Raw genomic sequence first — 121,896 nt, 5'->3', positions numbered from 1 at the left:
GTAGAGGAATTGGTTTGGGTGTCCTGGACTTCCTGTGACTATGAGATGGACAGCCCTAATTATGTCTAGGTCAAGGGTTCCCTCAGGAGGCCAGCCTACCCCGAACGTGGGCCACTCAGCGGAACAGAAAATTTCTAATTGCCCCGGATCCATATCGGGCTGCTGGCCCTGGAACCGGTCAAAATTCCTTAACATGCAATCTAAGACGGTAGACTGTCTGCCCCCCATGATCCCTCCCAAAACGGCGCAAACGGGGGCAGCAGGGATACTTTCACTTTCGCCCGCCTGGCCTCTCCTCTCGCGAGGGACTTGGGTCTGTCTTAGCTAAGGCTGCCCGAGTAGAGTCCGGGTTAGCTTCCCAGCCGTTATGCCGTATGACAGACCGAGGACCCGCAGGTTAGGGCTCACTCAGACTCCGTAGGCTCGGGGGAACACCGCTGGCCTGTGGAGCCACACAGTCAGTCACTCACTCAGTCACACAGAGGTTAACACTTTCCCTCCCGACAGGGAAACCGTGCCAGAGGCCGGCCGGCCTGAGAGGTGATCAGCCTCTCCTTCCACCACTTATAGGTGGGTCTGATTCGGGTCTGGTCCCCGGGGCACTTACCAATCTGGCGCCTTCAGGTAGGCTTGGGTCCGCTCCCCGAGTGCCTGGGTTATGGAACGGCCCGAGGTCGGGGCCAAGGGGAGCCCAGCCCCTCGGGACCTGAAATCACCGGGGCACGTGCTTCCCTCTGGAGTCCGGGCTCGCCCGGCCGACCCCAGCCGTCTTCACCGGAGGCAAACGGCCTGCTCGTGTGAGTCATTTCCCGGTCAGGGAACCAAATGTTACGGAAAGCCAGACTCAAGACACGATTCAGGGAACGGAGTAAGCCTTTATTCACACGCGCGGGCTCAGAGGAGGCAGTCTCCAAATTCTGAGCCCCAAATCGGGGTTAGATAGGGGTTTATAAGCCCTAGCATTCCGGCGGGAAACGGATGGGCAGAAGGGATTAGCATTCAGGTGGGAGATTGATGTGCTACCCAGGCGGGGGAAGGGATGTGAAAACGGGCTACAGAGGCAGATAAGCAATGATTCACAGTTAACCTGGGAGGGGGTCTCTGGCTAGGCTGCTCCTCCCAAGTCATCTTGCCCTTATCAGCACAAGGAGTGCAAACTGGACTATCTACTACTGTTCATGAATAGGGAGGCACACAGGCGGTATGTTTGAAAATCTATCCAAATGAAACACCTAACGCCCTGGACGTGCCGCTCCGCTGACCCCACGGCCTGAAATCCACGCGAGCTGTCAGCATGGGAAGGAGGCTGGATGGCCGGAAGCACAGCGGGGCCTCGGGTTCTGGGGTCTGATCAGGAGGGGCCTGGGTGGACGTTGCGTGTTTGCTGAGGGAGGGGCTGGGACAAGGCGAGTGTGGACAGGGAGTGGGTAGGGGGGTGAGTGGTAAAAGACTAAACACCTGTGACCCATCCAAGGCCTGAGTGCTGGGGACGTTTGACTGTAACACACAGACGTACCGACGCTGAGATTACAGGGCCGCTTTCCCGACCCTGTGACTGTAACATTCTGGACCAGGAGCCAGAGCTGCGCTTGCCTCCTCCCTGCTGGCCCTCCCTCGCTCCGATGACCCGCGGGGGCTGGTCAGAAGGACTGTGCTGACCGGAGCGTGGTCAGGGGCCCCCAGCCCTGGACTCTCAGGGCGTGTGTGAAATGCAGATTCCTACAGGCCCAGACAGGGTGGGGCGGGGGTAAGAGGGCTGGGATTTCTATCTAAAAATAAGAATTGCAGTTAATTCTTGAGCATACTGGCGAAACAGACCCTCCGCCGTGAAGGGAAGCAACTGCTGTTTGTGCCCTGTTCCCAAGGAGGTCCCCAGTGAGAGAGGCCGGAGCTGGTGCTCGGGCTCGCCCTGGCGGGGCTGCCCCAGGGGGTAGGGGCTTGGTCTGCAGAGCAGACGGAAGCTGAGAGCCCTTCTTGGGGCGTGTGCCAGGCCTGGAAGACAGCAGGGTCCCAGCGTCTGGCGGCCACCCTGCACCTGCCCCTAACTAGCCGTGAGCACGAGTCAAACGCATTAAGACTTTTCTGGATGAGTTTTCTTGCCTGTTTGATGAGGGCAAAGGTCAGAGTGCCTCTTCCAGACCTCGACCTAAACCATCTCTTTTTTCTAAGTTATGGGGGAAAAAAAAAACCCCACAAGTCCTAAGTTCCTGGAACCAAATATGTTTTGAAATTCAGAACTTGTTGTTGTTCTGAAATATAGCATGATGCCTATATCAGATATTCCACAGCACCTTCAGGAGGATCTAAGGTGATGCTGTTCAATCAAATAGGTTAATCATTTCTGGGGCAAGACGTGTGAGCAGCTGGGCTCCAGGGATAAATAAAACTGTAAGTAGTCCCAAGTCGGGTTTCGGCGCCAGGGAGCTTTCTCTAAAGCGCCCCAAAACCCCCAGAGCGTGGAGCTCTCCAAACACCGGAGTTTGCGGTGAGGGGCGGGAGCCGGCAGGAGCGCCCGTGTTTGTATTGGACACAGCCCACACTTCCGGTCCGGGAGCGGCTGCGACGTAGGGGGGAGCTCCCCAAGGAGGGTCCGGGGCCAAGTGCGCCCCAGCATCCGCGAGGCAAAGGGCACGGGGGCTCAGGGTCGCCGGCCCGGCCCGCGCTCCCCCCACGCTGGCGCTGGGCAGATGAAGCGGCCCACACCCCTCAGGTCCCAGCAGCAAGTGGTGGACTCGTCATCAGTTGAAATGCTTTTACTGCATTTTCGGCGTTGGGAGCACTGCTTGGGACGTCCTAGGCGTCGCGCCGACCCGCCTGCCTGGGCCGGAAAACCAGTGGCTGTGGCTTGACAGGGGCCTGGTCCGGCCGGCCTTCCGCCTTCGCCTTCGTCACCCTGGTGTTTGTTCCCTGGTCCTGCCCCAGGCGCAGCCCCTCCCCTTCCCGGTCTTGGTGCTTTATTGTCCCCATCCCTAAAACCAGGACAGCCCTACCTGCTGATAAGATGACGTAAATAAAGCAGATTAAACTTTTCCGAAAGGGACTTCCTCGTATTTCCCTGAAATGTAAGGTTGCTTCTGTCGCTAATTTTAGCCTGGGCGGGCGCCTGAGAACTCAGTGAAGCCGGGCCGAGAGGTAAAGCGGGGCCGGGCACCTCCCTTTGGACTGAACCGCGTGTCTGTGGCCGCTGAATCCAGGCAAGAGAGCTGCAAGGCGAAAGGAGACCCTGGGTTCCCCCGGACTGGCCGGCCTTGCCCGGGGCCCAGGGAGCTCTGCTAGGGTTGGAAAGGCCCGGGGCCAAAGGCCGGCGCTCCGCCCACCCCAGGCCCCGCAGCCTCTTCCCGGCCGGAGCCGCTGCGGCCTCCGAGGTGAATCCGGGGCTCGGGGATCGCAGTTCCGTCAAAGCAGAGCGAGCGGGCTCCCAGCCCGAGCTGGGCTTGGGTGGCCGTGAACGCCGGCGCCTTTTCCGTCCGAGCCGGCGTGTCCTCTCCACCCCGTTGTCCTGTGATGGAAGCCGTGCCTTCTTCCTTCCAAAGCCGCTGCTCTTGAGTTAAGCACCGGTGGCCGGTGTTTCTGCTCGTGCCTGCGCCGCGGAGGCCCCGCCATCGCCGGCTGGAGTCTCCGGCCCTCACCGCGAGGAGTGTCCCTGGTGCGTGGTGGCCTTCGCCAGCGGGCGCAGGGCTGGTGTGGGGGGGGCTGCTAAAAATTCGGATTTTCCTGAATTTTTAGCAGTAAACTCCAGAGAAGATACTCACTGTCTCCCCACCGCCAGACATGACACGGCTGCTAAAATAGAAAACATTTTTTTCTGTGGCTTCAGCTCAGCCATTTTTAACCCTCCTTCACTGGCTCACTTAATTCAATGTTGCTTTAAAAAAGCTGCTCTGGGCTAAAAATCTGCACGCCGGCTGCCAGCCCGGAGCAGAGCGCCCTGGGCAAGGACAAACCTCTGAGAAGGCGAGCGGAGGGGCCCTGCCTGCACTTGGGCCTCCGGCGCCACCCCGCACACGCACAGAAACTGAAGGCGCCGTGTAGGTCGGAGTTTTCATTCAATGATTCCCAAACGCTCGACGAATAAATTCTAAACATTCAAGTTTCTCAATGTTCCCATCACTGAAAGATACTTGAAAGGTATATCCTAATAAAGTGGAAAATCACCAAATTTTTACCTTTTCTTTTCCCCCTGGATGCTTGGGCAGGGGAATGACGACAAGAAAGAGTGACTCTAATTTTGAAAATGGGTATTTGCTTTTTTAAGAAACGGCCGCAGCTAAGCAGACCTGCTAATAACCTACCTCCTCTCGCTGCGGCAGGCAGCTTGCGTGGGCCTCTTTCCTGAGTCCGCCCCCCCCTCCGCCCGCCCCTGGACTGGCAGGCGGCCGTGGGGCGGGCTGCTCCCTCCTGCCTTTCCAGCCCCAGGGCGGGGGGACTCAGACACTGGAGAAGAAAAAGCCCATCCGCCGATCCCACTTGCAGTTAGAGCCGCACCAAACCCTTCAAGAAAGACGAGGCTTTGCCTTGTTCTGTGCAAGTCCTTACGGTGGTGCCGCCGTGACGTGTTCTTGCCAAAGATTCTGAACCCGAATCTCATCAAAACTTGATCTCAAACTCTGTTTATAGGACACGGGGGGACCCGAGGGGATGAACAACCGTATTTGGAAGCAATTAGACAAATCCGGAATGTGGGGCAGCATATTGGAAAACAGATCTGGTCTCTTTACTAATTCGTAAGAGCCAAGTAATTGGCTAAATCTTTTTGTAAAAATTAAAATTCATACAAATCAACTGTAGAAAAACATTGTGGAGATTTGAATATGAACGAGGTTTTAGAGCATAACGGTAAAATGGCATAGAATCCGAAATTTGTTTTAAACGACTCAAGCAATATGCTCCCAAATATGTCGAAATAATGCCAGTTTAATCTAAATAGAACACCCAGGGATTCACGATATTATTCTCTCTACTTTTATCATTGAAGATTTTCATAATACAAATAAATGAAAAAAAATTCTACAGTCTTCTTCAGAGATATGCTGTTATTCCTTTGCACTACTTAGACTGTGCTTGTACTCCTTAGAAAATTTCATACTCGTTCCATTTTATTCTGCTTCCCATGTAGAAAGATACACAACACGTGTCATTATAACTTGTGGTTCTTGAAACAAAGGGCCAGTGGACCCCTGGCTTTCCTTGAGACCCGGTCAGGAAATTTATGGGGTTGAAACTTCTCATAATAAAGGTAAAATAATCTGTCATTTATGTGCATCGATGGCACAAAAATGGCGGGAAATTGCTGCTTGGCAACGTGGTAAAATAGATGTCCCAAACAGGGAAGCACGTTTGAACACTGTTGCCATGATGAGCGATTTTCTTAAACGTGAGAAAGCGCTTCATGTGCCATCTGTAACGACCATGTGTTTTAACAATCGCTGGCACCTGAACAGGAGTCGCGGCAGCAGCCCCGCCTGCACCGCTGGCTGGAGGAGGTCCTTGCGCAGTCACAAAGAAGCCAGTCATTCTGCTCCGAGCTGTCTTGGATGAGGCAGCGAAAATGAACTCAATTGACCTAATAGCCTTGAGTGCATGTCTCTTAATATTGTATGTGATGAAATGGGAAACACATCTGTTGCAAAGTGAAGGAAGATGGTTGCCTGATGTCTCCTTTCTCATTTGCAACGTTGTTGGTTTCGGTCCTCTCTTTTTTTCCTTGATGAGTGTAGCTAAAGGTTTGTCAATTTTATCTTTTCAAAGAACCAGCTCTGACTTCTCCCTTTTCTTTTGTTTTCCTGTTCTCCATTTTATTTATTCCGGCTCTAATCTTTATGATTTCTTTCCTTCTGCTAACTTTGGGCTCAGTGTGTTCTTCTTTTTTTAGGTCCCTAGGAAATCATAGAGTCAGGTGTTTGGGTTTTTTTTGTTTGTTTTCGGTGTGCTCAGCATGGTTTCACAGCGCTCTGAGACCATTTGTGTTTTCTCCATTCAGTTAGTTCTTCACACCGGATCATCTCTACTGATCTTCTGCCAGCTACAATCTATAGCTGGGTCCCTCCAATGAGTTTTCCTTTCCGTTACTGCACTATTTAACTCCAGGATTTCTGCTTAGTTCCTTTTTTAAAAATAAATCTATCTCTTTAGTCATCTTCTCTAATTGGTGATTCATTGTTAACATACTTTCCTTTAGTGCAATGATCCAGGTCTCATTGTGATCTCATTAAATTTATAAATAAACTTAAAGAAAACCGACATCTTCATGATGCTGAGCTGTCCTCTCAAAGAACAAAGATATCGTCTCATATGTTCGAGTCTATTTTGTGTCTTTGATGAATATTTTATAATTGTCTTCAAACAGGTTTTGGACAATTCTTATTAAACTTATTCCTAAATACTTTATCTTTTCTATTCTTTTCAAATGGAGTTCTCTCACTCATCTATTTTAACTTCTAACTAGTTTTTCCATATATGAATGCCGCTGATTTTTATTGTGGTAAAAAACACATAACGTAGAATTTGCAGTCTTAAACACGTTTAATTGTACAGTTCAGTAAAGTATACTCACCTTATTGTGAAACAGAAACAGATCCAGGACTTTTTGTCTTGCAAAACCACAGCTTTGTGTCCGCTAAACAACAACTCCCCACCCTCCGGCAGCCACCATCCCGCCCCTGGCTCTCTAAGTCTGACTGTTCTAGATGTTCAGATGAGTGGCATCACGGAGAATTGGTCTTTTTTGTCACTGGCTTATTTCACTTAGCATTATGTCCTTAAGATTCATCCATGCTGTAGTGTGTCACAGGATTTCCTTCCTTTTAAAGGTGACTAATATTCCATGGTAGGCACACACCACGTTTTGTTTATCAGTTCGTTGGTCGGTGTACACTTGGGCTGCCGCCGCCTCTGGGCTACTGGGAATAGGGTTGCTATGAACACAGATATACAAATGTCTCTTCCAGCCTCTGCTTTCAATCCGCTTGGCGATATACCCAGCAGTGAGACTGCTGAATGATATGGTGGCTCTATTTTTAATTTTTGAGGAACTACCATGCTGTTTTTCATAGCAGAAGAATGAGTTTACAGTCCCACCCATCAATGGACAAGGGTTTCTCTTGCCATTTGGATGGGAGAAATAACTTAAAGCTCCCTCCATGGTGGAACCCAACCCGAAAATCCCTCATAGCTTTTCGGAGTGTCAAGAGGTCCTGAGACCTAAACGTTGGCGAACTGCTGCTTGAATCTATCACTAAGCTCCGATGAATGAGGCTGTTCCCTTCAATAGGCTCTAGAGCTCTGGGCGACATTGCACCTTTAGTCAGCCATAATGTATTGTACACTTAGCATTTGTTCAGAAGGTAGTTCTCATGTTAACTGTTCTTACCAAAATATCTTTTTAATTAAAAGAAGATGGAAAGAATGAAATACTTTGGAACCATTGCAGCAGGAAGAACCCACAATGCCAAGGCATCACTTCATAGCCAGTATTTCAGACAAAGCTTTTCTGGGTCAAATTCTTTGGTGAAAGGACACTCAGGCCACACTTCATGCTCCCTGAGGTCTGATCGTTGCCCCACATGTCCTGGTTGGCTGCTCCAGGACCTGCCCTGGCTCTTGTGCCAGCGCTTGACGACGGAAGAAATAGCACTTTTTGGTCTGAGGACAATTCTCAAATTTACAAGGGGTCTCAATTTTATTTCTCCTTTATTATTTTTAATTGAGGTGTAATTGATATATAACATCATATTAGTTTCAAAAATACACTATGATGATTCATTATTTGTATATATTTCAAAATGATAACCACGGTAAGACTAGTTAACCCTGTCACCATACATAGGAACAAAAAAAAGGTTTTTCTGACTTGTGGTGAGAACTTTTAGTATGGCCTATCTTAGCAACTTCCAACTACAAATACAGTATTATTAACCATCGTCGCCATGCTGTACGTGACATCCCCGTGACTGATTTATTTTGTAACTGAAAGTTTGCCCCTTTGACCCCTTAGTCCATTTTGCCCACCCCGACACGGGATTCTGGTAGCCACCAATCTGTTCTGTCTATAAACTCTGTTTTGTTTTTGTTTTTCTATGGAATCCCATCTACAAGTGAGTTCATACAGTGTTTGTGTTTCCTATCTGACATGTCACTTAGCATAATGACCCCAAGATCCCTCATGTTGTTGCAACTGACAAGATTTCTTTCCTTTTTATGGCTGGACAGTATTTCTGTGTAGGGGAGTATGTGTCTCATCTCCTTTACCCATTCACTCATGGATGGGCTCTCGGGTTGTTTCCGCATCTTGGTTATTGTAAATAACCCTGTAATTAACTTGGAGGTGTAAATAGCTTTCTTTAAATAAGCACCCAGAAGTGGAACCCCCAGATCATGTAGCAGTCCTAGCTGTAATTTTTTGATAAACCTCCATGCTGTTTCCCACAGTAGCTGTACTGATTTATATCCCCACTAACAGTAAACAGTGGTTTCCTTTCCTCCACCTCCTCACCAGCATTTATCTCTTGCATTTTTAATGCCAGACATTCTAACAGAGGTGAGGTGATATCTCGGTGTGGTTTTGATTTGCCTTTCCCGGGTGATTAATGATGTTGAGCACCTTTTTCTGTACTTGTTGGCCATCTGTGTGCTTTCTTGGGAAAAATGTCTCTTCAGATCCACTGTTTTTTGCTACTGAGTTTTGTGAGTTCTTTATATATTTTGAATATTACAGGTATAGGGTTTGTAAATATTTTCTCCCACTTGGTTGTCTTTTCACTTTGTTGGTGCTTTCTTTTGCTTTATAGTGTCTGATTTTTATGTAGTTCCACTTGTTTTTGTTTCTGTTACCTTTCCTTTTCATATGAAATCCAAAATAACAGCAAGACCAATATCTAAGAGCTCACTATGTTTTCCTTTAAGAGTTTTATGGTTTCAGGTCTTATGAAGTATTTAATTCATTTTGAGTTAATTTTTGTGTATAAGATAGTGGCTTGGTTTCATTCTTTTGCATGGAGCGGTCCAGTTTTCCCAAGACCTTTTATTCAGAGGCTGACCTTTCCCATTGTATACTCCTGGATCACTTGTAATCAGTTAATTAACCCATATGTGTGGGTTATTCCTGGGCTCTCTATGCTGTGCCATTGAGCTAGGTCTGTTTTGATGCCAATACCACATTGTTTTAATTTTGATCACTTTTAAATAGAGTTTGAAATCATGGAGCATGATGCATGCAGCTTTGTTCTTCATTCTCAAGGTTGCTTTGCCTATTGAAGGTTTTTCATTGTGGTTCCATAGAAATTTCAGAATCATTTGATCCATTTCTGTGAAAGATGCTAATTGGACTTCAGATAGGGACGTATTGAGTCCGTAGATTGCTGCGGGTAGCATGAACTTTTAATTAATACTGTATTAATTTAATTTAATTTAATTAATACCATATTAATTCTTCCAGTCCATGAGCATGGAATATCTTTCACTTACTATGTCTTCTTCTCTTTCTTCCATCAATATCTTATAGTTTTCAATGTATAGGTCTTTTACATCCCTGCTTAAATTTATTCCTAGGTATTTTATTCTTGGTGGTGTGATTGTAGATAGGATTGTTTCTTAATGTACATTTCTAATAGGTTGTTACTAGAATATACATATGTATGCAACAAGCGTTTGTATATTGATTTTGTATCCTGCAACCTTACTGAATCCATTCATTCTAACACATTAGGGTGAAGTGTTTAGGGTTTTTATGTATAATGTCACATCATTGAAATTAGTGGCAGTTTTCCTTCTTCCTTTCCAGTCAGATGAATTTTGTTTCTTGTTCTTGCCTAATTGCTCTGGCTAGGACTTCCAGCACTGCACTGAGTAGAAGCGGTGACAGCGGGCGTCCCAGTCTTGTTCCCAGACTTAGAGGAAACACTTGCAGCTTTTCACCATTGGCCATGATGTCAGCTATGGGATGACCATATATGGCCTTCCCCGAAAGTGCAGAGATATCGGCCTGATACGTTTCTGTCCTTGCGGCGTACTTGTCTGGTTTTGTGTTAGGGTGGTACTGGCCTTGTAAAATGAGTGTGGAAGTGTTCTCATCTCTTTTGTATTTTTGGAAGAGTTTGAGATGGGCCAGTATTAATTTTTCCTGAGTATCTGGTGGAATTCACAGTGACGCTGTCTGGTCCTTGACTTCTGCTTGTTGGAAGGTTTTTGTTCACTGACTCAATCTCCTTAGTCTTGGTGGGCTAGGTTTCTAGCAACTGATCCGTTTCTTTCAGGCTGGCTAGTTAGTTGGTGTATAATTGTTCACAGTGTTGTCTTATGATCCTATATATTTCTGCAGTATCAGTTGTAAAATCTCATCCATTTTTGTTTTATTTATTTGAGTCCTTTCTTATTTTTTCTTGGTGAATCCACAAAGTTTTGTCAGTTCTGTCTCTCTTTTCAAAAGATCCAACTGTTTGTTTCATTGATCTTCTCTATTATCTTTTTAGTCTCTATTTCATTTATTTCTGCTCTGATCTTTGCTATTTATTTACTGTCTTCTACTAACTTTGGTCTTCATTTGTTTTTCTTTTTCTAGTTCCATGTAAAACTAGGTTAATTGAGATTTTTCTTGATGTGGGTATTTATAGCTATGAACTTCCTTCTTAGAATTGCTTTTGCTGCATCCCATTACTTTTGGAATGTTGTGTTTACATTTTCATTAGTCTCACAGTATTTTTTCAGTTCTTTTGATTTCTTCCTTGACCCATTGGTTATTCAGTAGCATGTTGCTTAATATCCACATCTTTATGAATTTTCCAGTTTTCTTCTTGTAATTGTTTTCTAGTTTCATACCATTGTTGTTGAAAAGATGCATGGTGTAATTTCAATCTTCTTAGATTTATTAAGATGTTTTGTGGCGTTATGTGCCCTGGGAACTCTTCCATGTGCACTTACGAAGGATATGAAGTCTTTTGTCTTGGGAGAGAGTGTTAGACCGCTCTGGTCTAATGCATACATTAAGGCTGATGTTTCCTTGTTGATTTTTTGTGCAGATGTTCTAGAAACATCTTTTGTGCAGAGGAAAATTATTTGCTTTCCATATTTAGGTACTTCTATGTTGGGTGTATAAATATTTACAAAGAATATATTCTCTTGATGGATTGACCCCTTTGCCATTGTGTAATACCTTTCTTTTCCTCTTATTATAGTCTTTGTTTTAAAGTATATTTGGTCTCATGTAAGTATAGCTACCCCAGCATTGTTGTTGCTGTTGTTTGTTTCCATTTTCATGGAACATCTTTCTCCACCACTTCAATTTGTCTGTAGGTGTTCTTACGCCTTAAGGGAGAATTTGTAGGTGGCAAATAGATGTGCCTTGTTTTTTAATCCATTCAGCTGCTGTAAATAATCTTATTGCAACATTTACTCTATTTACATTTAAAGTGATTATTAGTAGGTATGTACTTATTGCCATTTTGTTGATTATTTCCCGGCTGTCTGATGGTTCCTCTGTTCCTGTCTTCTCGTTTTCTGCCTTTGTGGTTTGATGACTTTCTTCAGTGGAATGCTTAGATCCCTTCCTCGTTATTTTTATTATGTCTCTTCTAGGTTTCCCCCTTCTGATACCATGAGGTGTACACATAACAGCTTGCGCTTAGAAGCCTGTTCCACACGGGTCACGTAAGGGTGACTGCACGGGAAGCTCTGTGTTTTCACTGCCCCCAGCATTTGGTTGGTGATGTCACCCCTTACATCTTTTAATCTTGTGTGTCCCTTAACTAATTACTATAGTAATAGTTGGTTCACTAGTTTTGCTTTTTAATCCTCACACTACCGTTAGATGTGATCAATCTACCACCTTTACTACATACCTACTGTTACCAGTGAAGTTTTTACTTCTGTGTTTTCCTGTAACCAATTAGCACCCTTCCTTCTTGGCCTAAAGACCTCCCTTTAAAATTTTTGTAAGCTGGTTTAGTGGTGATGAAACTAGCTTATGCTTATCTGGAAAACCGTCTCACCTCTAATACTTTTTTAAAAGTTATTTTTCAATTATGGTTGACATACAATATTGTATTCGTTTCAGGTAAACAACACAGTGATTAGACATTTATATTCCTTATCAGATGATCACCCTGATAAGTCTAGTGCCCATCTGGCCACCCATAGCTATCACAATCCTGACTCTGTCCCCGACGCAATACTTCCCATTCCCATAACTATTTTAATAGCTGCCATATATTACTGTTGACTCACACGTCCATTTCCCTTTCTGATACTCATCTGAGAGTCCTTCATTTTCACCATGCTTCCCCCCATGTAAAGATTTGTAAACTGGCGGTGAGAACAGCTTCGTGTTTCTCACATTTGTGGGGCTTCCCCTGCCGCAGTGTTAACAGCTTCAGGTTGCTTGGATCTTCCTTTTGTGGGTCACCCTCACAGTTACATGAAACTAGTCTGTGTGAGAAGCCAGCCCCTCCCCGGGGCTGAGGGCCTGGGCGCAGGAGCTGGGACGGCGCCCAGTACAGGGCCCGGGGGACGCCCGGACGTCGCCGCCCCTGCGGAGGCCCTGGGCAGGCAGCGCCTGTCCCAGCTGTGGGGTGACACTGCCACCCCGGGGATGTGGAAGGCGGAACGTCACACCCAAGGGGATCGTCCTTGTGTTAAGGTCTTGCGTTGTTGGCCCCTGAGGTTCTGGCCTCCCTGGGACCCGTCAGCTGCCCCCGCCCCACCCGTCTGTTTTAAGTCCCCCTGGAACGTGGATGTCTGTCCTGCTCGCACGCGCCGCCGCCCTCTGGAGGCAGGTGCGTGTCTGGGTCCATGCGTTTGAGCTGGAGGGGACCCTGCCGAGGGGGCGAGCCGCGGGACTGAGGTCGCAGGTGGGCCTGTAGGCCTTGTAGCGTTGAGGCTGGGGTCATGGAGGGCATTGGAGGCTGTTGGGATGAAAGGCGCGCCTTCTGCGCTCAGGGAGGGTGTGACCTCCGGGGACCAGGGGCGCAGCGCCATGGACTGGGTATTTGCGACACCCTTCCCCAATCTGCACACTTGCATCCTGACGCCCGAGGTGTTATTCCGAGGCAGCGGGCCTCCGAAGGATGGCTGTTGGGTCAGGCGCTGCTGTGACGGGGACTCGCACCCTTGGAAAGAGCTCAGAGAGCTCTTGTCTCCCCTTCCGCAGGCGGGGACACAGCAAAAGGTGACTGCAAACGAGGAGGCAGGCGCTTACCAGGGCCCGACCACGCGCCCCTAGTCGGAGTCCTGCAGCCTCCGGAACTGGGAACTGCAACTGCGAGAGAGCAACGCTCCCCCCAGCCCCGCTGCCCCCCACTTTGTAAGCCTCGAGCCTGTGGCGTTCGCTGCAGCGACCCCAGCTGACGGAGGAGGGGCTGTGCAGCGCCCTCCCCGGCAGCAGGTGCACAGAGGCTGAAAGGCAGGCGTGGGCGAGCGCCCGCGTTGCCCAGGAAACCAAGGCCGGTGCAGCTCCTGAGAAAGGAGCAGTTGCTGTAAACCATGCCCCATGGGGGGACTGTCTTCTATTACTTTAGATAAATGTGATTCCCGTCCTTCTCGCCTACTTCGCCATTTGGAGAATTATAAAATCTTCAAGTTCACACTGACTAAGAACTGATAGTTTATTGATACTGAAAAAGAATCAGCAGGTATACATTCTAACCTATCACTGATGGAGGTTTTCTGTAGATATGGAAATTTCACTTAAGAGCCCATTTGAGTTAGACATGAAGAAGTAACATAACTGTCGGTCGGGACCCGTAACTTGTTCCCCTCGCTTCCCTATAAACCACGGATTACCCGCAGGCCGGTTAAGTGCGATTTGTTCTCAACTACAAGCCTAGCTTTAAAAAGCTACACTGTCCGTTGCTTCCCCTGCCCCCTCCTCAGGTCCGTAGGCGCCCTGCTTCCTCCCTCTCCCCCACAGTATGATTAAGGTTAAAAAATTCCTGACATTAGAAACCCCGATAGGCACACATAGATTTACTCTAGTGCTTGGCCAGAAACTGTATTTAGGGAGTGGTGTGAGTTTTCACCAAGGAGTGTCCAACCCTTGCCAAGTGTCTGCGGAGGGCTCGCGCAGTCGGTGGCCCTCGAGGACACTGAGGCACAGAGAGATCACGGGCAGGTGGCGCCTTGTAAGCGCGATCTAAAGCTCGCCTTCCCCGGGAGGGCTGTTTTTGTTCTTCCCCACAGGCGGTATTAAATCTGATTAATTTACTTAATTTACTTAGTATTTATTTTAAACGCTTCTGGTCTCAGGCAGGCCTAACTTCCTTCCAGTCAGGTTGTTTTAGGGAACTATTCCAAAGGACAGGCTCACTGTGATAGAAAGATTGGTTCTGTGGACGTTGAGCACTCTATCTTTCCCCAGTTCAGACTACCCGGGGAGCTGCGACTGCAGTCACAGCCATCCCGACAGGAGGCGGCAGGGACGCAGACCTGCGGGGAGGAAGGTGACCGCAGGGCTAAAGCAAGATGCTGCTGGCTTGGAACATGGAGGGCGGAGATACGAGTCAAGGAAGGCAACAAATGCCACTCCCGAATGTGAAAAAGGCAAGGGTATGGATGCTTCCAGATCACCTGGGTGGAATACCCTGCCAACACCTTGATTTTGCCCCCAAAAATTGATTTTGGACTTTTGAACTCCAAAAGTATAGAAAAAATGCATGTTGTTGTAAGCCACCAAGTTTGTGGTAATTTGTTACAACCACCATAAGAAACTAATACAGACACTATGAGGTCTTGTGCTTACTCAAAGGTTCACATTTCTGTGTGAAATTGCATCTAGTCTTATTTAATTTCCGTTTCTGATATTCTACTCACCTTGACCAGACGCACTGAGCAACTTACAAAGATGTATGTTCCCTTTGTGTTTAAAGGTAACACTTTTCATTTAAAAAAAAAAAATCCCTATTTGGCATCCTCTAATCCTTGCTTACCATCTTTCCTCTTCCCTCTTCGTATACCAAAAATATGTTCCCCAAGACTGGCCTTGACCTCTCCTCTCCCCCTCATAACCTTTTACTTGGCACCGTACTCACTGCCACACCGTTAGCTATTCCCTATGGCCATGTTCTCGGCCCGCGGCCCACGCTCCAGGCGCGCATCACCAGCGGTACGCGGCCAGTCCTCAGCTGGGCGGCTCGGGGCATTTGGTGCAACCAGACATGAATTCGTCTTCCCATGCATAGATTTATAAACAGAAAACCAAATCACATCAGAGAACGAATGCTTCATCAAATAAAGTATGTTAAGAATTTTGTTGTGTTCTCTTTTACACAATAATGGAAAACTACAGGAGTATCTTTTTTTTTTGGTTTTTTAGAAATGTCATTTTTGAGTAATATTTCTTTCCAACATTTCTTCACTTTGCTTTGTTCCACATGGACTATCCCAGTCACAATGCAAGTGACTGCAGGAATGGAAAATCTGACTTTTAGGTTATTTTGTATATGAATTCTAACAACACACTCTCCTTAACCAAGACTGAAAACATCGTTATCTGTTTATCCATTGTTAGCCATACCAAATGCTCATTAATCACGCACATCATAAAGTGTTGCTTTGACATAACACTGAGGGTTTTTCAATATTTACATCAATTTTTTTGACATATAATTCCATACACTAAAAGGTACCAATTAAAATTTTTTAAATTTTTCAATTACAGTTGATATATAAGTGAAATCCTACAGTATTTGTCTTTTTCTGTCTGACTTATTTCACTTAGTATAATACACAGTAGGGTCCATCCATGTTGTCACAAATGGCAAGATTTCATTCTTTTTAATACTTGGGTAATATTCCATTGTACATGTATGCTACTTTATCCATTTGGCTGTAGAACAATTAGCTTGCTTCTGTATCTTGGCTGTTATAAATATCATTGCAGTGGACACAGGGGTGCGTATATCTTTTCAAATTAGTGCTTTGGATTTCTTCAGATAAATACTGATAAGTGGAATGGCTGAGTCATATGGTAGGGTTTTAAAATTTTTTTTAAATTTATGTTTTTACTGTTGTTCAAGTACAGTTGTCTTCATTTCCCAACCACCACCTTCCCCTGCCCCACCCACCCCCACCTCCCACCCTCAATCCTTCCCCACTTTGGCTTTGTCCCTGGGTCCTTTACACATGTTTCTTGGTGGCCCTTCCCCTTCTTTTCCTCCCTTCCCCTCTTCCTTCCTCCTCTCTGGTTACTGTCAGTTTGTTTTTTATTTCAATGTTGTTGGTTGTATTTTGTTTGCTTGTTTGTTTTGATTAGGTTCCACTTACAGGTGAGATCATATTGTATTTGTCTTTCACCATCTGGCTTATGTCACTCAGCATAATGCTCTCCAGTCCCACCCATGCTGTCATGAAGGGTAGTAGCTCGCTCTTTCTGCTGTGTAGTGTTCCATTGTGTAAATGTACCACAGTTCTATTTTTAATTTTTTGAGGACCCTCCATAACTTTCCCACAGTGACCGCACCAATTTACATTCTCATCAACAGTGCATGAGGGTCCCCCTTTCTCCATATCCTTGCCAGCACTTGTAGTTTGTTGATAGACATTCTGGCAGGTGTGAGATGATATCTCACTGTGATTTTAATTGCATTTCCCTGATGATTACACATGTTGAGCATCCTCTCATATGTCTATCGGCCACCTGTATGTTCTCTTTGAAGAAGTGTCTAGGTCCTCAGCCCATTTTTAATTTTTTTTTGTGGGGGGTGTTAAACTGTTTGGGAAATTTACCCCCTATCGAATTGGGGAGTTATCTCCCACTGTTTAGTAGGCATTTGTTTTGTTGATGGTTTGCTGTGCAAAACCTGTTTAGTTTTAGTCCCATTTGTTTTGTTTTTCATTTGTTTCCCTGGCCTGAGGAAACAGATAAAAAAAAAATATTACTAAGAGCCATGTCAAAGAGTTTACTACCTATGTTTTCTTCTAGGAGGTTTTATGGTTTCAGGTCTTACATTTAAATCTTTCATCCATTTTGAGTACCTTTTTATATGGTGTAAGTCAATGGTCTAGTTTCATTTTTTTTTGCATGTATCTGCCCAGTTTTCCCAACACCATTTACTGAAGAGACTGTCTTTACCCTATTACATGTTCTTGCCTTCTTTGTCACAGGTTAATTGGCCATGCAGGTGTGGATTCATTTCTAGGTTCTTTATTCTGTTACATTAATCTGTGTCTCTATTTATGCTAGTATTATGTTGTTTTAAATACTATAGTCTTGTAGTATAGTTTGGTATCAATATAGCTACAACATTGTTCTTTTGCAAGATGGCTTTGGTGATTTGGGGTGTTTTGTGGTTCCACGTAAACTTTAAAATTACTTGTTCTATTTCTGTGAAAAATACCATTGGTATTTTGATAAGGATTGCATTGAATCTGTGGATTTCTTTGGGTAGTATGGACATTTAAAGATGTTAATTCTTCCTATTCATTAGCACAGTATAGCTTTTCATTGACTTGTACCTTCTTTAATATCTTTCAGTTTTCTAAGTACAGGTCTTTCACTTCTGTGGCTAAACTTATTAGGTATTTTATTCTTTTTGATGCAACTGTAAATGAGATTGTTCTCTTAATTTCTTAGTGATAGTTTGTTACTGGTGTATAAAAATGCAACCAATTTCTGAATATTAATTTTATATCCTACTTTACTAAATTCATTTATTAGTTCCAATAGCTTTTCTTTAGGTTCTCTCTATATTGTATTATGTCATTGGCAAATAATGGCAGTTTTACATCCTGTCTGAATATTGTTTTATTTTCTTCTCTGATTACTGTGGCTAAGACTTCCAATACTATGTTGAATGAAAGTAATCAGCCATCCTTGTCTTATTGCTGATTATAAAGAAAAAGCTCTCAGCTTTTCACTGTTGAGTATATTAGCTGTGGATGTGTCATATATGGCCTTTATTATGTTGATGTATGTTCCCCGTATTCCTACTTTGATGAGCGTTTTTAATCAAAAGCGGATGTTGGACTTTGTCAAATGTGTTTTCTACATCTATTAATAATCATGATTTTTATCTTCCCCCTTTTTTTTTAACGTGGTGTATCACATTGACTGATGTGCAGGTATTGAACCAGCTTTATATCCACAAATAAATCCTACTTCATACTGGCGTTTGATCTTTTTAATGAATTTGGTTTGCTAATATTTTGTTGAGGATTTTTATGTACCTACGTTCACCAGAGTCACTGCCCTATAATTTTCTTTTTTCTTTTTGTAGTGTCTTTGTCCGGTTTTGATATCAGGGTGATGCCAGGCTCATAAAACCAGTTTCAGAGCATTCCCCCACCTCTTCAATTTTTTGGCACTTTTTTAGGATAGCAGTAATTGCTCTTTGAATGTTGGTAAAATTCATCTGTGAGGCCATTTGTCTGGTCTAGGACTTTTGGTTGTTGGAAGTTTCTGATTACTGTTTTGATTTTACTATTGGTTTGTTCAGACTTTGTTCCTCATTCAGCTCTGGAAGATCTAGGAATTGATCCATACCTTCCAGGTTGTCCCATTTGTTGACACTTAACTGTTAGTAGTATTTCCTGATAGTACTTTGTATTTCTGTGGAGTCAGTTGTCTCTTTTCCTCTTTGAGTTCCATGTGCACTTGAGAAAAAGAAGTCCATCCGGTCTAATGTGTCATTTAGAGCCACTGTTTCCTTGTTGATTTTCTGTCTGGATGATCTACCCACTGATGCCAGTGGGGTGTTAAAGTCCCCAACTGTGACTGTATTACTGGTGCTCTCTCCCTTTATGTTGGTCACTATCTGCTTTTTGTATATAGGTGCTCCTATGTTGGATGCCTAGATGTTTATAAGAGTTATACCCTCTTGATGGATTGACCCCTTTATTATTATGAAATGCCCTTCTTTGCCTCTTGTTATAGCCATTGCTTTAAAGTCTATTTTGTCAGGTATAAGTACTGCTACCCCAGGTTTATTTTCGTTTCCACTTGCATGAATATCTTTTTCCATCTCTTTGCTTTCAGTCTCTGTAGGTCCTTTGTTCTGAGGTGGGTCTCTTGTGGGGAGCATATGTACCGGTCTTTTATTTATTCATTCAGCTACCCTATGTCTTTTCATTGGAACATTTTGTCCAGAGAAATTATTGATGGGTATGTAGATCATTGCCATTTTATTAAGTGGTTTGATATTTTTTGTAGTTTTTCTCTTACTCTCTTTTTCTTGTATGTTGATGACAATCTTAGTTTTGTGTTTGGATTTCTTTTTATCTATTGTAGATGGTGTCAGGCTCAAAGTAGCTTAGAGAATATAAAGTCCTAATTAAAGAAGAGAACCCCAATAAGATTTGGGTTTAGATTGATCAGATTGCAATGTAATCATGATTCTCTATCCATGATAAAACACAAGAATTTCTAAGAACGCATTTTAGTAATGAGGGCTGGCAGTTTATGACCACCATTCGCCTGAGAAGGGCTATAAAAAGCGCAAGCTCTCAGGGCTGCGGCTGCAGTCCTTTTTAACAGATTTTAAGTCCTGACATTTCCTAGAGGTGTAATACTTCAAATCTCCTCTTTATGTAAGAAATTGTAACATGTCCAACTTGAGACATCAAAAAACATTTAGACTAAACACCAGAAAATGTAACTGTAGTTGAAAGGTCAAATTTATTAGCAGTTGAAGAGCTGTATTATACACGGACTATAAATACGGCACAGCTGACTTGATTCACAGAGATTCAGTCGGTGCCAATCTATTTTGTGGATACTCTTGTTCTTTTGTTCCAAGAAAAGTTTGCGCCATAAGACTTGGACTTGGGTTTTGGAACCTTCCTCTCTTCAATGTCATAGCTCCATCCTAGAAAACAAAAACAAACTTACAGGAACAGAATTAAAGAGCACACCTGAAGAACACAGTGAGCAGAGCTCATGTCCATAAATCCAGTGTTCATTTATCATCAGGAGCACATGTCAACACATCTGAAATATAAATACTTACTTAGTAATTTGTTCCCTTAATATCCTGTGTGACAAGGGGATTCAAAATATTGCCTGAAGGTGATTTCCTATGTCTTCAATTAAAGGGGTAACCCATCACTTGATTTCTGCTTGTCCATATGCTTTGTTCAATTACCAATGGTTATGTATTATAAGAAATATTCCATTCCTCTATGTGGTTTAATATGTGGCTTAGCTCATAACGGCCTCAAGGAGCCCTGACCAATATAACGCGTCTCTGTTTTCTAAACGCAGGTGCCTCGACAACAGTTCAGAGCTCTCAAAGTGACATGCAAAAACATATCCATGCTCATCTGCGGAAGTCACAGAGTTGGAGGAAACCATGAGAGATCGCTCAGTGCAGCTCCCTGGACTTCAATAGGCTACTGGTGAAACTCAAAATAATTTCCAACATTTGTCTCGGGGCTATCTGCATCAGAATCCCATAGAAGTACCTGGCAGTGCCCATTCTCAGCCCGACCACAGGCCCACTGGGTCGGAAACGCTGGTGGGAGCCTGGGATCGGGCACTTGGCTGCTGACCCAGGAGGCTGCCGTGCACAGAAGTTTGAGAGAGAAGCACCGTCTACATGGTCTGTTCCCTTCTGAGCGGGGCCCTCACTGTGTCTCATACTTCTGAGAACTGGATTTACCTATGTCTGTGTCTTCTGTTTTACGTCCAGTTCTTCAGTTTCCTTACGATATGGACAGCAACCCTATCAGTAGCCTCCTCTTCACATATGATTACATTATTCCTCTACCCCCCAGTCCAAGCAGCTTCTGTGACTTTAACTTTTCTTCCTAAGATCCATTATCCGCCCCTGTAATTTATCATTTCTCTCTCTCAGAACTTTCTTCAAATAATTTGTCTTGAAACATCTGACTCATGGCTGAATCATGCAGCCATGTATAGTATGTCCAAGTTCAGTACTACACAGTCTAACTGAGGGAGCCTCTTGATCTTGTGAGCCGTTCTCAGTCCCAGTGCCTCCTGGGGGCTCGCGCCTGCTGCTGCGCAGCTTACATTCCACGGCCCCCAGAATTCCATGATGCCACAAAAGTGAAGCCTCTGAAATGCCAGCGGCCCAAGGACACCCGTCCTATCGCCTGTGTCAGTCTCCAACAAGGGGGGAGAATTAATGACCCCCCTGCTAGAACTCCTCTTCATTTGCTATAAGGAAAGGAAGAAGCAGAAAAAGCACATGAAACCCATTATTTAAAAAATACAAATTAAACATCAGAATCCAGGAGAGAAGATGCTGGTTTGAGTCACTTGGTTAACATAACATTACTGTCAGAGCAGCGAAAGTTTTGAGTGCTTTTCTGCCCACTGACCCCAACAAAGGCTATCACCCAGCTCTGTATGTCTGTGGGAGAACCCGGCTAAAGCAGGCGCACTGAAAGTGGTTGTCTGCGTTTCAAAAAACTTCCTGAGGGGGATAAGAAAAGTGCCTATCCACAGGCTGTCATGAGGATTGGGCAGCTACCTCATATCAAGCGCTTAGAAAGCACCTGATGCTGAATGAGAAAGGCACTTTCCTAAAGTCTTTCTACACTTGAGGAAACTGAGGCACAGAGTGGTTGGGGAAACAGCACAAGGCCACTGAGCCCGGAAGGGCAGAGCCAGGATTTCAACACGCGCAGCCCAACTCTGCAGCCCGCGCCGCGCCGCCCCGCCCCGTCCCTGTGGCGCACAGTAAGCGCTGGGTAAGCGCCAAGCTGTTACTTCTCCCCCAAGTTTGGTTTGTAACTTACAACACTTCTTCTACGACAGCTATTAGTGTGAATAAAAGCGCTATCACATTGGAACCCATAATTTTGATTTTGTAATGCTTTGGATCTAGTTAGGTATAATCTGGCCTGGTTATTAACAATAGAAACAGGTTTTTAGTAAGCAAATTGATACTGTGAACTGGGCATGATGTTGAAATAGCTTTAACATGAACTCCTCAGGTTCTTCCTTCATCAGTCAACAAATGATGCTGGTAATTGTCAAAACACTCAATTCAAAAGAGAAGGTAAACAACAACGACATTTAATGAGCATTTACTATTCATTTAATAAACTGTACTGCCTGCCTGCTCTGGGTCAGGGACCGGTTAACACCAGAGGCAAAGCAGTGAATAAAACCATAAATTCTCAAACTTCAAGGCAGCAAAGGCAGCGAAGCGAGGAAGTGAATGTGCACTCCATGAGGTGTGACGGCAGTGATGCCTATGACTAAAAATGCGCCTTACGTGCTCGCGTGCACTGAGGGGAAGACATGTGAGAGGCGGAGGCCCGGGAGGCCGGCCCGAGGGCGGTCACACTGGAGCGAGGACCCGCAGGACAGATGCCAGGGCCTGGTCTCGTGACATCTGGGACAAGAGGGCGCAGGCCCGAAGAGCGGATGACGGGCCTCGAGGCAGGAAGGCCCACTGTCCTGTGCCCTCTGTCCCCCGGCCTGTGCGAAGTGCCTTAAACGTATTTTTATTGAGTTTTACAATGGAGTTCACAGGCGGCATGGCTTACGGGGTAGACATTATTATACACCAATTTCGTACTTAATTATGAGAAGAAAAATAAACTGTAGAGAAGATAAGCGGCCTAAAGCTGCCTGGCTACTAAGGGGCAACGCCAGGATTTAACCAGGTTGAGTTTAAAGCTGTGCCTTTCACTGCCACGTAACTAAAACTGCACTTCTACACCAATACCCTGGAATGGCACTTTTTATCTATGTCACCCACTCCTTTCAGTTGGGTGACTTCACAACTTTTCCCCTTCACGTCTGTAAGTGCCCCCGTCTGCCGCCCACCAGCTGGGGGAAGGAAGCGGATATTGTGAGATGCTGCGTCTGGTCCCAAAGGCGGTGAGTAAACCCCAGGCCCCCTGACCTTTCCTCCCAGGCCACGGGCAGAGCACACAGGCTCCCTCCCGAGTCCGCCCCCACTCCCCCACCGCCCCGCACGCTCTCCCCAGCCCAGCGGGACATGGGCAGAGGGACTGGGGAGGGGGCGCACTTAGAAACAGGCAGGAGTGGCATCGTGCCCCCCTCCCCGCCCCACAGTCACTTTCTCACTCAGAGGGTTCGTCGCTCTCCCTGCCGCACGGGGAGAAGACCCGTGCTACCTGCTTCATGGCGTCAGGGGGCAGGCGCGGCTCTAGTCCCTCTTCTGCGCCTGAGCCCGAAACGCCACCGGGTCCCTGTGAGGTGAGAGGGCGTGCTTTGTGCGCAGACAGAACGCAAGCTGGCTCTTGGGCACAGGGCCGGGGGGCCACACTAGCTGCTGCTGATGGTGGCAACCATGATAAACAGGGTGTCGTGACAGGGCCTGGGACGTGGACGGGCAGAGCGCCCTGTGAAAACGAACACACCCAGCCGTGGGGCAGACCTGCATTTGCCAACAGCCCGGCCTCTAGTCACGGCTCTGCACAGCCACCGTGACCGCTGGGGGGCCAGCGGAGGGCGGGGGGGGGGGGTCTGTCCCTCACACTTCTCTGTGGAAGACTACTGTGTTCCCAAAGCTGCTCAGGCAACTCTGCTTCTCAGATTCCGTCAAAGCGAAGGAGGGCGCAAGGACGTCTAATGACACCTCACAACAGAGACAAACTCAGGTCGCCATCTGTGTCTCCCTCCCCTTGGACTTTCCATGCAACATTCAGAAAGCTTTTCTGCGGTGGAGGGCTGGCGTTGGAACAACCGCCTCTCGTCTGAAACCCTGTCCAGAATCTGAGGCAGGTCTGCGCCTCCCTCTCCAGCGCCTGGTCCCGCTCTACATCGCAGCATGATCGTCCCCAAGCCGCTTTCTGTGATGTTGCGGCATTACAACGGCTCCTGAACGACATAAGCTTCGGCTAACAAGACGAACTACAGTAACTGTCCGAACAACACTTGGAAAGACACTGAACGGTCGCACCTAAAGGGGCACATTACGTGAACTGGGCTCATCTTTTCCACTTCCCATTTGAAACGTGTTCTTAAAGACAGAGTAACATGACTCGCAAGCAATGCCACACAGGGATTAAGAGTAGAGTCTTATCTGTGAACGGTTTGAATGTCTATGAGAATTTCTTCGCAGCCCCCAAATAAGGCTGTTTAAAAAAAAAAAAGTTAAGCTTGATTTTCTGAGTGGAATCATGAAGTGCAAGTGCCCACGCTGTGAGGAGAGCTCGTGCAAAACCACGGGCAGCCTGCAGGCCCTGCTTCCCAGCTGGGCGCCAGCGGGAGGTCGCGTCCCGAGGCGCGGGCCACCTGGGCTGGGCCGGGGGGCTCCCGGGGCCGCGCTCACTGCCCACTGGGGAGGGCCACCCGGTAGCAGGGGTGCTCATCTAAGCATGGGGACACTTTCACAAAGGCAGTTGGAACTTTAAGGCCTTACGTCAAGGAAGTACACTATGGCAAAACCTCTACTAAACTTAAAATACAATCTGTAATACGCTATACTCCACTTTCTTCCCCAGAAATATGCCCATTTATTGTGTCAGCCTCCACACTGTAGCTGGGATATTCTACTTTCTATGATAAGAACGTTTGGAGTATTCTTTTCAAATGCCACCAAAAACAAAACAAAACATAAAACCTCTGAACAAACCAGACCACAATTAACTTGTGAATTCCATGTGTGAGACAGAAAAAGAAAATCAATTCCGTTCATTTTTATGTGCGGAACCATTTTCTACTTGGTTCCGTAATACAAAAATACGGAGGAACAGCCACCCGCGCTTTGACCTCTGGTACACCACGTTCCCTCGGGAAGCCCTGGTTCAGGTTCTGCAGCCGGGCCCTCTCCTCCAGTGACCTACTCTCCAACCCCAGCATTAGTCCGGAGGCGAGCCGTCTAACGACTTTTTTCCCCACTGCCCATTTGTGCACCAAGCAGGAACGAGCACATAGTTTGGCACAAGCGGCCAGAACTGGCAGTCACTGCCCACAGGGGTGGGGGGTCGGAGCAGCAGAGGCTCTGGAGGTCGGGGTGAGGCGCGCGGGGGCTTGGGAGGTGGCAGGACTCCTCGCCAGTGCGCCAGGCGACGCACCCACGCCACACCTGCCTGAGACGGAGCATCAACTGTTGAAGATACAAGTTAAAAGAGGGAGGCAGCTTTCCAGGAATTTCACTTTAAAGTCCCTCTACTTTGAAATTCCCAAGTACCTAATGTTTGGGGTGGGGAGAGTGGGAGTTTCAGAATAATTCAAAAGTATCTTAGACCCTGTTTTAGAAAATAAAATGGAGGACAAGTGTTTCGGATACACAGGCAAAGTAATTCTTTCCACAGAAATTATATAAAATGATTTCAACTAGCAAGTAGGGTGACAAAGTAAGGCACGAAAAACACGGGATATGCAGCCGCGCGTACATGCCACAGCTGCAGCGCCTCCAGAAGGGACCCGCCTGCGGTGCGGCGATCAACATCCACCTCGAGTTCAGCCTTTGCACGTACGGTGGCTGTAGAGTATGATCGATCTACTTCCAAAGCGGCAGTCAGAACCGCGGCATTCAGAATCCGACACAAAACAAACTGGTTTGTGTTCCAGGAGTACATTTGAAAATAGGTTAACAGAAATTTAAAACACGCTTTTCTAGAGAAAAATCTAAACAATGTGGATGTCCAAAAACCCCTCTCAGAGGCCAGCCTGGGCGTCATGTGTTCACAGGGGTCCCCAGGGCCCCGTTTAACCCCCAGGAGCCTCGCCCAGCTGCCACACAGAAAGCCGCCTCTCCAGGAACATCACTGCGGACTCTCCGTGCCACCCAAGCGCCCGCCTCGCTCCCGGAGGAGCCCAGAAGGCCGCGGCGCGCTTCCCCAGCCAGAGCCTGGGGGCTGAGGCGATGGTGAGGGAGGGGAGAGCTGGGCACTTCCGCAGGAGACGGCGTGCTGCCCACAGCGCCCCTGTGTTGGCCGGAGCCCCGCCCGCTGTCCCCAAGTTACTCTGCAACTCTGCACGTTGTCGGTGCTAGTAATGCTCATTATTTGCAGAGCTGATATTTGCAAATTCTCCTGCTCACTAAAATGCATTTGTAAGCCCAAATATTTATGATGCTTCCATGGGCATTCATGACATGCCCAGAGCAGTGATAAATTTGTCACCCAGCACACATGTCCCAGCCGAGGTCGCACCAGGCAATGCTCCGCCTTTTGGTTTCACCTCGTGTACTGTAAACAAGTGTCCTTTCCACAGTCTACTTACAGACACATTCTTTCCTGCTGTGCCCCTGCTGGTGACGTCCCTGTGTAAACCGGCCCTGCGGCAGTGCCTTCCACGTCCTGCGCGCCAGAGGGCTGGGACATGCCCGCGGCTGGTGGGTGCACTTTGTCCAGGCGTGATTGCAGGCTGCTGGCCATGAGTTCAGTGCTCAGCAATCAACAATATACGTTTACACAGAAATACGCATGAAAACAAAGTATTGATCGGTCAACAAAATACTGTGACCAGACACTCACAGGAACCTAACCCTGTATTTTCCCAGGAGCAGTATTTCCATATTCGCTAATTTAGTGTTTATGGTGACTTTACAGAACGTAACTACCATGAATAGCAGGAGTCAACACTAATTGATAGATGTTTAAATCCTGTCCTGTCTGGTAACTCTCCACTCCCCCCCCCCTTTCCCCAAAAACCAGTTTTGTCTTCATCTGCAATTCATCTCAACATTCCTTTAACACTATAAATTTGAGCTGTACTGCCTCTTTCATGAAAAAAATAAATTCTTCAGCATATGCTCGTTTACATTTATATTAGAATTATTTCATCTCAGAATGCATTCCCTTATAACAAGTTGGGCGGTTCCACTGAGATGCAGCGTAGAGTCGCCACTCGAAGCCAGGCAAACTTCAGCAATGGTGTGGACGTTTCCTTTTTCTTAAATCCTCAAGTGGGGATATGTTTTATTGATTGTGGAGAGAGGAGGGGAGGGAGAGAGGGAAACATCCGTGTGAGAAACACTGACTGGCTGCCTCGCATACGCACCCCGACGGGATCAAACCCACAACCCAGGTATGTGCCCTGACCAAGAGTCGAACCCACAGCCTTTTGTTGCGTGGATGACGCTCCAACCAAATGAGCCGCCAGGCCAGGGCAATGTGTACCTTATTTTTAAACCCAGGCATGTCTTCTCTTGGCTCCAACAGGTGAGCACAAGAGAATTTGCTGACTCTATTTTTTCCAATTTTAATTTTGTTCTTACTATGCTTGGGAATAGGTTTTACAGTCTGATCATTTGATGATTCCTATAAATAGATTAATGGTCTTAGAGATCTATTCTCTGTTGGGCAAGAAAGAAACAGAACATGTGGTGTATTGGTGTTTCCTGTCTATTTGAGCTCAAATAAAAGAAGAACGTGCACACACTGACCGAAGAACAGTTCCTCAGTATGAACCAGTGACTTTCACAATTCTGCATGTACTAATTAACCCATGGCTGACATTCTAGAATTAAAGCTCTAAGCTCTCTATGTGCCTACATGTCCCACTACAGGCCTGTCAATTCAGGAAGGTCTTTACCTCCTATCACAGGCGTAGGTAATGTTTTTCTACCACTAGATGTTGTTAATGAATTATATAATAAAATCTCTTTAAGGGGCTCTGTTCTGTGCTTAAATATAAATAGATTATTCCTAAAATTCTAAAAAACAAGGAAGCAAAACTTCTAATACTTTTAATGTGCTATATTTAAAAGGTATTCTTATAGGACCTAAGAAACATTTAAGAATTCAAGTTCAGATTATATAGGTAAATCTCTGGCAAACATATTTAATAATTTTGGTTGAAAAAATAGCTGTTTCCCCCAATTCATTAGTTTAAATATAATACAAACATTGGTTTTTTACTCTTCTTCGACATGTTCTTTCTAAACTGACACAAGTTTACTGATGAAATAAACTAGCATTACTTCGTTTAATGTTTACAATCCTGAAAAATGTATATTCGTATTTCTCCAAATTGCTTCATTATTCTGACAATTTTATTTCAACAGAATTATGTTTTGTAGTATGTCACCATAAATTAATTTCCAAGATTTTGGGTAACTTAAAACCTTAGATATTAATGAATATTATTAGGTACCTAGATCATTTATAAGAATACCGAACATTGATCACTAAGCAAAACTTAAGTTTATATATTTCTGCTTCTCATTTTTATATATTTCAGAGAGGGTGTATCTTTGGGATTCTTTTTTTAAAATCCTCACCCAAAGATATGTTTATTGATTTTAGAGAGAGGGAGGAAGAAAGAAACATGAATTGGTTGCCTCCTGTATGCACCCTAACTGGGGACTGAACCCACAACCCAAGTATGTGCCCAGACCAGGAATCAAACCTGCAACCTTTTGGTGTATGAGATGATGCTCCAACCAACTGAGCCACCCAACCAGAACTCTTTGGGTTTCTTAATGCACACATTCATCTTTGCCACTTGGAGAAGTTGGCCCATAAAGAATTGCAGAAAGTTGTGTTTTGTCACCTTACGAGTTTTGTTAGCCTAAAATGCTGGTGTTTAAGTTTTCAACTACCTCTGTTTTCTCTATGAAATGAAAATAACTTTGGCTAAAGGATATAATTAATCTAATCAACCTATATAAATGACACTCTACCAGCAGCCAACAGTGGCAAGGGGTATAATTGTGTGTGAAAAGTAACGGGACGTGTTTTGTTTACTAAGGTGGCAAGAGTAAGGTCCTTTGTAAAATGACTGATTACCCAGAATGAGAAAGTCTCATGAAAGATAAAACCTGAATGGATGGATAAAGTTACATATGGCCCTGGCCAGTAGCTCAGTTGGTCAGAGCATCGTCTAGATATGCCAAGGCTGTGCTTTTGATCCCTGGTCAGGGCACATACAAGAATCAACCAATGAATGCATCCACAAGCGGAAAAAGAAATTGATGTTTCTCCGTCTCTATTTCTGAAATAAATAAATTTTTAAAATGTTGTATCTCATTGCCCAGACTGGTGTGGCTCAGTGGGTTGGCCATCGTCCCACAAACCAAGAGGTCACCAGTTAGATTCATAGTCAGGGCACATGCCTGAGTTGCAGGCTAGTCCCAGGTCGGGGTGTTACAAGACGCGACTGACTGACCAATGTTCTGTCACACACCGATGTTTCTCTCTTTCTTTCTCCCTCCCTTCACCTCTCTCTAAAAATAAATAGATAATTTTAAAAAAAAGTTATATATTATTTACAAAAAGGAAATTTTGTTTTAGATTACAATATGGCTAACAATTCTGAAAAGCTATGAAATGTTTCAATCTTAGCAAAGTTGGCCTGCATCATCAGTTCACAGTTTATGGCTTTCACATGGGAAGCGGGGGACGGGTCCACTTTCTGGCTGACCCGCCCAGATCGCACACATCCTGCAGCTCACAGAAGAACCTCATTTGCTTTGTGCTGGCTTTGAGTCCTGGACAGCTGATGTACGAGCTCGGGTTCTGACCAGTCACAACGCCGTCTACGTTTGTGTTTCCGAGCTTTACTGTCACTCTGCAGTGGACACCCCCGACCCTACCCCCATCCTAAGTGTCCAAAGCTACTGACGAGTATCGATTTCTGCCTGCTCCAAATCATGTCCCAAATGTAACGAAGTAAAGCATTAGAGACACCTCTGTTCCTAAAGCTCTGAGACCCCTAGAGGCCTCTGGGGGCCACGGGGATGCGTGCCCCGGCCTCACAAAGGCCGGCGCAGGAATTGCTGGGCCATTTTGTTGCGCTGCCCCGCCCGTCGCCCTGCACTGGGCTAGGCAGGGGCGCTGCCCTGGCAGGGGCGGAGCCGCGCCACCCCGAGCTCCGGCCCGCGCACGCGCTGCACCTGGGCGCATTGCAGGGGCTGGGCGCTGCGTGCTCAGCGTGGACACCAGCCAGCGCCCTATCTGTTCCTGGCCGGGCTTGCGGTATGTGCCAGAGCCCTGGCATTGCCCTGCCTGAGACTGCACCACAGTCCGATCTGGACTTTAGTTCGGATCTTCTTTCTTCTAGGCCAGAACATATCCATTGGGAACGAAAATCACCTATTGATGGAGCTTTATTTGTGTATTTCTAATTTAAGCACAGTCAGTACACAATATTAGTTTCAAGTATGCCACATTGGGACTTAAAACGTTCACACCCTAAATGTGCTCACCCAGCACCATGCAAACATACCACAGTATTATTGACTAGACTCCCCTTCACCTTCCCCACGCCCCCGTACGCCTCCCCTCTGGCAGCCATCCCTTGGGTCTCTTAGGAGTCGATTTTTGTTCATTTGTTTTGTTTTTAGATTCCACACGTAAGTGAAATAGACAATTGTCTTTCTCTGACTTCTTTCACTTAGATAATATCCTCTAGGTCCACCCACGTTGCCTCAAATGGTAAGATTTATTCTCTTTTTATTGCTGCGTAATACTGCATTGTGCATATGCACCACACCTCCCTCTAAACATTCATCTATCAACCGACACCTAGGTTACTGCCGTATCTTGGCTGTTATAAAAATGCTGCAGTGAGCACAAGGGTGCATCCATCTTTTCAAACCAGTGTGCCCATTTTCTCTGGATAAATACCGAGAGGTGGCGTAGATCTGGTTTCCTGCGGAACCCGCACACGGTCTGCCATCCTGGCCGCGCCAGTGAGCAGTCCCACCGACAGGCGTTACACGCCGACTTCCTGAGACTAGCCGTTCTGACGGGTACGAGGGTGTCAGGTTTTATGAATACATAGGTATTTAGGATCCACTCCACACTGAATCTCTCATCTTGGTATTCCTGATATATATTTGGAATATTCATACTACATGTTTAGCATATTCATGTCTCAAGACTATTATGCCATATCTCAATATGTCAGATTATGTCATTCTCTGTAAAAATCTTGTTCATCCACTTTTGTAACATAGATGAACATTCACTGTCTTTGAAAATACACTTAAATGATTGTTTATAGATACTGTGTCTATAACATTTTTGGAATGGCTTTTAAACTGCATTATTCTTGTTATGAGTGCATTTATTTTACTTCTGAAATTTATCACTCGTGTTAAAACAGGCATCTTAAGCCTCTTATCGTGTATGTACAGATTTTCTTCTTTTCCTCTGCTGCTCTCCTCACAGCTCCGCCACCAGCTGCAGGCCAGAGAGCTCTCTGTCTCTAGAGGGAGACCTGGAGACCCACGGAGGAGAGCCTTGTAAGGGGCTTCTGGAACAGGCTTCTGAGACCACTCCGGCAGACCAGCCAGGATGCCCAGAACTCCATCCAGTTGAGAAACACATAAAGATACCCAGCGAGGCAAGGATTAATGACACAAGACAGAGTGAATGAGGCGGGATGACTGTATCTCTGGTTTGGGATACTTTTGATATTGTTTTAATGTTCTGTTTCTGGACATATAATTCATTACAAGTTAGGAGACTCTGCTTTGTAAACTAAAGCTTATCTCGTCTGTAAAGGATACCTTGCTCTCCTTGCACGACAGCTACGGAATGTAAGAACTCTCGTTGAACACTCATTTTCATGGTGACAGCGTGATCTGTACGTGACGAACGACAGACAGCAGGCCCACCTGTTTTTAGAACATAACTGGAAACAATGGCTATGCAAGCAAAGCCTTCACTGAGATTGCATATTTGATAATGATGTTCATTTCGTCAGACAGGACCAGACCCTTTTTAAGGAACGAAGGCTGACCTCCCACAGCCAACGCTTACTGAGTCCTCCTAGGGAAGGTGCCCTGGCACTCGGCATACAGGGTTCCCTAAGGAGGTCACGAACCTCAGGATATTCTGGGCACCTCAGGGTACTCTGGGGACCTTGAGAAGGAAGGCATTTGCCCAAATTAATATGTACCACAGGGGAAATCTGGTGGCAAGCTGTTCGTTTGGCTTCCTAGTCTCAAGAGGCTCTGAAAAGTCCAATTTAAGATTCCTTATGAAAATTTTCAGCCAAGCAAATGTAAGAAAACCTATGTGACGAAAGGGAGCAGAATGTCATCCCAAAATATGCCCCTTTGGTGTAAGGACTGTCTTGTACTGCTTGTTTTTAAGACAGAGTCAATACAGAAAACTCCCGGCAGCCAGAGTGAAAGCTGCCCCTTTGCGAGGGACACTTGCGCTCGTGAGGGGAATCAGGGCCGGCGGGGCGTCCCCTGCTCTGGACCAGAAGGGGCTTGGCCTCTGGAAACCGCCACCACGGGAGGGGCTGGGGACGGCGTCCCGGGACGGCCGTGCCGCTTCCCCGTGGGCCTGACCCTCTCCCACCTCCGCCGCCTCCTGTCTCCTGCTGGCGGCAAGTCTGTAGGTGACGGCCAGGGCCATTTGGGGGCTGCTCCGATTTCCAGTCTCTCTGTGCAAACAGGAGGCATACCTGTTGTTAAACTCCTGTTTCCATTTTACCAGGTACTGCAGGGAGCCTCGGCAAGGGACCTGGACTGATGGAGGCGGAATCTTTTTCCTCCCCTATGGTGGTGTGGGGGAGGGTAAAATCCCCCTCTCCTCTTAGTTCCCCAGCTGGTTGAAGAATTACACTGACATGAGATGGATTAACAGGCGAAAGTGGCTCCAGGTGAGGGCAGAAGGGGCTGCACAGAGGAAGTCTGTGCCTCGGGCCCTGACAAGAGTCTCTATAGGTAAGGCCACCCCACCCCCGCCGCAGTTCCAAATGTAAATGTCTTTATAAAAGGGGTCACTTCTACTTGATTTTTCAGAGCTTCTCCCATATCTGATGTTTCTTAAAGTTAAAAGCCTAAAATAATTCTTACTTTGCCGTGACATATTTTGAGGTGACAAAATACAGAGGCAAATTAATAGTCTTGCTACACCTATGTAAATCATCAAGCCAAATAGTAGCTTCATCTTGTTTTGTGATTGTAAATCTTTGACATTTTTTTTTTTAATCAAAAAGTGGGGAGGACACAAACTTTATTTCAATGGACAACGGTAATCATCTATGGTGTGCCCTTACTGGTTCTCAGATTTCAGCTCAATTCCTTATCTTTCAGCTTTTTGTAACTTTTTAAATCATGTACCACCGACAGATATGCAAATTAGGCCCGGGGTCCCTCTGGTAGCAACTTCGGCGCAGGCCCTCTCAACTCCAATTCTGCCGGTGGGCCCTCCTGCTTCCTACAGGCCGGCCTGCCTTTTCGTACACGAATCTCTGCTGTTTATACTTTTACTTTCGAGTGGTTATGCCATCTACCTAGTTCCTTTATAACATGAGTAAAATAAATTCTTTAACATGCATTTCATATCTGCATGAGAGTCAAGATTCTTAACCTGTTTGGCAGGCGCCCTGTTTCAGGCGTGCGGCTGTGAGGTGGAGCCCCCGGTTGGACGTGGAGGCTGCTGCAGGCCCAGGCCGCGCTGCGGGTGTCTCCTGCAGGCGCTTCGGAGCCGGGCCACACCCCTGACCGCCTGTGTGTCTCCCTGGGTCAGGGCCCGGCCGCCGCCTCCCCCTGCGTTACTGCAGAGGTGGGTTTCCCTCCCCACAGGCCCTCCAGGAACAGAGTGCAGCTGCACAGCCTGTCCTCTGCCCCTCCTATTCTTGAAAGAAATGCTCTATTTTGAGAATTTCAGAGAGTTTTTATAGCTTACAGGGCGGAGAAACTGCTCCCCGGGGTGGGGGGCATACACCGGCACACCCAGGACAGTCCCCCTGCCCTCCCACGGCCCTGTGGGCCATTACCTTGGGGCAGCGCAGGTCTCCGGGCTCCCCGACAGCGCCCACAACTACACCCCCGCCCCCTCCCGGCAGCCGCCTTCTCCTCCCGCCCACCCCCGGACCCCTCTGGGAAAGCAGACGAGCCAGGCACGTCAGATGAGAATGGCGGCCTTCCCAGGACTCAGAGAACTGAAGTGAGGTTCATCTACACTTCAGAGGAAGCCCTGATAACCTTTCTTTGTAACAAGAGAAAAAGAGTGCCCTTGAACAGTTTCTCAGGGAAGTGTCACAGGGAGACCCGCAGGCTGAGGACCTGGGGTTCAGGCCACGGGACACGGGGGCGCTTCCATTTTCTTTGTGTGCTGGGGGAGGGGGAGGCGAGGAGCAGGCGGGGAGGGGGGCCAGCGGAGGGCACTCAGTCTTTGCTCAAGGGAAACGATGGTTCTGACCCCTTCTTTTTTAACCATTTAAAAGTAAGGGAAAAGTAAGGGAAACAAGAAAACTAAGAAGGGAATAAAAGGTAGGTTTTCATTTTCAGAACAGTCCCCAAATAAACAACTTTTGTGTGTGTGGCAGCTTTACCCTAGTCCCCTAGGTCTAGACACTCCTGAAAGGCAAATATTTAATGCTCATAAATGGACAACCTTTCCCAAATTTTACTATCAAAACAGAACCATCTACATCAACAACCACTCACCTTCTTCCTGCTGGAGCGGACCACGAACTCAGGCACCTGGCCTGGCAGTAAAGAAACACAGACAGGCCGCCAGTCCCGGGCTGACCACCTCCAAGTCTGCAGCCACTGAGCGGCGCCTAGTCCCTGCCCCACTGCAAGGTGGGGCGCGTGCTCACTGAAAGCCGAGTGCAGTGGATCAAAACTTGCTCAAGCTCCCCTGCGAGCAGACGGTAGTGGCAGGAGAAGCCCAGCTACTGGCCCCTCCATCCCGTAGTCTTTACATATTCACGCCTCTGAACCATTTCCTCCTCATGCCTTAACTTACCGGAACACAGGTCCACCAGCCACGCGGCAGCACTAGCACAAGGAAACGATGTGAGGTGTGTGGGGAGGACCGTCCCACGGATCTGTCCCCTTACTCCAGAACGGAGGGCGCACTGGGCGAGGTCAGAAACACCCTTCACCCGGCGACTCTGTGCCACCCACTGGTGGTTTAGACTTACTGCCATAATAGGTAGAGAAACAGCCCTTGTCTGCGGAAAGATCTGTGCGCTAAACTTTAAATAAACCTGGAAGAGCACAAGTACTAGAGTGAATTGCGGGCGGGATAATCACTGAGGACTCTCCTAGGAGGTAAGAGTGGCCTCAGACTCTTGAGTGGAGAAATGCACTTTAGAAAGTCAGTAATTTCACCAGACATGAAGTCTCCATTATGTAGGTTTTGTGCTAAGTACAAAGCAGTGACTAAGACAGATTTAGCTCCTGCTGCCTTGTATGTTAAAACCCCTGACCCACTGTTAGCCTGGAGTCTTTTACAGTACCATCCACGGTGCTTGTTCAAGTTACACCGTCTACTGAGTGTAATAATGGTCCTCAATTTTCTTTCCTGGGAAGATAAAAATAAGACTAGAAAAGCGCCTGATCTCAAAAGCAGCAGTGGCTACTTCACACCTGCAATTCACATTGACAACCGTAGTCATGCACCCTTGTGACCACGTAGAAAGACACTAACCAGAGATCCAACAGTTTAATTAGAGTTCCTGTTATTAAACTCACATTACAGACCTCAAAGGAACACTCTTTAAGGTGTCAGACATAACATATGGTAGGCTACAAATATGGAAAACATTAATAGAACTGTTTTTGGTAAGTTATAATACAGTAAAGGGGAGTAAAATATGTGACCCCAAAATATGCCACCTTGGCCTGTGGATGGATCATTTCGAGCTGACGCAACCAAGCTGCAGCAGGCAGAGGACACCTTTTACCTCCCCTTCGCCACCTCGAAGCCTTCGGCGAGGTGGCCTAGCCCTGAGAGACAGCTGTCAGCAGGAATGACCTCTGTATGCCCAGCCCACCTGGAGGGCAGAACACCCCTGCTCACCACGTCCTGTGAGTTGCCCTGCTCCCGCTGGGAGCCCCGGGCTCACCCTATCCCTGCTCAGGGAGGCACAGAGACCTCAACCGCATGGCCTGTCCCCGGGTCTCATGTTCCTGTGGGGGCCCTGGGTACGTATGTTTAAATCTGCTTCTCTCCTGGTAATCTTTCTTAGGTAATTTTATTATTAGAGCCTAGAAAGGTAGACAAAAAAATTTTCCTCCCCAACAACAGTTTAAAGAGAGTGATGTTAATTTTAAATCAAAATAATATTTTAAAGACTATGAGCACTTTGAGAACAAGAAATGTGAAAACTGCCAAGACAGTGTCAATAAGGAATTACACTTATGTAAATTTTTAGCAGTTTTCAGAAGTCTGCTACTAATAGGATAAAGTTACGTGCGATTACCCAGCTACTTCACTGTGTCCTAAGCACTTCCCTCTGAGCGCCCCACTCAGCCCTCCCGACAGCGCCCGCCGCGCACCGGGGAGAGCGGTACAGGCCCTGGCAGCAGCGAGGCTTGCGCGGGCCCCTACCCAGGCGGTGCAGCCTCAGACCCTTGGCCACAGGCTGCACAGGGCCGCCTGGGGTGAAAATGCCAGTGACCTGTACAGTGCTTCCCCACTGATACATCAGAGATGTTAGACAGTACTAACAATCTTTCACATTTGTATCCTGCCTTATAGCAACAGAATACACAGACGTTACCTCATTCAAACCGCTAACTAAATTAGATTCGAATTCTATGTGAGCAGCTAACAGAATAACAGGACGCATTAGGCACAAATGCACAGCAGTGCATTTAAACCCTAGCGAGACAAATGGCAGAAATAGTTACCAAGTGTCTATTAAGACCGTTTTTTCAACAATGAAAAAACATTACATTCATTATAAAATTAATTCAAAATCATGTAGAGCTTCAAAGTGGCAAAACTAGGATCAGAATTCAGATGGTCTAACTCCAAAGCCTCTTTCCATTACTGTATTGCAAAGCTTAATAATAGAAAATGAGAAAAACATTTTGCGTTTTCTTGAGAGCAAGACCAACATAAACCAACACGGACCCGCGCCACTTAAGAATGGGGATGCTCCCCGAGACACGCGCCGCTGCGGGATTCCCCCTGCGGGAGCGTCGGGAGGCGCTCGCACACACCCAGGGCCAGCGCCGAGACCCGCCGGGCCGCGTGGCACAGCCCACTGCTCCCGGGCCGCAGCCCCGTGCGGCCCACTACAGCACTGCATGCTGCCGGCAACTGGAATGCAGACTTGTGTATCTACACACACGAAAGGCGCAGGAGAAAGGGGGTGTAAAAGACACAGGGCGCGCAGCCTGGGGCGGGCCCGCGGGACTGGACGTGGCTCTGGGCGCGAGGGTGGGGGCCTGCAGCGCTGCCGGCCCTACGGGCACCGCGCCCCCAGACCACGCTGAGGTGCGAAAGCGCACGACTGAGTAGGTGCGATCAGAGATGAGCACGCAGGGACACCGTGGACAACTATTTTGAAACAACTGAAGAGCTATTAGGTGGAATACAGACGTGGGGTTTTGGCTCACAGTAAGAAAATAATAAAGAGGTGTCAAAATTGAAAGGTTCAATTAGGGTTGAAAACCAAATGTTAGAGACTTTGCAGAGGGATTCATTAAGAGAGCAGGAGTTCAGCTAGCAGTTTCATTCCCTGCCTCTACTCCAGATCAGAGCAGCTGGGCTTTTCCACGCTGCGTGGGCACTCTACTTTAGATTTTTTTTCCTAGAAGGGGGTGTTCTGATGCTGTAAAATTCTTAAAACTACTGAATTAGATACACTGAAAAATTTCTTTCAACTCAAATTCTATATCCCTGACTGGTTTTGATTAATGTTAAGCACATAAAATCGTATCTTCATTTTACTTATTAAAGCCAAACGAAAACAGACGAAACATACCATTTTTTTCTGCAAAGGCAGCTGCGGCTTCTTTCGTACTGAAGGTTAGAACCATGTTGGACAAGGGGTCAGCCCTGTAAGAAACAATTGTTTTCCAGGATTTAACATTAAGTTTTAACTGAAAAAAAAAAATCAATATTTAAAATAAAGTAAAATGTTTAGAAAATAAACAGCTGCTAAAATAGCAAATAAGAACACTATTGATGAAGGCTCTTATTTCAAATAAACTCTTTAAAAGTGCTGTTTGAATATCAGCTTGCTGACTTTCCTCTAAATGTAGCTGTATGTTCTGAAAGGGACCGAGAAGTTTTGCCACCCCATAAACTGCACCTTTGGGGTACTGATTTTAAGCTGGTGACTGTGAAACAAAAGGCTCAAGAAGGAGCTCTGGGCCCTGCCTTTCCTGCCCCGGGAGTCAGAGGGGGGCCTGCCCCAGGGAGGAAGCCCTGGTCATCGCAGCAGCCGCGTTCGGCTGGGCGTTGGCTGCCCGGGGTTGGATCCCGGACAGCCTGCTGTTTCTGGGTTACCTGGCGGAAATCTGCCTGCCACGTTTGTTTCACTCTCCCCAGTTACCTGTAAATTGTCCATTTTCACTTCTGAAATCTAAGGCCCTGTTCCCCTCTTCTCTCCTTTGTCCAAAATGACACATACACCCAATTTTGTCTTTGGAACTTTCATGTTTATGTGAATTCCCCATGTGCACATATTGAAATTTGATTTTCTATGAGTCTGTTAATTTCATTATTAGCCGAGCTAGGAGAAACTAAGTGGAAGGAAAACTTTAAGCACCCACAGCTCCTACAAGCTTAACTGCCCTTGGCGTACAGTGGGAGACCACCACCTCGGCCTGGCCAAGGCCATGACGACTGTTTCTCACGGTTCGCAGTGAGCGCCAGTCTTTTCAAACAAGTCTTTCGTGCCCTACCCTCCAGCTGTATATAATCTGTCTTTGCAGTCTTTACTAGATATACCATAATTTGTGCCTATGTTTTTTAGATTTTATTTGCTCAGCTCTCATTTACTGAAATTCCAACTGGGGTAATGGCAGATTTACCTGCCATTAAATTCAGATTTACTTGCTAACAATTATAAACTCTGAACAAAATAACTGAAGGAATCAGAGAGTGACCAAAAGCAGGGGGGAAAAAAAGGACAGGATTCAACCGCTGGAAAAAGAAACCACACTGGAGTAGTTCAAGACTCATGCACTTTTCCCCGGAAGGCACTCTCTAGCCCAGATGGCCAGGAGCCCCAGGAACCCAAGCGGAGCACTGCGCCTCCCCAGGCCTGAGGATGGCGGCCAGGGCGGCCGGCAGTTCAGCGGCCAGGGCAGTCCAGAGCGGGGGCGTGGAGCAGGGGCTGCGGAGGCGCACGGGGACAAGCAAGGCTCAGCAGGCAGGGCTGAGAGGCTGAGCGAGCAGGCGGAGGCCCCCGCAGCTGTCTGCCCGCGGCAGGGGAGGCTGAGCGTGGGTTCCCACGGAGCCGGGAGGACGACCTGGTCAGCACCTGTGCTTCCCATCAGGGCCTCGGAGAGGCTGTGCCTGTTTATTTTTAACAGTAAGTCCCAGGACTAAGACCAGGGGTAAGACTGAAACAGACGCCCCTAACAAAGAGTAAAATACATCCTCCACAATTTCTGTCAGTAGTTTAACCATCTGCTAGAACAAAACCCATCATATTGACACTGCTATTAACTAGATAAGCATAAGGAATAGAGAATTAATAGCTTATTGCTACTTAATATAAAAGTTTTGAATAACTGATAATATGTAACTGGCATATTAACAAGTCATATGTTCACCAAACGATATGCACAAAAATCTTTATTTAAGAATTATGCATAAGAACCCCAACTGAAAACTAACCAAATGCCATCGATAAATAGTGCAGTGAATGAATCAACAGGAACAAAATGTTTTTCAACAGGAAAAAATGTTAAGCATCACACTTTATTCTAAAGTGAGACAACTTAAGCTGGCAACTGTCTTCAGCTGAGGACTGGGCGCACAAAACGTTCCAGGAGCCTCTGTGCGAATGGCAGGTTCCCAGCTCATCTGCCCGTCTTCTGCAGCCACAGCTTCTGCCATTCACCTGGCGATGAGGTCCTGCTGCTTACCACCCGGGCCACGTCCCACAGTGGACACTGTGGCCACTTTATTCCAGTGCGCTGCATGTTTATTCATCAGCAGTCTCAGGAACTTAGATGTTTCGCGCAAAATACCTGATATTTCATCTCCTCTAGTCGCCTCCCCTTACAAACAAAAAAGTGCTTTATAAAGAAGTTTTATTTTAATTGAAAACTGAGTGAGAGTGCTCCTCACCAGGCACTAGCGCGCGGCTGGGCGCGCTCACGGTGCCCCCGATTTCGGTCACCTCCCCTGAGACGCAACCCTGGGAAACCACCACATCCAGAGCGCTCCGTGGGGCCACCCTTTCAACGGTTCCCTGCGTGTCTACTACGTGTGAGGACGCGTCTGTGTCTTAGAACAGCGACGCCAAAGCAGAGCAGGCTGGACTACAGCGTGCTGCGCACGGAGCGGTTTTGGATTCGGGGTGTCTAAAAGGAAAACCTAAATGGAGAGTGAGCGGAAGATGACACGCAATGAAAGCACAGCACTCACGTGGATGCCCAGCCCATCAGGGGGTTTTCCCAGCGCTCCCTGGTGTCGAACTCCATCCGCCACTTCTTGGTGTTGTTCACGCCGGACTGCATGTTATTGCGCGTGGGCACGAAGATCCGCACCTTCCGAGTCTTGACGTGCTCCTCCGGAACGCCGGTTAGAGTAGTGAGGTCCTGCAGGGAAACAAGCAAGCGCGTGCCTCACAGCCCACTCGTGCTCCGGGGCTGCTTTCTGTATTCACGCAACTCTATTCAGACTGACTTGTAAACTGAGGTTTGTTTAAAGCTTTCTGCCTTATTTTATTACTCCACTATTTTACAATAAAAACTGCTATTTTTATTTGCAAAATGTATGGGGCGGTGGTGTTAGGTGCGGTGCAAAAGGGTTCATAAAAATTTTGGGGGCATTTCTATAGAGTTTGCTGGTAGAGGAACCCATAGTCCATAGACTCTTATTTCATGAGCAGGTATGAACTGGCCAGCACAGGAAAAAATGCAAAGGGATATTAAAAGTAAAGGATTAAAAAAATGACTAAATTTAAAAAAACACCTATTTACCGGAGGTTTCTGTATGAAACTGATTACAACAAGGCATTCTGTTCAGAGGAAGGCCTGATCCTTTTTGCAAACAATGAAAATCAATTCACAACTTTAATGAGCATTTTGATGTATCTCCCTTCAGTGAAGCCTGCTAAAGACGAAAATGATACATCAAATCTACTTTCAAAGATAAGTCGAAAAGTTGTATGACTTTGCAGACACTTGTCTCTCTTTTTCTATAATTCTATGCACTATCAAATGCTCAACTGATGAATGCATACAATTCTGATGCCCCAGATTAGACATATTTATCAAATTATAGTAGTAGAGATGACATAAAATAATAAAGTAATTCAGACTTTAAGTCACCATTTAGTAACGGTTAAACACTTTATTCAAAAATCACATTAGAGGCAATCATATCATTCTTTGTAAGAACGATTATAAGGAAGCTTTAAAATCATGGTTTGCTTACTGATGTAAATTTTAAATAACTGATTACGGCTTCCAGTGAGTAAGCTGGAAAATTTAAACCCTATGCGCAAACACATGAAAGTCACAACTAAATTACAGAACAGCCCTCACTGAGAACCACCCGAAGACTGGCCAAGCGGGAATCCTACAACTAAGGGCAGACACTGAACAGGCAAGTCCCACCTTAAAAACTCAGAGGGATGTTTTGGCTGCAGAACTCCCCTTGGGTTGTCCCAGGCTGACATGGGGCTCCACAGCCCGGGGCTCCAGTGCCTGGAGTGGAGCCCCCCGCTGTCTGCTGTGGACACCAGCGGGGACTGTGTCTGGGTGGGACGGAGGGCTGCCGGGGACCCAGCGGCACAGATTTTCAAGGGCCCAAGCACAGGCTTGATCCCTGGCTTTGGGCTCCAGGGCCCCCCACGGAGGAACTGAACTGATAGCTTGAGGTCAGGGCTGGAGGCGAATGGGCTGGGATAGCTCCTTCCGAGACCAAAGTGCCTGTAGGCCCCACTGCTCCCTCCTTTAGCCCTTCCCACCTGCGACTGCCTGAGACCCCCCTACTCCTGCCGGCTGAGCCCCTGTGGGTGGCTCCCAATGAGCAGGCCCCCTCGGCACCCACTGCCAAATTTCCTAAAGCTTCTCAAAGGCCCACACGCAGCGGCTGGCTCAGAGCGCCCTGCCTCTGGCTCAGCCACCCCAAGTCCCGCACCAGCAGTGACTGGTCTCAGCTTGCAGTGTAATCCCCATCAGGTAGCCGCAAGCCTGGAATATGCCATGGTCACTGCTGGCCTGGAACATGGCCTCAACTACGGGCCCATACACCCAGCACAAGCTGAACTCAACTCTGTGGATTCCACCAGGCAACTAACTCCAAGCCAGGCTCAAAAACCGGCTGACCCTGCGTCTGCACCAGAGCCCCTCCCAGGAGTCTGCAGAGCCAACACACAACCAGCTCCACAACACACACCCACAGGGAGGGCTCGGCCCACACCAGGGCCTGGCCTGTGCAACTCTCACTCCAAAGGGTCAGACCCTCCCCCTACATCAGAAATAAGCAAAACTGAGTCCAAAAAACAAAGAAAAGATCAATAAAACAAAGGGGAAAAAACAAAATAGATAAAACTTTAGCCAACTAATAAAGAAAAAGGAGAGCTCGCCCCCAAACACAGTCAGAACTGAAAAAGGAGAAAGACAACTGATTCCACAAAAATACAAAGCATTATCAGAAAAAAACTACAAACAATTAAATGCCAACGAATGGGACAACCTGGGAGAAATGGGTCAATTCCTAGAAACATACGATCTTCCAAAGCTGAATCAGGAAGAAACAGAAAGTCTGGACAGACCAGTAATTACTAATAAAATTGAACCAATAATCAGGAACTGCCAATAAGCAAAAGCCCTGGACCAGAGAGTTGACTTCACAGGTGAATTTTACCAACATTCAAAGAGCAATTACTACCTATCTTTTTTAAAAAAATGTCAAAAAACTGAAGAGTAGGGAAGACTCCAAAACTCATTTTACAAGTCCAGCATTTCCCTCATATCAAAATCAGGCAAAAACACTAGAAAAAAAAATTATAGGACAATATCCCTGATGAACATAAATATGAAAATCTCCAGCAATGTATTTGCTAACCCAATTCAGCAGTATATATTTAAAAAAATCATACACCAGTATCAAGTGGAATTTATACAAGGTTGGTACAACATCCACAAATCAATTAATGTGATACACCACATAAACAAAATTAAGAATAAAAATCATATGATCACATCAATAGATGCAAAAAAGCATTTGTCATAGTCTAATGTCCATTTTTGATTAAAAACTCTCATCAAAGTCGGAATAGAGGGACAATACCTCGCAATAATAAAGGCCATATATAATAAATCCACAGCTAATGATGGGGGTGGGGCACTCAGGAGTCAGAAAATTTTAGCGTTAGGTGACAGTCAATAAGCTTAGTAGTCAGTGCCTGCAGAAAGGAACTGTTCCAGGAACTGAGGGTCTGACCCGCCCAGGCTCCAGGAGACCAGGAGCAGTTCCACCTCGGTGCCGGGGGAGGACTGCAGGGCATCAGGGCGGAATGCGAGCCACCGGGCTCCAGGGTGGGGCGCCCACCGCCCAGGACACAGATGAAGAACCCTGGTGGACAGAGGGAAGAACGTTGTGCCTTTTATCTGATTACCTTTTCCCTGAATTCCAAACCCCTTGCCTGCACTTTTCTTCTCCTTATATAAAGGGTCGGTTTGAAGTGGAATGTCAGACAGTCTGTTAGGGTATGAACCTGCTGCCCTCTCACATCGCCCGCCCTCTGAATGAAGCGCCCACACAGATTCAACCCCTGTCTCTGCTCATTGGGTCTGGTGGTGACAGGAAGCGCACACGCCAGCTCTTCCAGTTTCACTAAGATCATACATAACAGTGAAAAGCTGAGAGTTTTTTCTTTATAATCAGAAACAAGACAAGGGTGTCCACTTTCACCTTTCTTATTCAACATAGGAAGTCCTAACCACAATAATCAGACAAGGAAAAGAAATAAAATCATCCAGATTGGAAAGGATGAAGTAAAACTGTCATTATTTGCAGATGATATGCCACACTCTATATAGAGAGCCCTAACAAATCCACTGAAAAAACCCCCCGATTAGAAATAGTAAATAAAATAAAGGAGGAGGATACAAATGAATACTCAGAAATTGGTTGCATTTTTATACTCTAATAAGCAGCTATCAAAAAGAAATTAAGAAAACAATCAAAACAACTGCATCAAAATACAATAAAATACTAGGAATAAATTTAACCAAGGGGGTAAAAGAGCTGTACTTGAAAGATTAAGACACTGAAGAAAGAAACTGAAGAAGAAACAAATAAATGGAAGCATATACTGTGCTCATGGATGGAAAGAATTAACGTCATTAAAATGTCCATATACTACCCAAAGCAAATTATAGATTTAATGCAATTCTTATGAAAATGCCAATGGCATTTTCACAGAACTAGAATAATCCTAAAATTTATACGGGAACAAAAAAGACCCCAAATAGCCAAAGCAATCTTGAGAAAGAAAAAGAAAACTGGAGGTATTATGCTACCTTATATCATGCTATACTACAAGGCCACAGTAATACAAACAGTGCTGGCATAGAGCAGGCACACAGATCAACAGAACTGGGAGCCCAGAAGTAAACCCACACCTACATGGTCAATTAGTGGTGCCAAAGGAGGCAAGAACACACAGTGGGGTAAAGACAGTCTTTTCAATAAATGACACTAGGAAAACTGGACAGATACATGCAAAAGAATCATCATGGGTCACTTTCTTACACTATATATAAGAATAAACTGAAAATGGATTAAAGACTTCTCTGTAAGACCCCAAACCATAAACCTCCCAGAATGAGAAAACAAAGTTAAATCCTTTGACATCACTCTTGGTGTTATTTTTTTAAATAGGTCTTCTCTGGTGAGGTAAAAAACCAACAACAACAACAAAGTGAGACTACAGGAAACTAACAAGTTTTTGCACAGCAAAGCAAACCATCAAAAGAAGACAACCTAGTAAATGGAAAAAGATATTTGCCAATGATAAAACCTATAAACAATATCCACAATGTATAAGGAGCTCATACAACACACACACACACACAAACACCTATAAACAATTAATATCCATAATGTATAAGGAGCTCATACAACACACACACACACACACACACACACACACACACCCCAATCCAATTAAAAAATGGGCACAGTACCTGAAAAGACATTTCTCCAAAGTGGGCATGCATATGGAAAATAGACATATGAAAAGATGCTGAACATCACTCATTTCATGGATATCCAAACTGAAACCACAATGAAACATGACCTCACACCAATATATCATCAACACATCAACAAGCAAGTATTGGAAGGAACCCTCATGCACTGTTAGTGGAAATGCAGATTGGTGCAGCCAGTATGGAGGGTCCTAAAAAATTTTAAAAAATATAGAACTACCAGAGGGCCCAGCAATTCTACTTCTGGGTATTTATCTGAAAAAACTCAAAACACCAACTTGAAAAGATGTATGCTGCCCTATGTTCACTGCAGCATTATTTACAATGGCCAAGATATGGAAGCAGCCTAAGTGTTCACTGACAGACAAACGGATAAGGAAGAAGTGATAGATACACATACACACACGCACACATATACATGTATATATGAATATTACCTGAACATAAAAAGAACAAAATCTTGCCACTGGTGACAACACAGATGGGTCTAGAAGATATTTTTTCAAAGTAAAGTAGGTCAGACATACAAAGAAAAACACTATGATTTTGAAACCGGAAAAGTCAGCGTGCGTGTTGCCTGTCACCCCCAGAACCAATAAGCAGAGAGGGACCGAACCTTTACAGGCGCTTTATTCGGGTGCCAGCGCTCCGAGAAGACAGCGGGTCACGGACCCTCAGTAACTGCCTCAACGTCTCCCGGGCAGCCGACCTTTCCGCAGGGAGGAGACGGGGAGTCAGGGGTTTGGGAAAAGCCCCGCCAGGGAAGAGCTGCGGCCCCGTATTTATCTGTTGACCGACAGGTCCTCATCTGGCCACAGACCTCCCTCCCTGGTGCCCCGTGGCTCAGACACTGTCTAGGGCTCAAGGCTGGATGGCCTGTCACACCTCCTGGAGTCTGGTCAGGCGGTCTGGTTCCTGGGAGGGCCTTGCCACAGGCTCGAGTCACTGATACCTACCAACTAAGGCTACACTCTTTAACTCTTGAGTTCCCCTATCAATTTCACTTATTAAAATAAAATAAAAAATACACCAACAAAATAGAAACAAATACATACATAAATACATAAATACAGAGAGCAAGTTGACGGTAGCCAGACGGGAGGGAGGTTGGGGAAACAGGGTGATGACGGTGACCGGATGGAGAAGTACAAATGGGTGGTTACAAAACCAGTCATGGGGACTTAACGTACAGCATAAAGAATATAGTCAATGATCTTGTAATAGTTATGTATAGTATCAAATGGGTACTAGTCTTTTGGGGGTGATCACTTTGTAAGACAAATAAATGTATAATCACTATGTTGTACACCTAAAACTATAATATTGTATGTCAACTGTAATTGAAAATTTTTTAAAATTATTTTTAAAAATTTAGTGAACATGTAGATAAACAGAATGTTGCCTTAGGAAGTTATTATAATAATGTCTAATTCATGGGGTTTTATTTTTTAAAACATTATTTTTTAAAATCCTCACCAGAGGACACGCTTAGAGGGAAAGGGAAGGGGAGAGAGAGAAACGTCAATCAGCTGCCTCCTCTGCGAGCCTCAACCAGGGTGGAACCCAAACCCAGGCCTGTGCCCTGACCGGGAATCAAACCTGGACCTTTCAGTTTATGGGATGATGCTCCAACCAACTGGACCACACAGGCCAGGGATAATTCATGGGGTTTTTAAACAGTTAAGATGCTGCACAACAGTAGTAAAGTGAATGAATGAATGAATGAATGAATGAATGAATAAATAAATGGATGGTTAAAAATGACAGAGTTAGCATGAAAATAATTACACCAAACTTGTGGAAACCAGAAAATTTAATCCATTTTGTGAGTTTTAATTTCATTGTAATGTAGCCTCTAATTCTAAACACTGATGCTTATTTGTTGTGCCACTCTAATCAATGCTGTGGACCAAAGAACTAGTAAAAATACTTAGCACTAAAATACGTATTAAGAAGATGGGAAAGTGTATTTCTGACTCAACTCGTCTTTCTACCCACAGATTATAAACACAACTCTTCAAGTTATTTCAGCTGACAACCAATCCCCTGCACCAATAATTAGGTGTGGTTACTTTGTCAAAACCTGTTTGGAGAAACTATCACAATGATCCACAGAAATATTTACACAAATATGTACTTGTAGTATTTGCCTACATTTTAAAGAAAGTTTCTTTTTATATAGGATAGAATAAAAAAAAGAATGAGTGTAATTGGTACATACTTTTTAAGATATGACAATAAGTTTTAATTGGTAGTATTTAACTGTCAAGTTCAACTTCAAAGGAGAGTAGTTTCCAACACTACTATTACTAAATACTACTATTTAATGACTTTCTAAAACATACTCCTCTACTCAAGAGCTTGAAAAGGACTCAGCTCCTGCGAGTCCTCAATGCTCACTTCTGAATTCAGTATAGCATTTGTAGTCGGTCCTATTAACATACTACTGATTATGCATTTTTATATGAACGTATGTACCGTATCCTCAGCAGGGTATAAAGAAACAATACATGTGCCCCAAAACTATAGGGTGAGGCCTTGTGTCCAAGGCCCACAGCAGCCGCGCCCATGATGGGCGGGACCTCTAAGAACTGGAACCAGAAACTGCCGCTCTTTAAATCAAGACCTGCAGGGAAGGAGGCGCGCTCTTCACACTAGCTGCCTCAGGGAGGCAAGATCCCAGGAAACAGACTTCTTCTTTATAAACTGCGGTACGTATGATGGTATGTACATGCTGAAGTATTTAAAAACCAGTAAATCTTTTAAAAATGTAAATCATATTTCCTAATTTGTACTATCAAAGTGCAAAGGGATACATGATTTTTTAGGATGGAAAATCTCTTTAAAGAAAGCTACCAAATGTTGCTCTTTTTATTTTGAACTAACTATGGCTTCCAAAAACCATGGCACTTATGGATATCTCCCCCCAAGTCACTGCTGGCATTCTAACAAATGAGGGTCTGCATTTTGAAGCCCACACTCGTCTGACCTGAGTCCCGGCAGCTCAGGTAGCCCGGCTGCGGCTGCGAAGCCAGGGAAAAGGCTGCCAGTCCCCCGCCTCCGGGACGAGGGCCAGAGCCCCACCGGCCTGGCCCCCGCAGGCACGCTCTCAGGCCAGACAGGCCAGACAGGCCAGACAGGCCGACTGCCCACACTTCCGGCATCACTGCGACGCTCCATAGACACCGCTGCCTCCACACAGACGCTCCCCGAGGGCCGGGGAACCTGTCCTGAGGCAACATTTCAATGGGCTCAAGCTCCCAGGCCAGACTCCACTGAAACAAAGTAACACTTGGAAAGAACTACAAAGTTCTCACTGACCTACCTGTGGCTCAACTTTTGCAAAATAAAGAAATAAATCTACAAATGATTTACACTATGTTGAATAAGAGTCTCTAGATTTCCACTTCTGTTTCACTCTAGGGATCATCCATCATTTTTAAAAAACCTACTTATAAAAGAAATGCCCCCAAAATGTCAATATTGCATTTCCACAGATTTCATTTTACTGGTAAAATAGAAAATTCATCAATAAAAATTCATAAATTTCCTAGGATGACAAAAAGTTAAATCTGACAAGGTATAATAAGAAACCTTCACATAAGCACCTCAAGACTCACGGTTAGTAGTTATCTGTAAAATTCTAATAAAGTTATTTTATAAAAACACAGATTTATTGAATTTTCAAACTGTGAATTTTTAAGTGGTTAGGTCAAACATGAAACCTATATTCCTAGTATTAAAGAATATCACTATCTTAATAGAACAAAGCAGAAACACAATCTCATGTAAATATGCCATTTTAAAAACAGGAATGAATCATATGACTCTGAGATTAAAGGCCTTTCAAACAGAATTTGCTACTGAGAAGATACACAGCACAATTCCGAAGCGCTGCCCTGGCAGTGACAGCTCTCCCACAGCTTGTAACTCCGTTAGCGCGGAAGGGAAGGCTTGTCTTCCATGTCTCAAGTGTGCTTCAGGGGAAGGGAAATTTTAAAAACCTTTAAGAAAGTATAAGAAAGTATATGCCAGTATGTATAAATGGGCTTTATGCTTTCAAATACCAATTTTCATTATGAAATATTAATTTATCACATAAAAACTGTATGATTCGGTTATCAATTGTTCCCATTTATCTTGTGTGAATTCAACTTTTTTTTTTTATAACAAAGGAAGCAGGAACAAGCAATGGGAAGTTGGTGTCAAAATGCAGACAAACCTCCCAGCAAGCTTCTTGCAACCACCCAGGATTTAGAGTCTTGCTGGTCGCTCTCTTTTCAATACCAGAATTTCACACATTTCAATGACCATTATGACTTCAAAGAATCAAATTTTCATCATGGTCCCTCATCTGCCCGTTGATTTGTATAAAGGAGTTCTTCTGCAAGCACTCCAAACAAAAGCCTCCTGACGTCTGCGGCTGTAGATCAGGTTTAAAAGCTTTGTCTGTGATGGCTGTGTCTTTGGCAGATCAGGGTAACACTGAGGGAGCACAGCCGCTCTGCAGGGCCCTCCTTTTCGACGCTATTCCACTGAAATAAAAACTGAATAATTAGCTTCTGCCTTTTTTAAACCACAAAAATACCACTGGCCTTAGTAATTACTTCCGGTTGCCCCACCCACTTAACCTTAATAGTTTACACTTGTCATAAAGAGAAATAAATTCAAAGGTTTTCACCACTTGGGATGAATTTTTGATAGGTCTCTCCGTACACTCAAAAGAGCCAAAACTTTTACTAGGTATTTTTGGTAATAAGTTCACTAATTGCTTGTTATTACAGATCAGTAGAATTGTGCACCTGAAACCTGTACACTTTTGTTAAACCTCAATCATCCCAATAAATTCAATAAAAAAGGATTTTTAAAAAAGAAGTTTTTAATAGCGCATATATTGAAACACTATAAAAATTACTTACAGAAACTTGTTCTACTGAAGGCTATCAGTTATCAATTATGTGTTTAACTCTATTTTAGAGTTGAACTTATTTAAATGTGATGATTGCATTTATATTCTGCTTCAACCATGAAAGATATTGAAAAGAAAACAATCTTAGGTCTGTAATAAGAACTGTAAGGACCTTACAAACACCTAACACACAAGAAACCCATTAAAGGGTCTCATAAATAATGAAGACATTTCGTAAAATAAATTTCACAATTTGAAAAATACAAAAAGTTGACAGCATACTATATATATTTACTTAGCACACTGGAACTTTCAACACTTCTAAAAAGTTAGTGGCCCCTGTGATGCATATACAGTCAAAGCTGTGTGACCAGAGGCGAGCCAGGAGAACCGACCTCTGTTTATTAAGGCAACACACTGGTGTGGGAGTCCACCCAGGTAATGACAGGAGTGTTGGAATGTGACGCCATCTGCATACTGGGCAAAGCTATCTTGGAACCAAAAGCTAAGTTTTAAATGGAATGCTGTCAACACAGAAATGGATCATACAGATGACACTGCTAACCATATAATGAGTAAGAAAGAAACTAAGAAATCGGGCTGTGCCTCAATCTGAAACTACCTTCATCACCGCCCACCTACATCCTGAGGATGTGTCCCCGCAGGACAGGGAGCAGCGGCAGCTAAACACAGGGGGTCGGTCAAAACAGAGTTACACCCCCAACTCACAGCTCTGGGCGAATGAAGGCTTCTCCTAGTTCATCGTCTATAAAATCAATTAAATGAGGTATAACAAGAACTAATGTATGTAAAGTGCTGATCTTGCACAATAAAAAGAATGTGTCTTATTAATTCAACCTACTTTTCAGCACCTATGACGTATTAGACGCTGGACACAATGCTCAACAGTACAGACATGATCTCTATTCTGATGAAAATTACTACTGAACTTTTTAAAAAGGACTAAACAAGTAATACAAAGTTGATGTTAGGTGCAGAAAATCTTTTTTGAAAAACATGCATTAGTAGTTAAAAGTACAACAAAGAATTTTGCAATTCGAGTCAGTAAGTTGCTTCAACTCTGGAGGACAGAAAAAACCTAGCTTTTCTTTTTAAATAAGGGTGAATATTCCATTCCTGATATATGTCAAAGACATGAGTACATTATATGATAATAAGTTTGTTTTAATAAGTATACAACCACAGCTGGAAACCCTGTAACACTCATAAATGTGAAGGAACAGGGAGCAACAGGTCCTCATTCGTTCAATCCAAGTTGAAAGACACTGCTAAGCCACGCCATCCACGTCAGGGGCTGCAGAGGACGTAAAGACGATATTCCTGAACATAAGAGGTCTGTGATCCGCACACCCAGAGGAGGGGAAGTGGGGGTAACTAAATGATCCAACTGTGAAATACAATATTGGCTAAGAGCAAGGAATTAGGACTCAGACAAATCTGGAAGGACCCAAGCTCCACTGTATGCTACCTGTGCAGTACTGACAAGGGGGTGTCCTCTGAAAAATGTCCAGCAAAACCTACATTATGGCACTGTTTGAAAGGACGAAATCAGGATATGAAGGGAAGTATAATAAATACAATGCACCTGGTTTTAAAGGAGAAAAAGTATCAGAAGATACCTGACCAAAGAGAGAATAGATGAATCTTTCAGGATACTTATTACTTGAAAAAGATACTGTTAAAACATAATAACAATATTAAAGAAAAATTTAAAAATATATCCATATGCTTAACACCTTAGCAACTGTTTTCATGTCCCTATTATCTACCAATAATCATCCATGTGCATATCCACTTTATATAATTAGAGTCAAGTTACTTTGCACTGATTATTTTCAAGTATCACATCACTGACTTCTCCACGTAGTTACCCAGTCTTCATATTTCTTGTTTTAATGGCCTTGTTAATAATCTATTAAGTTAATGTGCCATAATTTCTTAGCCCATTCCTTATTATTGTGAAATCAAATTATTTTTTATTATTGCTTTTTAAATGTAGATTGCTGCAATGAAATCTCAGTAACCTAATTCCTTTAAGGTTAGTCACTAAGGGTAAAATTAACTGAGTCAAAGATTATAAGAACTTCCACGGTTCCTGACACGTTATCAAACTGCTTTCCAAATGGGCGGTAAATTTTATGTTGCCATCTACAGCGCAGGCCGACTTCCTGTACCCTCTCAAGGCACAGAGAAACAGGCATATACTAATTGGCTTGAATGTATTTAGTGTGTATTTTTCCATACTATACAGGAGAGAATGAGTTTGATTTTTGGCTTGTAAAGTCATAAAAAGTTAACATATTTCCTCAAAATTGACCCAAATAATGCAATGTTACTTTATAAGAGCGACCAAAAGAAACATGCATGAAAAGGTAGCACCTTAAATCTAATTAACTGCTCAAAATATACGGTAAGTCCAGAACATCATACAGATGTACAATCTCTTTATAACAGTGTAGGAGTAGCAAGTGCTTTCAGATTCTTACTGAGCTGTGGGGGTTCTGAACGAGCCACCCCGAAGGGTGCCTCCAAGGTATGCAGACCACTTTGAACTAAAGGCAGTTTTAGCTTCTGGCTCAGGAGAAACTTCTGTCCTCCATCGAATTTCCTGGAACTTAATTAGAGGCCTTGTCCATAAGATTACCAGAGATAACTTTTGACCAATCCATCAGGCAGGGCAAATCTCTGTTCACTAAATGTCTTCTCTTCTTATCATCCTGCAATGGTGTTTTGAAGTCCCCAAAGCACCTTACCTCACCCCCGCTCAGGATGTCTTATATACCTCCATCCCTCTTTCTATGTCTGAACCTCTCAGGTATGTGGGGGGCAGGGGGGTCTCAGATTTCTCATGTATGGGTGGCTTCCCGTGCGCATGACATTAAATTGGATTTTCTCTTGTCCTCTACCTCCTGTTGATTTGATTATCTGGCCAGGCAAAAGAATCAGAGGAGGGAAAGGGGAATATCTAGAACAGATATTTGTACATGTGCGTTTCACAACAACATTATATGCAGCAGCCAAAAGGAAGATACAGCACATATACCTATCAACACTGAAGGAACAAAATCTGGCATACACATCAATGGAGTATTATATAACCTTAAAAAGGGAGTAAATTCTGACACATGCAGCATGGGTAAACTTTGACAACATTACACTAAACGAATTAATCCAGCCACAGAAGGACAAACAGAATATGAGTCTGCTTATGTGAGGTGCCCATGGCAGGCACATTCCAAGGCGGAGGTATGATAAAGATTGCAGGACTGGGAGAAGAAGGCGGCGGGGAGAGCGACTGTTTGATGGGTTCAAAGTTTCTGTCTGGGGTCACGGAAAAGCTCTGGACAGCGGTGATGGCTGCACAACACTGTGAATGTGCTCAATGACACTGAATAGTACACTTAAAAATGGCTCAAGTGGTACATTGTGTTTTATTTATCACAATTTTTTAAAGAAAACTGAATGACACAAGTGCTAAAATAAAAACCTTCAACCTAGAATTCTAAAGCCAATAAATAGGCTGTATGGACTAAATGTCCATAACATTAGGTGCACCTCCATGCCCTCCCCCAACTCGTAAAGACTTCACCCCCAATAGAGGAGAATTTGGAGATAGAGCCTTTGGGAAGCAATTAGGGTCAGATAGGTCTTAAGTGGGCTCCTTGTGATGGGATTAGTGCCTTTGTAAGAACAGACACCAGGAGCGCTTGTCTGCCCCACCCCCAGCCCCCTGAGGGCAGAATGATAAGGCTACTGTCTACCAGGGGGAGAGAGAGACAGACACAACCAGAAACCAACCAGGTGGTGTCTGAAGCTTGGCCTTCTAGCCTCCAGGACAAGGAGAAAATAAACTTCTGTTAAGCCACTCAGTTTACGGCATTTCATTGTGGCAGCCTGAGCTAAGTCCAGGTCTTTCAAAGGAGAGGCAAAATCAAGGCATTTACAGAGAAGTTCAGATTTTGTCCCAAGAGACTGGCACTACAAGGAATGTTAAATGAAAATCTTCAGGCTGAAGAAAAATATACAAGGATAAAAAAAAAATTCGAATAGCACTATTAATCAACTGAAAGCTTAACTGAAATATATAGAACTAACCCAAAACTAGAAAATGCACATTCTTTTGAAGTGTACATGTAACATTAATTAAGGTAGACCACATCCTGGGCCATTAAAAATAAAAGTCTCAAGAAACTTCAAAACTGCAGTCATAAAGAGTATGCTGTTGGCTACAATGACATTAAATTAGAAATCAATAATGATATAGTTCACCCAATAAATGATGCAGTATTGTGCAAAAGCTTTGTAACAATACATACTGTCATAAAATAGGAGTCTGTTTCATAACTTCCTCAGATACATCCTTTATTTAAGAACTCTGTTATAATGCATTATAAAGTAATAGTAATAGCAGTAGTAGGACCAATTGTTATGCATTGGCCTAATATTTTAAATATTTATGATAAAAATCTCATCAACCTATACATCCACTAATTGATAGTACAATGATAACTTAGTTCATAATGTTGATCCTCAAAATGTACTAAGCTGTTAAGTACTTTCTACATCGATGCTACATCATTTAAGTGCTATGTGCTTTGTTATTTTTTAATCCTAGATGTATGGTGTTATCTGTTAGGCAAAATGTGTTAGAGCCGCGTGTCAGTGAAAGGCAGCCACTGGCTGGGACTGCGCACACTAGAAAACACGCGCAGGCTCTGGAGAGCTGTGTCCCGAAAGTCACACAGGGTTAATCAGAATTCTTCTTTATCACCTGTCCTCATAAGAAAAATTTTAAAATTAATACTAAGCCATTTGATTTAGTAATTCCACTTCAAAGAATCAACCCCACAACAAAAACAGTATTAAAGATTTGACTTAGGTATAAAGATGTTTATTCTAGCATTGTATATAATTATAAAAAATGTAAACAATCTGCTGTGTAACAATAGATATTATGATACAATGGGAAATTATATAGCCATTTACAATTATACTTTAGAATAATTTTAAAAACAAAAATATTCATAATACAATGCAAATAAAGTAAAAATGCAGGACAGCAAATATAAAGCATGAGTTGTGTTATATGTAAATATTTTGGAAGTTGGTGTGTTTAAACACTCATATAAAAAAGAAGTAAATTCACCAAGACTATGAAATAGAAGGTAATTTTAATTTTCTCTATACTTTGAGCCATTTCCAAGTCTACATGTTTCTACAATGTGCATGTTTTACTATTAAAAATAAAGTTTTTAATTACATGCAGTTTAATGACCAAATATAACATATAGCAAATATGAATAAGGCCTTCAGAAACTCCTTTAGAGTGATGCAGTTAAAAATGCCCACCATGAAAAATAGGTTATAAGTGACTAAAACAATTTTCTCATTGGAATGACAGTTATACAGCAAAACATCTACACAACTGATTTGTCAAAATCTGTGCAGAGAGTAATATCATAAATGATTTAGTAAAATGCTGTTAGAAAAGACCAGTTACATGACAAAAGCTATTAAATATCAACTATACATACATATACAAGTATAGACACAAATGAACACCTCATATAAGACCAATGTAATTAGGGCCAATATTTTGCTCCAAGGTCCCTAGAACCCAGCATCTGAAGAGCAAATGTGAGTCTGAACAGTATTCTCAATTAACTCTGATTCAATGAAAGGCAGTCATAATAGGATGTTTAAAGCAGAGCACTTCTCTTTCCAGTTAGTCAATGTCTTCAAAGGTCCTGTACGTTTCTGGGGGAAATAAGACCTAAGGTAAAAAAGCAATTAGAGGGTCGGGCCCGCTCGCTCTCTCCTCTGGAGGTAGCTCTCGTTTTTTTGGAGGAGAGGAAGAAAGAAGTAAAGAAAAAAGAGGACAAAAGCTACAAAAGTGTGGGATGAAAGGAGAGAAGGGGAAGAGCCAGGCGAGTAGAAGAGACATAGAGGAGTGAAAAAAGAAAAGAAATGATCACAGCAAAAAACTGGCCAGAGAGCCAGGAGCAGGCAGGCAGGCAGAGGGGCAGGGGAGAGAGGCAGCCAGTCACGGAAGGGAGGGCTGAGGGGCGCACCCGCGGCCAGAAAAGGAAAGACAGATAACTGTCAGCTACACTGTCAGCAAAAGAGGAAGAGAGTCACAGTGACAGACAAATTCCAAGCAGCAGAGAGAAAGCTGGAGAAAGGAGGGGCAGAGTGTCCAAGGAGAGCTGCAACCGCGGTAACACCCAACTGTGGCCACCAGGCCCCAGACAGGCTGAACGAAGCAGGGTGCCGAAGCCTGAACACATCTGTGCTTTTGTCAGCACCGACTTGGTGGACAGCAGCTCCACCAATTTCTTATCCTTCTTTACCTTGATGACAAATCACCAACTTTCCATCCTTTTTGGCTGGGAGGGTGGAGGGGGCGGGGCGCAGGGCAGGATGGCCACGGAGAGTGGGGGGTTAGAGGAAGGAGATGAAGTCAATATCCCAGGTCGCAATACGAACTTTATCAAAAGGCAATTTCAAAATCAGAAGTTTAATAGAAGAATCACTGAACTGTTGTACCACATGCAAAATCTAAAATGCAAAGACAAAAAACAAAAACCAGATCCTTTTTAAAAAGCAGTTGTTAAAAATGTAATCACAGAAAACTATAATTATTTCATGAACATCAAAAAAAGACACGAGTGAAAATTTTACCTGCCGCACCCCTGGCCTACCTCTCTGACCTCATTTGATGTCCTTCTTCTCCCCCTTTCTCACAAGGACACAGCTTTCCTTCTCTTCTCCGAGCACTGCTAACTGGTCTGTACTTTGTGGCATTACCTTTTCCCTCTACCTAGCACACTCCTACCTGGGACTGTCACACAGCAGACTCCTCCTCACCATTCAGACCTTAGTTCATACATCCTTCTTGAGGTCGCTTTCCTTGACCGCCCTACAGAAGACCCCTGGGACATCCAACCCTGCCACCTACTCTGTACCACATCCCTTTGCTTTATTCTCTTCTATACCATTTACCAATCTATGATGTCTCTTAACGATCTAGAAATAGAGCTGGCAGATGCACACACAGAAGTATAAGCTCTCAGGGCAACGGTGCTTTCCTCAGTTACTGCTAAATTCCCAGAGCACAAAGCAGGTGCTCAGGTGACTGAACGAATGAAAAAGGACAGTAACATTTGGTATTGCAATAAGGGGCGAGTAAAACAAAAACCAAACAACCCTTGCAGGATCTGCACAAACTAGAGACTGTCGTGGGAGACGTCTAAATCTCTAACCGCTCTGGGCAGAGGCCACGCCTGCCACTTTTGAGTATTTAACACATCATGATGAGAATATCTAAACCAGAAACCTTATCTTACTTTTGTGAATGTCAAATTTCAAACTACTCAATTAGGGTTAAAAATCTTTTTAATTGATAGATTTAATTATAACAATAGAGCCTCGGTAGTCGTTGTAGCAGATGCAAACCAGTACACTGATCAGACCCTCAGGTGCTTTCAGCGCACCATTTTGGTATATCCGTGTCTTACATGTTGCTTAGAGAAAGCCCAGACCCTTTTTAAGACCTATTTTATTGGAGACATTAAAATAAAAAACCGTAATTAACTAATATGCCCTCTACTCAGAACTGAAAGAAGCCAAGCATCAGACATGAACCAGGAACTGAACAAAGAGCCCATTCACAGCCGCCCCGCAGAGGCGGAGAGTGGCCGAGGAACAGGGCGCGCCCCACGCAGGGACACTTCCTCACCCTCGCCCTGTTGCCGAACCTTCCCCCTCGTGTAGGGCCCGCGCGGCTGGGGCGCGGCCAGCGGGCCAGCAGACGGTGGAGGGCGGAGGCAGCCGGACTGAGGCAGGCAGCGCAGAAGGCCTGAGCACAGGCGGATCCCCATCTGCCCGTCTCCAGTTCAGGGACCTGCCCTCCCCCTTCCCAGAGACGCCTGACAGAGAGAGGGGAACGACTGCCGCCAAAAGATGGTACCCTGCGCTCTCCACTTCCTCTCACCCCGACTTCATTAAAAAGTTACTGTACCACGACAGACATGGGGCTGTAACAGGGTAAGGCAGGTATGTGGACGAATTCCTGAGTTCTGAAATCATCTGGCAAGCTGGCCAATTAAAAAAGCTACACACCTAAAAACAAAATTCTTTTTCTACTACTAAAGAAACAATATAAAAAGAAACCTACACACAAATACATCATAAAATAAAGCATCAGGAATGTACATACTCTGATATAAACGTTGATGATTTGTTTATAGTTATATTCAGATAAATGAATAAAATTTAAAAACTAATTTCCAGGGAGATAATATACGGCTTATGAACTCTGAATTCATTAAAGAAAAATAATGTATTTTCACATATAAATTGTATAATCACTAAAATATGATCAAAAATAACACCCAAATATAATATTTTCAATTCTATTTTCTTGAGAGCTAAGACGCCTATATAATAACATGCGAGAATTTTAAATCCTTGAGAGTGCGTGTCCAGTCCTCTCCACAATTTCCATACACAGCAGGTAGTGAGGCAGGAAAAGAAGTGACCCAGTGATGGTCCTTAAAAGAGACACAATGGGGACTGTTACACAGCACCAGCTCAGACACCTCTGTGCATTAAAGATGTTGTGGCTATTAACAGTTTAAACCTTTACTGTATTTTGCTAATTGGTACATAGAACTTTAAAGCTTTTGAAAGATAAAACACTCCATTCAGTTCAATTCTCCAGCATTGTTCGAGTATTCCAAGTAGGAACAAAGAGGAAAATAAATCTGCTTTAATTGCTGAAGAATCACAGATAATAGAGATGGCTGAATACTGTAGAGGAAAGAGCTTTTGTTCCTTAAACAATTTTAATATATAAAGATCATTCTCTATTTTAAGTTTCAGTGGCCTTGTCTGCATATAAAACCTATTATTACTATTCATTTCCTCTAAGTATTTAATAAGTACAAGTTTTATACAGTGTGATAATGTGAAAATAACATTTTAATGGGACATTTTAGAAAACAAAGTTCTCTATCAATATAATTTTAAATAATTGTATGTAATAAATGATCTGACTTATTTTAATGAATGTTAAATGAATTATCTGAAATTGTTTTAATACTAATGATATGTCACTGAGTAGAAATATGGCTATTTTAAAGGATCAATTCTATTTAAGTAACTTTTCAGTAATTTTAACTATTTAGCCATAAACATAAAAATAAGCTATTTTAATGTTAGTTAATATGTTTAGGTATATGTCATGTGATAAAATATTAAATATAATTTAATCTTCTAAATGTATAAGCAATCATTTATTGAGTGATTAAAGTTATTGGTTCATAATACATTTATTAATCTATCCCAAAGGTGTAGAAAGAGCATTTACTTTCAGCTATATTAACATATTTCATTACTTGAGTTTTTGATATTTTTCAAGTGTCTCCCCCCTCTTCCAACTTCCCCGTCTAATACTTGAAGACCGATAAAAGAATGTACATTTGACTAGAAAATTTACACTTCCAAAATCACTTAGTTATTACTTCTTTCTTAGAATTTTAAGCAGTAGTATTGTTACAATCCTAAAAGTTATTCACCATTATTTTTTTTTTTTGTAGCTTGTGGGTAGTATAAAAACCAAAAAAGAACAGTACAGTGTAAGTTTTTTAAAAGTAAAACTCTCCTCAAACTAACATTTCTAATCACTGCTTTTTCTCTTTTTATTTTAATAGTCTCATCTAAATACAAGAATATAAAAAGCATCTGTAGACTGAGAAACGCAAAGAAACATTATTCCATATTTAGTGCAACTCTTGAAAAAAGAACCTCACATGCTAAACCGCCACCATGGAAGGGTCTCAAAGGCTGCTATTCTTTGATGTAAAATGAAATACTACTTAGTGAATAAAACATAAAAAAACTCCTGTCTACCCTTCAAAGAGACATATCCTTTGACCCAGTGCTCCAGACTAAAGCCTTGAAATTTTTGCACAAGAATGCTGCGTGAGCAAAGTCCAGACAAAACAGACACTTGAGATGCTAGAAGGCTGCAGAGCCCCAATCACAGACACTACGCCTTCCAATAATCTAGCAGAGATAGCGCGGCCATGCACCAAAAGAAAGTAATCTCACCAAAAGAAAACTGACCCCTTTAAAAAAATAAAAAAGCAAGCAGTCAAAGCAAATGTAAGCCTTTAACTTAGGTTTATCTTTTGTGCAGGTCACCTCTTAATGACCAATTTTCAATTCAAGTTTGCAGACTTATACAAAGTTTTCATCTATAAACATTTAGTAAGTTAGGAGGTAAAAACAACATAAAACCCATACTTGAGTAGTAGTTATAACTTTTATTTTGGAAAGGTTGCAAAAATCCTTCATTTTTACAAATTTCTTACAGCAAGTTCAAGCAATGAAAAAATTTAAAGCCTATTAAAGTCACAAGAAAGTTTCTATTAAATAACTTGTTGCTGCCTGCAGAAATTCTAAAACAGCAATATTATTAACCAGTTGGCTAAGTGCGCTAATACCAACTGCTTAATCAAATGTCAATTACTTATTGCAAGTACCAACAAATAACAAAGCTTTAACTGCTGTTATTGCTAATCGGAAGAAAGTGTCAAGCAGTAAAACAACAAATTGGCAATACTCAAAACACTGCCCTTACTTCACCCTAATAGTATTAATAGGTATTAATATAGACTATTTTAAATCCTATTAGGATTTTACATTAAAGTGTTCACTATAAAGTAATTTCTCAAAAAAAGCCCGAAACTTAGAAATGACAGCCATCCTTCCCCACTCCCACAGATTTGGGATTTACAGGCTGCTAAATAAAGTTTCCTTTTTTATAAGCATTCATACTGAGGATGCAGGTATAACGTCCCTGATTTAAAACATGTGGTGCTTAACAGTTTTTACACAAAACGACGAGGCACGGAACAGCAAATAACCCATTGAAAGTGTCAATATAAACACTGAAGCACAGTGCCTGGCACACACAGGGGTTCATTCAGTGTTTACTGAATTAATAAATGAAGGGTACATGGCAGCCCACTTATTTTACAAAAGGAATATACTAAAGTCCAAACTATTAAGGCTTATTTGACATTATTTTTACTAATAAATTGAAATCTTCCATTTTGAGGGGATTTTTCTGTCTTTTGTATTTAAATTTTAACCATAGTAGTAGGTAGTTAATGTAAGATAAATGTGACAAATTACTATTTTAAAAATAGGTAATAAAAATGATGAAAAAGCATTTCAAAAAATACTGTGTAGGTCTAATTCATAACTTGGTTGTTTTGTGGGAAGCACCTACTCAAAATCTTTAAAGAATACTGAATTGAAAATTTAACTTCTCTATTTTGTACAGTCCACGTGAATATGAAAAGACAACATGTTCTCATCAAGGCTACTGAAAGGAGACGGGGGGGGGCGGGGGGGTAGGGGGAAGGGGAAAAAGCTGCCCTCTTAATAAAGCCCCCTCCACCCACCCGCCGCAGCACAGCGACCCTGCAGCGAAAACCAAGGGCCAGCAAACAGCCGTGGGCAGCTCTCCTTACTGGCTGCAGGAAGTATCCCGTGCTTGGAAGCAATACTGGTGCAACCACAAAAAAGGTTATTTTAAACATTGTGCTTCTACGTCAACTAACAAGATTATTTTAAGATGCTGCAGCCTACTCTTGATATTTAAATTTTTATTGATTCCGAAAATAAATGAAAAGAATATTAGCAGTTTATACAAAACAGAGAAGACATTCTTACGATTGATTAGAAATTTACCATGTGCTCTGCTATAAAATTAATAGTAATCCAGGAAATACTGTAATTTTACTCTCTGAAAATCTGTCCTCTAACAATGTCAGCATTGTATATTCATAGTTCTGAAATGAAAGAATAGATTCTTTAATACTGAAAAATGCTAGGCAGACTTTCCCCCTTTACATTCTATGCCTAAAAAAAGATAGGGTACCTGTTACCATGCCTAAAAAATGATAAGGTACCTGTTGCCATGCCTAAAAAAAGATAGGGTACCTGCTGTCAATATATTATAGATACCCAAAATAAAACATCCTTTTCTTTGCACTTATAATGGTACTGACATCCATGAAACACTATAAAAATTCCCTTAATTTCTTATGTTCTATATATTAAATTCTGCCTGTCAAACGAAAATGCCAAAAAAAAAAATTAAACTTTACTTGGTAACATGCCCACTGAACTGACCTGAGGAGAACAGTCCACACTGTAAACCCACGCCCCTCGGACAGAAGAAGGGAAACGGCCGGTGCCAGCACCGCACACAGCAGCGTGGTCGGAGGCGGCAGCCCTCCCGGACCGCCGCCTGAAGAGGAAGCGGGAGAACCTGCGTCTGAAGCTGCCCGACTGGAACCGCTGAGGCCAAAAGGGTTGGGGTGATGACCCCACCACGCCCTGCGCCAGGCACCTGGAGCACGGCAAGGAATCCTGGCAACCGCGTGTTAAAAGGGATTCAGTCACACTGCAGAGTAAACAAAACGATGAGTTAACTAGAATTCAGGGGAAGTGACTCCAAGCCCTGGGGACGTTTGATTGAAAAAAGGAAAAGCCTTGGGAGAATGATCCTCAAACCTTTTGGTCTCAGGACTCCTTTATACTCTTAAAATAAATCATCGGCCGGTGGGCCCACTGTGCACTATACAGCTGATATAGCATAGAAGTGTATGCACACTTGAAACCTACAGAATCTTATTAACCAATATCATGCCAACAAATTTAATTAAAAAAAAAGAGAAAGAAAAATTATTGGGACCCAAAAGAGGTTTTGTGTATGTGACATATATCTTCAGATATCTGCCATGTAAGAAATTAAAATGGAGAAAAATTTGAATACATACTTAGTTTAAAATAATAAACCAATTATATATTAGCATTATTATGAAAAATAATTGTATTTTCAACAACTAAAAAATTTAGTGAGAAGAGTGGCACTAATACGTATTTCTGAAAATCCCAAATGTCTAGCTTAATGGGAGACAGCTTAATTCTAACAACTGTTCTTGTGTTCAAACTGTTGTACTAAGCTGTCTTGGTTGTTAACATGCAAAGAAAATCCATACTCATACAGATATACGTATATAACTAGAAAAGGGAGTAATATTTTAACAACCTTAATATTTTCATAGTCACACTAAATGCATTGTTCTCTCTTGCACTTCAAATGAAAGCTGTACTCATGCATGATTTTATGACGTAATACACTGGTTACACGGCAAACACCAGTTCACACGAGGTATGGAGACCTTCTGAGTTATAACTCACTCTGTTTCGCAGGACGCTAAACCACATTCGGGAGTTTTACCAGCAACACCATCAAACAATCTGTACTGGGAGGTTGTTGAGCTCAATCAGATCAGTGGCAGATTCAGGTTCTAAAAATTCTCATTTTTTAACTTAGAAGCTTGACGTTTACCTTGAGTAACACTTCCTTAGAGTAACAGGTTTTTTTCTAGAAAACGTCTGCCATATACTGAAGACTGAATCACCACAGTCTGTCTGTCGTCTGTTACTCCTTTTTTCAATTAAAAGGTGCTCCGTGATGGAAGTGGCCGGGCTCAGTCTGCACAGCAGCTCAGCACCCCCCCGCCCCGTGCCCCGCGACAGAGGGGGACACCGGTATGCGCAGCAGAGGCGTTCTGTGCACGTTCCTGTTTTGCACGTGGAAAATAAAAGGACGGCATGCAGGGTATTTTTAAATATCAATAATTGTTGCTGCTTCCCCAAGGATGCTAAGTGAAACCGGCTTCCGCAGCGCCTCTGGGTGCCTGTGAGAGCTCTAACTCTGCAGGCCTCACCCAGGGTCCCGGGCCTCCCGCCGAGGCCACTCTGAGGAGCGCTGTCTTGGGGAAGGCTTGCTAGTTTCCCTCATGCTCCCAATCCCCGTCCTCCCAAAAACCTAGCTTTTATCTAGTTCCTGACTTACTGGTCCCCCACATAAGATTTCTCATGAATAACAGGTTAAACAATTTTTTAAATGAAAAACAGAGTCAGTAATATAACTAAGTAACATCTAAAGTTATCTTTTGGCTTTACATTCCAAGGATCTGAAATAAACACTAAAATTGGTCGCCAACTAAGACCTGGACTTTAAGAGGCATCACCTGTATTAATTTTTAAAATACATTATATAAGACATCCAATAGAAAGCATGAGAATGGCTAATTCCCTTACTGCACAATTAAGACTCTAGATTCCATTCAATTTCAGGTACAAATGTAACAGTAATCTAGTGCTGAGTGGTTAATAAAAATGGTATCCTAAAATAATAAGTTGGTTTGTAGAATATAATAATGACATTAAAATGCTGTTTCTACATCTTTTAAAGTACTTGTAAGATCTTCACATTTGAAATATTTTCATCATTCATATTGATACATATTTTTAGAATCATTTTGTTTTTTCAAAATGCACACAGAATCCATGCCAACTGCCCAGTATTTCTGTAAGACCCTTGAGATCCCGGTCTTGCCCTTACGCTGCTACTGGGCACCCATCTGATAGTGGGAAGCAATGGAAGGCCTGGAGCCCCTCGCAGCATTATGCTCTGGGATGGTTATTTAATGTTTTTAATACAAACCTAAATGAATAGCTGTGAGTTTCAGTTATCCATATTACATATCACTTCAACAACTGTGAATAATTATACATAAGACTTCCATTGATTTAGCTGAAATACCATACATACATTTTGATTAACACATACTTCAAGGAAGAAATAACAGCTAGAGAAAACTTACACAGGGCAACAGAATTCATTAAAGTATGCAACTGATTTTGTGCAACAATTAAAAACACAAACCCAAAGCAGGCTGCACGCCTCTCTGGCGTGCCCCACAGCACCTGGCTCAGCGCGACGGCCTGCTGTCCCACTCACGTGCTCTCCAAACGAGAGAGGACAGAACTTAGGAGCAGGACTAGAAAACTACAGAATCTGAGAGCCTCATAGAGCGCAAACCCCGTAATACCGGAACAAGAGGGCAAGCTCTTGGGGCTTAGAGGAGACGGGCACTGGGAAAACGAACAGAGCGTCCTCACTAATTGCTGAACACATGGCCTGCGTGAATCCTCCTCCCTCCCGCTTCCCCCCAACACCCCCCCGCAATTCTTCTCTGCCTGAGGGAACAAGTGATATTCCATGAGCACCTGAAGAACAAGCGGACGGTCCTGAATGAAAAACCAGGGGACTGGCAATGGGCAGCTAGGCCGAGCGAACCGGACTTCATGTGCCCTGAGGCAGGGCACAGGGCAGCGGCATGGCAGGGGGGCGCAGCGGCAGACAGTGGTGCCAGCTGAACCCCGAGAGGGAGGCCTCAAAGGCCACGCCAGGTCAGGGCCAAAGGCTTTGTCATAAGAGGATGACAGAACCAGCATTTTAATAAGACTATTTTGGTTATTCTGTGGTTTTAAAATTAAAATCAACCAGCCTTAAGTTAATAATGTGAGATTTCCCTATCTGTTTACTTATCTATTTATTTTCCTGTTTAGACCTTTAATGGTGTAAGCAGAAACTTAAGTGTGATCTATTATTTAAAGTATGCTCACAGGCTCCAGTGATAAAAGCATATACAACCATTAGAAAGGTAGTATATATTTGATAAAAATGAAAGTGCAATTACACATTTTTACTGGAAGTCTCAGAACATTTATAAACTTTATGTTATTATACAGTGTAAGTATAAATAACAAGTCGCATCTAAAGTAACACCACATATTGAAAAGTTTTGTAAGTTCTGGTCACCAAAATTCTATCTGCTGTGATTAACAGAAGAATGTTATTCATTTGTTGCAAGTTGTAATCTCTCATGTGTAATGCAGAAATGGGATGTGTACAAATAGTCACGAGAACAACTGATTGCAGAAAAATCCAATATACTTAATTTTAGATAGTAATGGTACCTTACAACTTAATTAAATAGGAGTATAACTGAGAAACTAAAAAATAAGTCATGCATTACAAAAAATAAAAATATTTTAATGGCTATTTATAAACACCACAAAAAAGGGCCTTCCCAGTTGTAGTAGAAGGGACTGTCTTTCGTAATTCTAACTGCTCAATATTTGTATGACAATATTTGTTTATAATGCTTAACACAAATTATCTTTATCTTTTTGCAACAAATATATCTTAAAGTTTTAAAAATTTGTATGATCCAGAGTGTCAAACTCAAATCACTTCCCTAGAAGAACCCAAAACACCACTCAGAAAACCTATTGTACAAAAATAACCCTGACAGCAGAATCCTAGCAGCGTATATAAGAAAATTCTTACCAGTTTTTCATCAACTGTGATGAGCTGTGCGTCTCGAGTTTGATCCTGTGCCAGCCTCCACGTGGAAGTACTCAATGACCTGCAGTGCAAAATTTTAAATTTAAAAGCAATCCATGCAATGAGAAAAGAGAGACAGACAAATACTACACAGACAAGCTACTTTGACACTGTTGGTCTTATAAAACAAAAAGAACAGAAAGAAAGAGAAGAGGGCACCAAAGTCCTCCCCCGCCCCAGCAGGCTCTGTCTGAGAGCGGGGTCAGACTCAGCTGACAGCTCCGCGCTGGCCGCAGGGTCTGCCAGCCTGCAGGCGCTAGGCCACCCACCAGTGCCAAGGACTGTGCTGTGCCTGGGAGTGGGCAGCTGGCTCGCACGACAGGGAAGAAAAAGGCAAAGCTTTAGCAACTCTTCTGGAATGCCGATCCCTGGGTGATGGCATCAGAATGAGAAAGAAAAATCCCAATCATATTCTTAACGGCCTAAAGTAAAAGTTACAGAATTCAATGTTAACAAAAAAGTTCCTTCACGCTATTTCAAAACAAAAGTAGTTTAAATAGGAATGATTTGTATGATCCTTTTAATTAATGTGATCAGTTTAGTCCTGACTCCCATTCACAGAACTGAAATTCTTACTAGTTAAAAATAGAATATTAAATCAGAAGTAAAAGAGGCACAGAATCTAGCTCTTTTATATTAGCATCTTCCTACACTCATCCTAAGAAATTACTTAAAGCTAGCAGACTTTTCTTTTTACTTCATGTATACATTCTATTCTCTACTAATGAATGTCATAGCTATCACTGTAACAATTTACATTTTAGAGTTTTCCAAAATATTTTAAGCAATTCTGTGTACACTTCTCTTTTGAAAGTTAGTATATACAATTATGACTCAAATTTCCAAACCAACTTAATATATAGTATTCAGTTATGCAATATAACCCCTATCATTACTTTGATGCAATATAATCACCAATAACTGATAAAAAATTTCATGTCAAAGGTTCAACTTTCAATAGCTGTGATATATAGTTGTCCTCTCCTTATTGACAATTTTCCTTTCTGCAGTTTCAGTTATCAGTGGTCAATATAGTGGTTCAAAAATATGAAATGGAAAATTCCAGAAACAAACAATATCTAACTTTTAAAGCACGTGCCATTCTGAGCAGCACGACGAAATCCAGCCCCGTCCAGCCCCGTCCAGCGCAGGACTCAGATCGCCCGCCTGCTCAGCGTGTGCCCCTCCCCAGTCTCGCCACGGGCGCTGTGAGAGAAGGGCGAGTCCAGGACAGCAAGGCAGCCTGAGACAGAGAGGGGGGCCAAGCTCACCAACTTTTATTTCAGTGTATAGTAATCATGGTTCTATTTGTTATTGTTAATTTCTTACTTTGCCTAATTTATAAATTAAGACTTTATCACAGGTATGTACTGATAGCAAAAATCAGGGAAGTCTCAGAATGTATCCTCTGTGGGTAGGAGGGGGGTTACTGTATGCAGCTTTATAGAAAACATGCTTACTAATAAGGTAACAACGATAATTCATAATACAAAAGGCTTTTTTGCTTCATGAACACATTTTTTTAATGTCACTTATTTCCCAAAATTAGTATAGTTCTCTAACACTGCAGATACACTGCTCAGAAGTTTATCTACACAAAATATACCTACATAAAAATTACTTTATTTATACAGAGAGTTAAAATACCTGTTCAGGTTGTTATAATATTTAAAAAGTAAAATTAGCATCTGTTTACTAATGAATACAGATTAGTCATTCCTACATGTACACTCAACTTTCTAAAGTTACAATACATTGCCCAGTAAAATATGGTCATTAATATTTTGACAATGTTTGCTTTTGGGTACCCATTTTTGAGAAGCTCGGAAGCTATTTGCCTCGGGAGCTTACCCTCGGTCCGCTCATCTGCTTTGTTAGCTGGCCCGTTCCCGTTCCCAGGTCTCTTAAGTGCCAACATTAATTCCACGCCCATGGGATAAACTCGGAGGGTTGTGATTGTTATTGTCCATTATCCTTATTACAGCACACAAGCCATTTATAACATTTACTTTTTTCTGTCAGGTTTCCTGTAAGAAAATGAGATATCCTGGAAATGGATATCAAGGGATCTTATTTCTAACTCTGGTTTTACTCCTTACTAGTTGTGTCTATGAACAAATCACTTAACCTCTCTGCATCTCAATTTCACTCTGTAAATTTGTAAAATGAGAACTTGTTGCTCTAAAATTTCATCTAGTGATGAGTTTGTAATTCTAATAAGTGGAATTGAGTATAGTTCTAGTTTAATAATCCCCAATGGAAATGCTACATGCTAATTTCTCAACTCATAATCTGTTTTTCTTTAAAAATATAAGGAGTTAAAACTTTCAAAAACATATATACCACATCTGTTTATCCATTCATCTGCTAGACATTCATGTGCAGGTTTTTGTGAGGACGTTTGCAACTCATTTGGGTAAATCCCTAAGAACACAATTACGGGACTGTATGTTCTAACGAACAAAATGAACTAACAAGCAAAATAGAGACAGACTCAGAGAGAGCAGGCTGTCAGCTGGATGGGGCCGGGGGAGGGGCTGGGGGCGTGGAGGGATTGAGCCAGAAAAGAAAAAGAGAGAAAAACCTCCTGGACAGGGACAACAGTGTGGTGACTGCTGGCCGAGCAGCGGGGGCAGGTGGAGGAGGATGCGGGGGAGGGGATGGTGCCTGGTGACCGGCTTGGGGCGGTGAACACACAATACAGAGGATGTGCTGTGGACCTGTGACCCGAAACCTGTATAATTCTGTTAACCAGTGTCATCCCAATAAATGCAATGAAAAGGGGAGAAAAGACTGTTTAGCTTTGTATGAAACTGACAAACTGTCTTCAAACGTGGATGTACCGTTTTGCACCTTCACCAGCATGCACGAGACTTACTGTTCCCCCGTTCCCACTGGGGTTCAGTGCGCTGCTGCTGGGCATTTTACCTATTTTAATAGCTGTGTAGTGGCATCTCAAGATTGTTTTAATTTCCAATTCCCTGATGGCATCTGATGTCAAGGTACCTTTTCATGTGCTTACTTGCCATCCAAATAGGTTCTTTGGTGAGGTGTCTGTTCAGACCTTTTGCCTATTTTTTTAAATTGTTTGTTTTCTCATTGTTGAATTTTAAGAGTTCTTTGTATACTGTGGATATAAGTTCTTTATCAGATATGTGTTTTGCAAAGTTTTTCTCTGCATGTCTCTTCATTCTCTTCAGTGTCTTTACTGAGGAAAAGCGTATAATTTCAATAAAGTCCAACTCATCTATTTTTACTTTCATGGATCATGCTTTTGGTGCTATATCTAAAAACTCAGCACCAAACCAAAGTCACCTAAATTTCCTTTTATGTCATCTTCCAGAAGTCTGATAGTTTTGCTTCTTACATTTAGGCCTATCATCCATTTTGAGTTAATTTTTGTGAAGGTCAGTGTATAGATTCTTTTTTCTTTTTTGCACGTGGATAAGTTTCAGTTCCATGTGTTGAAAAGGTTACCTTTCCTCCAGTGGACTGCCTCTGTCGCTTTCCCAGACATCAGCTGACTGCACTAACGTGTCTACTCCCGGGCTACCAGTCCTGCCCACCGGCCTGCCCGTCTGCTCCTTCACCCACGCCACACTGCCCGATTCCTGCGGCACTAAGTGCAGAAGCTGGCCTCAGTCCTCTGGCTTTGTTACTCTTCTTCGCTATAATATGGAATATTTTGGGTCTTTAGATTGTCTACATAAACTTAGAATAGTTTCTTAATATCCACAAAGTAGCTTGCAAAGGTTTTGACAGGGGTTCCATTGAATCTATGGATCAAGCTGAGAGGAAGCGACATCTTAATACTGAGTCTTCCTATTCACGTGCATTTACTAGGGTCTTTTTTATTTCTTTCATCCGACTCTTCTAGTTTTCCTTATATACATCTTGAAAATACTGTTTTTAATACTTCAAATATACTTTTCAAAAAGCCCTTAATGGTGAAAAAATAAAAAAGAAACCATTTGCACTGGAAAATAGTATTTGAATAAAAGTAATATTACTGTCTCAGAGTTTTGACACTATTCTCTCCCTTTGAAGCAAATTAACCTTATCAACTAAGAATAGCAAAATTCCCATAGCATGATAGCAGTTTGAAAACATGGCTCCAATTTATATTGTGCTTTAAATGGTAGTGGTGGGGGGGGGGGGGGAACATGGCTCTAAATTTTTTGACACTCCTCCCTCCCACCAAGAACTTGGGGTCCACGTTCCCTACTCCTAAAATCTGAGCTCAGTGACTGCTTGATTGGTAACAAAAGTGAGGCAATGCATGTTCCCTGGCTCAGGCCCTAACAAACTAGCAGCCTCCACTTCCTGTCTCTGAGAACACTGTTTCCTGGGGTGTTCACTCTTGTAAATCAGCCACTGTATTAGGAGGATATCGAAAGTGCCCCCCACCCCACAAGAGAACCACTTGAAGAGGAATCAGTATCTGCAACCTCTTTGCCAGCCAGGTGAGTGAGCTGTTGGACCTGTTTCACAAGCCCCTCCGCCCCACCTGAGGCCACCCCAGCAGACACCACGGGGGACAGAAATGAGCTTCCCTGCCAAACCCCACCCACAACGCCCATTTGTGAGTAAAATAAATAACTGCTATTTTAAGCAAATGAGTATTGGGGTAGTTCGTGTCTAACTAGAGACAGTAAAAGCATTCCTATAAATAACTGAATATGGCTTTATAAATATTAAAATTGAACCAGTTACAGCCCTGACTCACGTGGCTCAGTGGACTGAGTGCCAGCCTGCAAACCGAAAGGTCGCTGGTTTGATTCCCAGTCACAGTACATGCCTGGCTTGCAAAGGTCACCAGCTGGGGGCGTGCGAGAGGCAACCATACCTGTGTTTCTCTCCCTGGATTTCTCTCTCTCTTCCTCTCTGTCTCCAAAAAAAAAACAACAACAACAAAAAAAAACCCCCCCAAAAAACCCTCCAAAAAACCAATAAGTTAAAAAAAAAAAGTGAACCAGTTACTTCAAAGGACCAGAAATGATTTGCTGGATTTCTAACAAAGTAGAATTGCTAATTCTATGGAAATTATTAAGGAATCAATGAGCTCTTGGCCTTTTAGTTAAAGCCAATTATGTTTGTTAATTTACTGCAAACTGAATTAACTCAAATTCACATTAAATCAGAAAATGCCCAGTTCCATACTAAACCATAAGAAAATACTACTAAGAGTTCTGAAATAATAAACTATATATGGTTTCCATGTCACAATTATTATTTCAATTTTAAAATATGTTGATATTCAGGTCAATCACCTTCAAATTCATCTTGAAGCTTTTCGATATCTTGAGACACTAGAGAAAATTTAAATTGTCTTCAAAATACTGTACTCACTAGGAAGAAGCAAGGAAGAACTAACTTCATAGAACAAAGATGAGGGGTCAAGGGCCTATTTAATATTCTGGAAATTATGTGACATAAAAGGAAAGGAATAGATCCTATAAATGCTTTAGTTAAGTTCAGTGGAAATAACGGTGAAGATACTTTACAATCTCTTCACAAATAAGTTCTTTGATTCTGACTGATTTATTGTTATAATTTCTAATCTTTAGGCATAGTACTTAACATTAACTTCAAATGTTCAACAGGCTGTGTTAAGTAAAAAGGAACAGTGTGCTGCTCACAGATGTCCTTTATGCCGTTCTTCAGGGCCAGGTGGGCCTTGTGGCAGGACTGGAGAGCAACTGGGCCCCTGGACACAACTCACGCCAAAACCCTGAACTAATCCTCCAAGCGTCACCCGACAGACTAAGGAAAGATTTGTGCAAGAGGGATAAGGGTGATCATGCCACATACCGGACTTGGAAATGACACTGAGGCGCAATGAGGAGGAGGATGTGGGCCAGGTTTCCGAGGGTGGGGACAAAGAAACTGCAGGGCATGATGGAAAATGTCAAGTAAAGGAGAAGAAAACTACATCCAAGTTTATGGCACCAGGTTATCAAAATAAACATAAAGAAGTTGAAAATAAAGGGATAAGAAATACACATGTCCTGGTAATGATGTATATTATATATAATATATATCATTATATATAATATTATATATATTCTAAGTTATATATAATATTAGTATATTATAAAACTAAGTATATGAAAAGCTCACATTTAGGAAGGTTAAATTATTGAGCTGTTCTGGCCACTAAAGAATAATCCTACTGGTTTGGAATGGAATTGAGTTGCTTGTTCTTTCATTTGTCTTGTGCATAAGTGGAAGCACATTTACAACAGAGATGCCAGTTATTAATCTATAAATTAATTACAGTAATAATTTCAAGTGAATTTTTATACAACGAAATGGTTGTCACAGGGAACAAAAATTCACAAAATAACTAAGAAAATTGGAAAACAACCATGAGGTACGATTTGCCTTGCCAGCTAATATAATACAGTGACTAAAATATAGTATTAGCACAATCACAGGATCACAGGTCAAATAAATAGCACAGGTCAGAATACAAAACCAGACTCTGCAGGTCTGTAAATGCATTATATAATAGAACTGCACCTCCAAATCAGTGGTGAAAGGCCATTCAACATGTAATACTCAGACAACTGGCTATCCTTTCAAAAATGGTTAAATCCTCATAAAATATCTACATCATACACCACAAAATTCTAAATGGATTACTATTCACAAACACATTATACTGTGTGTGTAAATCAGTGGAATAAAATATAAGAATTTTTATAAGTTTTAGAAAAAATATTTTCTTAATCAAGACACCATACCCACAAACTGAAAGAAAAATAATTTCTGAACAACAAAAATCACTATAAACCAAATTAGGAAATATAACAGGTAATAAGTACCACGCACAGTAGATAGAAGATGAATATCTAGAATATATAAAGAACTCTTAGAAACCAAGACAAAGATCACCCAAAAAAGGGAAAAGAGCAGATATAAATAAACGCAGGTAGATATTAATACCAGCTATATCAACAATCACTCTGAATGACAATGGTCATTTGCCAACTGAAGGGAGCCAGGACATTTTAAATATAAAGACAGATTAAAAGTAGAGAAAGGCGTATACCAGGCTAATAGTAATCAAATGTTACTGCAGCAGTTATATTATTTTCAAACAAAGTGGACTTCAAAACAAAAGAAAAAAATATCAGGAATAAAGAGCAGCATTTCATCAAGAAAAAGGGGTCAATTTTCCAGGAAGACATCAGCAATCCTTGAGTTACATAAGACAAACAGGAGAACGTTAAACCATGTGAGGCCAAACCTGACAGAGAGCAGGGAGAGACAAACAAACCCATCATCAGAGCTGGAGACCGCAACCCCCTTGGAACGGTGACTGACAGAGCCAGCAGGCAGAACGTCAACACGGGGACACAGCCCAACTGGACAGCTCCATCAATTAACCGGATTTAACTGACATTTACGGAATACCTCATCCGACAACAGCGGAATACAGACTCTTCTCAAGTGCACATGGGACATTCACCAAGACAGGCCACATCCCGGGCTACAAAAACACACCTTAACAATTTAAAAGACTAGAAATCACACAATGTACGCTCCCAGTCAACAGGGGAATTAAACAAGAAATCAATAACAGAAAATTGGGAGATTCACAATTATTTGAAGACTTAATAACATACTTCTAAATAACTTATGGTCCAAACAGAAGCCTCAAGAAAAATTAAAAAATATTTTGTACTAAATGTATTTTGAAAATAAAAATACAACTTTTAAAAATTTGTGAGATACAGCAAATACATAGCACTTAGAAATTTATGGCATTAAATACACATTAGAAAAGAGAAGTCCAAGATCAATTATCTAAATTTCCATCATGGGAACTACAGAAAAGAGCAATATAAACCTAAGTCAAACAAGAAAAAATAAAAATTATAGCAGAAGTAAAGTTGTAAACAGAAGACTAGTAAGGAAAAAAAAAATCAACCAAAACAAAAATTATTCTTTGAAAATATAGTTGGGTTGATAAATCTCTGGACAGGCAAAGAGAAAAGAAACAAAATTACCAACCACTATCCAACATGAGAAAGGTGTCAGCACTCTGACAACATGGACATACACGGTTAATAAACAAATACCACGAAAAACTAACTGTGCCCACAAATGTGATAATTTAGATGAAATGAATTATTTGGAAACCACAAACTACCAAAACTCACACAAGGAGAAATAATCTGAATAGGCCTACAGGTATCAAAGAACTTGAATCAATAATTAATAATCTTCCAAAAAAGAAAGCACCAGGCCCAAGTGGATTCCTGGTGAATTCTACCAAACATTTAAGAGAAATCATGGTAATTTTCTACAATCTCTTCTAGCAATACAAGATGTCCTTTGTCCATGGAACCAGAATTACTTTAATACCAAACCAGATAAAGATATTTTTTAAAAAAGGAAAACTGCAAATCAGTATCTCCTATGAACATAGATGCAAAAATCCTCAACAAAATTTTAGCACATCAAATCCAACAATGTATAAAAACATTTATATACCATGACCAAATGGGATTTATTCCAGGTATCCAAGGCTGGATCAGTATTCAAAAATCAATTAATGTAATCCACATCAACAGGTGAAAGAGGAAAAATAACAAGATCATATTAATCACCACATAAAAGGCATTTAAGAAAATCTAATGCCCATTCATATTAAAAACTCTCAGCAAACTAGGAATGGGGGGGAACTTCCATAAATGGATAAAGAACACATATATAAAATCTACAACTAACAAAAATAATGGTGAGTAACTAGATGCTTCCTCAAAGACTGGAAAACAGGCTATTCCTACTCAAGATTTTATTGGAAGTCCTAGGTAATGCAATAAGACAAGAAAATAAAATGAAAAGTATACATATTAGAAAAGAAAATATAAAACTGTCCTACTCTGCAGATGACATTATTGTATGCAGAAAAATCCAAAAGCTCCTACAACTAAAAAGTAATTATAATAAAAGCAATTATAATTTGCAGATTATAAGGTTAACTACAAAAGTCAACTGCCAGGAGGATGTAATGTACAGCATAGGCAAAATAGTTAGTATTATCATAATAACTTTGTATGTTAACAGATAGTTACTAGACTTATTATGGTAATCACATCGTATGAATATAAATGTGTAATTACTATGTTGTACACCTAAAATTAAAAAGACTGCATGTCAACTATACTTTAAAAAAAAATATAAAGGTAAACCTGAGGATATGCTTTTGAGCAAGCATGTATATTACCCACATCAATGTTATGACACACAGATTTGCATGAATGTTAATAAACCCAAATTTATGAAACATGAAAATAATCAACTGCTTTCCCATATAACCAGCAATGAATAACTGGCATTTGATGTTAAATATGAATACTATTTACATTAGCACCAAAAAATAAATATTTAGAAGTAAATCTAACAAAATATGTAAAAAATCTATATGCGGAAAACTAGAAAACCTATAAAAGAAATCACAAAACATCTACATAAGTAAAAGGATACTGCATGCTCAAGGACAGGAAAACTCAATACAGTTAAGATGTTAATTCTCCTGAACTTGATCTATATATCAAATCAAAATCAAAATTCCATCGTTATTTTGCAGGTATCCACAAATTCATTCTAAATTCATATATCCAAAAAAAAGAGCAAAAGTTGTAAACAAAATACTGAAAACAATTACAAAGTCAGAGGACTGTCATAAAAATTTCAGACTTACTACATGTATTAGTAATAAAGATATTATGGAATTGGTGAGAGAGAGACAAATGTATCACTTGAATAAAACTGACAGGCAAGAAACAGTCAATAAATCTTTGGGAAAGGAGTAAAGCAATCCAATGGAGGAAAGACAATATCTTTAGTAAGTGGAACTGGAACTTACCCACATGCCAAAAAAAAAAAAAAAAAAAAAAAAACCAAAACATCAACACTAACCTTACACCATCAACACAAATTAACTCAAAATGGACCATAGAATACTTCCTGCCAAGATGGAGGCATAGGTAGATACACTTTGCTTCCTTGCACAACCAAAAAAAGGTCAACAACCAATTTAGAAACAAAAAACAACCAGAACTGCCAGAAAACTGAACTGTATGGAAGTCTGACAACCAAGGAGTTAAAAAAGAAATGTTCATCCAGACTAGGAGGAGGAGAGAGATGGGCAGCCTGGGCAGAAAGGACGCGCAAGTTGGTGGCTGGTGGTCCCACATTTGTGTGCAGATAAGCCAGGAACAACTGGGGAGTGAGAAAGATCAGGAAATCCAGGGTTCCAGTGGGGGGAAAGAAAGCCTCAAAGCCCCTGGCTGTCAAAACCTGTGGGGGTTAAGGTGGCAGGAGAAACTCCCAGCCTCACAGGAGAGTCTACTGGAGAGACCCAGAGGGACCTAGAACAGACAGAAACCCACCCACCGTGGAATCAGCACCAGGGGGGCCCAATTTGCGTGTAGGTAGTGGGGGAAGTGACTGAAAGTGGGGCAAGAGCCAAGCAAGATTTTCTCTCTCTGATCCCTCCCCCACATCCAGCGCCACAACGCAGCCACGTGGGCTGCCCCACCCTGGTGAATACTTAAGGCTCTGCCTCTTACAGTGTGACAGGCACACTGAGAACCATGGCCCAAATGAAAGAGAGATCAAAATTCCAAAAACAGAACTAAGCAACAAGGAGATAGCCAACCTATCAGAGGTGGAGTTCAAAACACCAGTAATCAGGATTGTTAGGGTGGCTGGTGATATGGCTGTGAAAGAATTTATAAAGAAAAGGAAGTGAGGAGAATAAAGTTTTTATGCACTCTCCAATAAAGGAGAGGGACGTGGTGTGGAGAGAGACACCCACAGTGAGGGGTGGGGGCTTTGAGCTTTCACTGGATGTCTCTGGATTAAAAAAAGCTGGGGGTGCTGGTGTGCGGCCCTGGGCTGCGGGGACGCTGTCAGGCGAGGCTGCGGTTGGTTCCAGTGCTGTCTTCCGCCTGCGGCTGGAGGGAGCGGTTGGTCCTGTTCTTGCTTCCAGTCGTGTCCAGTCCGGTGGCCGTCAGCTCTGAGGCTAACGTGGCAGTGATGTTTAACGAGGTCACAGGCCTGCTCAGCAAATGGTGCCACCACAGCAGATGGGGCTGGCTCTGTCCTTTCAAGGATGCTCACAGAAATGACTGAGTACAAACACCAAATAAAGGAAGAAGTGAAGGTTATACAAAACAAAATAAAGAAAAATATACAGGGAACCAACAGTGAGGGAAGGAAACCAGAACTCAGATCAACGATTTGGAACAGAAGGAAGAAATAAATATTCAACTGGAACAGAATGAAGAAGCAATAATTCAATAAACTGAGGAGAGGCTTAGGAACTTCTGGGCAACTTTAAATGTTCCAATATCAGAATCATAGGGGTGCCAGAAGAGGAGGAGGAGCACAAAATTGAAAACTTATTGGAAAAAATCATGAAGGAGAACTTCCCCAATCTTGCAAAGGAAATAGACTTCCAGGAAGTCCAGGAAGCGCAGAGAGTCCCAAAGAAGATGGACCCAAGGAAGGACACACGAAGACATATCATAATTAAATTACCCAAGTTTAAAGATAAGGAGAGAGTCTTAAAAGCAGCAAGAGAAGAGGAGAGAGTTACCTACAAAGGAGTTCCCATAAGACTGTCTGCTGACTTCTCAAAAGAAACCTTGCAGGCAAGAAGGGGTTGGCAAGAAGTATTCAAAGTCATGAAAGGCAAGGAACTCTACCCAAGATCACTCTATCCAGCAAAGCTATCATTTAGAATGGAAGGGGAGATAAAGTGCTTCCCAGAAAAGGTGAAGTTAGAGTTGTTCATCAACACCAAGCCCTTATTATATGAAATATTAAAGGGATTTACCTAAGAAAAAGAAGATGATCAAATTATGAACATTAAAATGACAACAAACTCATAACTATCCATAACCGAACCTAAAAAAACCAAAAACAAAAACAAACTAAGCCAACAACTAGAACAGGAAGAGAATCACAGAAATGGAGATCAGGGGTGGGGGAGAGGGGAGAATAGGTGCCGGGAATAAGAAGTATAATTGGTAGGTACAGAATAGACAGGGGGAGTTTAAGAACAGCACAGGAAATAGAGAAGCCAAAGAACTTATATGCACAACCCATCCACATGAACTAAGGGGGGATGCTGGAGGGAGGGGGCAAGGTGGAGGTGGATAAAGGGGAGAAAAAAATGGGACATCTGTAATAGCATAATCAATAAAATATACTTAAAAAAAAAAGAAAATGTACCATAAACCTAAATGAAAGAGACAAAACTGTCAAATTTCGAGAAGATAACATGAGAAAATCTAGGTGACGTTGGTGTGGTGCTGATTTTTTAACTAAAATACCAAAAGTGTGATCCATAGAAAAAAATAGATGAGTTTGACTTTGTTAAAATTAAAAGCTCCTCCTCAGTGAAAGATACTTGAAGAAAATGAAAAGACATGCACAGGCTGGGAGAAAATATTTGCAATATGCATATCCGATAAAGAACTTCTGTACACAACACACAAAGAACTCTTAAAGCTCAGTAATAAGAAGGCAATGGGGCCGCACAGCACGGCACAGGAACCAGAGTCAGGAATATCGCGATGACCGAGGGCGCGGCCTGGCGGGCCCTGGGAACACGGGGACCCCTTTGTGAAGTGTGTGACTGTCCAACCACTACGCTGTACACCTGGAACGAATACAAAACAATACTGAATGTCAACTGTCATTTGTAAAAAAATTTCAACAGTGCTCCCGAAAATGACAGGAGTAAGAAAACAGCCCAATTAAACACTGGCCAAGAAATCTAAACAGATACCACAGCAAAGAAGATAACGTAGATGGTAAATAACCATATAAAAAGGTGCTCAATATCATACGTCACTAGGAAATTGAAAATTAAAACAATGAAACACCACTACCCACCTATTAAAGTGGCTAAAATCCAAAAAACTGACAACATCAAACACTGGTGAGCATGTGATGGAAGCGGAAGTCTCATTCATGCTGGTGGGAATTCACAATGCTACAGCCAACTTTGGAAGACTGTTTGACAGATTCTTACAAAACTAAACAAAGTCTGTTTCTTGTTTTAAATTTTACTTATTGATTCTTAGAGAGAGAAAGAGAGAGAATCGATATGTTGTTCCACTTATTTATGTATTTACTGGCTGATTCCTGTATGTGCCCTGACCAGGGATTGAACCAGAAACCTCAATGGATTGGGACAACACTCTAACCAACTGAGCTACCCGGCCAAGGCCTAAAACTAAACAAAGTTTTACATACAATCCAGCAATTGTGCTACCAGGTGTTCACCCGATTTAACTGAAATCATATGTTCTCACAAAAATCTGCACAAGAATGCTTATTTATAATTGCCAAAATGTACAAGTATCCAAAATGTTCTTCAATAGATGAATTGATAAACTGTGGTAATTCAGTAAGAAAAAGAAATGGAGTGGAGAAAGTATCTGCAAATCATATTCTTACAAAGAATTAATATCCAGTATATAAAGAACTACTAAAACTCCACAACAAAACAAACAATTCAAAAATGAGCAAAGGCCTTGAACAGATACTTCTTCAAAGGATATAGATGTATGGCCAATCAGCACACATCACTAATAATCAGGAAAATGCAAATCAAAACCAAGAGATAAAACAAGACAGTCATTAGGATGACAAAGGAATCAAGGAGGGAAGGGAGGGTAGGAGAGGGGGAGGGAGGAAAGAAGGAACAAGCATTGGCAAGGACGTGGAAAAACTGGAAACACCAGAGGGAATGATGTAGCTGCTATGGAAAACAGTATAATGATTCCTCAAAAATTAAAAATAAAACTACCACATGGTCCAGCAATTCCACTTCTGCATATATATGCAAAAGAATCGAAAGCGGGGACTCAGCTGGATATTTGTTCACCAATGTTAATAGCAGCATTATTCACAAGAGCCAAAAGGTGTAAGAAGCCCAAGTGTCCACTGATGGACAAATGGATTAAAAATATATACAATGAAATATTATCAGCCTTAAAAAGCAAGGAAATTCTGATACATGCTACAACAGGGATGAACCCTGAAGAAATGCTAAGTGAAATATGCCAGTCACGAAAGGACAGAATATATGATTCCACACGTATGAAGTGCCCAGACTACTCAGTCACAGAGACAGTCAGTCAGACGCTGGGAGAAGGGGAGAAAGGGGCATCACTGTTTAACAGGTACAGAAGCTCAATTCTGGCAGATGAAAAACAGTTCAGAATATACATGGTGGGATGGTTGCACAACAATATGAATATACTTAATGTTACTGAATAAACTTCAAAATAGTTAAATGGTAAAATTTTCATTACGTACATTTTACAATCACAATTAAAAAGAATATGCGTTGTGAAGAAACTGTTGAACCCTGGTGTACACCACCAATAAAGAGGAACATACTCACAAAAGCCTGTCAAAGCTGAAGATTTATAACTTCGCTTAGAGAAAGCCTATTCACTCAGGCATGTATGTAGAAGTATCCCGTACATATACAAGGTCTGTCCAGAAGGTATCTAGCCATTTAATATAAAAAACAGAGACATTTACTGAAGAAGGTACAAGATACAAGAAACATTGTACATGGGACAATGACGCCTCAGTCCCCTTCAAAGCAGGCACCTTGGGACCTCACACAGTTCTCCCAGTCTCTGTCAGCCGCCCTGTCATATTTCCCTGAATCTCATCGAGGGTCTGAAATCTCTTCCCTTTCAAAAGGGGATTTTAGTTTTGGGAAAAGCCAGAAGACACAGGGCGCCAAATCTGGGCTGTAGGGGGTGCTGAGTCACCTGGGTGACTTGATGTTTTGCCAACACACTCTGCAGGAGACGTGATGCATGAACAGGTGCATTGTTGTGATGAAGCTGCCAATCACCAGTTGCCCATACGTGTGGCCTTCTGAATCCAAATAGTTTCCACAGAGAAATGTTCAAGCTTCACACAAAATCTGATGCAAATTCATTGCTCTACTCAGTTATTTTGAATGGGACGGCCACACAGTACACGTGCTCATTCAACAGCGTCTACTGCCCCCACTGACGAGTACAGTGACGTCGTCCTTGTTCACCCATAATCATTCCAGGCCACTCTCCTCGGCTGCCAGGTTACACTGATGTCGCACAAACCGTTCTTGTTATATTAACAATGGCTGGACTTTCAGAAAGACCATATGCACGTGTGTGTGTATTCACACTTCATAAACTTTTAGAAGACCAAATTGAAGCTGTTGAACTTCAGTATAATTATTCACTTGTACTGCGCCTCATGTAGTATATTTTCCGAAAGTACACACTTTTTTAAAACTTCTAGTGTATGTCTATGTATAAGTGATACCTTATCATCATACTTAATACTAATTACCACATCATTGCACTGACACCATTACTTGATACATTCTGCATAAAAATAGTTGAGATAATGTTACAAATAAGCACAAAGAACAAATCTTTAATATATTTATGAAAATATAATGTGCAAAACAAAATGAAAAGCAAGCCTGTCAAGTAAGAAACTACAGACATCTTCAGTTCCCTATCTAGTCCACCTTTCAGCACCCAGGTCCTTAATTTAGTCTGAGCTGGATCACTTCAGACGTACTTATTAGCATCTTGTTAAAAAAATAATTCTACTAATTAACATTCTTCATGTTCCCCATAAGGTATGTGTGTCAGTCTTTACAGCTGTGCACCCATATCCCTGCGCTCTTACCAAGCCCATGGTGATGTTACCTTTACCGCTCTCTCCCAAGTCCGGAGTGGGCATGTGACTTAAGTCAGCCAATGACAAGAGAGGAAGTGACTCAGCAGAAGCTTTAAGTCAGTGCATAAATACCCATCACTTTTCCTCTGGGAGAATAACCGACAATGGTTACTCTGGGTCCCAAGTGAGGACAAATGGAGGGGTAGAGCTCCCAGCAAAGGACCTGCCGCATGAACAAGAAATACATTTTTAATATTTTAAGCCACAGATATTTGGGGGTTTATATCCTGACTGATAGAGCTTAATAAGCAATTCTCCATCCATGTATTCTTCCAGGGAATGCCATGTGAGAACAACAGTTGTATGCTGTTTCATACTGACCATTTGAGGTTGGGAGTATTATAGATCGAGGGTTTACTATTTCCAAGTGAATAAAGATGTCACTTTTTAAAGGCTACAGTTTTGGTCATTAAAGACAACATAACTTATTTTCTTATGCCTTCAAAGCTTAGAAGGTGTCAAAATCCATTAGATAATTTTTTTCACACCAGCTTAACACTACTATTTCATCTGGGACAGCTCAACGATTTTTTTCAAAAAGGTCATGAATTTTTATCTTCATTTATCTTCACTTTGAAGTATCCCAACTTGTTGTATGTTTACCTCAGGTTATGACTCTTTTGGTTTAAACTTCTAACTGCCATAAGACCATTGGAATCATGTTTGTATCATAAGTATATTTAAAATAAACAATAAATTCAATCACAAAAAATATGCTGAATTTATAGGATATGAGGGTTGAACGGACTAGCATTCTAGTAATGTTACATCAAAGAGAAAGACAGTTGGTAGGTGTTCACCCTTCAATTAAAAAATGAGTGTCCATTGGCAAATCTGGCATTCTTGGCACACTATTTTTTAAAAGCTGACTATTACATGATTAAAAATACGTTCAGAAGAAAAAAAAGTCACCAAAACACATAGACTTTGACTTCATGAAACAATTTGGAAAATGGTCACACAGTGACTTCAGTGTCAGTCAGACCCACGTTAAAATTCCGGATCTGCCACTTAAGAGCAATATGATCGTGAACAAATTACTTCACAACGCTGCACTTCAATGTACTCATCTGCAAAAATAAGGATAACAATACCTCCTAGAATGACTGGCAGAATTAAATAACACATTAAGTCATTGGCATGGAGCGCCTGGTGTAGAGAGAAATAAATGTTCATTTCTTTCCCTCTAAAAACAGACAGGACCAGCTCATTTAGGTGCAAGAGAGGAAAGGAAACCCTACAAAAGATTAACAAACACTTCTTTTCCTGATTTTGTCTAAAAAAATCTGAACGGCCAACTTTTCTTTTTCTGTCCAGTCACCCACGCAGACCAGCAAAGCCCTGGCCCGCCTCTGCCCCTGCCCCCCCTGCACTCGGCAGCCGCCGCCAACCTGAGCCCTCCTCCCCACTGCCAAGAAGCTCCAACCAGGCAGGCTGCTCCTGCTCCAAGCCCTTCATGGCCTGCTGGTAATTTATCTCAAAAAAAAAACCGGAAGTATTTAGGGACCAAGCACCACATCTATAATTTACTTTCAAAAAAGAACATATGTGCATTTTGCTCATACATATATACATATTCATGTATACTCATATATACACATTTTGCTTACCTATTACATGTGTAATGCATAAATGCTAACTGAGCAAAAAACAGCAAAATATTAACACTGTCAAATCTAGGTGGTAGGCTCATGGATTCACTGCACTCTTTTTTGCACGTGTAAAGATTTTAATAAGAAAATGTGAAACTGATAGCAAAATGAAAAATATGATTAGTATGCTTCATCTGTGGAAAATGTAAAAGAGTAAGAACACATTTGCTTAAATATGCACGAAGCCCCAGGATAGGAAATGAGTAACGGTCCTTCTCGAGGGCGGGGAGCGCAGCGGTGAGTTGAGCGGACGGGGTCAGGGACGAGAGGGGGACGCACACGTCAACGGACTCATACACACAGCACCCAGAGGCAAAAACATTACCCTGAGAACTACTGTTGACTGTATTCTGACTCACTGTAAATGGTTATTGTCAGGGTTAAATGAGACAACATATATAAAGCTTCCAGAAGTACTTGGTACTTGGTCAAGGCTCAATAAATGTTAGTAAGTCCAGCTGTTGAAGTAAGAAAAATCTTCAGTATTAATGGCACTATCAAATGTGTACAAGATAATTTCAACCTACACTCTTCGGATGGTTAGTTACACCTTCCAGAAAAGTCTACTCACGGACATAAATTTCAAATACCATTATCAAAATGTGTATGAGTTTTGTATCGGCATACGTCTAGACCGAGGTTCTTTTTCCCTGATAAAATGAAGGGCACCAGTGAACGACGCCAGCCACTCGGAAAGCTCCCCTGCCTGGACCGCAGACCAGCATCCCGCCCCAGAGCTCCTCCAAGGCCTGTGACCCACCACGCCCAGGAGGACTCTGCTGCCTGGCGTGGCGAGTCCTGCCATCTGCCTGCTGCTCCTGTCTGCCGCCGGCAAGCCCATCTTCTCGTCACAGGGCCTGTGAACCAGCTGGCAGTAGGGGTCCCACGCTCTGGCCTGACTGACCACAGACCATCCCTATCATCTCAACGGGCCATCCGCCCTTCCCGTTTACCGAGGTATCACACCTCACGGAGCTACTGAGAAGAGTAAAGGAGATAAAAACCGTGAGCACGTAGCACTGTTCCTGATATATGCCAGTAAAGTTTACTAGCAATCATTAATATTATTTTTCAAAAAGTAATGTTGGTAAATTAACAATTAAATTCCATTTAGATGTTTTAATTTATTAGCTTAACCCCAAAATGGATGCCAATTCTAAGACATGGATTCAACTACAAAAAAATAACTAAACAATAATTCATTTTCCTAAACAGCTACAGTATATGTCCGCTACCTATGGTCTATTTTAGAGCAATTATTTTTTGAAATAAGGCATAAATCAAGGAAAGATTTAGGAGTAGACTAATGTAACTAGAGGTAAGTTCTTAATCAAAGAAAAACTGATAATACTAGTTAGAAAGTAGTGTCCCTTTGAAATACAGTATTTTTTAGAAAATAATTCATGTCTGTAAACTGGACACACCCATTAACTTGTTTAAATAATTTCAAAAGGAATTTAAAAAATAAGTATAAAATACAACCTAGATTTTATCACCTCATAAATATAACACAACCCAATATGTATGCACAAGTGCAAAAAAGGACACAGGAAAACCAAGTCCCACACACTAAACTTCACAGTCTTCCCCGAGGATCACATGGAAGTGTTCCTCGTTGGCATAACAAAGAAAACAGCTTGCTTGTTATTCCCTTACCAGTTTCTCAGGCCTTCATACCATTCAAGAAAAACTCAGCAACTACTGCAAGATATATCCAAATACAGTCATCAAACTGTACACTATTCAACATGCACTGAATAATTAAAGACTATCCTTGGTGAATTATTTACCTAACACACCCAAGTCTACGATTTTTAAATAAGTGTTGTTAGAATTATATATGCAATTTGATTTCAATCACAAAATGAATCTAATCAATAAGACAATGAGACATGTAACCAGTACTTTCTCCACTGACTTTCCAAAACATGCCATCTTTTAAAAATACATTTACCTAAAGAAGATTTTTTTAAGAAATTAAAACATAATTGACATATCACAGTATATTAGTTTCAAGTGTGTAAAAAAGGCCCCCACACTAGTGTCTGTTGTGAAATGACCACCACAGCAGGGCCTAGGTACCACTCTTCGCCACACACAACCACCATTTTTTCCTTTTGATGAGAACTTTTTAAGATCTCCTATAGCAACATGCAGTACAGTATTACTAACTACAGCCACAATGCTGCACTTAAGATGCTTTAACCTTAATATATTTTGGCTATGTTGACAAATATACAATCAATAAAATACTCTTTGAAAAGAAGTTTGAAAGATCTTCAGTCTTTCAGTATAGAAGAGTTAATGACTACAAAATCGTGTATCTATGTTCAAAAAGCCCAGGTGGACTCTGCTGACCGTCTACATTTAAGAACGTATACCAAGATTCCAATTCTCACTCTGCCTTCATATACCATCTATCAAAACGTCTACTATGTCTTCTGCATAATGTTATACCCAGTAGCTGGCTTTCAAGATTCTGCCGGGGGAGGCAGACACAGAAGCAGTACCTTCACTGTCACGGCTCAGAATGCCAGTGGCAGTTTCCACGATGAAGGCGTGCCCAAGGCGCTTTGCTGCGCACTGCGGAGAGGGCGGTGCGGTGGGACGGGGCGGGCTGTCCGGAAAAGTGTCCTTAGCAATACTGCCTGTGCTGTCCAGATACTTTGTTTTCATTGAGCATCCAATGTTACAGGATTGAAAGGGGAAATCTACAAAATTTGGCATATTAATTCACGTATTTAGTACCTATTATGTGTGGTACAATCCTGACAAACATGTTCAATAGTTCATTTTTAAATCAGGTATAAGACCACAAAAACAGTAGTTTAACTTTTGGTTGAAAAGTCATGCTTTTTTCTTAGAGACAGACAGAGACATCAACTTGTTCACTTTTCTATGCATTCATTGGTTGATTCCTGTATGTGCCCTGACTGGGGACTGAACTCATAACCTTGGCATGTTAGGATGACGCTCTAGCCAAAAGAGCTACCCAGCCAGGGCATGAATTCTTTATTTTCCCCCCAATGCTTCCTATTTTGTCTCCTCTCAACTCCCTTCCAGTAAATTAAATTAAACAGTAAAATTTAACAAATATCTACGATATTCCAAAATGCCTTAAACCCTAAGTAGATTCTTTTTTATTTGCTGTTATTTCTAAAATAAATAAAACTGAGCAAATTTAGCTAATTAAGTAAAATCATGTGGTTTGTTTAATGTGGACTATAACAGCAGATTGTTAATCCTCAATCTCAAAAGTCAGAGTTCATGCTGTATATCAAGTAGTCTGCCATTCCAAAAATCTGTAGTATAATAGCTACACAGCTACTTAGTACAGAAAAAAATTTTACTGTATTACTCACAATTATTTAAATTTGCAATACATTACCATCTTTTCCATTATTTGTTTGATGAAAAACTTTGAAGTACTAGTAAAAACCCACATCACACAAAAAGCTAACAGAATTCCACTTATACATTTAATAAATATTGGCTTAAGACAAAGTCTGCAATACAATTATTTGATATAAGGAAGAAGCAGAGTGCATCATAAAACTACACATGTAAGTCATTTTTCAGTGATCTATAACATCATTGTCCATGACAGTCACATTTAAAACCCACATAGTATGTCATAAGAAAACAAATATCTCATGTTTTCCTGTTGAAGATGTTATGAAATATTTTTTAAACTTATGTATTATTTCATAGTTCAATGAGTGCAGATGTTTACTGAGTATCAATGGCATGTGAACAAAGGTAAAAACACAGAAGTGAGGAACAGTTCCTGCCCTCCAAGACCGAGCCCTGCGGGAGCCACACACAAGGAAACAGGCACAATGAGGCACAGAGGAAAAAACAGGGGCCCTGAGATCACTGCCTCAGCCTGAAAATTCAAACAACGTCTCTCAGAAAAAGTGATGCTTTTTCTAAAGTACCCCCGAGGCCAAAGAGAAGCTGCAGAGGCAGAGCATGTGGCGGTGGAGCAGGGCACGGAGGGCAGGGAAGGCAGAAGGTAACACTCCTGCAGGCAGAGCCTCCCTTGTAAGGGAGCAAGTGCACGCGAGCCTGCGGTCCCTGCAGCACAGCGCACGTCGGGCTGGGGACCGGGCCGGGGACAGCTGATGAGAGGACCAGTGAAGGGGAGGAAGATGAGGAGCAAAGAGCAGGCTGTGCGAGGGGCCGGCTGAGCAGCCGGGCAGTCGCCCCACGGCAACGGCGGCGAGGAGAACAGGTGCAGGCTGAGGACACGGCCCTGGGGGCGGGAAGGAGGGAAACTCAGCGCACGTCCACGTCCGGGCGGGGACCCAAGGGCTCCGGACAGAAGGCCTGCGAGAGAGGAGACGAGAACGACACAGAGGTGGCGGCAGGGGCGGAGGAGGAGTGCTGGGGAGGAGGAGGCGGCCATGCAACCGTGCAGGTGAGCCGAGTGCAGACGGCCTGCTTACGCTCCGGGTGCTCCGGGTGTGACGTTCAGGGAGACACAGAGCCACAGCCTCCATGAAGGCAGGCCTGCCAGTCGGCGAGGGGGTGAGGGCTGCCCCGAGAAAAGCGACCTGGGGAGACCCTCTAGGAAGCCCCGTGCCCCCCCCCGCCGCGGACCCCCCACAGCCGCCCACTAATCCGCCGCCCGCACTGGAGGGCAGTGCCGTTTCTCTGGTGCAGTACCGAACGATCGCTGAGGAGCGCAGTGGGAGAATTACCGTGAACCTCCAAATGCTTTAAAACTCACTTTCTGCTCTTTTTCTGGTTGCCAGGTATATGTGTTGACCTCCTTGAGTGAAAAGTTTATATGATGTGAGTTCACTGTATGCGTTTAGGTTTTAGGGTAAACAGATGGCAACTAAAGTCGCGGTGAATCACGAGAGAGAGAGTATGTGAGCGTCCTACTGCTGCTGTAACAAACCGGACGGCGTCAGAGGTGGAGAACGTCACAGCTCCCTCCCTCGCGGCTCCGGAGGTCCCCCACCCGGAGCGGGCCCCCCAGGGCCGGTGTCCAGCGTCCGTGTGGGAGGGAGGCCGCTTCCCTCTGCAGGCTCCCGGGGAGGATCTGCTCCGTGTCCCCCCAGCGCTCCGGGGCTGCCGGCGCCGCTGGCCTGTGGCCACAGCCCCCTGGTAAAGGCTTCCATGTTGACCTTCGTGTCGCCTCCGATTCCCCCTGCACGCTTCTTAGAAGAACCGTTTGATGACATGGGGCTCACTAAGACAATCCAGGATCACCTCTCATCTTGAGATCCTCAACTTCGTCGCACCTGCAAAGTCCACAGGTTTGGGGGATCGCGATGAACGTACGGGGGTGGGGCTATCCAGCCTATCACACAGGGTATGCAAAGAATAAAGATACTGGTAATTCTCTAGCTCTTACATTGGATGGTGGGTCCACACAAATTCATTTTGTCATGACGCTTCCTAGCATATATGTGACATATATTCATGTATAGATAAATTATGTAATATAAAACATTTAAAAGGAATATAGAGCTATAAATCAAATTCAGAAATGCTGCCAGTTCAAGGAATGGGCAAAACATCATGGGCATTCAAAAGGAACTGAGGAGGGGGAAAAACAAAAAAGAAGTTAAAGGAAGAATCTTTCAAGAATGAGAAAGTCATCCTTTGGGATTGCCAAGGTCACGTAAGATAAGGGCTGAGAAGGGCCCATTCACGTAGCAACAGGGTCACTGTCAACCCTGACGAAAGCTGTGTCCGTGGAATGACGGACGCCGGGGACAGACTGCACGGAGCTGCGGGTGCGCGGGGGGCCACGACCCGGAAAGAGCCAGGTGCAGAGCTTTCTTTTACAGGCTCATGAATAAAATACCGCTAAAAGACGGACTCCAAGGCAAAATCCAAGACAGATAATCCAGAAAGAGGAAATAGAATGGAGGGAGGATTTGTGAAAGGAAAAAAAAAGATGGGGAAGGGAGGAAGGAACAAAAAGAAAGGAAGGAAAAAAAGGCCACAGAAAAAAGAACGATGATGATGACGTTACAATTTATTAGGCCCTTAGCCTATGCCAGGCACCGCCCTAAGGACTTTACAGACTTCTTGAAACAGGTTATCCAGTCCACCTCATAAACAGAAAACAGAAAGCAAGCAGAGAGAGGACCTATCCAAGCTGGGACTCGCACGCAGGCCGGGCTGACTTCCAGCCTGCGCTCCTGCCGGCTCCGCCGTGCCGCCGTGCCGGCTCCCAGGGCAGAGAGCCGCACAGCCTGGGCAGGCGCTGAGAGTCAGGCACAATCTCTGGAAAAGTTTTTCCCAAAGCTAGAGTCAAGGACAACAGGAAGAGATCATGAAGGGAACTGGCCATATCAGTAACTTGAATTCAAAGCCAAAAAACGATACATTAGACTTCTTATTAGCACACCTCCACAAAACCAGTCACGGAGACTCCAGGGTGGCGAGGGCGCCTGTGACCAGCGCCTCTGGTGCCCGCTCTCTCGGTCCATTGGTCATCCCGGCCACAGGGACTCAGGCCCAGGCCAGCCTCCAACGCCCTCCCTCAAGTGAGCCTGTTCCGCCTCAGGGTCTCCAGGAAGCCAAACACAGCTCAAAGCACTAAGCGTTACCACCTCCTGCAACCAAAGGGGAACCGGAGCCGGGGAGCAAACGTGGGAGCCTCCATGGGTCCCACGGTCGGCACAAGAAGGCGCCCTGGGAGCCCCCAGGGAGCTCTGGGGGCCCTGGGCCACTACTGCTCACTGCAGCGATCTCGGTGTCGCACCCTCCCCTCCTCCCCTCGCTGGCGCCGCACCTGTAATTCCTAGGGCCACTCGCAAGTGAGCCGCCTGCACCCACACCCGTCCCACACTCGACTCTGGGCAACGCCGACCCAAGACAAAGCCCATCCACAGACCCCGAGAAACAATCACGTGGCTGTCGCTTGAACACTTCCACCTACACATTCGCCCTCAAAGCAGATGTTCCAAGGCCATCCCTCCTCCTGGCAAAGTCCGCAGAAATGCAGTCTTTGGAAACTCGAAAAGAAATACAAGTATTCGTTGACTGAGTGAACAAACTTTAGCAAGTCTTAAAAGTTCATTAGAAAAAAAGTTAACAGGTCAGCCTACACAATATATGCAAGCATTATATGTTCCCTAAAGATATCTCAATATAAAACAAACCTGTCCTTAGTTTCTGTTCAGGAGGGCCCACCTTTCATTACACCTGAGTTCCTATGATCTACATGCATATGACAGCAGTATAACTAGCATTACAAATAATGGCACTACTATGATAAATCCTTACTATAATTGAATCTGTTTAATCTAACTCAATTGAGTATGTCCCCAAGAGTTTTAAACTTCGTACCAAAGACATGGCTTTTCAGTCCCTACCTGGTAATAAAGTTATGAGAGAGAAGCCTGAAAAAACTCCCATCAGGTATGACATCTGCCACATAGGAAAAAACAGTACAAAACAGCAGCTGTCACTCTAACTGTACCCTTGCTTGCCCTTCTCATTGTTTAGTAATATAAACCAATTCCCTCTACTTGCCTAAGCCAGGCATTTGAGTTTCTAGGTTTCCGTCTCTTGCAAACGAAAGGTCTAACAGAAGAGCTAGTGTAAACAAAATGTTGCATAAAATCTAACACTCTCTATGGAAGGGCTACAAAGTCTGGGATCCATGAATTCCCCAGAAATGTAGCTCTGGTTTAATAGATTTGAGCACGCACATTTCTAGAGAGAAGTCACCAAAACTTTCCTCAGTTACTTAAAATAAATCCGACTCCAGCACCCTCTCAAAGTAGTTAAGATTTATTGGTTGATGGTCTAAACCACTGACTCAATGCACTTTTCTACCCACTTTCAACAAACTTGTGTAACAAACTTGCATCTTTTATTAAATGCCATGATTTTCAACTAAGTGCACACGTTTTTTGAAATCCTTTCTTTGCTCAATTTCTAAGATTCTGGTACGTTAACTCCTCCCTGCCTCCCACCACAGTTAGGAGTCAATGGTTACAATCTGATCTATGAAGAACTTTTTGAATCATCTTTAGATCTTTTCAATCTATGCAGACGTGCTTAAGTGCAAATATACTTGCATTCATTTAAAACTAATTCATCACAGGATGGCTGCCCCCACGGTGCAGTAAGGCAAGAGGCGGCGAGAAGCACATCTGCACCGTCCCTCCGGGGAGGGACGCACGGGACAGCCACTGGATGACTCTGAAGAGCAAAGAGGCAGGTCAGGGGGAGCCACCAGAATCAGAAGGACCCCTGCCCCAGCAGCGCGTCTTCCCTCTGTCCCCCCTCCAGCATCCCTGCGGGAGCCAATGCCGCAGGGAATCCACATGCAGCGCCTCCCCAGGAGCCCTCTGTCCTAAGGAGCTGGTGATGGGCCAGGAGCAACAGAGGAGTGTGGAAATGAGGCACATTCTCTCTCTCCTATTCTCTCCTAAAACATGCACCAGCCAGAGGCAGTCCCAGGGCCACACGGAAACCTGCTGGAGCTAAAACTCCGAGGGAGGGAAAGGCTCCTCCCCATTCACTGAGGTTACGATTCTAACAAGGTAGGACCAGCGCCTACTGCTTGGTTTTGTCCTGTGTCCTTCCGTCCCTCAGCCACCGCTGCGAGTGCAAGTGCAGGCCGGCGCTACAGAGCAAGGCAACACGAGCCCCAGGTTTCTGGATGGAAGCTGTAAAGGAAAAACCCAGGGAGCTGGGTTTTCAGAACAAAACGGTATGAAACTAGAAATAAGTTACAGAAAGACAAGGAAACCTCCAAATACTTGGAAATTAAACAAAGCATCTCTAAATAATCCATGCATCAAAGAGGAAGTCTCAAGGGAAGAAAGAAAATATTTGGATGCAAATGAAAATAAAATACAATATATCAAAATTTTAGGGATGAAACTAAAGCAATTCAAGATGAGGAAACACTTGCCAGCTCATTCGATGAGTCCAAATCTAAACAAATACAGTACAACAAAGACACCCACAGACCAATACCCTTCATAACCACTAAACGTAAAAATCCTTAAAAAAGTATTAGCACGTCAAATACGGTGATATATAAAAAGAATTAAACAACATGACCAAGTGGAGTTTATCCTGAGAATGCAGAGCTGGTTCAATAATTGAAAATCAATCAATATAATTCACCATATTAACAGTGTGGAAAAAAAATACATCAATTGATGCAGAAAAGATATTAAGATAAACTATAATACCCATTTATGATAAAAACTATTTGCAAACTAGGAGTAAAAGAAAACATCCTCGATCTACTAAAGGCAATTTCTACAAGAAAGAAGAAAAAAAGCTTTCGTATAACATTATACTAATGGTGAAAAACTGAACACCTTCCCTAAGATTAGTAAATGGCAAGAATGTCTACTGTCATCATTCTTATTTAATATTGTCCTGGAAAATGAGAGAAACAAAAGCCTTAAAGATCAGACCAAAAATAAATAAATTGACCCTCTACACAGACTGCATGATTAATTACTTTAAAATCCCAAAGAATATAAAAAATACTTACAGAACTAACAAGTGAATTTAGCAAGGCTGCAGGACACAAAGTCAACACACAAATATCAATCCTATTTCTGCATACAGCAATGTATAATTAGCAACTGAAATTTTTAAACAATGCTATTCACCACAGCTCCCCAAACTGAGATACTTACACATAAATCTAACAACACACATACAGGATTTATATATTCAAAACTGTGAAACACTAATAAAAAAATTAATAAGTAAGTGAAATATACCAATTTATGGACTGGAAGACTCAGTAAAAATGGCAACTCTCAAATCAACAAGCAGATCTCAAGTGATGCCATTCACAGTCCTGCCTGGGTTTTCCGTAGCTACAGACAGGCTGAGTCTAAATTTTAGGTAGAGAGAAAGGCAAGGGAACCAGAATGGCTTAAGAAATGTTACAAAAGAAGGAAATTGGAGGAATTGCAACTATTCAGTTACAATACACATTTATTATAAAACTATAATAATCAACAAAGTATGGTATTGCCAAAAGAATACAAAAACAAACCCAAATACAGCCAACTGATAGTTGACAAAGGTGCAAAAGGAATTCAATGGAAAAAGGATAATCCTTGCAATAAATGGTAAAACAAATGTACATCTAAGTGCAAAAAAATTAACCTCAACTTAAATCTCACACAAAAATCTCACTTGAAATGGATCAGAGATCTGGATGTAAAACAGTAATATAGCAAAAATTCAAGAATATAGGAAAAAATCTTCATGGTCTAAGGTTAGGCAAAAAGTTCTTAGATATGAAAACAGCATAATCCATAAAAGAAAAAAATCTGGTAAACTGGGCTTTGTCAAAATTAAAAACCTTTACTCTGTAAAAGGTACTGTTAAAAGAATTAAAAGTAAAAAAAACAGATTGGGAGAAAATATTTGCAAACTGTGTATATAACAAAGGACTTCTATCCAGAATATTTTAAGAACCCTCGAAGCTCAACAATAAGAAAATAATATATATATAGTTCAAAGAAGAATACTGGCAAAATGGCGTACATTCTAAGGACCACCAAGGAGAGGCAGTAAAGCCTCAAGAAACATGGTCATCAATAAGGGGGCAAACCCGCTAGACAGGCTGAGCCCGGGGCACAGGCTCCCAGGAAGAACGCGTGATGACGGACCCTTCAATTGTCTGAAGGGCTGACATGTGCACGGGGCGGGCGGGGCGGGGGGGGGTCATGATTTTTCTATATCCTAGTAAAAGGAAACATCATTTGCCAAGGAGTCTAAAGGTAGAGAGGGTTTTCTAGGGCTAACAGAAATGCACCGTATATTCCTCAATTGCTAGATAATCAAGGAACAGGAATTTCTAGACATTCTTGCATTAAATAAAGGTGGAACAGGAGGATCCTAGAATTTTCTTCTCATACATAATATGAATCTATCAACTATAACTTCTAGAGTTCACCTACCAAAGTAGAAGGCATTGAACATCAAAAAAGGTATCCTGTCCTGCCAAAATAGCACTTTTTGCTGCACAAAAGTACGTACTATAAAGCACTTTAAGTTCCAAATTTTAAAAGACTAAATAATAAAATCTTAACAAAAAACATGTTGAGACCTATTTAATTCTCCAAATCTCATTTGTACTAAGAATATTCAAATTAAATTACCAATGTCTAATTAAATCTCATTTCATTAGACTTAAAAGGTATAAATATAAATTTCATGCAAATTTCTATAAGTATTTTAAAGAAATCTCTTGAAAAAGAAGTGCTCTTTCACACAAAGAGTGGTAGTCCTCAAAAGAGCCAAAACATCTGTATTCACTTTAAAGCTCATCAAGACAGACTGACATTTTTAGGAGAAGCATATGGCTTGCTGAACAGTCATCTAGAACAGAATCTTTTGTCTGGTAAACCCTATTCAAGGTCCATTTACTTATGTATGGAGTGGCTGAATAAAGGAGAAAACATATTTTTGAGTCCTAAAAAACACAAAGAAATAAACTCTTCATCCTGCTTTGTTAAGCACATAGCACAACATACTACAAAAGCAGCCAGATCTTTACCCTCAACTGCTCTCAACATCTGAAACAACTCTAAGAAATCACTGAAACAAAAGAACTCTAGAAAAGCATGAAACTTTCTTAGAGAACTATACCCACCAAAGACCACCTCCCTAAAAAAGGCATTTCCATTTTAAAGGGTAAAACACTTTCTTCTTAAAACTTTGAGGGGCAGAGTTCAACAGCTGCGCTGTATTAAACCTGAGCCCTTCCAAAAGGAAGAACGAGAGTCTCTAGAGAGCGAGTGGCGTGGCCGGCTTTCTCCAGCATTCTCAAAATGCCTGCCTGGCTCAGAGGGAGAGCTCCCCAAAAGAGAGCCTCTACCAGTGCACTGGTGAAAAGCACAAAACAATTCAGATTAGGAAAATGCGCACAAATTAAAGTATTTGTTTGTCTCTGGAAATCTCCATCCCTCCCCCACGGAAAAAGTGCATTTTGAGTGCATTTTTGAGATATAGCAAAGAAACTATTGCGGGGGGGGGGGGGACCCAAAAAACTAGTTTTCAGCCTGAGCTTCCCATTGGAGCCACCATAATGCTTAGCCTCAACCTACACTTACAACCAATATGTATTGGGGCCAATGCAACTGGAGTTTTATGTCCATATCAGGTGGTTCTGATGCACAGCAAGTGTTTAAAAAACCATTGAACTGATCCCATAAAGGAAAAATTAAGTCTAGTGAGGGCACTGGCCAGGCTGCCCATTAGTTAGAGCGTCGTCCCAATACGCCAAGGATGTAGGTTCCATCTCCGGTCAGAGCACGTACAAGAATGAGCCAATGAATGCATCAATAAGCAGAATAAATGGATGTTTCTATTCCTAAATCACTCTATCTATCTATCTATCTATCTATCCATCTATCTATCAAATCAATTTAAAAAATTAAGTCTAGGGAGCAAAGGCGGGAAGAAAAGGTCACATCTGAGCAATTCAACTAGTTCTAAAGAATCTAAGGTTGTATTCATTTATCAAAATACTCAGACAACAGGAGAATTTGAAATAGAATTCTGAACTGCTCTCAAATGGTTCTCATGCCATTACTTAAAGGACAAAAGACTTAAAAACAGTTTGCTAAAACACCCAAATATTTAGATGAAAGTTGTTATGAAAAATGTGGCCATTGAGTAATTCAGGTACAGTAAGTTTCCATGAGAATCTTTGGAAACTAAAACAGAAAAGTTATAATAAGGGCTCATGTATTATCTGTAATTATCTGTCAACCTGAAAAAAGTTGCAGGCTTTAATCACCATCATCAGAGCTTCATTAACCCTACTTTATTTTAAACGAAATCTTAACAGGTTTACTTGCTTGATATTCAAACCCGTGATAAGTCAAAAGAGGTAGTGAAACTGCTAGAGGGAAGCAGACCAGTCAAGGAAGGACCTCAAAACACTATTAAATAGCAGACTTAAGAACTCAGAAAGCCTAACAGCCATTTGGCAGTGGTTAAAGGCAGCCAGATGCAGTGACTTTCCTCACGATCCCTGGAGCAAGAAGACAGAAAAGTTGGTTCAATCTACCTTGTTATGCATACATTATATGTATTGTGCTTAAGAGGGTGAGAAAGTATAAAAATCAAGTCACCTGTAGAAAGTCTCTCACCAAATAATTACAAAATTTACAGGAAAAAAAATCCTACCTGGAAAACAAACAAAAGAAAGAAACCTCATTTCTCAACTGGGGAGACTCGTTGCACAAAAGGAACAGTGGAGTGAGAGTAAAGAGCGTCAGACAGCCTCGCAAAGCACACACCTCACTAAAAGGAAAGGGGACGGGAAGACACCGAGGTTTCATTTAGTGTGACCAGACATTATGACCCGCACCGCAGGAAGTCCACGCACTCCTCCGGGCTGCTCGCTCCGACTACTCCTGGTGACGCGCAGGCACACCTTGGGGACACTGCGGGCTGGGCCCCAGGCCACCGCCCTAAAGCCAGTCTCCCCCAAAGCGAGTCTTCATCTGTCTGCTGGTGGAGAGTCTTGCCTTCAATGTGTGAAAGCACAACATCTGTTAAGTCCAGTAAAGCCATGCACGATAAAAGGCGGTATGCCGGTAAAGGGAAAACTCCGTTTCCTCATCTGCACCTGCTTCCTCTTCTGAAAACAGCAGCAAGGCCAGGAACACCTGAGCTCACAGGCTCACTACGAGAGATACACGAGACAACCAGAGGTCAAGTCCTGGGCACAGTGGCCCCTACACAGCGACAAACACGTTAGCTGCTGTTCTTACTTAGTCCTCAGAATAAACGCCCTAAGAATCATCCTCAGCTTTCACCTGAGGGGATGTATTAGACGCTCTTCCAAAACGTCTCACTCTGTATCCAGCGCACACCAACCAGAGACCTCTGCTAACGCGTATTAGAACAGGAGCTGAGCTGCTCCATCTTTCCCCACGGAGCCCCGTGGGTTGTAAACTCTGAAAAATTTCATGTAAAACAGGTTGCAGAGAACAAGCCTGATAATTATATTCAGTTATTACTATTCCAGAAAGTGCTCATGTTTCATGAGGACCCTTTTCCAAATAAATTAATTTCCAACTTTTTAAATTTGAATACAAAAGAAGGATCAGGATAATTGCCAAAGAAATACATGAGTACAACAAAATCTACTGATGACAACTTCATTCCAGAAGTAAACGGTTTTGGGTAATGGAAGTTTTGGGTAGTGGTATAAGTTTTAGGAATATCCTAAACTTATACCATTACAAATAATTAGAAAAGAATAGGTGTTGTACATATTTTATATTCACATTTATTGGGTTGACCAAAAAGTTCATTTGTTAGATTGTATTGTGACAGTTATCATATCAGCATGCATTAAAAAAACTTATCAAAACTGGTGAATTTTGTGTGCAGCCATTTTAATATTGAAGATGGAAGAAGATATGTAACACTTCTGGTGTATTATGCTTTATTATTTCAAGAAAGATAAAAATGCAACTGAAACACAAAAAAAGATTTGTAACGTGTATGGAGAAGGTACTGTGACTGATCAAACGTGTCAAAAGTTGTTTGTGAAGTTTCTTGGTACTATTGACATTCTGGCCAAACAATTCCCCGTTGCGGGGGCTGCCTTATCCCTGGAGGGTGCGGAGCAGCAGCCCCGGCCTCTCCCCGCGGGAAGGCAAGAGCGGGAGAGACCGACAGGCTCAAAACATAAACAAATCAAAAAAATCATCGGTGAAAATCAAGATGTGTCGTTTATTTTACAGAAAAAAACTAAACGGACTTTTTGGCCAAACCAATACTAACAAGCTGTTGAAAACAACAATAAGACACAACAACTATTCTCAGGTTAAGAACGTAAGTGGTCGTGTTAGGGCTACAATAAAGTCTGGAAAATTCGACAAAATAGGGAAATGGAGGATTAAGTAATGCAATCGCAAATAAACGTCACCATTACAAAAATGCTTCAAGACAACGCAGTAGCAACAAAAACTTAATTACGACGAGAGTTTAATAAAATTCTGGATGGGAAACCTCCCTGCATGACCAGCAGAGCAGCCTTTGAAAAATTAGCCTCTAATATTTTACCAACACTGATTTCCCACCAAGTGTTCCTGCCAAGCAGATGGATGGATGCACAGAACAATGTTTCCGTTCAGAACCACATGAACATCACTCCAAGACAAGACGAACTCACACTCCCACCCCCGCAGGTAAGGACCGAAATGGTGGACCAGCAGGTGATTTCCTACCCACCCCCCGCCCCCGCAGGTAAGGACTGGAGTGACTAGGGCCAGCAGGTGACTTCACACCCGCCCCCCTCCCTGGCAGGGAGGGAAGGACAGGCCAGCAAGTGAATTCACCACCCAGGTAAAGATGGGAGTGAAGAACCAACAGGTGACTTCGCCCCGCGCCCCCGCCCCCCACCCCCGCACCGCCCGTAAGGGCTGGAGTGAAAGGCCAATAGGTGACTTCACCCTCCAGTAGGTACTGAAGTGACGAGCTAACAGGTTACTTCACCCACTAGGTATAAACAGGAGAGACAGGCCAGCATGTGACTTCAAACGCCCCCCCACCCCCCGCCCCAGGAGAGGCCTGGCGTGACCGGCTAACAGGTGACTTCACCCTTCAGGTAAGGACGGGAGAGGCCAGCAGGTGAAAAATGGAGGGTCCGGGACGCCGGGAACCGGTGAGACTCCGCCCCTTTTCTGGGCTCGGCAGCCGCTAGGGGACAACCTGCCCGGAGACCTGCCCCACGGCTCCAGGACACACGCCCCCAGGAAACCGGACACCCGTGCCGCTGCCGCCCGGCTCGCGACCTCCCCAGCAGCACCGCCCGCCCTCCCTCGAGGACGCCTTCCAGGAGGCCTTCTCCGGCGCCCAGCCGCAGAGACCCCGCAGAAGTGGAGGAGACACCCGAGAGCCTGAAGAAGAAGCCTGACAGTCCTGTTACCTGGTCGGAACCCGGGGAAGGGAAACGACAGCCACAGCCACGGCCCTTCTCCCCCACAGCGCTCGCTTCAGCGCCTCTGACATTGAGACCGCCGCCATCTTGCCGCACGCGAACGCCGGACGGGTCCCCGCGAAGGACAAACTTCCTCCGTTCTGTGACCGGCGCAACCGCGATGCTGTGGGGTGGGGCTTTGTTCATTTTTTTCTTGTTTGGTGTTTTGTTAAATGCTGGAATTTAAAAAAGGCGAAAGGTTTGGTTGAAGAAAAATGCACAACTGCTTTAAGTGTAAATAGTACCCCCATTAAAGCGTAACTTTTTTTGTTGTTATGACTGCTTATTTAATGAAAGACTAAAAGAAAATACTTGAAAATTTAAACACCTGCAACTCATAATTTTTTCAAAGGACTCCAAATATTTAGGGCTGAGCCCACTGGAAGAGCCAGAGGGCCCTTTTGGCTCTTGAGAACCTAAAGTAATACTTTCGCAAAGTGCTGCCAGATTGAGGTCGCCGGTCCCCAGGACCCGCTCTGTTCTGAGTGATGAGCTACGATAGAGTTTCCAAACGAACTCTGCTCACGTGGCCTGACACAGGGTTATTATTTTTTCTTTTTTTATATGTGGATATATATGAAAAACTCATGGAGCATAATATTGGATGCCACTGTATTCCCAAAAGTTTCTGAATATGTGATCATAATTCGCAGACACCAAGATGATGATGAACGCTCCGTCCATATAAAACAAAAAATCATCTCTGAGACCCGTGTTGGAAACATGTTTGTAGTGTGGGCTACTGACCTGAAGAACACTGATTGTATAAAATAAAAAACAGGTTCATTTGTGGGTTATTTTTTTAAAGAGTTTTTTTAAAAACAACATTGCTTCTTTAAGAATTAAACACGTGGAAACAAAACCTTCATTAAAAGAATAGGGTTGACAGGAGGATGGGGAATGACTTGCTTCTGCATTGTAGCTAATTCAAAGAAAACTTAATACATAAAGAAAATGGGGAAGGAGAGACATTCAGCAACATTAGCCCCTAGAACCAAAGAGAGGAAGTGAGTCCACGGAAGGATAAAATGTACATAAAGATAAAGGAAGATGAGGGAGAGATGTCTCAGGGAATTTTCTGTAAAACTTTTTTATCTTGAAATAATTATAGGTTTCACAGAGAATTGCAAAAATAGCACAAAGAGGTGTTGCGTACCCTTCACAGAGCTTCTCCTATTGATTACATCTTAAGTAACTAATACAGTATCAAAGGCGGGAACCTGACATTGAAATAAAGTCCACTACTCTGTTGCCATGTTTATAATTTTGACATTTCAGGAATGTTATGTAAATGGACTCACGCAGCACATGACTTTTTGTGTTTGACCTCTATAATCCAGCAAAATGCTGTTGAGGTCCACCCAAGTCATTGCATTTATCAGTAGGTCATTCCTTTTTATTGCTGCATAGCATTCCATGGTGTGTTTATCAGGATTTTCCAGAAAAACAAATCCAGTAGGATAAAGACAAAGTCCCTTCCTCCACCTGATTTGACAGGACCCATATGGTCTGTCCCCTACCCTCCTCTCAGGCTCCTGACTGTGCTCCTGTCCTGCCCTAGGTAGAGCCTTGCACAAGCTGTCGTCTGCTGGAATGATCTTGAGCGTCTTATCTAGGCAGCTTCCCCGCCCTTAAGATTGCAGCTGAGAATCCGAGGCTGTGGCAGAATAGCCCTCTCTCCCCAACAGAGCCTGACAACGCCTACTGTGGACACCAGAAAAGTTCTGTATTTGCTTTCCCATCCGCTCTTTCAGCTAGCACATGGCCAGGGGGATCTGAAATCCCATCTGGAAAAAAAAAAGGGGGGGGACAACGAAAAATGCCTCTTTTCCTGCCTTTGGATATAGTTGCATGTAGACATAACGCCTAGAGCTGTGGCATCTTCTCAGCATAAGGGGACAAATGCAAGAGCCTAGCCAACAAGAAAGGATGGGAGAGCAGAGAGAGGGAAAGAGCCTAGGTCTTTAATGGCATTGTTGAGCTTCTGAATCAGCCCAATTAAAATGCCTCCAGGCTCCTCGTTGTATGAAATAAGTGGCTTAATCGTCTAACCCTTTATTGGTTAGACATCCTGCAGCAAAAGCACGGTTGCCGGTGCTCTTGCACAAGGAATACTTCTGACTCCCCGGACCACGTGGACGCCTCCTCTTGTTGACCCCCCTGCACCATACCTTTCTCCTTCAGAGCACCTCCTGTGCTGCGGTTTCAAGGCAATATCATCATCTTGTCCCCTGAAAGGGGAGGCAAGTTCTCTGAGGACAGAGGTCAAACAAGTTTTTGCTGATCATTTTTCCAGTACCTTGCCTACTTCCTGACACATAATAGGCCCCAAAGAAGGCGAATGAATGGATGAATAAATGAATGAATGAAAGAATCTAACTGAAACTTTTTAAATGTCAAAAATAAATTGAGGAACATGCCGTTTCTTTTTTATTATTTTTGCTTAGAAAAAGCTTGTACGGTTTTTAAAATTTTTTTCAGTTACAGTTGACATCCAATATTATATTAGTTTCAGGTTCACAGCGTAGTGGTCAGACATTTGTACAACTTACAAAGTGACCCTTCCAATAAGAGTAGTATCAACCTCACACCATACATAGTTATTATAATATTATTACCTATATTCCCTATGCTATACTTCACATCCCAGTGACTATTTTGTAACTGCCAATTTGTTGAACAAATTATTTTTAATGTGATTGTTCTCTCAGGTCTACAGATCTTATTGGTTTCTAATATTTCATCTTTGATCAAGTGCCATTTCCTGAAGACCTTGGTGGGATGTTGGGAATAGGGGCCTGTGTTGCTTGGCAAGAGACCTAAAACCATGAATCTACCTTTTACTAGGCTTGCATTTTAGGAAAAAATTTAATAGCTCCTTTCATTTCCTTATTTCTCACATTTCAAATACAGGATATAAGCCTTTCAGAAACAGAAATTATTTGCTATGTGCATTTTTTTTTTTTTACAGTTTTACCCAAATTATAGATTCTACCACCAGGCTTAATAGATGTCTAGGTCCAAATACCATTTTAATATTTCAAATATGAGTATTAAAATATGAATTGATTTTACTTTTTGTTTGCATTTCAAGCATGGTGGCCAAAAGAAACATTTAGTTTAGTCTTTCTGATGGCATGTGAAATTTACAGTGGATCTGAAGCTGTCTGGTTTTAATTTTTTCCCCCTTGCACATGGGTCTCCAATAAAGCATCCAGAAGAAAATAAATTAAAACCAGACATTTCTATCAGAAGTTTCACATGCAATTGCTAAAGACATGAAAAAATTTCACCATCACTTATTGGCTACAAACTAATATTTTAAATCACATTTTATTTTTCACTGCTAATTTCATTGACAAGCTTGAATTAATACATTATCATCTTATAAAATTATTATGACATTTGGCAGGACTGCTGAGTCTTTGGCAACAAGTGAAATCATTTCTACCTATCGTGAAGAACGGCCACTTGAAATTATCTTTGGAAAACAAAGGGTCCAAACAATCAAAATTCTGAAGAACTCAAGGAATTTTCCTACATAAATTTGATCCCGTGGCCCATCACAGTCTGGCGTTCCAATCCTAAATTCCCCAACTTAAGACGTAGAAAACCAAACTAATATATTCCTTCCCTTTCTCTTACCCGAAGCTAATCAGTCCCTCCCATCTAGTATTCTCTGTCTTGGCAAAAAGCTACCATCTCTCTTCCAACAAAAGATGTCGTCAGCTGTAAAATGCATTGTTACTTTCTCTACCAAAAAAATAAAAAATGCAAAAATTAAACCATGACACACTACCAACTATATATTATATATCCTGATTTCTGAAAGGTAGAGTGTGAGGAAATGTACATTTTAGGAGGAAGAAAGAGTATAATTATTGCCTAACCCAATATATTTCCTTTCTTTTACGCTTATTTATTATTTACTGGTCTTCGGAACAAAGACTTTACTTTTCACGCTCTCTCTCGCTAGCAATAGCCATGTAACCAGTTCTGGCCAATGAAATGGAAGAAAAAGTGTCGCGTGACAAGGGGAAGCCTCCTTTACACGTAGACAGTAGCTGCAGCTCCTCTCTCCACCCTCTTCTCCCTGTTTCCTCTGTCATCCTGCTCCCTGGGTGGGCAGGTGAAGACTCCGACAGTGAAGACAAGGTGCCCATGATGAGCACGTAATGAGGCGGAAGGAGCCTGGGCCTTGCCAACCGTCCTTGGATTCCACAAGAACTGCCCATCCTTGGGTCCTTCCTCCTCTTCCCTGTTCTGCTCTGTCTCGAAGGGGGTTCTCTCTCCTTATCCAGATTAAATCCCATGGCCGATTATTATCCTCATTTTTTTTGCTTACACTCACAACCCCTTCGCCTTCCTCACTTTCTGATACTCAGCGACACCGCCACGTAAGTCAGCTCTTTTCCTACCCTGCCCTTGTGCCCACCCATGCAGCTGAGTACAACTGGGGAAAGCACCAAACCATGCTGATCTGGCTCAGCTGGCCACGAACCTCAAATTGGTCCCTAATTCTCCTTGGCAATCCTACTAAACTTTTCTATATTCTATATTCATATATTCTTACCCCATTCGTTTTCTCACTTCATTAGACGACTCTCACTTTCTTCTCACTCCTCAAAACTCGGTTACCTTTTCTCCTACTCTCACTTCCTGCCGATGGCTTTCCCAGGTCACTGAGAAAATGGAACTAATCAAAAACCACTTCTTCAGGCTCCCGCCACCATGTTAGTTACCAGCAGCCGCACGCAAATGCCCTGTCTTCCCTCAGTTACTGTGGGTGACCTGTCCACGCCCCTACGGAGAGGGCGTCCCTCCACTTGCACGCTAACTAGGTCCCACCCTGAACCACCTACCTGAGAACCCCCCACCTGAGGACAACGTTCTAGCACTTCTACCCACTCTTTTCTACACCTTAAACCTTTCCCTAGTTCCTGGGATATTCTCCTCAGGTCACAGGCTGGTGATTGTTTCTCCCACTTAAAAAATAAAACGTACCTTGACTCAACGTATCGCACCCAACGGCACCCTCTTTGCAATGACAACCCCGTAAAGAGCTGCCCGTGTACACTCCACCTCGTCCCCCTCTCCCATCACTCTGCTGAAACTGCTCCTTCCAGGCCCCGGGGTCCTCCCTAATGCTAAATCCCGAGATCAAGCCACAGATCGATGTCCCGTGAGCAGCCATTTGACACAGTTGATTTCTCCGTCCCCAGTGTACTTGCTTCACAGGGTCCAGCCCGCCGTGCTGTTCTGGGTTCCTCCCACCTCACTTCCCCGTTCCTTTGTGCCGGTTCCTCCTCCTTCTCTCCCAAAACGCTAATGGCGGAGGGTTCCAGGCCTCAGCCCTTGGCCTGCTTTTCCCGTCCCCTGATGGGAAAAGCCCAAGTTCAGTCTCAGGGCTTTTAAATGCCATCTATTTACCAACAGCTCCCCAACCTTTACCTCCAGCTCATTCTTTTCTCGTGAAAGACTTTCATTTCCACTGTTTACACACTTTCCTCGCGGGGATATTTAGTAGATATCGTACGCGTGACGCGCCCGCGACTGAACCCCTGGCCTCCCCCGGCTCCGCTCCCCCGCAGCCTGCTCCCTCGTACCCGCGGCAGCTGTACCCTTCCAGCCGCTCAAGCTTTGAAGCCGGCCTCGCCGCCTGGTCTTCGGTTCGCCCGTTCTCAGACACGGTGGGCTGGTGCTGACCACTGATTTCACAGCACGGAGTGTTCACCAAGTCCTTATGCGTGAGATTAGACAACGGTCCGTGAAGGCCCTAAAAACAGCTCCCGGACACCGCGTTCGTGACTTGGAACCATGAACATGGGGAGGCGTCCAGAGGCCATAAGGGAAAATTGTTTGTCCAGATAGGAGAGGCACTCACGCAGGGCGCTCGCGGACGGACGTTTGGCCGTTTGGCCGTTTCGCACCCCCCGGTTAGACGGCCACGACGCCCCGGGGGCCTCCTTGACACCTCTCTATCGCTTACCCCGGTGAACTCCTCTGGCTCTACCTTCGAATCACAGCTACCGGCATTGCCAGCTCTCAGGTCCAAGCTCCCGTCACCCCTTGCCTCAAATGCTGCTTGGGTGTTTTGTTTTTTCAACATGTCCTCCTTTTCTCATCTTTGCCCCAGAGCGTGTTTCACAGCTGCCACTACGGTCCTTTGAAAACACAAGGCAATGCACGTCACCCCCTCGCTCAGACCCCTCGGGGGGTCTCCCACGAGAAACAACATGGCCGCGGCGCCTCTCCGAACCCCAGCCGCTGCGGCCCCTCCCTCACCCCGCCCGCCTGCAGCGCCAGGCCTTCTCTCGCTGCAGGGCCCTTGCACGGCTTGCTCCCTCTGCCTGGAACACAATTCCCCCCAGATAGCAGCCGAGCTCACTCCTCCTCCCTCGAGTCTTTGATCAAGTGTCACCTTTTCAATGAGGCCTTCCCAACATACATACGTATCAGTCAATGTCCTGCCAGGAAAACAGAAACCACTCCAGATATTTCAAACGGAGGAAATTTAATTCAGGGAGTTGTTTACACAGGTGATGGAATTGCTGAGGAGCCAAACAAGGCCGCTCAGGAGACAACTCAGATAACAGAACCAGCAGGAGCTGCCGGCACCCCCGGGGCGCAGCGCCGCAGGGAGCCCGCGCCGCCCCGAAGCCAGCTCCTCCAGCGGGACCTGCAAAGGATGCCGCGCGGGGGCGGGGGCAGGCAGGGAGGGGCGGAGAGGCGGTGCGGACCCGGGGAAGAGGGCCAGCGACCACCCCCAAGCTGGAGCGGGGAGCAGATAAATGCCGCTGCAGGAAACACACGTTTTATTCTCCTCCCGAAGCCGTAAGAGAAAAGAAAACACTTTAAAATATCTATCGACAATGCACACAACTGGGCTTATTAATCATAAACAAGACTAACCTGGGAGTAATTTGTGAATCAGATAATGTTTATCTCCAGTAAATTGACTTTCCTGGTATTAGTGAAGATAATGCTAACTGCTTTAACAGATAAACCCTAAATTCTCTGTGGCTCATGAAAATAAGATGAGGGTCCCAGTCAGGCCAAGGACCCAGGCTCCACCCTTGTCCACGTCCTTGGAGATCTTTCATCCTGTGAGCGAGGGAGAAAAGATATCAAGCAGATGACGAGGAAAGTTTTCAATAATCGGACTTGGAAGTGGCCTGCACCCTCCTACCCACATTCCATTGGCCGTAATTCAGTCACTCAGCAACCCTTAACTGCAAGAGGAATTCTTGGAAGAGTAGTAAATCCACGTGCTTTGAAAGAAAAGGAAATGGACTTGGGGCTGCAGGCGAAGGTCCGCCGCAGTCTGCCTGTCTGATCGCCAAATAGATTTTTTCTCTTTTCTGCCTGCATATGGAAAACGCTCGCTTCCTTCGCAAGGAAAACAGCCCAAAGTTTCATTAAGACATGGCATCCCAGTGACATCCACATTGATGGACCAACTTGTAGTGTTCCCACGTGAACTGAAGACACGTGTCATGTCCCCTCTTCCATCCACACGCATGCTCACGTGCCAGTGGTGGAACAGGGGCAGACGACGGCAGTAAACACTTGTATTCGGGAAGGGGGAGAGTTAGCGGCGCACAGTCATTACTGGTCTTCCCAACTCTGAAACTTTGTTCGGTGGGCATTGCGAAGGCCTGCGCCTTGGCCAGGCCCCGATTCTGCTCTGGCAGGCCGTCCCGTGGCCGCTGTTCTCGGCGGTGCCTAGACCCTGCCCTCCGAAGGCACTTCCTTGTTCAGTATCCTCTGCAGGCGCCTCTGAACTGTGCCGTTCTTGGGGGCTGCCCCGTTTCCACCGCTCGCTCCTGATGTTCCAGTTGGGGCTTGTAATTGTGTTGATGGCACAATGCTTTCCGCATCGTAGTAGATTTTTGATGTATGCTTTTCAGCCAGTCCTATGAGTCAGTAACCACAATTAAAAATCTTTGTTTGACCTAACTCTCAACCCTCATTTCTTTCTTTGCCCCCTTGCCTCTTATGATAAGTCACATTCCAGTTAAGGTAGGGAGCAGAGATGCGACATCCCCAGAGCTGCTTCCTGAGGACACGGTCACGGGCAGATCAATGGTTGCGCTCTAAGCTGCTGAGTGTAGGGTTGTCTGTTACACAGCAACAGATAACTGTATAAAACCATGACTTTTCCTCTCTCTTAACTAGCCAGCTACCTGGAGGCACCTGGGCCTTGAGTGGAAAGGCCACACCTACCATCTTATTTTTGCCTCATGTTCTGTAGAATGAGTTCTTTGAATATTATTTAGGCAGAAACAATATGCATAAACCATGAGTATCCTGGGCAAACTAGAATACGTTGGTCCTTTCTTGCTCAAAACCGTTTTTTTGGTGTTGCTTCCTGTTCTGTAGGGTTTAGGAGGTGGCTTTTCCAATCCTTTAAGGAACTAAATTTTGGGGCTCCCTCGATCCCCTTGCATTTCTGTTTGCATACTTTCTTTTCGGAGCGCGTTCGTGTCCTGCGATCGCTGGCGGTCCCCCTGCCACTGCAAACGCGACGCCCACGCAGTCTTCAGGCCGGCCCTGGGAAGGCTCCCGCAGGCGTGGGGTTTGTAGACATTATGGCTCTGAATCTTCCCCGCAAGCCTCCCAGCTTCCTCACCGCTGGCTGCTTGGCCTCCAAAGCAACATCACACCTTCGGCGTCATTTGCGACTGTGCCCTGCTTCCAAGAAGAAATGGTCACGGGCTCAAGGACGACAGAAGTTTCTGTCTTCCTCTCACGGCTGTTGGGAGGCTCTGGTCCAAGCCGTGTCTCTGGAGCAGAGGAGGCGAGCTCGACCTGTGACTCTGTCCTCTTCAGCACATTTTCAGAATCCCAGCCAGCCAGGCAAACGGAGAGAGGGTAGGGATGGTCAGACGGGACAGACATTTAGGACCTAAGCCTGCACATTCTATTGGCTAAATACATGCAGGTCGCTGAAACTCAGTCACATGATTACGCCAAACTGCAAGACAGGCAGGGATGTGTGGTGAAAAATCCAAAAAGAAAAGTAACCAGTTTACTGAAAAGCTAGACAGTCTCTGCTCTGCTAAGTCACAGAATAACAAGACATTTTCAAAGTGTTCAGTTTTTTACTCATAAGGACTAAATGCAGGTTTGTGGATAATGTGTATGTCAATCACCAAAAAATGAACAAACAAACATTTTTGCATTGAACTTCGGTGGGCATTTTCTCTCTGAAGTGGAATATGTAAGAGGCTGATATTCTTGGAATACCCCTCCAGCCGGATGACACGCGCTGTATAGATGTCATCCCTGCAAGGCCAAGAGACTGATCGGTTTTGCGCATAATGTCTCCCCAGCCAGCTCTTCCTTTGGTACAGTTGGCAGGCAAATTTATAAAGCTTGTCATCTTTCAAATCTTCTTTGGAGCTAAATGTGCTATTTCAATACATTTCCTTATTGGTTTGCAGGCTGAATGTAGAGTAAGACATGAAAAGAAAAGACATGGCCGGCACAGGATCAGAAACGCCCTGGTTCGTGTTCTTCATCGTCACGTTTGTTTTGTGCCACCTCTGCTGTATAATGGTGCTGGCAGTTAATAAACATGAAAAGAATATTTTTAAGACGTGCGAAAGGAATATCAGAGCTGGGTGAGAGATTGGACCGCACTCACACAAAATTACTATAAACATTTTTATAGTTAATGCAGTTTTCAAAAATGGCTATCAGAGTCTAATTGTCCCCATTCGTTGTAGAATTTTTTAAAGCGAAGACCATGATAAAAGCTGTCAACAGTTTTTCCAAACAGATTAAACTTGTCTTTTTAAACTCTTCGGACCTAATCACAAGAGAAGCTGGCTGAGTCTTCTCTCTTCTCATCGCTTGGGAGTTTCACTAAAACTGTCCCTCTTTTCAGGCACTGAAGAATTGAGCAAGAGCAGTCAATAGATTATACTACCAGAAGGAATATTAATTTCTGGAAGACATCAAGCTTCCAAAGCTTGCCTTGAAATCGTCGGTCAGTCACGTGGCCCAGTTGCAACAATTGAGGGGAGCAGGAGGGAGCTATCCCAGGCCACTGAAAGGCTTAGCATACTAATGGCCCTTTGACACCACGGCCATTCAGGAATCAGACTTTGTCATGCTGAAGAATAGACCACTCACCCCCAACAGGAAGCACTGGGGAGGCAAACGTGACAGTAATTCCCTGTCACAGAAAGCTGAGGTATTGTTTTGGATTCCATCATATGTGAAAAGAATTACCCAGTCATACATTTAAACTATCCTTTCTTTACCTGTTATTAGCTAAGTGTTTGCGACAGGTTAAGGTTAACAATTTTGAGAGTCTAGGTGGATCTGAACAGGTTATAGAACCTGGGATGTGGCCGCTTGCCCTGTTAGGATCATCTGTAAGTACCGCTAAAGATTACAGATACAGCTAACAGAGAGAAACACTAATCCAGCTGCAAATAATTTCTACTTTTTCTTAGCTAGGAGAAGGCAGAAGATAGAGTGAGAAAATAAAGTGGGAAATAATCTGCTTTAGAGTTATCTTTCTCTGTATTTACATAGCTTTAAATGACCTTGTATTAACATGCAACAAAACACAATAAACAATTCAGCGGGAAGCCGGCATAAAAACCCAGTAATGGTCCATGAAAATTTGGGGAGGTAGGGAACTCACACATTAACACATCAAAACTAATTTGGAGGGTTTAATTGATCTGTGGGCTGTCAGAGGAAGGCTTCAGCCCCTAAATTGCAAGTGGTTGTCTGCTCCTGACCTTTCTTTTCCTTTTGAAACTAGTGGAGAGATGTCATCTTAGTGTTTTATGTTTATATTTATTTATTATTTCCCAACTTAACTATGTAGTAGGTATTTTATTTTGCCTCATTGTCTTTTGTTGGAATCAGTCTTTAAAGGGGGAAATGTTTATTTCAGGAAGATTATCTCTTGTTCTATGAAAAAGGAAAAAACAGGTTCGGATCGGGGAGATTTCATCAAAGAGACTTGTAATCCCTATTGTGTCTCTGTATTCTTCCCATCAGTTGAGAGAATGTGATAAATATCTCTTTGAATCCAGTACTGGCATTTACTTTTTCAGGCTCCAACAGTTTAAATGTGGTGCAAACACAGGATATTCAAATACAGTAATTTACTGCATTGAGTTTCTTTTTTGATGTAAAAAAAAAAAAAAAACAAACCTACTTGTAAATCTTTTTTAAATCCTCCTCCCCGCTTTTTTTTTTTTTTTTTTTTTTTTTTGGCCAGAAGTTGATCAATTTTTTCTGTGATTTTTATTTTAAGGCTCTATGTTTTGTGGGGAAAAGAAAAATAAAATAAGATCATTCTTTGTGACCCAACACGTTTCACTGAACCCACGAAGTGAGTGATTGCAAAAGAAAAGAACCCTTTCAAGTCTCACTCAGCACCGACTACCTTCCCATACGGCCGCCCGCCTGTCACTCTCTTGCAGGAAGATATTATTTGAGAGTTTCTGAGCAGTAACGGGTTCATAACAACATCGAATTTATTTTTCTTGATTGCTCAGTTACCAAAAATTTAAAAAGAGGTTAATTTTGAAATTGTAATTGGGTTGTTCTGATCCTCTTGCCAAGTTTCCACATGGTTTTAATTTCATGTTCATCCACTGGTATCTTTATTACTCCATGCCTTCCTCTTATCAAGATATACTGGGCAATTGTATTTTTTTTTTTCCTTCTGAAAAAGAACAGTGATAAAAGAGTGGTAAAAGCTAATTTTATTTTTCCTTTCTACACTAGAGGAGTGATCAAATTCAAGCATAGTAAATGCTTTCTTAAAAGTTACTTTTTCTAATCTCAAGGTGAGAATAGTTTTCTTAAGAGACAAAAAGTGCATGTTTTAAAAGATAACACTATCTGGAGGATTGATACATATTATAAGTTAGGTTTTGTTGTTCTGGAAGAGGAGGAAATAGTACCTTGTTTTGAAATTAAATTTGGTGTTGTGGGTAATTTATGAACATCTGGGGCTTATTCACTTTCTAAGAAGCATTTGTAAACATTTACATTTTACAAAACATCTGTAGGAATATTATCAGAACACCAATAAGATTATTACACAAAAAAAGTCTTCCGAAATAAAAACTTTCTATCAATTTTATCCCTGATTTTTTGATGTGCTGATATAAATACTTACTATGTTTTACTTACCTTATCAGTTCATATTTTACTTATTTTAAAGATTATTTTGATTTTTTAGGACTTGAGTAGTGAAGAGAACTGTTAAAACAACGAGTCTGTCAGTGATACTTGGTTTACTCGCTGTGTTTTCAGAACTTTTTTCTTTTACACAGAGGGGTTGCCCCGCCCCCCTCGGTCCACCAGGCACCCACGCAAACCACAGGAGACACGTGGCCAGGGTTTTCCTGGAGCATCAATATCGCTCTAGGAGAAATATACTGACACCCAGTCTTATGTTAAAATTACAACTATGATATGAAACACAACGCAAAATTCTCATAATTTTCTAGATCAAACATAAGACTTTAAAGAAATTTCAAGTTTGTGGAGGGCTTCCAGATTCTTCTTTCTACAGTTAGGGTACCCAAGAAGAAAAGTGAGAGAAATGCTGAATTAACAGACAAAAATGTGCAACTTTTTTTTCCTTTTCCTAATTTGTGATAGTTCATATGTACACCATTATCTTCAATGAGTTTTCCTCATCCAGATTCTTCTGTCTCTGAAAAACCCAGGGCTCTAAAGCCAGGGCTTTTGGACAGGACTTGAAACTGCAGAATAAATGCGATTGAAATCCACATTGAGTGATAAATAGTATATCTAGGATATTGCATTCCTGAGTCACATGTAAGCAAGTAATAATGCTATTTTTTCCCTTAAGAAAAACTAAGAATGTTTTCCTACTTCTAAATTTATATTTTTTTTTATTTAGGAAAAAATTAAAATAATATAGAAACAGAAAAAGAAGAAAATAAATTCACTCAGGTCTTATTACCATGGATTAATCCTGTTCATTTAACGAAATATTTACCCGGTGCTCACTGTAGGGCAGAGATATCTTTTCCACACGTACACACACACACACAAGCACTTTCACAGACATGCTACACCTGCCGCTCTATTACATGCTTTCCCATAACTAAGCATGCCACCGGCAACCAACATGTCTGTATCATCTGTTTTGATAGTGGCCTAGTATCTCTCTTATTTACTTAACCATTGTTGGGACGGTCTTTCTTAATTCCTTATCCCCATACCAATCTTTTGAGACTGAAGCTTTTCAAATTTACTCTAAAAAAGCGACTATTTCTGCCATTTCATAATTTTGACTGAAGAATACAAAAGACAGTCCTTATACATACTTAGGAGCTTACATATCCATATACGTATGTGTGTTTGAAATACGTGTATACGCTTGACATAACGTATGTATTTATTTTTGCCTCACTTTCCATTTAAAATTATCCCCTCTGCAGATTATGATAGCAAAACACAAGTGTTTATACCAATTACTTCAAATAATAGGTTATTTGCAAATCAACCTCCATAAGTTTCCTGCATATAACATCGTCGCTTCCTTGGAACGATGTCTTTCCAAACTGTAACCGCTGCCTTGAGGGCGAACACAGCTAACTGGGTCTGCATTCTCCGGGTAACTGCTCAACTTGAGCGTGTCCTCCCGGTTCATTCGTCCATTTCTTTGGGCTCCATCTTCTCCTGGGGTTAGTCAACCAAACTGAATTTCCTCTGGGGAGACTGTAGGCACATTTTCTGCATAATCTCTTGAGGTTAAAGGCTTTGAGATCTTTGTGCATAATGGAAGAGGAGGGTCCTTGGAATACAATTGTCTTAATCCTTAAGATGTTTTGTGTTTCCTGAATGGGGAAGCTATCACTTCTTCGGAGGCTCGCTGAGACAGGGTCTGTCCGATACTTGCTTCTTGGCGATTATTGAGTAAGGCACTGAATAGATGAGGTTAATAATTACTGAAGAAGCAGATGCTAAATAAGTTCTCTTTAACTACATTTTAAGGTTAATTGGTGCCCTCAGGTTAGAGCAAACCATATGTGATAGCATTTCATAACAAAAAAGGCATTTGTCTTGTTGAGCTACATGATTTCTTCCGTTTATAATGCAGGTCAAACACATTACTCCTAGCTGGACTTGACACATTTAAAAAATTCCTTATTGTAGGGGGCATTTTTTCTTCACAATATTTTACATAGCCTTTTGCTTAATAATCATTTTGTTACCAGTATCTTGATCTTAAACCAGAATTCAGATAGGAGTTCATTATAAATAAAATCATAAAATAATTTTGTGCTGTGTGTAGCTAGATTTACCATAGAATAAAAGGAACAGTTTCTTCTTTGTTTCTTTCATTGTTCCCGAAAGAGAATTCACAGACTCACATCTCTCCTCCAGTTACTTAACCTGCAGAACATTGTCGAATATAATTGATATATTTAAGAACATGGAAGCCCAATGGAGCTATTGCATTTCTCTCTCTAGAACACTTTTTTTAAAAAGAGACATTCACATTTCTCTAGAGTGCAGCTGCTTGCCTTTAGGTAATAAAATGAGCAAGGTGGCCCTTCTTGGGTCCCCTGCGGCCTCATGGCGTGGTGATCTGACTTGGCTCCACTCCTCTCTCTCCTACGTTTAACTTTCTCCAGAGACAGATGGATCCTGGCACACGCGGGGATTTCATCGCAAACCCCAGAAGTCTGACTTCCAGAATCAAGCTTTCTATTCTGTCTTGCTTTGGCTCTGGACACATAGCCAAATAAGATTTTAAATATTTTGGAAAGTTGTGTGAGGCTCTTCCCTGACTAGTCATTTATTCCTTCTTTGTGAATCAAACTCCAATCCACAACTCATATGATTACACTTGAAAACAGACTTAACTGATTATTAAAGTAATCCATGGTCATCAAAAAACATTTAAAACCCATCCACAAGTATAAATAAGAATGTCTGTGTCCTATCAGCGATAGCCATGGTAGGAATTTTGGTGCAATTTTTCCTAGTCTTTTCTCCATAGGTATACAAATGTTTATACGTATATACATTTGAATATTCTGTTTGTCCATATTTAAGTATACCCGAGATAGATTTCTAGATGTGAGATTACCAGATAAGACTGTGAATATTTTCAGTGGTCTCAATTCACACTACCACATTGTCGTGAGGGTTGTAGCAGTTTATAGCCTCACTAGCTGTGGATGTGAGTGTGTCCGGGTGTTTTGGCCCTCCTGCCTGCATTGACTATTCGTTGTATTTAAAGTGTTGCAAATTTGACAGCCGCAGTGAGCTGAACGGCCCCTCAACCCGCCCAAAAGATAAACCAACATCCTGGTATCCGGAGTCTGCGAATATTCCCTTCCATGGAAAGGATGCGATGAAGTTAGGCACTTTGAGAGCAGGCTGTCTCCCAGGCGGGCCCTCATGTCGTCACACGTGTTGGTGGGAGAGAGGCAGTGGGAATTTTGAAACAGACACACAGAGAAGGCAGCGTGAAGACAGAAGCAAGAACTGAAGTGACCAGGCCACACGCCCAGGGATGCCATGTCCCCAGAAGACAGAAGATGGAAGAAACAGATTTTCTCGGAAGGGAACACGGCCTCGTCACCATCCTTCATTCAGGCTTTGGGTCTCTAGAACTCCAAGAAAATAAATTTCCATTGTTTCAAGCTACCAAGCTGTAATAATTTATTATAGCAGCCACGGGAAACAAATACAATAGGTAACACTCACATTTCAGTGTGGCTTTAATGTGCACTTTCCTCACCAGAGGCATGGCTCTTTTAAATTTTATTTATTTAATCGGTGATAACATGGAATGAAAACAGGACACAAAACAGAAAAGAGGAGAAACAGTGTGGAGGCTGCTGCAATATTTTAGAGGAAACAATACCATGGCTCGCAATAGGAGAGGGGAGGGAGGGCGAAGAGAGCAGACTGGGAGCAGGTGGGGAGCCGGCTGACGTTTGGAGAGATGAGGCTTCGTGAGGGACAGCAGCGTAGGCCTGGGGAGAGACAGGAGGTGGGGACTGCGCCCCTCGCTGAGACAGAGGACACTGAAGGGGAAGGGGCCGGGGAAACAAAGAAGTCAGTTAGGGAGAGACATGTGGGTGAATTGTCTAGAGGACTCTCTGGTCCACGCGTCGAGAGCTGAGGACAGAGCGCGTGGCCAGAGCCCACAGCGTGGTCTGCAGCATGTTGCAGCTCTCACCGTCCGGGGCTTTTCTGGCTTCAGTGTCCAGAGTGAACAAGGCCCGGGACGGAATCCTGAGGACCAGCCTATGTGGGGTGATGGGAGAAAGAGGATCTTTCAAGTTCCGCTGAGAAGAAATGGAGGGAGTAATAAGAGAGTTGGAGGAGAATGGTTTTGAGTCCGGAGGGATCAGCAGCGCCGTGCGGCCAGAGCGCAGCTCTCAGTGCCTTTGGAAGCTGCCTCCGCTCTCGGGCAGAAGACAGACCTTACTGGCAAGCCCACAGCCAGGGACGGAGCATGACAAGGGCATGGGCTAAAGGAAGGACGCGTCTGCCCAGCCCAGGGCTCCTTGAAAGAGCAATTTTTGCCCCAGAGTTTCCCATTGGATCGGCCAAGAATTCTTCAGACTTGCGGCACCCTCTGAAGGCTTTCCAAGCCTGAATCCGGCTGCTTCCTGCGGAGGAGGAGAAAACGTCCCTTCTTTTTCCTGTTAGTTCTTTCGGCCGGTCTAACCGTCACAGAGACGTGAGAGACAATCACGGGAGAAAATAATAACCACAGCTAATTACATGTGTATGTACAGGGGCTCCAGAAGAACACGGGGCCCAGGAAGAATCGGCAATGGGGCCACTGTGCCTTCTGGGGTGAAGGAGGAAGGGCTGGTGGTTTGGGACTTGAAGGGGAGGAAGCCAATCCACATGGAAGCAGAAAAGCGGAGGTTTAGGCCATGACTGGTGTGGCTCAGAGGGCTGGGCGTTGCTCCGCAGAAATGTCACAGGCTTAATTCTTGGTCAGGGCACACACCCGGGTTGCCGGCCAGGTCCCTGGTTGGGGGCGTGCAAGAAGCAACTGACCAATGTTTCTCTCGCACATCGACATTCTCTCCCTCTCCTCCTCCCTCCCTTCCTCTCTCTCTAAATCAAATCAAATCTTTTTTTAAAAGCAAATGTTTGGTAGATGTTTGCTGAGCCATCTCTAGCAAAGGGACACAGAGGAGACTTGGATTAAACAGGCCTCGCTGGGCCCCTCGCCGTCTCTGGCCCCTGGTTCCCGTTCGACTGCAGTTGTCCGCTCTGCCAATGGCCCTCCTGGAGCTGCTCCCGCGTCCAAACTCTCTCAGGCAGTTCTGGGGAAGATCACAGGTTCTTCCTGGGCCTTTCGTTTCTTAAAAATAACCGGCTTAAGGTAATCGATATCACCAAGAAGCCTGTTTTAGGGTGGCAATTTTTAAATTTATTGATGTGGCATTGGTTAATGAAGTTACACAGGTTGCAGGTGTGCGAGTCTCCAAGCACTCACCTGCATACTGGATCGTGTGCTTCCTGCCCCTATGCCAAGTCTCATTCTGTCACGGGGAGGCAAAATCTGCTTCCCTTCTTGCCCACTTTTCTATTTTAGGGATGCTACTTCCAAAGAAACCTCTTGTTCTCTTCACTCTGTCCACCTCTGACCCAGGCATCTTGCAAGAGAAGTTCAAGGCAGAGGAAGTGGGAGAGTAAATGCACAGTCGAGATCAAGACTTTTAATGTGAAGAGGAAGAGAGAGGCTGGAAGCTGGAGAGGACTGGAGCCAATGGGGACTTCTCTCCCAGATGGAACGGGCGTGAAATGTTTCAACCTGGCAACCCGGAGCGAGTAGCCCAGGATCCCCAAGGCCAGTCAAGGGATGGGATCCTGGGCATAGCCGGAGGAGCTGAGCTGAGGCAGCAGCGGGGATCTGTCTTTGGCGGGAGAGGCGGGGAGGAGGGAAGGAAGCACAGGTACGCCTGCCGATGCAGGGACAGGTGAGGCCCTCGGTTGCGGGGGTGGGGCAGAGGCTTTCAAGAACAGCAGGGACAGTTGGATGTAGCTATAGCGTGGGACGGTTAATGGCGGAACACTAGAAACGTTCCCGCGGAAGTCAGGATTAGATAGAAATAGTCACTCCCATTGCTTGGATCAGTAAGATTTTCCCAGCAAGAGAACAGATGATACACTCGAGTTGGGTTATTGAGAGGAGAGGGTAACAAAGGAACTGTTTATCAAGGTTGGGACAGCAGATAAGGGACATTGGAATATTGAGGGCAACAGCCCAGGACCGGGAGCTGAGTCCCGTGGTCACTCCCAGGGCGGAAGGGGAAATGAGAGTCAGCAGTTATGGAAACTCAGAATATAGCAAGCTGAGCGGAAGGGCGGGCTTTTAGGAGCAGGGCTTTTGATGGGGGGAGCCGTTCACAGGGCCGCACAAGTGGGCAGCTGGTAGAAGGCGTACTTAGACCTCACGATCCTTAACCTTTTCTACCTCTTTGTTGCCCAGCTTCAACCAGAAGCCAGAGAGCAAAAGACTCCATGTTGTGAGTCACCCAAGGGGGACTTGGGGGGATTATGTTGTGCCCCACCATACGTTAAAATGCACTGTGAACCTACTGATTTCTAAAAAAAGGGTTTTTTATTGGGTCAGAAACAAGTTTACAGAAAACACTGACGAGTCTAGGAATAGGACCAAATTTATACATGGGCATTTATTACGTGGTAAATGTATATTCCAACCAGTAGTACAAAAGATGATATTTAAACAGCTAGTGATTTAGGAAAGACACTTAAATGTAAAAGAACTTGAAGAAAATATGTGTATATATTTATATTTAGTTGTTCAGAAACAATCACAGAAACTGGAAACTGCAATACATGATAAAACATCTTTATGGAGAAAAATAAACAAGCCGAAAGATGAATAAAACTTAGGAAAAATTCACAACACATGTCAAAAAAGTAATAGCCATAATGTACAAATGAATAAATCTATAAAAAAAACAATTCAACATTAAAAAAATCAGTGATAAGTTTTAACAGGACAGTGATACATGAAGAAATACACTTGGTACATAAATATTAAAACTATATTAATTCTATATTCAACTCTCTATTAATAATCAAAGACATGTAACTAAAAACAACTGTTACAATTTCCACATCTGTAAAGTTTTGAAAGACTGGAGTGACCCATTGTCATAAGAAGTGAAGAGAAAATAAAACCTTCTTACCAGGTAATCTGACACAACGTATGAAAATAGAAAATGTACACAGTTTTACCCTCAGTCTCTCTTCTGAAATTTATTTCAAGGAGCAATTGCACACGTGCAAGATGACATGTCTACCGGGATGTCTGTCATGGCTCCGTTCATTTTAGCCCCTCCCAGTCCATTCATAGGGGCCTAGACAAGAAAGTTAGGGTACATCCTACAATGGAATACTCGATGGCCATTAAAATGAACGGAGGTTTCTACATTAATCAATGTGAAAATATACTCACAAGACTCTATCAGTGGAAAAAGACAGCAAGTATAGAATTACCCCATGTATTTAAAACTGATTACAAAGCACAGTAATCTGGAATCAGAGTATCTGGAAAGACTCACAGAATTGTTATCATTGGATGCTGGTATGGAAAAGCATCTTGGATGCCTTTTCTTACTTGGCTTTTTTTGTCCCATTTTAATTTTTTAAATGAATATGTGTTATGTATATATTATTTAACATACAAGGTCCAGCAGAAGTAAGGCCTGCTTGAGTGTGGTCGGTAGGGTAATAGCATGGATGTAATAATTTATAGTTTTAATTTAAACATTTCACCTAAAATGTCACATGGTGTACTTGAGTGCAATATTGTTATGGAATGACATGCTTATGATTTTGTAATGAAAGAGTTTGTAATACAAAAGGGGCATTATTTGTGCCAGACCCTGTGTATTAAAGGAAGGAATGAAATAGTTTATGGGAAGCCCAGAAGCGATTGCTCCGTAGAGAGTCACAGCATTTCGGGAAACTCGGACAGCCCAGGTAGACGTAGCAATCGTGCGTGTGTGTCACCGGCTCTGTCACCGGCATTGGTGACAATGCCGTGTTCTCCAGGGCAGCTCGGTGGCTCTGCAGCCTGTCTTCCAAGCTCCCTTGGAATGTCAAGAGCTGGTCTCCCGAACCAGATTATAGAGTTTGAACTCCGAGCGCCGAGAGGGTGACGGGTGGGAAATGCCTGCGAGGCAGGAAGAGGGGAGGGAGTTCGATCTGAGGGCTGCAAAGGAGGCAGGTGAGGCAGAGACGATAAGCAGAACTGAATTTCGGAGAGTGAATTTGATGAGCCATCCTCTGGGGCCCAGGGCCAAGGAGGGTGTGGCGAGGGGACAGGAACCCCCGGGTGGCAGGGGCGGCGGCGGAGACCCCTCAGGCTTGTCTGCCTCGCTGCTTCCTCTGTCACAGCTCTGGAACGCCGCTCAGCAGGGCCGCGCGAGGCTTCCAGACCAACATCCCGGCACGTGATCCTCAGCCTGTGACGTCCACCTGTCACTCCGTGGTAGGACGCGGAGCTGCCACGGGAGCATAACGCTTCCACCCCCAAATCCGGCAGGGGCGGGGGGCTCCCCCGCTGCCACCAGCGGTTCCCAGGCTCCAGCTGGGTGTCCTGCAGCTTAACTCAAGTCTGCTGCTGCCTCCCATCCTGCCAGGTGAAGGGTTCCATCCGGCCAGACTGCCCGCCTCCCCTGCCCACCGCAGATGCCAGTCACAGGTCCAGGGTGTCGCCTGCGCTTGCGACCCAGTGACTATAACTCAGAGGTTCCCACCCTCCCTTCCTGGGGTTCAATTAATTTGCTAGAGCGGCTCACAGAACCCAGAGAAGCATTCTACCAACTAGATGATGGGTTTATTACAAAAGGACGCGGTTCAGGAACAGCCGGAGGGAAGAGCCTCCCAGGGCACGAGGAAGGGCGTGAGCTTCTCCGCCTTCCCCAGGCCCGCGCTCTCCCCGGGTCCGCAGGGGGCCCCAAGCCAGCAGCTCTCTGGAGCCCGGCCTTGGGTTTTTACAGAGGCTTCGGGACCTGGGTGTGATTATGTCATCGATCATTGACCGCTGGAGAGTGACTCACTTCCAGGCCCTCTCCGGGTGGCTAGAACATTGGGACAGAACGTTCCCATCCTTGAAGTTCTCAAAGTCACCCAGTAACCTAGCAAGAGAAGCCTCATCGGCTCGCCTCACAGGAAATTCCAATGGTTTTAGCAGCTCTGCGCCAGAAAGGGGGAAAACCAGAGCGTGTGTACATTTCTTATTATAAATCACAATTTCGCAGATCGACAGATCAAAGGGGCTTGCGTTGGGAAAAGGAAGCGGTAATTGGTGGAGACTTTGCAGCTGGAGGTCGCAGTGGGGACCGAGACCATGATCAGCGTATTGTGACCACGCAAGGCCAGGCCCTTCGGAGCACAGGCCTGGGGCCCGCCGCCCGGAGACAGCGCGGTGGCCTGGCCGCGGGGCGGAGGCCCCCAGACAGTGCTGGCCAGCGAAACGGCAGGGTGAGCTACACATGCAGTTTAGACGGTTCTAGTAGCCACATTAAAAAGGTAAAAGAATTAAAAGGTGAAATTAATTTTAATAGTTAATGTATTTTATTGTCTTTAACCCAATATATTCAAAGTATTTTCATTTCCACTTGTAATCAGTATAAAAATATTATACCTATATGTTTTCCTAAGCCTTTTTTGAAGGCCAGTGTGCATTTCACACTGACAGCACACCTCAGTTTGGCCTGGCCACTGTTCAAGTGCTCAGTCGCCCTATGGGCCGGTGACAGCGGTATCGGGCCTCACACATCAAGAGCAGAGCAGAGTCGGAAGGCCCCTCTCTTCCTTCACACCAGGGTGTGCGTAACGCAGAAGCTTCCCTCGCTGCTCGGAAAGGATCTTGACAAGGAAAAAGGGCGGAGGAGACCTGTCCGGCAGCAGGGAATGTCTAGCGATAAGACGAAGAGTTAAAAGTCTTGATTGATGAAGAGACTTTTAGCGAGAGGGGACAGTTATTTTAACGAGACACTGTTTTCCTTTAATTATCAGTGGCAGTGGGGGCTCAAGGACGAGACGAGATTACTCAAAGTAAATAAAGGTATAATATTTTGCATAGCTAAGCCATCGTGGATATATTGCAACCCATGTTACAAAAGCTTGGAGAATTGCTTCGGCTGCAGGGAGCCTCGCCATGCGGGAGCCTGTAATTGCACTGGCGTGCGTTTCCATAGCACCTAAGGCGGCGTTGCTAGACCCCTCCAGGCACCTGTAACCTA

The 121,896-nt window shown here is 43.3% G+C and overlaps 1 protein-coding gene across 1 annotated transcript; it reads right to left on the bottom strand.

Moving 5' to 3' along the window:
- Positions 1 to 19,578: 19,578 nt before the first annotated feature.
- Positions 19,579 to 99,711, bottom strand: NDUFS4 (NADH:ubiquinone oxidoreductase subunit S4). The gene is made up of 5 exons (XM_054575337.1): positions 99,563 to 99,711; positions 66,149 to 66,227; positions 40,129 to 40,301; positions 37,508 to 37,581; positions 19,579 to 19,787 (listed from the first exon to the last, which is right to left on the bottom strand). Exons 1-5 carry the CDS (start codon positions 99,658 to 99,660, stop codon positions 19,684 to 19,686), a joined length of 528 nt encoding a protein of 175 aa, XP_054431312.1. The 5' UTR covers positions 99,661 to 99,711; the 3' UTR covers positions 19,579 to 19,683.
- Positions 99,712 to 121,896: the final 22,185 nt, after the last annotated feature.

This window comes from Pteronotus mesoamericanus, unplaced genomic scaffold (assembly GCF_021234165.1).
Source record: "Pteronotus mesoamericanus isolate MK-2021 breed Mesoamerican mustached bat unplaced genomic scaffold, CSHL_Meso_final contig_29, whole genome shotgun sequence".
Classification (NCBI taxonomy): domain Eukaryota; kingdom Metazoa; phylum Chordata; class Mammalia; order Chiroptera; family Mormoopidae; genus Pteronotus; species Pteronotus mesoamericanus.
The sequence above is the reverse complement of the archived record's forward strand: the minus strand, read 5'-3'. Positions and strand labels throughout refer to the sequence as shown.

What these genes read in the sequence shown, in the direction of transcription:
- NDUFS4 (XM_054575337.1), bottom strand. Translation starts at nt 99,660, where the DNA reads ATGGCGGCGGTCTCAATGTCAGAGGCGCTGAAGCGAGCGCTGTGGGGG. An exon ending in CTGATGGGCTGGGCATCCAC is followed by an intron (nt 37,582 to 40,128) that starts GTGAGTGCTGTG and finishes TGTTTCTTACAG; the next exon opens with GGCTGACCCCTTGTCCAACA. An exon ending in TGCCTTTGCAGAAAAAAATG is followed by an intron (nt 19,788 to 37,507) that starts GTATGTTTCGTC and finishes TTTGTTTTCTAG; the next exon opens with GATGGAGCTATGACATTGAA.